At 46.7% G+C, this 123,896-nt stretch overlaps 1 protein-coding gene across 2 annotated transcripts; it reads left to right on the forward strand.

The window, feature by feature from the left end:
• The first annotated feature begins 24,409 nt into the window (after window positions 1-24,409).
• On the forward strand, window positions 24,410-115,727 carry serinc5 (serine incorporator 5). 2 transcript variants are annotated; one of them, XM_033018585.1, is made up of 13 exons: window positions 24,410-24,742; window positions 68,871-69,038; window positions 73,957-74,135; window positions 75,067-75,149; window positions 88,903-88,996; window positions 91,398-91,609; window positions 100,892-100,987; window positions 101,097-101,223; window positions 103,352-103,400; window positions 105,273-105,284; window positions 106,110-106,149; window positions 111,213-111,360; window positions 114,186-115,727. In XM_033018585.1, the coding sequence occupies exons 1-13, from the start codon at window positions 24,716-24,718 to the stop codon at window positions 114,334-114,336; spliced, it is 1,386 nt and encodes a 461-aa protein (XP_032874476.1). In that variant the 5' UTR covers window positions 24,410-24,715; the 3' UTR covers window positions 114,337-115,727. The 2 variants fall into 2 exon arrangements, with proteins under 2 accessions (XP_032874476.1, XP_032874475.1); XM_033018584.1 differs by lacking the exon at window positions 105,273-105,284 and having other exon boundaries at window positions 24,411-24,742; window positions 103,352-103,420.
• The last annotated feature ends 8,169 nt before the right edge of the window (window positions 115,728-123,896 follow it).

Raw genomic sequence — 123,896 nt, forward strand, 5'->3', positions numbered from 1 at the left:
GACAGGATAAGTAGTAAGTAAGTTTATTGGCCAAGTATTCACATACAAGGAATTTGCCTTGGTGCTCCGCCCGCAAGTAACAACATGACATCCAGTGACAGTCACGAATGACTCGGAAAACACTAAACATTAATAATAATAAAACATTCATGATAAAACACCATTGATCAAGCATGTGAACCAACATAATACCAGATCAAAGGGAGGCTACAGATTTTTGGCTGTTGAGTAGAGCAACTACTCGTGGATAAAAACTGTTTTTATGTCTGGCTGTGGCAACTTTGACAGTCCGGAGTCGCCTTCCAGAGGGAAGCGATTCAAAGAGTTTGTGGCCAGGGTGAGAGGGATCAGAGATGATCTTGCCCGCTCGCTTCCTGGCCACAGGGGGAGAAATAGACTGGTTGAGATTGTGCTGCTCTCCGAACGACCCCTTTGATCCCGGGGGGGGCACGGTGGCGCTGCGGAAAAGTTGCTGCCTTACAGCGCCGGAGGCCCCGGTTCGATCCCGACTACGGGCGCTGTCTGTACGGAGTTTGTACGTTCTCCCCGTGACCTGCGTGGGTTTTCTCCAAGATCTTCCGTTTCCTCCCACACTCCAAAGGCGTACAGGTTTGTAGGTTATTTGGCTTGGTGTATATGTAAATTGACCCTAGTGTGTGTAGGATAGTGTTACTGTGCAGGGATCGCTGGTCCGCTGGCACGGACTTGGTGAGCTCGAAGGGCCTGTTTCCACGCTGTATCTCTACACTAAAAAATATCCCTCGCCTTTCCCCGGTCATCACATTGATTTTCCAGGAGAAGCCATTCACAGCGAACAATTAAACCACCAACTTGCATATGTTCATATGTTATAGGAGCAGAATTAGGCCATTCGGCCCATCAAGTTTACTCCGCCATTCAATCGCGGCTGATCAAGCTCTCCCTCCTAGCCCCATTCTGCCTTCTTCCCATAACCCCTGACACCCGTACTAATCAAGAATCTATCTATCATTGCCTTAAATATATCCATTGACTTGGCCACCACAGCCGTCTGCGGCAATGAATTCCATAGATTCACCACCCCCTGACTAAAGAAATTACTCCTTATCTCCTTCCTAAAGGAAGGTCCTTTAATTCATGAGGCTCTGGCCTCTCGACCTAGACTCTCCCACTAGTGGAAAGCAGGTTCATTGGACACTTCTTCCCTCCAACCTTGAACTGCCTTGCACAACCCGACCTCAACACTTCTGCGGTTGCTCTGCATCGGAGCTTGAGGGGAGACTTGATAGAAGCATATATAATAATGTGAGGCACAGATAGCGTAGACAGTCAGAACCCTTTTTCCCAGCGTCATAATCGTTTCGAGTGATGCTGATGATGATGATTTGTTTTACCTATTTTAATTAAGCTATGCTGTGAAAGCTAAATACATTGGCCCATCTATTTATTACCATTGTAACATTCTATGTCGCCCATTTCCCCCATCATGCTTCCCCAGAATGTGAGCTCTGGGGTTAACCAGATTATAATCTACTCATCTTCCTTAGAATTTTCAAAATTCCCGACAACACCCTCCATAGATGACTCTACTATTTATTTCATTCCCCTTACATGTTTTTCCTCTACATGCTCAATTTTTGTACGGTGTCCTTGAGACTCTTGAAAGGCGCCCATAAATAAAATTTATTATTATTATTATTATAGATGCTGCCTCCGGCACTTTTGTGATTAGCTCCAGATTCCAGCATCTGCAGTTCTTCGTACCCCCAAGTATTTCATTGTTGCGGGAGGAACTTGAGCACGTGGAAGAAAAACCAGAGCACCCGGTGGAAATCCACACGGTCACAGGGCAGGACATGAAAGGCAAGAAGGGTCTCGACCCGAAACGTCACCCATTCCTTCTCTCCAGAAATGCTGCCTGTCCCGCTGAGTTACTCCAGCATTTTGTGTCTACCACAGGGCAGGACACTGCAGTGTTCAGGCAGCCCCACCAGGGGTCAGTGTTGAGCCTGGTTCACAGGCGCTGGGGCGTACAGTCGGTACCAAAGATACTAGAGGATCAAGATGCGCCACTCAGCAATAAAAGTGTAGTATGTCTTTGGTCTGTACCACCTGTCCCGATCTTCACCCGCTCTAGTCTTACATGTGAGCGAAATGCAAAGCACTGGAGGAACTCGGCGGCTCAGATTGCCTGAACAACTTCGCCAGTCTGAAGAAGGGTCCTGGCCCGAAACATCATCCACCCACCCACCCATCCATCCATACCCTCAACAGAACCTGGCGGAGGGTGTGTCGAGAACGGAGGGGGGGGGGATCTGGCGGTGGGAGCGGCTGGGTGACCAAGAAAGAACGGGGGAGCTGACGTGGGCTGGGCCGCTGAGAACAAAGGTGGTGGTGGGGGGGGGGGGGGGGGGTCTGACAGGGGGGCTCCTGAGAACGAAGGGGGGGACCAGCAGGGGAGGGGGTGGGCACAGAGAATGAAGTGGGACATGGCGGAGGGGGCCGAGAATGAGGGGAGGGGAGGGGCCGCCAAGAATGGAGGGGGCTCCCAGGGAGTGGGGGGGGGGGTCAAGACGATGGGAGGCTCGGTTGGGGCGGGGGGGGGGGGGGTGGCAGGCAGAAGATGGGACCGTTACTCTTGTAACTTTGTCAGCACCAGCAACATGGCCACTCTTGTGTACTGCCTCGGTGGGGTCTGCTGTATGATTTTACCGAGATGTTTGCAAAACAAAGCATTTCACTGTACCCAGGTACACTGTTCCCAGGTATTTTATTACCATATGTTCCAGATAGAACAATGAAATTCTTAATATTCTTATTACATTCTTAGATTATATTCTCAGTTCAGATTCTGTTTTGCTTTGTTTTTATTTATTTTTTTCCTTTCTTTATTTCTTTAGTTTAGGGGGGTTTTGTTTCTTCCTTTTTTCCCTCTTTTTTTGTCTTTTTATCTTTGTGTTTTTTTTCTACATATATAAGTTTTCTTTTAAATATTTAACTATATTTACATAGAGACCGGGAGGTCTATATTCAATGTGTATTTTGACACTGGACTCATATTAGGTTATACCTGTTTTTAGAAAAAAAAACAATGAAAAGATTTTAAAAGAAAGAAAAGATTATATTCTTATCATTATTTCATTCTTGCAATAAAATATCACTGACCTGCTGAGTTCCTCCAGCACTTTGTTTTTTTGCTTAAGACTCCAGCATCTGCCGTTCCTTGTGTCTCCTAGTCTTACATTTCATGGTTCTTGAAATCTTATTTATAGCCTTCAGTTATTTTTTTGCCAAAGCCTTTATTTCTAATCAACTACCTCGTGCTGGGAAACGCAACTGGCCCTGACTTCAAAGGCGGGCTGCAACTCAAAATCCAGAAAATGATTTTTTTTCTAACTGCAACAATTACACAACAGCATCTGGGCAAAGCAGACATCAAACGACTCTGAAACCTCTTCCTACTTAAGAAAAATCATTGCTTCAGCAGAGATTTTTTCTTGATAGTTTTTTTGGCCGCATTCAAAACTCGAAACAAAATACAAACTACTTTTAGGAAAATAGCAATGTATTTTTTAATGCTGGTTTATTATAGTTTTTTACCTCATCGGTTTTTTTTAATGGTATTTTCAAATTTCATTTGGTACGGTGATTGATTTGAATAAATGTTATTTTTAATCATTATCATGCAGCACAAAAATCTTAGTTTAGGTTGTTATTGTCACGTGTACCGAAGCTTTTTTGTTGCGTGTTACCAGTCAGTAAAAACATTACAAATGATTACAATTAATGGCTTACAAAGTACTATTAAGACAGTGTACAGGATAAAGGGAATAGCGTTTAGCGCAAGATAAAGTCCTGTAAAGTCCAATTAATGATAGTACAAAGATCTCCAATGAGTTAGATGGTAGGTCAGGACAGTTCTGCTTAGTGATAGGTTTTCACACTTCTGTACCTCTTGCCTGATGGGAGAGGGGAGACAAGGGAGTGGCCAGGGTGTATCAGGTCCTTGATTATGCTGCTGGCCTTGCCGAGGCAGCGTGAGGTGTAAATGGAAGTGTAGATGCCATTTCATTTTTTTTGAAATCATAGAAGCGTAATGAAACATATGTGTAGGGAGGAACTGCAGATGCTGGTTTACACCGAAGGTAGACATAAAAAGCTGGAGTAACTCAGCGGGACAAGCAGCATCTGTGGAGCAAAGGAATGGGTGACGTTTTGGGTCGAGAGGGTGGTGGGTGTATGGAACAAGCTGCCAGAGGATGTAGTTGAGGCTGGGACTATCCCATTGTTTAAGAAACAGTTGGACAGGTACATGGATAGGACAGGTTAGGAGGGACATGGACCAAGCGCAGGCAGGTGGGACTAGTGGAGCTGGGACATTGTTGGCCGGTGTGGGTGAGTTGGGCCGAAGGGCCTGTTTCCACACTGTATCACTCTATGAATCTATGAGGGATATGGATGGAAAGGGACAGGGGTGAGGGGAAGGGGGGGGGGATAAATGGGAAATAGGGAATAGATGAGAATACAGAGACAGGCAGCAGCTCTACCGCTGAGCCAATCTTCCCTGTCCCGCCTGCAACTGTCCCAAAACGCCGCAGCGAGACTCCTGACGGGCACCCGATAAAGGGACCACATCACCCCGACCCTGGCCTCTCTCCACTGGCTCCCTGTGCGGTTCCGAATAAATTTCAAGATCCTCCTCCATGTCTACAAAGCCCTTAACGGGCTTGCCCCCACCTACATCAAAAGTCTGCTCACCCACCATACCACCTCCAGGTCCCTCAGATCGGCCGACTTGGGGTTGCTGAATATCCCGCGGTCTAGGCGTAAGCTCAGGGGCGTCCATGCCTTTGCGGTTGCAGCTCCTAGACTGTGGAACAGCATCCCTCTTCCCATCAGAACTGCCCCCTCCATCGACTCCTTTAAGTCAAGACTAAAAACCCATCTGTACCCCCAAGCCTTTCTTGATGTCCTCTGAGTGAGGGCTACATGTATATATGTATGTAGTTTGTTTGTTTATACTATTCTTATACAAATGTAAAGCACTTTGGCCAACGAGAGGTGTTTTTTAAATGTGCTATATAAATAAATGTGACTTGACTTGACTTGACTTTGTGCCCATGAGTCCTTTTGAGATGGTAGGCAATAGCACAGCGCACTAGAACCTCTCGAAAGTTTGATGTACAACCAGATTGATGTACCTTTTTGTCCACAAGAACTGCATTATGCTCAAATTAGAATAGTACAGTATAGAAGTGTGAAAACACACACCTCCAGATTCAGGTGTTTAAGAAAGAACTGCAGATGCTGGAAAAATCGAAGGTAGACAAAAATGCTGGAGAAACTCAGCGGGTGAGGCAGCATCTATGGAGAGAAGGAACAGGAGACGTTTCGGGGCGAAACCCTTCTTCAGACTGATGCTGCCTCACCCGCTGAGTTTCTCCAGTATTTTTGTCCACATACAGATTTAGGGACAGTTTCTTCCCAGCTTTTATCAGGCAACTGAACCATCCTACCACAACCAGAGAGCAGTGCTGAACTACTATCTACCTCATCGGGGACCTTCGGACTGTCTTTGATCGGACTTTACTGGCTCTACCTTGCACTAAACGTTATTCCCTTTATCACGTATCTATACACTGTAAATGGCTCGATTGTAATCATGTATTAAAGTATCATGTAGGCTAGCCGTAAATGTAAAAACTTTCAAATTAAGGATGTTTCATTCTAAATATATTTAATATAAAGTAATCATAAATAATTTAAATCACTATTAACATTTATGACAGAAATTAACATTTGTGGTGATCCATGGTGGAACAACCCCATTGAAGAAAGTCAGTGGTTATCCAGACCTCGTCACTGGTTGCGAAGGGGCCCCCATAACAATTCAAGCTTCAGGGCCCCAAAAATGTAGGCCCGCCACTGTGCGGGAGGCTCCCACTCCCCCCCGGGGCACAGGGGGTGGACGGGCAAGGAGAGGGGCGTGGGTTCACTGGTTGATCCACACGTCCTGGGAAGGTGACGGCTGGAGGCCCAGCTGCAGCCTGGGGCTCGCCTGGATCGGGCACCCCTCATAACAACTGGAGCGTGGACTGGAGTTTGAAGATGTTGCCCCTTGCTTGTGGTCTCAGGGGACTATTTCTGTACACTTTGCTCATTGAGGAATCTGCTTAGGTATGGAAATACTTAACTGAACTCTATGTCATAGAGTCTTACAGCTTAGAAACAGGCCCTTCGACCCGACTTGCCCAAATGGGCCAACGTGTCCTGTCTACACATGTCCCACCTGCCTGCGTTTGGCCCAGATCCCTCTAAACCCGTCCTAAACCTCGAAACCTGTATGCAAAAAAAAAACCAATTTCACCGTGTGTTTGCGCTTGATCCCTTCGATGGTGGGGAGGACAGAACCGCCGATGGACTGGGCTGTGTTCACCACCTTTCGCAGTCTTCTTCACTCCTGGGCGATCAAGTTGCTGAACCAGGTCGTGATGCAACTGGTCAATATGCTCTCTGTCGAAGTTACTATCTGTCGAAGTTCAACAGAGTGCTGATCACTCCAGAGAGAGGTTCACACCAGATTTCACCCACGCCAGCATTCACTCATTAGGGTGGCACGCTGGCGCATCAGTAGAGTTGCTGCCTCACAGCGCCAGTGACCCGGGTTCGATCCTGACCACGGGTGCTGTCTGTACGGAGTTTGTACGTTCTGCCAGTCACCCGCCTGCGTTTTCTCCGGGTGCTCTGGTTTCCTCCCACACTCCAAAGACCTACAGGTTTGTGGGTTAATTGGCTTTGGTAAAATTGCCCCTAGTGTGTGTAGGATAGTGCTAGTGTGTGGGGATCGGTGGGCCAAAGGACCTGTTTCCCCTAATGCATTTATTCTCATTCCATTTATACCTCACGCTGCCTCGGCAAGGCCAGCAGCATAATCAAGGATGAGTCAGTCACATACTGGCCACTCCCTCTTCTCCCCTCTCCCATCAGGCAAAAGTTTGAAAACGCACACCTCCAGATTCAGGGACAGTTTATTCCCAGCTGTTATCCGACCCGCCGGCCTACACCACCTTGAAGCCGCGGACTGCGGTGCTTCTAGCCCCGGGCGCGGCGTGGACTTACCATCCGGAGCGGGATCCCTCGCCGGGGATCCCTAGAGAAGAGCTCCAACCTACAACATCCTGAAGCCGCAGTCTCCGGTGGGGAAGCACCGATTCGGGACTTACCGGCCAGACGAGAGGGCCTGTACATCTGGCCGCACGCCCGCAGCGGCGACTGCGGAGGTTTATGGTCCCTACCACGGGGGAACAATGGAGGACTGACTGTACTTTGTGACTTCCACCACAGTGAAGAATGCTGTGGTGGATGTTTGTGTTAAATTTTTATTGTGTATTGTGTGTTCTTTTTTATTGTACCGCTGCTGGCAAATTCATTTCACTGCACTTTATTGTGTATGTGATGAATAAATCTTGATAGATTGATTGATTGAACTGAACCATTCGACCACAACTAGAGAGTGGTCCTGAACTACTATCTACCTCATTGGTGAACCTCGGACTATCCTTGATCGGACTTTGCTGGCTTAACCTTGCACCAAATGTTATTCCCTTATCATGTATCTGGATACCGTAAATGGGTCGATTGTAAACATGTATTGTCTTTCCGCTGACTGGTTAGCACGCAACAAAAACCTTTCACGCTACCTCGGTACACGTGACAATAAACTAAACTGAACTGAACTGTACCTCTAAGGCTTAGAGTCTTTAATCTAAACTAAACTAAACTCACAGCGGGTCCCACACAGCAGTGACGATCAGACACGGTGATTCTCACCCATGCGAAGGTGAGTTGAAACAAAGGTCACATTGTATAAAGTACCTTGTAACGAAACTGGAAACCCTGAAACCGAGAGTCTGAATGAATGTAAAGTCACCTTTTAACGCTGAAAGCTTTGCTAAAGCGGTAAACACTTAATCTCCATGTGATTTCAGCTTGCTTCCTGTGGAGAAGCTGGAGACCAGGGTGTGTGTGTGTGTGATGAATTAACAGAGACCCAGGGGATTCCCAGTTACTGCTGCGTGTGTGAAAATCTGGCAGTTTCTATCCCCGTCACAGAGCAATGACAGTAAACACGCCAGTTTACCGGTTTGGCCAGCTTTCCTACTCTAATATCTAGTCCCGTGTGGAAATAATTCATCGTCGTCCCACAGAGAAGCGATCTTTTGGCCTAATGAGTACACACTGACCCCCCAAGCGCACACTTAAGCCCCTGTCCCACTTTCATGACCTAATTGGCGACCTCTGCCGAGTTTGCCCTTGACTCGTACTCGCTGCATGGTCGCCACGAGGTCGTAGGAAGTCTTCGTAACTCTTCCTCACGCTCGTGAGTGGTCTCCGCGTACTCGTGGCCTCAAGTAGGTCGCGGCGTCTTTTCCAGCCTTATAAAAAATGTCCACGAGTAAAAGAAAGATCGGCATGGAAAAAATGAATACTTTTTACTCGTAGTTAGGTCGTAGTAGGTCATGATGGTAGTCGTAGATAGTTGTAACTGGCCCGAGAAAAAAATGCAAACATGACATAATTTTATCATGTGATAATTTTCCACTCGTAGCCAGTCGTAGTTGGTCTTAGCTGTGGAAGACTGAGGTTGAGGGGGGTCGTAGGAGGTCGTAGACATAGTCGTAGGAGGTCGTAGACATAATCGTAGGAGGTCGTAGACATAGTCGTAGGAGGTCGTAGACATAGTCGTTGGAGGTCGTAGACATAGTCGTTGGAGGTCGTAGACATAGTCGTAGGAGGTCATAGACATAGTCGTAGGAGGTCGTAGACATAATCGTATGAGATCTTTTACTTTGACGAGTCAACACGACCCTTGACATTTTTCTCAACTCGTCTAGGGTCTTCTAAACTCGTGGATTAGGTCGTCCAAGTGGGACCGGCCCTTTCCAGGGCCGCCAACTCTCACGCATCTCGCACAATTCTCACGCCGATCACAGAACTTCTCGCGCTCAAATAATAAATAATAAAAAATAAAGAAAGTCACCAACAATTCAATTTGCCCAAGGCTTCCAGATCTCCTCCACACTGACCAATGCGAATAGTTTTCTGTCAGCAGGTTTCCCGTAAAGAATGAGCAATGTGATTGTCTTAAGCCCATCTCACACTATTAATATGCATAGGCTTGACCTTCCGCAAGAACGTAATGAGGATGCTGCTTCACAGCTTGCAACATAAACACTTTTGCTTCCATTCCACGAGAAAAGGACGATGCAAATATATCCTTGATAGAAACATAGAAAATAGGTGCAGGAGGAGGCCATTCAGCCCTTCGAGCCAGCACCGCCATTTATTGTGATCATGGCTGATCGTCCCCAATCAATAACCCGTGCCTGCCTTCTCCCCATGCATGTAACTAGGATGGGAGAGATGTCGGCAACCTTCTCGTGGTCTCTCCTGTTAATCCAGTTAGTCTTCGCTCGTGGAATACTTTGTGGAGACAGATGCCGACAACACGAAACCAAACCACTCATCTCTGGGTGCCCGCTCTACCACCCACCAAACGGAGCCCAGGGCCTGGCGGACATTGACGCAGAGACAACAACCTGGCTGCTCAACACCCAGCTTGAGATCTAACTATTCCTTTGGTTTATGTTTCATTCGCCCGAAGAAGATTCCTTGATATCACCGGCCACATTACGTGTGGCGTTACATAAGGACCATGCTAATTTCTGCGTGCAGTGGAAATGTAATTCATAACCTGGTCTGGGCTCAACTGGGCCGAGTCACTCCAGAATCTGTGTCCTTTTGTGTATTAATCAGTTCCTTGTTTCTACATTTTGACTTCTCTATTTTTGCAGCCGTAACTTGTGCAAACTTCTGTCGTAAATCAGTGCAGGTTTGCGCAGATTGAGAGGGACATGAATCTTGACACATTCAGCGATCATCTCCAGTGCATCAAATGAAACTTGGTCATTAGTCCAGTGGTTACATTTTTCAAGAGTTACTTCTTACAGTGCTGGAGAATGTCACATACCACGAGTAAATATTGAGCCAAAGTGTAGCCAGTATTTTCTCTGCGAGGATGTGGACCAGATGGAATAAATATTTTTTTTCAGTTTATTAATTTCCAGAAGAAGTGAAGCAGCAGCAGAACTTATTTGGTGTTGCAAAGGATGCCTTAAACGATGTAGCTTCAGTAATTGTTGCATTAATACCAGGCTTCAGCAGCATCAGAGGCTATGTGGGTTGCACTTAGTGTTGCTGTTGTCCCGATGGAGCATAGAACACAGAGAAATACTCTCCCTCTCTCCTGAAAAGTAGAAAGAGAAAAGAAAACGGGGTGCCACTGTGGTGCAGCGGCAGAGTTGCTGCCTTATAGCCCTGTCCCACTGGACGAGTTCATTCAAGAGTTCTCCCGAGTTTGCCCTGATTCGAACTCGGAGAATTACGGTAATGGCCACTCGTCGGTACTCGGGGCTCTCGTGGACATTTTTCAACATGTTGAAAAATCTTCACGAGTCTTCCCGAACTTACTGCGTTTCCCGAGTACCTGTCGTTAGCGTTACGAGCCGCTAAGAGACGTCCCCGAGTTCTGACGTACCCGCTACGTTGATTCTACATGCTTACCACGAGTTTGATTTTTTTTTAAACTCGGGAGAGCTCTTGGAATGAACTCATACAGTGGGACAGGGCCATTACAGCGCCAGAGACCCGGGTTCCATCCTGAGTATGGATGCTGTCCGTACTGGGTATGTACGTTCTCCCTGTGACTATGTGGGTTTCCTCCCACACTCCAAAGACGTGCAGGTTTGTAGGCTAATTGGCTTTGGTAAAAATTGTACATTGTCCCTAGTGTGTAGTGCAGTGCTAGTGGATGGGGCGTTTGCTGGAGTTGTATTCACTCGAGTTTGTATTCACTGGAGTTTAGAAGGATGAGGGGATATCTTATTGTGGAATCAAGGGATATGGGGAGAAGGCAGGCACGGGTTATTGATTGGGGACGATCAGCCGTGATCGCAATGAATGGCGGTGCTGGCTCGAAGGGCCGAATGGCCTCCTCCTGCACCTATTGTCTATGTTTCTATGTTCCTCTCCCAACTTCAACACCCAGCCTCTCTCGTTGTTTTTCTCACTCTGCTCTGACCAAAAGTCTTACCTTCAAGCACACAAAGTTCTGGAGTAACTCAGTGGGTCAGGCAGCGTCCCTGGAGAATATGGATATGCCATGTCTCAGGTCGGGACCCTTCATCAGTCTGAAGGGGAGGACACCCCTCTCCCACACCTTCTCCCCCTCGGTCGCTGCAATCTCTCGCAATTTCTCACTCTCAACTCTCGCCCAATGTTGGCAGCCCTGCACTTATGCTCCTCTATTTTGTTCTCCCCTCATTGGCGGCACAGTGGCGCAGCAGCAGAGTCGCTGCCGCACAGCGCCCGAGACCCAGATTCCATCCTGACTACGGGTGCTGTCTGTATCGAGTTTGTACGTTCTCCCCGTGACCGCGTGGGTTTCCTCCGGGAGCTCCGGTTTCCTCCCACACTCCAAAGACGTGCAGATGAGATTGGATAATCGGCCTCTGTGAAATTAATATGTGTGGTTGAGCGGTAGAATCTGAGTCGAGTTGATGGCAATGTTTAGTTTAGTTTCGAGATACAGCATGGAAACAGGCCCTTCGGCCCACCGACTCAATGCCGACCATTGATCACCAGTTCTATGTAATCCCACTTTCTCATCCACTCCCTACACACTACGGGAAGTTTACATTTGGGGCCAATTAACCTGCATACCCGCACATTTTGTTTTAGAGATACAGGGTTGAAACAGGCCCTTTGGGTCCACACCGACTGGTGACCCCGCACACTAACATTATCCTACACACACACCAGGGACAATTTTACAATTCTTACCGAAGCCAAATAACATACTATTGGTTGCATGTCTGCACGTCTCATCCGCACGTCTTTCGGACATGCGGGGAAACTTGGGCACCCAGAGGAAACCCACATGGTCACAGGGGGAACGTGCAAACCCCACACAGACAGCACCCAAGGTCAGCATTGAACCCGGGTCTCTGGGGCGGTGAGGCAGCAGCTGTACCTGCTGCAGAACTGTGTTGCCCATTGTAAGGGGGATATTCTGATGCTCACCTTTCTTAGAGCCACCTTCCCCACCATTGCTTCCATCTCCAGTTGACGCTGCCTCGGAAAAGCAGCCAACATAAATCAAAAACTTATCCCACCCCGGTCATTCCCGCATTTCCCTGCTCCCATCTGGCAGAAGCTTGAAAGCACACACCATCAGACTTAGGAATCGCGGATCGGGGCGACCCCTTGCCGGGTGCATACTGTAGCGAGTCTTTTAACTTACACTTGAATGCAATATTTATGCTTTAAATTAGATTAGGTATGAATAAGGTTAGACTAATTTACATTCCACAGTAGGTCACCAGAGAAGCGCTCCGACTGCTAGCCTGCGGCCTACAACATCTTGGAGCCTCGTTCTGTGGAGCTTCTGGCGGCAGACGTGGAGGGGACCTTCCATCGTGGAACGGGCGATCCCTCGCCGGGGAAGCGCTCCGACCGCCAACCTGCGGCCTACAACATCTGGAAGCCGTGGTCTCGGGCGATTTGGGAGCTCCGGGCCACGGGGTATGCTCGACCTGTCCCGACGTCGACGTTTCGACCATCCCGACCAGAGGGCTTGAACATCGGACCGTCCGTAATGGCAACTGCGGAGGGTCAGGGCCCCGACCACGGGAGGAGGAGGACTGTCTGAACAGTATTGCCTTCCACCACAGTGAAGAATGCTGTGGTGGATGTCTGTGTTGAATTATGTTGTGTATTGTGTCCTTTTTTAATTGTAACGCTGTTATATATAAATTCATTTCACTGCACCTTATGGAGCATGTGACAAATACATTTGAACCTTTGAGCTTCTTCTCCTCTGTTATCAGGCTTGTGAATGGTCCTTCTATAAGCTAGGGTACTGTCTGATTCACCTCTACTCCATTGCAGACATTGGACTTTGTCTATGGAACTGATGCGCTACAATGGGGTTAGGTTAGGTAAGGGGGAGGTGCAGCGAGACCTGGGCCTCCTTGTACACCGGTCACTGAAAGTTGGCGTGCAGGTACAGCAGGCAGTGAAGAAAGCTAATGGAATGTTGGCCTTCGTAACAAGAGCATTTCAGTAGAGGAGTAAAGAGATTCTTCTGCAGTTGTATCGGGCTCTGGTGAGACCACATCTGGAGTATTGTGTACAGTTTTGGTCTCCTAATTTCAGGAAGGACATCCTTGTGATTGAGGCACTGCAGCGTAGGTTCACGAGATTGATCCCTGGCATGGCGGGACTGTCATATGAGGTAAGATTGAAAAGACTAGGCTTGTATTCACTGGAGTTTAGAAGGATGAGGGGGGTTCTTATAGAAACATATAAAATTATAAAAGGACTGGACAAGCTAGATGCAGGAAAAATGTTCCCAAAGTTGGGGGAGTCCAGAACCAGGGGCCACAGTCTTAGAATAAAGGGGAGGCCATTTAAGACTGAGGTGAGAAAAAACTTCTTCACCCAGAGAGTTGTGAATTTATGGAATTCTCTGCCACAGAGGGCAGTGGAGTCCAAATCGCTGGATGGATTTAAGAGAGAGTTAGATAGAGCTCTAGGGGCTAGTGGAGTCAAGGGATATGGGGAGAAGGCAGGCACGGGTTATTGATTTGGGACGATCAGCCATGATCACGATGAATGGCGGTGCTGGCTCGAAGGGCCGAATGGCCTCCTCCTGCACCTATTGTCTATGTTTCTATGTTTCTAATGCTGAGAACTATATTGCACACTCCATATCTTCCCCTTTGCTCAGAGGTACAGAAGTGTGAAAGCACATACCTCCAGATTCAGTTTAGACGCAACAAGCTGGAGTAACTCAGCGGGCCAGGCAGTATCTCTGGAGAGAAGGATTGGGTGATGTTTCAGGTCGAGACCCTTCTTCAGACTGGTTAGGGAAAAGGGAAACGAGGGATATGGACGATGATGTGGAGAGATAAAGAACAATGAATTAAAGATATGCAAAATAGTATCGATGATGATGGAAACAGGCCATTTGTTGTTTGTTGAGTGAAAATGAGAAGCTGGTGTGACTTGGGTGGGGGAGGGATAGAGAGAGAGGGAATTCCCGGGGCTACCTGAAGTGAGATAAATCAATATTCATACCACTGGGCTGTAAGCTGCCCAAGCGAAATATGAGATGCTGTTCCTCCAGTTTGTGTTTAGCTTCACACTGACAATGGAGGAGACCTAGGACAGAAAGGTCAGTGTGGGAATGGGAAGGAGAATTAAGGTGTCCAGCAACCGGGAGAACAGGTTGGTTGAGGCGGGCTGAGTGAAGGTGTTCAGCAAAACGATCGCCCAGTCTGCGTTTGGTCTCGCCGATGTACAAGAGTCCACATTTTGAATAACGGATACAGTAGATGAGGTTGGAGGAGGTGCAAGTGAACCTCTCTCTAACCCGAAAGGACTGTCGGGGTCCCTGGACAGAGTCGAGGGAGGAGGTATAGGGACAGGTGTTGCTACTTCTGCGGTTGCAGGTGAAGGGACCTGGGGAGGGGGTGGTTTGGGTGGGAGGGGATGTTAACTAGGGAGTTGCACCATCTGGCCGCCCTTGTTATAACTTTATTTGAATTAAAATAACAAGGGCTGTTTTATTCTCGCCAAGTTTTCTCCACTGCAGTGGAAGTGGGCGGCACGGTGTCGCAACGCTGGAGTTGCTGCCTTTGCAGTGCTCACAGCACCACAGACCCGGTTTTGATTCCGACTACGGGTGCTGTCTGTACAGAGTTTGTACCTTTTCCCCGTGACCTGCATGGGTTTTCTCCGAGATCTTCGGTTTCCTCCCACACTCCAAAGATGTAGAGGCTTGTAGGTTAATTGGCTTGGTATAAGTGTAATGTAGGATAGTGTTAATGTGTGTAGGATAGTGTTAATGTGCGGGGATCGCTGGTCAGAGTGGACTCGGTGGGCCGAAGGGCCTGTTTCCACGCTTATCTCTTAACTGAACTAAACTCTGTGTGTGTGTGTGTGTGCGTGTGCCCTGTGAATGGAGAATGAAGCATAAAACTGTGTGAAGATTTGAGTTACAGCCAAAAATCTACCAAATCAAATCGTCTCCTACATCGTGAACCAAAAATATGTTGTGGCCTCAGGAATCCAACATATTTAAGAAATGTTTTCAGGGAACCTTAGAGTGCTAGGAAAATTATAGTATTTAGTTTACTATCTATTTATTAACTCTGCCTAATTTTAACCTTGGAAAGGTAAACATTTTCGCATGTAGCAAACAGTAGTACACTCCCATGCGCACGCACAGAGTGTGTATTGTGGAATATATGAGAGAAAGCCGAGTGTTCAGCTCAGCCTTGGCACCGAGGGTTTGAACATAGAACAGTACAGCACAGGGACAGATCCTTCAGCTCACAATGTCTGCTGAACACGACACCAAGACCATCTCTTGCCTTCCTGCATCGTCATACATATTCCTACATTTAGCTTACTTTAGAGATACAGCATGGAAACATTTAACACCAGCGATCACCCATACACTAGTTCTATCCTACACACTAGGGGCAATTTACAGAAGCCAATTCACCTACAATCTTGCAAGTCTTTCGAATGTGGAGAGGAAACCGGTGCACCCGGAGAAAACCCACGCGGTCACGGGGAGAAGGTACAAACTCCGTACAGACAGTATCTGTGGGCAAGATTGAACCCGGGTCTCTGGCGCTTTGAGGTAACGCTGTGCCACCGTGCCACCCACACGCCACTTGACCCGCACATTGTTGTCCTTCAAACATCCCGCCCCCCCTTGCCACAAAGCTGTGCCCTCTAATATTTGACATTTCCATCTGAGGATAATGGTTCTGTGTTTATCCTATCTAACCACACTCATCATTTTACATATCTCTATCAGGTCTCCCCTCACCCTCCGGCGTCGCAGAGAAAACAATTCACATCAATCCGATTTCTCCGTGTAGTTTATACCCTCGATCTAATCCAGTCATTAACCTCCTCTGCACCATCTCCAAAGCCAACCTATCCTTCCAGTATTGGGGCAACCAGAAATGCATTCAATACACCCAACTCAGCTGAACCCCAAAGTTTCTATAAAGTTGCCCTCGTGATGATTTCCTGACATTTAGGTCATAAGTGATAGGAGCAGAATTAGGCCATTCGGCCCATCTAGTCTACACAGCCATTCAATCGTGGTTGATCTATCTCTCCTTCCTAACCCCATTCTCCCCGTAACCCCTGAGGCCCGTACTAATCAACAATCTACTTCTACTTTTTATAGACACAAGAAGCTGGAGTAACTCAACGGGCCAGACAGCATCTCTGGAGAAAAGGAACGGGTGATGTTTCGGGTTGAGACCCTTCTTCAGTCTGAAAGACTTTCGACCCAAAACGTCACCTATTCCTTGTCTCCAGAGATGCTGCCTGACCCGCTGAGTTACTCCAGCATTTTGTGTCTATCTTCGGTTTAAACCAACATCTGCAGTTCCTTCCAACACTTATACTTTTATGTTTGCTGATACATTACAATACAATGAGAATTGGACAAGCAGTAAAAGGTTAAAGACTATCGGAACACATTAATCAATAATCTCGCAAATGGTGAAATAGGCAGATATTCAGCAGTTGAAATGATACGGAAGGTAATCTGAAGAAGGCTGTCTAATCATTTGAAATCAACTCAGGAATCTAGAGTCGGAGAGTGACACCGTGAGGAAACAGGCTCTTCGGCCCAACTTGCCCACGCCGGCCAACAATGTCCCAACTACACTAGTCCCACTTACCAGCATTTGGCCCACATCCCTCCAAACCTGTCCTATCCATGTACCTGTCTAACTGTTCTTTAAATGTTGGGATAGTCCCTGCCTCAACTACCTCTTCTCCCAGCTTGTTCCATACTCCTGTGTGAAAAAGTTACCCCTCAGATTCCTATTAAATCTTTTCCCCTTCACCTTGAACTTATGTCGTCTGGTCCTCGATTCCCCTACTCTGGGCAAGAGACTCTGTGCATCTACCCGATCTATTCCTCTCCTGATTTTGTACACCTCTATAAGATCACCCCTCATCCTCCTGCGCTCCAAGGAATAGAGTCCCAGCCTGCTCAACCTCTCCCTATAGCTCAGACCCTCGAGTCCTAACAACATCCTCGTAAATCTTCTCTATATCCTTTCCCAGCTTACAGTAGATCTCCTTGTGGAACTGCAAAATGTAAACTGTTAAATGTAACACGGTAGTACAATCATTTTATGCTGCATATTAACACTTGCACATTTTACTGCCTGGTTTATTACCGTCGCGTGTACTTAGAAAGAGTGAAGAGTTTTTGTTTTGCTATCCAATTAAATCAGACCCTACTATGCATGAATGCCCGACCCACTGAGTTACTCCAGCATTTTGTGTCGAAAACAACAATTTGGGTCCAATAATGACCATATCTCTACACGACTTAACCTCGGCAAAACAAATCAAGCATTTATAGCGAGAAACCTCATCAGAATTCGTTATTATATTATGTTTTCATATAATTACATTTTATTTTTCAGCTTATTTTATCCGCCCACCCCTAATATTAGAAGATAGACACAAAGTGCTGGAACAACTCAGCGGGTCAGGTAGCACCTGTGGAAAAAATGCATCGCGGTGATGCAGAGTTACTACCTCACATCGCCAGAGATCCCGGTTCGATCCTGATGACGGGTGCTGTTTGTGCAGAGTTTGTACGTTTTTCCCGTGACCTGCGTGGGTTTTTTTCTGGGTGCTCCAGTTTCCTCCCACATTTCAAGGATGTACAGGTTTGTAGGTTAATTGGCTTGGTATGAATGCAAATTGTCCCTAGTGTGTGTAGATAGCGTTAATGTGCGGGGATCGCTGGTTGGCGTGGACTCGGTGGGCCGAAGGGCCTGTTTCCGCGCTGTATCTCTAAACTATACTAAACTAAAAGGAACAGGTGACATCTCGGGTCGGGATCCTTCTTCAGACTGAAAGACTTTCAGTCTGAAGAAGGGTCTCCACCTAAAACATCACCTGTTCCGTTTCTCCAGAGATGCTGCCTGACCCGCTGCATGTTGTGTCTATCTTCGGTGTAATGCAGCATTTTCCTGCACATTATCCCTAATATTAGTCATGCAGGCAGCTGCAGCTTCACAAATAACGCAATATGATCTGTTTCAAGGCTATTTTCTGCAGACTAAAATCTTCATCTGCGGACTACAGGGCAGCTAGCAGGCCAGATGGCACGATAAATAAAACTTGGGAGTGTTTATTGTGAAAAAAATATGTTTTTACCTTTCATATTCCCAGGGTGGTTCCATGCTCGAGCCAATAACTTTCAAAATTAGTTCACTGCAGCAAAGTGTGTGTTCTCTTACAATAGGTAGCCACTTTGATGTACATCTTGTCAGCGCCAATATTAAAACAGTTTATCATCCTTGGCACTTTCTGATCACATTTGCCATCCATTCGTCCATTTGTTAACTTGTTATCTGCTGTTCGCGTTTTGCCATCAGCAATGAAGCTTCTTTTAGAAACTTATATATGTTCCTTGGTGAAGACAAGGAATAATGGAAGGTCAACCTATCCCTCAGGGGATTCTTGTATTTATTTTAGTGATTACTTGCTTTGACTCCTAACCCCGGGAGTGTAAACTCATATTTGAAAAGGAGTGTGTAGATTCTTAGAGTCGTACAGTGTGGAAATAGGTCCTTCAGCCCAACATGCCCACACCAACCATCATGTCCCACCTGCACTGGTCTCACCTGCCTGCGGTTGGCCCATATCCCTCCTAACCTGTCGCTCTCCAGCATTTTTGTCTACCTTCGATTTTCCAGCATCTGCAGTTCCTTCTTAAACACTATCCATGTACCTGTCTAATTGTTTCTTAAAAAAAGCTGGAGTAACTCAACGGGCAGCATCTCTGGAGAGAAGGAATGGGTGATGTTTCGGGTCGAGACCCTTCTTCGTGTTTCTTAAATGTTGCAATAGTCCCTGCCTCATCTACCTCCTCTGATAGCTCGTTCCATACACCCACCAAAAAACCTACCCCTCAGATTCCTATTAAATCTTTCTCCCTTCACCTTAAACCTATGTCTTACTGTACACAATACTATACCTAGTGTTTGAGAAGTTAATCGTTTAAAAGGAAGCCTGGAATCGAAGGATTATAATGATCAAATAGGTTCCAGAAGATATTGGAGCAGTATTAGGCCATTCAGATTCATCGAGTTCACAGAGTCTGCACAGAACAGTGATCGCCCTGTAGACAAGCATTATCCTACACACACTGTGGACAATTTGCAATTTACTGAAGCCAATTAACAAACTACAAACTCTCACATATTGTGAGCGGGAGGAGACCGGAGCACCCGGAGAAAATGCAGGCAGTCACAAGGAGAATGTACGAACTCCGTACAGAAAGCGCCTGCAGTCAGAATCGAACCTGGGTCACTAGCGCTGTGAGGCTGCAACTCTACCGCTGCCACCCAAATCTGCTCCGCCATTCGATCGTGGCTGATCTATCTTTCCCTCTCAACCCCATTCTCCCTGTGACCTTTGTACGCCCGTCCTAATCAAGAACCTATTAGAATCATAGAGAGTCATAGAGTGATATACTATGGTAACAGGCCCTTCGGCCCAACATGCCCACACCGGCCAACATGTCCCAGCTATACTGGTCCTATCTGCCCGCGTTTAGTCCATATCCCTCCAAACTTGTCCTATCCATGTACCTGTCTAACTGTTTCTTTAACGTTATTTGGCCCACCTATGCAGGCTCCAGGACCATTCCCACCAGTTCCATTACTTCACCACAACCCATTCTCCTACAGTTAACACAACTGCCCTCCGATTCTCTTGCCCATCCACCCGCCTTGTGCAGGGGAAATTCACAGCCGTCCTTTAGCCCAACAAATTGCTTCACCTTGGGATGTGGGATGAACCCATAGCCCCATGTGGAAACCCATACATATAGTCATGGAGACAAACAGCATGGAAACAGACCCTTCGGCCCAACTCGTCCATACTGACCAAGATGTCAATCCAAGCTAGTTCAATTTGCCTGTTTCATAGAGTCTCAGAGTGATACAGTGTGGAAACAGGCCTCACTTGCCCACACCGGCCAACAATGTCCCAGCTACACTAGTCCAACCTGCTCTTGGTCCATATCCCTCCAAACCTGTGCTATCAATGTACATGTCCAACTGTTTCTTAAATTATGGGGTAATCCCAGCCTCAACTACCTCCTCTGTCAGCTTGTTCCATACATCCACCACCCTTTGTGTGAAAAAGTTACTCCTCAGATTCCAATTAAATAATTTCCCCTTCACCTTGAACCTATGTCCCCTGGTCCTCGATTCCCCTACTCTGGGCAAGAGACTCTGTGCATCTACCCGATCTATTCCTCTCATGATTTTATACACTTCAATAAGATCACTCCTCATCCTCCTACTCTTCAAGGAATAGAGACCCAGCCTACTCAACCTCTCCTGCAAGCTCACACCATCTAGTCCTGGCAACATCCTTGTATATCTTCTCCGAACCCTTTCAAGCTTGACAATATCTTTCCTATAACATGGTGCCCAGAACTGAACACAATATTCTAAACGCGGTCTCACCAACATCTTATACAACTACAACATGGCCTCCCAACTTCTATACTCAATACTCTGACTGATGAAGGCCAAAGTGCCAAAAGCCTTTTTGACCACCTTATCTACCTGCGACTCGACCTTCAAGGAACCATGCACCTGTACTCCTAGATCCCTCTGCTCTACAACACGACCCAGAGGCCGACCATTCACTGTGTAGGTCCTGCCCTTGTCAGATATCCCAGAATGCAACACCTCACACTTCTCTGTAATCACCATTTTTAAAATACCCAATGACTTGGTCTCCACAGCCGCCTGTGGCAATGAATTCCACAGGTTCACCACCCTCTGACTAAAGATATTCATCTCATCTCCATTCCAGGTACCTCCTTTTATGTTGAGGCCGTGCCCTTTGACCTTCAAAATGACCTTTCACCACCAGGGTAACCAAAAATGAGGACTGGAAGTTTAAAAATACACTCAATGATAGCTGCTGGAAACTTGAAAATGTCTGTTTGTATTCTTTCACAGTTCTGACAAAATGTTCTTTGACATGAAACATTCCTTGTTTCTCTTTTCACAGATACTGCCGAGTGTGTCCAGCATTTTCTGTTTTAATTTTCAACACAAGAAATATTTGCTTACTTTAGCGTTTAGAGGGGATGCAAGCAATAGCCTCCACGTGGCTCATCCCGGGCAATGCTGACGACAGGAACTGTACCACAGTGACTGATTCAAGTAGCCAATTCTGCAACCACCGTCACTGACCGACCGGAAAGACGCGATATGGAAGATGGCCGGGCACGAGGGAGAAGAGCGTTTAGAGATTGAGGCTGGAAACAGGCCCTTCGGCCCACCGAGTCCACGCTGACCAGCGATCACCCGTACACTAGTTCTATCCTACACACTAGGGGCAATTTACAGAAGCCATTTGACCTATCAACATGTACGTCTTTGGAGTGTGGGAGGAAACCGGAGAACCTGGAGAAAACCCACACGGTCGCAGGGAGAACGTACAGACAGCACCCGTAGTCAGGATCGAACACAGGTCTCAGGCACTTTAAGGCAGCAACTCTACTGCTGTGCAATTGTGTTGCCCTTACTATTCAATGCCTCCCACATCCTGAGAATAAATTTCTGATGATATCTGAAAACTGGCCACCATTTTGTTACGAACATTGTCGTCTTCTCTGTAACCATTGCATTTAATCAAACATGAAACATATATGCACATTCACAGTACTATCTCATTGTTATATCCTAATTGAAGTCATGGGTAAAGTAAAGGAAGTGTTGGTGTTATGTTATGTGTTATGTACTATGTTTACACATTCACATATTCTGTTGTGCTGCAGCAAGTAAGAATTTCATTGTCCCATCCGGGACATATGACAATAAAACACTCTTGACTTGTGTCAGTTCTATTTCCAGAATAAATTGACCAGAACACCAATTGACAAATATGTCATTCTGGGTTTACGTTTCGTCTTAACATGTGTACCGAGGTACAGTGAACAGAATCGTCTGAAGTAAAGTCTGAAGAAGGGTTCAGATCCGAAATGTCACCTATTCCGTTTCGCCTGAGATGCTGTCTGGCCCGCTGAGTACTACAGCCTTTTGTGTCCATCAGTGCAGTGAAAAGCTTCCTTCTGCTTCTTAGGCCCCCTTTGGTCATGGCTGACCATGGGTGTCTCCAGGGTGCTATTCCCTATATGGAGGACGCCTGTGCAGGACTTTGTTTAACGTGGGGAGACTGGTGCACAGACAGCCACCCCACGGTCCTTGACAGATCTGGGTCATGATCCAGTGACATGGAGTCCAAGACGACCGGAGACCATTTTCTGCTGCAGCCTTCATCCGCCTTCCCAGCCGTTGTGACGCTCCACTAATGTCAGCCATCGTCCCTCGCCTGTTCCACCGTTGAGGTCTTGGTTGGATTGCTCTTTGTCAGAGACCCCTCCCCCTCGACCGTACCGCCATGGGTGGCCCTACCAGGAGCATAGCTCCAGACGGCATCGCTCTCAGGATCTCAGGACCACACAAGCTTCTCACCACGACAAGGTGACAATCCACGGAGATGTTTTATTTTGCATGGCTATCCATTAAAATCAGATAATACTATACATAAATACAATCCAAAATACAAAAAGGAAAACAAACTCAAGTAAAACAAAGTGTTGGTGAACTCAATTGATGAGGCAGCATCTCTGAAGAACATGGATAGGTGATGTTTCAGGTCGATACCCTTCATCAGAGAACATACAATAGGTGGAGCAAAGGGGGAGATACAGAGTGCAGAATATAGTTCTCAGCATTGTAATGTATCAGTTCCATAAAGTCCAATGTCCGCAAAGGGGTGGAAGTGAATCGGACAGTACCCTAGCGGAGATAGTGACCATTCAGCAGCCTGGTAACAGAGGGGACGAGTAGAACAATTGCATACAGTTTTGGTCTCCTAATCTGAGGAAAGACATTCTTGCCATAGAGGGAGTACAGAGAAGGTTCACTAGACTGATTCCTGGGATGGCAGGACTTTCATATGAAGAAAGACTGGATAGACTCGGCTTGTACTCGCTAGAATTTAGAAGATTGAGGGGGGATCTTATAGGAACTTACAAAATTCTTAAGGGGTTGGACAGGCTAGGTGCAGGAAGATTGTTCCCGATGTTGGGGAAGTCCAGAACAAGGGGTCACAGTTTGAGGATAAGGGGGGTGTCTTTTAGGACCGAGATGAGAACTTTTTTTTTTCACACAGAGAGTGGTGAATTTGTGGAATTCTCTGCCACAGAGGGTGGTTGAGGCCAGTTTATTGGCTATATTTAAGAGGGAGTTAGATGTGGCCCTTGTGGCTAAAAGGATCAGGGGGTATGGAGAGAAGGCAGGTACAGGATACTGAGTTGGATGATCAGCCATGATCATATTGAATGGCGGTGCAGGCTCGAAGGGCCGAATGGTCAATCCTGCATCTATTTTCTATGTAACAATGATGAGAACTATATTCTGAATTGGGTTTCACAAGGAATTAGAACAAAGGGAATTAAAACAGGGCTCCCATTACTTTGACTTCACAATGAAATAAAAACAAAGATCCAATTAATTTGGCTTCATGAGGAATTAAAGCAGGCATCCCTTGAATTTGGCTTGACGATGAATTAAAACAGCGTTCCTATTAATTCAGCTTCCTGAGGCATTAAGCCAAGCCTTCCATTTACATGGCGCCTGTAAGTGTGTGACAATCGTTCATATTGATTCAGGGAAGAGGGATGCGTAGCAATTAAATTAAAAAAAAATGAAAACAATGTGCAGTCAATGCAGGGTGAAATTTGTGGGCAAATTAAAACGTGCAATAAAGGAAAATATAAATAAAAATAGGAATTTAGTGCGCGCTATCTTCATAGTGGACAGAGGTGGTCCTTTAATGTGTAACAAAGTGAGCAGAACAGGGACTGACGTCTCCGGAAGTGTATGTGGAGTAGGAACAAACAGCTCGCCTGCGGGAGGGGTGAGTGTGTGTGTGAGAGAGAGAAGGGTGAAGGGAGAGAGAGAAGGAAGAAGGGAGAAGGGGGAGAGAGAAGGGGGAGAGAGAAGGGGGAGAGAGAAGGGGGTGAGAAAGAGAGGGACAGAGAGGAGGGAGAGAGAAGGGGAGAGAGGAGATTGAGCGAAGATAGAGAGAGGGAGGGGGAGAGAGAAGGGAGAGGGAGAGAGGGAGAGAGAAAGAGGGGGAGAGAGAAAGGGAGAGAGAAAGAGTGGGAGAGAGAAAGAGGGGAGAGGGTGTGAGGTGGAGGAGAGAGAGCGTGTGTACAAGGGAGAGAGAGCGGGTGTGTGTGTGTATAAGGGAGAGATTTTGCCAGTGTGTGTGTGTATAAGGGAGAGATTTTGCCAGTGTGTGTGTGTGAGAGGCGGGCAGGCTGAGTGAGCCTCCGCCTTTTTGTTTGTGTTGCTGCCGCGTCCTCTCGTCCTTCCTCCACCTCCAATATATATAAACATATAAAAATATATTCATCGTGAGCTTGGCCTCCCCCGGGCCATGGTGAGGAGAGAAGGCAGGCGGACGGAGTGAAGAACCACCACCACCAACACCGTGAGCAGAGGGACGGGCGGAGATGTCGTTGTCCTGCTGTGTCTCGCAGGTAAGGAGAGCGGCGGCGGCGGCTGTGGGTGCGGGTCTGTCTGTGGACTGGTTCACGCCGCTGTGGGTGGGTGCGGGTCCGTGGACTGGTTCACGCCGCTGTGGGTGCGGGTCTGTCCGTGGGCTGGTTCACGCCGCTGTGGGTGCGGGTCTGTGGGCTGGTTCACGCCGCTGTGGGTGCGGGTCTGTGGACTAGTTCACGCCGCTGTGGGTGGGTGCGGGTCCGTGGACTGGTTCACGCCGCTGTGGGTGCGGGTCTGTCCGTGGGCTGGTTCACGCCGCTGCCAGCGCTCCCTGCACGGACCTTGCGCTGATTTACCCCGCTCCCCAATGTGGATTTTACGGATCTTGGGCTGGCCATACTCCGATCTCCCAGGCTGACAGCTTCTCCCCAACAACCACCAGCCTCTTGAACACTCACCAACACTCTCTTGGCCGCACTATGTATTTGGGGTTTTTGTTTTGCATTAATATTAAGGGTTTAAAAAAAAAAATTGGGGTCATACCGCATGTAAACGGGCCCTTCAGCCCATGTTGACCCAGATGCCCCTGTACTATACTAGCCCCACCTGCTGTGTTTGGCCCATATCCCACTTAACCTGTGCCTAGAGACATACAAGGTAGAAATAGGCCCACACCGAGCGAGCAACATGACCCCATCTACACTAGTTCCAACTGACCCACATTTGGCCCATACCCTTCCTATCCATTTACCCGTCCAAGTGTATCTTAGATGTTGTTATCACACATTTTAAAATGTTGTTTATAGTACCTATTGGATTTTTTTGTTTTGTTTTATCATGTTATGTATGAGTGTTGACTTTACAAAGCTCTTGTGCTGCTGCAGGTCACAACCTCATTGTTCTGTTGTTGGTGCTTATGATAGTTTAACACACTCTTGTCTCTTGAGCTAGCACCATGTGGCTCCCTGCCACTGTGGTGTGGGCGGGCAGTCACTGGAGTCTGAGTCATCAAGGGTTCCCAGAGCTCCACTGATCTCATCCATTGCTCAGGCAGAGTGGAGATATGCAAAGGTTATTTCTTCTAGAGAGAGAGAGGGGGAGAGACGAGAGGTGACGAGCAGGTGTGTGGAAGGATCTCAACCTGAAACATCACCGATATCTTTTCTCCAGAGATGCTGCCTGACCCGCTGAGTTACTCCCGCATTTTGTGTTTATATTCTAAGAGAGAGAGAGTGTCATTATACTATTTACTTAGCACGGTGGCGCAGCGGTAGAGTTGCTGCCTCACAGCACCAGAGACCCGTGTTCGATCCTGACTACAGGTGCTGTCTGTACGGAGTTTGTATGTTCTCCATGTGACCTGCGTGGGTTTTCTCTGAGGCCTCTGTTTTTTCCCCCCACGCTCCAAAGACGTACAGGCTTGTAAGTTAATTGGCTTCTGTAAATTGTCCCTGGGGTGTGTGATGGAACTAGTGTACTGGGCGGCGTGGACTCGGTGGGCCGAAGAGCCTGTTTCAATAGACAATAGGTGCAGGAGTAGGCCATTTGGCCCTTCGAGCCAGCACCGCCATTCAATGTGATCATGGCTGATCATCCCCAATCAGTACCCCATTCCTGCCTTCTCCCCATATCCCCTGACTCCGCTATCTTTAAGAGCCCTATCTAGCTCTCTCTTGAAAGTATCCAGAGAACCGGCCTCCACCGCCCTCTGAGGCAGAGAATTCCACAGACTCACAACTCTCTGTGAGGAAAAAGTGTTTCCTCACTGTATTTCTAAACTAAACTACTTGAGTTTGCGTAACTATGTTGGATCAGATATTTCCCAAGTGTTTACATACCAGCGCCAGCACACGAACTAGCAAACAATGAGCATAGAATATTAAAACATAGGAACAGCCCTTTGGCCCACAATGATCCATGCTGAAAATGATGCCAAGTTAAATTAATCTCTGCTGCCTGCATACGATCCTTATCCCTCCATTCCCTCCATAACCATGTGCCCATTCAAAAGTCTCTTAAGCACCACTATTGTATCTGCCTCCACCATTACCCCTGGCAGTGTGTTCCAGGCCCACACCACTATGTGTAAATTAAAAAAAAAACTTGCCCTGCGCATCCCCTTTAAACATTGAAGATGGACACAAAATGTTGGAGTAACTCAGTGGGACAGGCAGCATCTCTGGAGAAAAGATCCTTTAAAACATTGATTTCCACGCCTCTCAAATTGTTCATGAATCACACAAACTAGCTTCTGTTTTTCGCCAAACAGAAGTTATCTGCCTTGATCTCTGGCTGCTGATTCTGTTAATGGGACTGTGAATATGCTGCTGTATTTTTTTTATATGGAGGTTTTCGGTTTTACAACGTGTGACGGCACGATTTGCTGAAATATTCCTCATGAATTTTGCCTTCTGCGCGGTATTCGAGCAGTACTTGTAAAGTTCTTAAAGGATTGGACAGGCTAGATGCAGGAAAAGTGTTCCCGATGTTGGGGGAGTCCAGAACCAGGGGTCACAGTTTAAGAATAAGGGGTAGGCCATTTGGGACTGAGATGAGGAAAAGCCTTTTCAGCCAGAGAGTTGTGAATCTGTGGAATTCTCTGCCACAGAAGGCAGTGGAGGCCAATTCACTGGGTGTTTTCAAGAGAGAGTTAAGGGCCTGTCCCACCAGCATGCGACTCCATGAGGCAAGCGCGACCTAACGTGGTCGCTTGAGCCGCACAGGGCCGGTCCCACTTCGATCGCCGGAGCCGTATGGAGTTGTGCGGAGCTGGTCCCGACATCGCGCGGGGCACCGAAAAACTGACCGTGTTCAAAAATTCCGCGCGGCAACGGCCTGCCGGCCCGCAGCCGCCTCAACGCCGTACGTCACGCGCGAACTTCCTGCGGACTTCGCTCGAACTTCATGTCACTCACTCGACCTCCGCGCGGCCCCCGCTTCTGGTTAGGTCGCGCTTGCCGCATGGAGTCGCATGCTCGTGGGACAGGCCCTTTAGATATTGCTATTAGGGCTGATAGAATCAAGGGATATGGGGGGAAAAGCCGGAACGGGGGACTGATTTTGGATGATAAACCATGATCATATTGAATGTCGGTGCTGGCTCGAAGGGCTGAATGGCCTACTCCTGCACCTATTTTGTATGCTCTGTTTCTATGGTGGCGCAGCGGTAGAGTTGCTGCCTTTACAGGGCCAGAGACCCGGGTTCGATCCTGACCACGGGTGCTGTCTGTGCGGAGTTTGTACGCTCTCCCCGTAATCTGCCTGGGTTTTCTCCGAGGTATCTGGTTTCTTCACGCACTCCAAAGACATGCAGGTTTGTAGGTTAATTGGCTTCGGTAAAATTGTCAATTGTCCCTAGTGGGTGTAGGACAGTGTTAGTGATGCGGGGATCGCTGGTCGGTGCGGACTCGGTGGGCCGGAGGGCCTGTTCCGCGCTGTATCTCTAAACTAAACATTAACACTTTAGAATGCTTGTCAAGTCAAAATTATTTTTATTATATGTGCTGGCATCGTCCCAGAGAGTGACTGATTCAGCCTTCTGCCCACGTCCATATGCTGGGAACTCTGAAGGTCTTTAGATTTTTTTCTGGAGAGGAGAGTCCGATTAAGTTTGAGAAATCTTGTGGGGATGAGCATTCTGGATCACCACGCATCCCCCTTCCTTAACCCATGTAAAAATGTGTGAATGAAGTCCAGCAAGGAATATAACCATGGAGTGTTAATGCGTTACATCCATGGGGAGGTAAATCCTACCATAGTACGTTCTGTGTGGCCCTCCTAAACTTTAATCTGGTGGTACAGTGGTGCAGCGGTAGAGTTGCTGCCTCACAGCGCCAGTGACTCGGGTCCGATCCTGAATACGGGTGCTGTCTGTACAGAGTTTGTACCTTCTCCCTGTGGCCCTCGTGGGTTTTCTCCGGGTGCTCGGGTTTCCTCCCACATTCCAAACACTTACAGGTTTGTAGGTTAATTGGCTGCTGTGAATTGTCCCCAGGATACGAACTAATGCACGGGCGATTGCTGGTTGGCATGACCGAGGTCTGTGGGCCGAAGGGCCTGTTTCCACACTGTAAACTAAACTAAGGTACACAAAAATGCTGGAGAAACTCAGCGGGTGCAGCAGCATCTATGGAGCGAAGGAGATGGGCAACGTTTCGGCCCGAAACGTTGCCCATCTCCTTCGCTCCATAGATGCTGCTGCACCCGCTGAGTTTCTCCAGCATTTTTGTGTACCTTCGATTCGCCAGCATCTGCAGTTCCTTCGTAAACTAAACTAAACTTTTTTGGCAGGGTAAAGCTGGTAAAATGAATGTGTTAAGCAAATATTAATGCACCGCCAAGAGTTGAATTTGGGGCGCTGGGTTGGGTTTTAGATATCTTCAGCAGCGAGATGGCACACGGATAATGGGGCGAAAATCTTTTCTGTGGAGTAAACTGCTGTGGTTGCACTGTGGATTGTTAAAATCATTAAAATGCTCTTGACCTTGGAATGTCAGCTGGGATCTGTGCCATAGACAGCTGCGTGCCTGCCCGATATCTCACTGAAGGGGAGAGGGAGGGAGGGAGAGACAGAGAGAGGGGGAGAGGGGGAAGGAGAGGGAGAGACTCTAGGAAGGAGATGAGGAGGAATTTCTTTACGTTGGGACTATACAGTTTTGGTCTCCTAATCTGAGGAAAGACATTCTTTCCATAGAGGGAGTACAGAGAAGGTTCACCAGACTGATTCCTGGGATGTCAGGACTTTCATATGAAGAAAGACTGGATATACTCAGCTTGTACTCGCTAGAATTTAGAAGATTGATGGGGGATCTTATCGAAACTTACAAAATTCTTAAGGGGTTGGACAGGCTAGATGCAGGAAGATTGTTCCCGATGTTGGGGAAGTCCAGAACAAGGGGTCACAGTTTAAGGATAAAGGGGAAATCTTTTAGGACTGAGATGAAAAAAAAATGTTTACACAGAGAGTAGTGAATCTCTGGAATTCTCTGCCACAGAATGTAGTTGAGGCCAGTTCATTGGCTATATTTAAGAGGGAGTTAGATGTGGCCCTTGTGGCTAAAGGGATCAGGGGGTATGGAGAGAAGGAATGTACAGGATACTGAGTTGGATGATCAGCCATGATCATATTGAATGGGGGTGCAGGCTCGAAGGGCCGAATGGCCTACTCCTGCACCTAGTTTCTCTGTTTCGATCCCAACGTTTAAGAAACAATGAGACAGGTACATGGATAGGACAGGTTTAGAGGGATATGGGCCAAACGCAGGCAGGTGGGACTAGTGTAGCTGGGACATGTTGGTCAGCGAGGGCAAGTAGGGCTGAAGGGCCTGGTTCCATGCTGTATGACTGACTGCAAAATATGTGGATTGGGCATTTTAGCAATTCAACTAAATTGGATAATTAGGCCATGATGCCAAGACTAACTCTTCTCTGCCTGATAATAATTCATGTCCCTCTATTCCCAACACATCCAACAGTTTTTTAAACGCCGCTGTCATATCTGCATCCGTTGCCTCTGGCTGTACTATATCCCAGTGGGAAATTGAAATTCGGCCATTTGAACACTTCTCATTATTATTTTTCTTCACACAAGGCTGTCCTCATCTCCTTGCTATATTGTTGTTGATTGTTGGGATGGAACATGATATTAATCTTATCTTAACCAATGGAGTTTATAGTTGCTTTCATTCCCAGAGGATGAAATACTGTGCTTAATTGAAGGAACATGGATTTGTGCCTGGAAGGTCATGTTTGACTAATCTTCTTGAATTTTTTGAAGAGGTTACTAGGGAAATTGACGAGGGTAAAGCAGTGGATGTTGTATATATGGACTTCAGCAAGGCCTTTGACAAGGTTCCTCATGGAAGGTTGGTTAAGAAGGTTCAACTGTTGGGTATAAATGCAGGAGTAGCAAGATGAATTCAACAGTGGCTGAATGGGAGACGCCAGAGGGTAATGGTGGATGGCTGTTTGTCGGGTTGGAGGCAGGTGATTAGTGGGGTGCCTCAGGGATCTGTGTTGGGTCCTTTGTTGTTTGTCATGTACATCAATGATCTGGATGAAGGTGTGGTAAATTGGATTAGTAAGTATGCAGATGATACCAAGATAGGGGGTGTTGTGGATAATGAAGAGGATTTCCAAAGTCTACAGAGTGATTTAGGCCATTTGGAAGAACGGGCTGAAAGATGGCAGATGGAGTTTAATGCTGATAAATGTGAAGTGCTACACCTTGGCAGGACAAATCAAAATAGGACGTACATGGTAAATGGTAGGGAATTGAAGAATGCAGTTGAACAGAGGGATCTGGGAATAACCGTGCATAGTTCCTTGAAGGTGGAATCTCATATAGATAGGGTGGTAAAGAAAGCTTTTGGTATGCTAGCCTTTATAAATCAAAGCATTGAGTATAGAAGCTGGGATGTAATGTTAAAATTGTACAAGGCATTGGTGAGACCAAATCTGGAGTATGGTGTACAATTTTGGTCGCCCAATTATAGGAAGGATGTCAACAAAATAGAGAGAGTACAGAGGAGATTTACTATGAATGTTGCCTGGGTTTCAACAACTAAGTTACAGAGAAAGGTTGAATAAGTTAGGTCTTTATTCTCTGGAGCGCAGAAGGTTAAGGGGGGACTTGATAGAGGTCTTTAAAATGATGAGAGGGATAGACAGAGTTGACGTGGATAAGTTTTTCCCTTTGAGAATAGGGAAGATTCAAACAAGAGGACATGACTTCAGAATTAAGGGACAGAAGTTTAGGGGTAACATGAGGGGGAACTTCTTTACTCAGAGAGTGGTAGCGGTGTGGAATGAGCTTCCAGTGGAAGTGGTGGAGGCAGGTTCGTTGGTATCATTTAAAAATAAATTGGATAGGTATATGGATGAGAAGGGAATGAAGGGTTATGGTATGAGTGCAGGCAGGTGGGACTAAGGGAAAATAATTTTCGGCATGGACTTGTAGGGCTGAGATGGCCTGTTTCCGTGCTGTAATTGTTATATGGTTTATATGGAACCATATCTTTAAGAAGGCCACAGAAAAAATGCCAATGAAATGGACCCAGATGATATCAGGACAGAAGGTCTTTAGATGTGGGGAGCGCATGAAAATGCTGAGACTGTTGTCTTTGGAACAAAGTTAAAGGGAAATTTAACGGAGTCGATTTGTTTTGAGAGATTCTAAAGTGTTGATGGCGAACAATTCAAGGGTGGGGTCTGAGACCAGATGATTGAGTTTAAAGTTTATTGGCAAAAGAGGCAGAGAGGAGGTGGCACAGTGGTAGCGTTCCTGCCTTACAACGCCCGAGACCCGGGTACAATCCTGACTACGGGCGCTGTCTGTGCGGAGTTTGTACGTTCTCCCTGATCATGTCTGAAGGAACCGCAGATGCTGGTTTACACCGAAGATAGACACAAAATGCTGGAGTAACTCTGCGGGGACAGGCAGCATCTCTGCCTAGAAGACCATTCCTTCTCTCCAGAGATGCTGCCTGCCCCGCTGAGTTACTCCAGCATTTTGTGTCTATCTTCTCCCTGCGGCCGTGTGGGTTTTCTCCCGGGCGCTCCGCTTTCCTCCCACACTCCAAAAACGTACAGGTTTGTAGGTGAATTGGCTTCGGTAAAAATAGTAAATTGTGCCTAGTGTGTGTAGGATGGTGCTGGTGTGCGGGGCGATTGTGTCAACGTGGAATCGGTGGGCCAAAGGGCCTGTTTACACGCTGTTGTATATCTAAAGTAGAAGAGACTAATTCATTTGTTCAATAAATGTGGCTTTGCTGGCTGCACCAGCATTTAATTAGCTGACCCTAATTGCCCTTGGGAATGTAATGATGCTTGCTGGAACTCCTGCAGCATTTATCCATTTGTGTGGCAATTTATTAAGGGATGCACTGCCTGTTGCCTGAGGGGGGTGGGGGTGGGAAGATTCAGTATCAACCTTTTCTAAGCTGATTGTTTACATGGATACTTCAAAGAGCAGAAGAAGGACTGGGCCAAGGCATGTGCGGAGCTGATTGGAATCTTGTTTCAAATCTGGTGGTGTTTAAACAAGGCTAAAGTTCATATCCCATCAAGGCAGTCTGGAGACCTCTAGTCTGTTTAGTTACTTCAAGTGTTTGGAATTGGAAAGATAGTAGAGTCATACAGTACAGAAACAAGTCCTTCGTCTCAACTTGCCCACACCGACAAAGATGCCCCATCTACCCTCCCTCTGCCCCTCCCCCACCCAAGTCGTACCAGCTTCAAAGTCGTCTCGTTGAGTCTCATTGTCTAACTCATTTTCACCTCGCCCACAGCCAACAATGGCCTGTTTCCTTTATCATCCTCACTTTTCTGCATTTCTTTCATTCATTTTATTCTCTATCTCTCTACATCACCGTCTAGATCTCTCGTTTCCCTTTCCCCTGACTCTCAGTCTGAAAAAGGGTCTCGACCTGAAATGTCACCTATTCCTTTTCCCCAGAGATGCTGCCTGACCCACTGAGTTACTCTAGCATTTTGTGTCTCTCCCCATCTAAGCTTGTCCCACCTGCCCGTATTCCCCTTTGATTAATAGATAATGTCTGGGGTTTTGAGGAGAAGGCAGGGGAAAGGGAAAGATAGGGTTGAGAGGGAAAGACAGATCAGTCATGATTGAATGGTGGAGTAGACTTGAAGGGCCGAATGGCCTAATTCTGCTCCTATAACATAAATCTTTCATATCCATGTACCTGTCAAAATGTCTTTTCAATGTTGTTATAGTACTTGGCACAGCCATCTCCTCTAGCAGCTCGTTCCATATACTCACCACCCTCTGAGTGGGGAAAAAAGTTGCCCCCTATTCCTATAAAGTCCCTATAAAGTGGCCTGGCGCTGCCTGGGTTGAACCATCTTCTTAGCAATTACACCCTAGCAATAAACGATGATCTATCAAAACTTTCCCGTACACAAGGGCGGCACGGTGGCACGGTGGTACAGTTGCTGCCTTCCATTGCCACAGAACCAGGTTCAATCCTGATTCCGGGCGCTGTCTGTATGGAGTTTGTACCTTCTCCCCGTGACCTGTGTGGGTTTTCTCCGGGAGCTCTGGTTATTCTCCCACACTCCAAAGATGCGCAGGTTTGTAGGTAAATTGGCTTCGGTAACATTGTAAATTGTCCCTAGTGTTAGTGTGCGGGGATCGCTGGTGCCGAGGTGTCTGTTTCCGCGCTGTATCTCCAAACAATCAGTGAATTTTAAAAGAAACACGCAGTGGTCTCTTTTGCAATGTTTAGTTCAGAAATACAGTGCGGAAACGGGCCCTCCGTCCCACCGAGTCCGCGCCGACCAGCGATCCCCGCGCACCAGCACTATCCTACACACACTGGGGACAATTTACAATTTTTACCGAAGCCAATTGAACTACAAACCTGTACGCCTTTGGAGTGTGGGAGGAAACCGGAGCACCCGGAGAAAACCCACGCAGGTCACGGGGAGAAGGTCCAAACTCCGTACAGACAGCGCCCGTAGTCAGGATCGAACCCGGGTCTCCTGTGCTGTAAGGCAGCAGCTCTTCCGCTGTGCCGCTCCAATAAGCAAAGACTGACGGAATGCAATAGCTTCTGTCTCTGGTTAAAAAAAGAGCGCGTGAGGTCAAAGTTCAGCCTAATAATGAGGTGAGCCTATTGTGGATAAATCAAAGCCCATGCCCCCACTCCCCTCCACGCCCCCCTCTTATGCTTCTGCCTTTGTTACAGACTAAAGCAATTGGGTTCAGTCAGTCTTTGCTTATCAAAGCAGATGAAAGTGGAGCAACACAAAAGATATGGGGCTTAATGTCATCCCACTGCAGTGGGGAGGATGGGAGAAGTTACTTGTAAATAGACTGCGACATATTGGAGGGAACCATGGCAACCGAGGCCTGTGGAACACACACGCACAGCAATGGGAATAAAGGCGGGGAACCAAGGAGCAGCAATTGTTACAAGTCCATTGACTTGTCAACAAAATCATTGATAATTGAGATGAACTACTGAAATAGTGAGCGGTTGGGAGGAATTTCTTTCCTGGAACAAACCAGTTAGTTAAGATGGAGATGGACACAAAACGCTGGAGTAACTCAACTGGACAGGCAGCATCTCTGTGTTCTACGCAGATAGTTTAAAAACGTCCTATTAAAATCCAAGCTCCTGATAATGAAAGGATGCAAATCGCTGGATAATGTGGATATTATGCCCCCAGACCAGGGGTCCCCCAACCTTTTTCGTCCCGTTTACCCCTGGCAACTTTAATAGCACATAACAATGTTGTTTCACTTATTTATGAACAACTAATGATGAACACCGGTATACCAGAACCAAACACAGTCAATCAATGAGAAAAAATATATACAAATCCAGAATCAACAAATTTACCCCCCTTTCGTTGAGTAGGCAAAATTTACCCCAGGTTGGGAATCCTTGCCCTAGACAAACCACAAGCAGTTTATATTTATTAACTTTTTAATGTAATCGAATATCCCAAACAGGAGTATCATCACAAATGCAAGTAGATATAATTATTGGAGTGATCCCATAATATATCTTATTGATAGGCCCTTCTCTAAACCATTGCTTATATTTCGCTTGGGCAGCTTACAGCCCAGTGGTATGAATATTGATTTCTCTAACTTCAAGTAACCCTTACCTCCCCTCCTTCTCCATCCCTCCCTACCCTAGTCATCGTACTAGTTTCATTGTTGTCCTGTTGAATTTTGCTGTCTGCATCACTCATTGTCACCTTCCCCACAGCCCACAATGGACCATTGTGAGCTCCACCTTTCCTTGATCGGAGTTCCTTTTTTTGCATTTATTTTATTCATTTGTTCTGTGTACCGTCTGTATCTCCCATTTCCCTTCTCCCTGATTCTCAGTCTGAGGAAAGGTCTCGACCCGAAACGTCACCTATTCCCTTACTCCAGAGATGCTGCCTGTCCTGCTGAGTTACTCCAGCATTTTATTTTTGTCATGTTCGGTGTAAACCAGCATCTGCAGTTCCTTGTAGTCAACAGCGGAAATTGGAGGAACAGCACCTCATATTCCGTCTGGGGTCCTTGCGTCCCTATGGCATCAACATTGAATTCTCCCAATTTGGCTAGCCCGTGCTGTCTCCCCCCCTTCCTTCACCCTCTAGCTGTCTCCTCCCACCCTCCCATCCGCCCGCCCTCGGGCTCCTCCTCCTCCTCCCTTTGTCCTTCTTTCTTTCCCCACCCCCTATCAGTCTGAAGAAGGGTTTCGGCCCGAAACGTCGCCTATTTCCTTCGCTCCATAGATGCTGCTGCACCCGCTGAGTTTCCCCAGCAATTTTGTGTACCTTCTGCAGTTCCTTCCCACACATTCAGCTCCCCACTATTTTCTGATGTCATTGGTGCTTCAATAGAACGCTATTGTTTGTAATAATCTGACACGAAGGTGATGGTCACACTTCACAATTAAAAAAACCCAGCAAGTTTGTTTCCCAATACTGTGGGTATGTTGCTTTTTATCAAGGAGACTTAGAACGTCTTTGAATCTTTTATTTCTCTCGGCTTTGAGCATTGTTACCCGTGGTTGGAGTGTTGGGCAGACCATGTTATTTGCATGTACACAAAAAAATGCTGGAGAAACTCAGCGGGTGCAGCAGCATCTATGGAGCGAAACTCGCTCCATAGATGCTGCTGCACCCGCTGAGTTTCTCCAGCATTTTTTTGTGTACCTTCGATTTTCCAGCATCTGCAGTTCCTTCTTGAACAACATGTTATTTGCATGCCTGACACCAGAAAAGAACAAAATGTTAAAAAAAAAAAAAAAAGAGCAGCAGATGCTGGTCTATACCAAAGATAGACACACAGTGCTGGAGTAACTCAGCGGGCCAAGCAGCATCTCTGGAGAACATGGATAGGTGACGTTTCACAGAGTGCTGGAGTAACTCAGCGGGCCAGGCAGCATCTCTGGAGAACATGGATAGGTGGCGTTTTGGGTCGGGACCCTTTCTCGCTTCTGTCTGAAGAAGGGTGCCGACCCAAAACATTACCCATTCATGTTCTCCAGACACATGGACACTCATTGTAAATAAAACTCATCAAAAATAAAATTAAAAAAAATAAATAAATAAAAAATAAAAAATAAAATTTATTATTGTAAAAACCTTCAGGATACATTTTACAAAATGTTTCGTTAACATCAAAGACAATTCAGACAATTCCTGCCAACTTGGGCATGGTTTCTACTTTTTGGTTTGGCGTAGAATGCAATATGAAATTATTTCCTGGAAACTAATTCATTTATCAGTCTGAAGAAGGGTCTTGACCCGAAACGTCACCTATCAATGTTCTCCAGAGATGCTGCCTGACCCGTTGAGTTACTTCAGCACTTTGTGTACTTTTGTGTATTAGCCAGCATCGGCAGTTCCTTGTTTCTTAATTTGTTACATAAAACTTTGGCCCGCTCTCTCTAAGTCAAGTTGTGTGTGAAATGGTGCAGCAAGGAGGAAACGCAAGAGGATGTTCACCACCTCTGCAAGCGTAAAATGATGCGGTGAGGAGGGAAAAAGACAGCAAAAGAAAATCTTAATTGAGTTTTGAAAGCAGTCCGATGCTGTGATTGAAATACATGTTGGTTTCTATAAACAGATAAAGCTTTACCTCCCCCCTCGACTCCATTCAAGGACCCAAGCCGTCGTTCCAGGTGTGACAGAGGTTCACCTGCACCTCCTCCAACCTCATCTATTGCATCTGCTGCTTTAGATGTCAGCTGATCTATATCGGTGAGACTAAGCGGAGGTTGGGCGATCGTTTCGCCGAACACCTCCGCTCGGTCCGCACTAACCAATCTGACCTCCCGGTGGCTCAGCACTTCAACTCCCCCTCCCATTCCGTATCTGACCTCTCTGTCCTGGGCCTCCTCCACGGCCAGCAACACCGGAAATTGGAGGAACAGCACCTCATATCCCGCTTGGGGAGTCTGCATCCTGGTGGCATGAACATTGAATTCTCACAATTCTGTTGACCCTTGCTGTCTCCTCCCCTTCCTACCTCTCCCTCAGCCCTCGGGCTCCTCCTCCTCCTTTTTCATTTATTCTCCCCGCCTCCCACTACCCCCTATCAGTCTGAAGAAGGGTTTCGGCCTGAAAGGTTGCCTATCTCCTTCGCTCCATAGATGCTGCTGCACCCGCTGAGTTTCTCCAGCATTTTTGTGTACCTTCGATTTTCCAGCATCTGCAGTTCTCTCTTTAACACTAAAGCCACCTATCAAATGCTGTTCCTTATCTTTAGACTTTGGAGCTAAAGCGTGGAAACAGGCCTTTCAGCCCACCGAGTCCGCACCGACCAGCGACCCCCCCCCCCGTACACTAGCACTGTCGTACACACATGGGACAATAGACAATAGGTGCAGGAGTAGGCCATTCGGTCCTTCGAGCCAGCACTGCCATTCAATGTGATCATGGCTGATCATCCCCAATCAGTACCTCGTTCCTGCCTTCTCCCCATATTCCCTGACTCCGCTATCTTTAAGAGCCCTATTTAACTCTCTCTTGAAAGTATCCAGAGAACCGGCCTCCACCGCCCTCTGAGGCAGAGAATTCCATAGATTCACAACTCTCTGTGTGGAAAAAGTGTTTCCTCATCTCCGTTCTAAATGCCTTACCCCTTATTCTTAAACTGTGGCCCCTGGTTCTGGACTCCCCCCAACATCGGGAACATGTTTCCTGCCTCTAGCGTGTCCAAACCCTTAATAATCGTATATGTTTCAATAAGATATCCTCTCATCCTAAATTCCAGAGTGTACAAGCCCAGCCGCTCCATTCTCTTTACAATTTACAATTTTACCGAAGCCAACCTAACCTACAAACCTGTACCTCTTTGGGGTATGGGAGGGAACCGGAGTACGGGAGGCACCCGGGGAAAACCCACACGGTCACTGGGAGATTGTCCAAACTCCATAAAGATAGCACCCGTAGGCAGGAACGTCCCCGGGTCTCTGGCGCTGTGAGGCAGCAACTCTACCGCTGCACCACTAAAGGCGCCGCCCTTTACCGATACTCCACTTGTTATTATCACAGCCAAAAGTGCTTTGTTACGTCTAACTGCCAACTATGAAACATAACCTGTTTAACAGTTTCATTAATCCACAAGCCTGTTCATTATGTCTGAGATTACTCACCTTATAAGGACTTGAGGAATGTACCTAATCAAGTATGGAATCTCCTTTCGATTCAGTCGCCTATTTAAAAACAATCACCAATGTGCATTTTGTGTTGGTGCTAATATTCCTCTTTTCTAGTCTTAAATTCTATTTAATTTAATGCAGCAGGTAAGTTGGGGGTAACTACCCAAAATAGTTGGAATGTGGGGCTTGCAAGCAGGTAGCAGTTGAAGTGAATACCATTGATGGATCTGGGGGAAGCTTGGGAAAGTCAATGCAAGAGGAAGGGGTAGAGGATTGAGCTAATTTCAATGCTGTATAAAAGAGCAAGAATATATTGTTGCATGAGTATATTGGGTTTCAGAATTGGACTGAAAGTGCTAGAGTAACTCAGCAGGTCAGGCAGCATCTCTGGAGAACATGGAGAGGTGACGTTTTGGGTCGGCACCCCTCTTCAGACATGATTTGTGTCAGAAAGAACTGCAGATGTTGGTTTACCTCGAAGGTAGACACAAAATGCTGTAGTAACTCAGTGGGTGAGGCAGCATCTCTGGAGAGAAGGAATAGGCGACGTTTCGGGTCGAGTCGCTGCCAACATTTGGGTGAGAGTTGGGAGTGCAAAATTGTGAGAGACCAAGTCCGAGGGAGGGCGTGGGAGCGGTGTGTCCCCCCTCCCATTGGTACGGAGCTTTTGCATTTCTCAGCTTTAAATTGTGCAATATGGTGCATACTGTAGCGAGTCTTTTAACACACTTGAATGCAATATTTATGCTTTAAATTGGATTAGCTATGAATAAGGTTAGGCTAAATTACATTCCTAATTACATTCCACAGTAGAGCCAGGCTCTGATCAACAGATGCAGCACATGAATGATGTTAGTATATTCATGTATAGAAATCAGATTATAATCAAGCACTTGGCCCTTGTTGACCAACCTGGGTCTCACTGCACACCTGGTACTTCTCCTGGCCCTGACTCCAGTTGCATACCTTCTCTCATTCCTGACCCTGAGTCCAGCCTGACACCTGCCCCCCTATTCTACCCTGATCATAGCTGCTTACCTGCTTAGGTTCCCAGTGCTGAACACTCCCATTGTCCCAGCTTTGACTGCACACCTAGTACTATTCCAGACTTTGACTCTGGATGCACATTTTTTTTTTACACAAAGGTGGGTGTGTGAGGAACGCTGAAAGAGGTAGTTGAGGCAGGGACTATTGCAATGTTTAAAAAAAAAACATTTAGACAGGTACATGGATAGGGTAGGTTTAGAGGGATATGGGTCAAACACAGGAAGGTGAGACTAGTGTAGATGGGAAATGCAGGTCAGTGTGAGCAGGTTAGAAACATAAAAAATAGGTGCAGGAGTAGGCCATTCGGCCCTTCGAGCCATTCAATATGATCATGGCTGATCATCCAACTCAGTATCCTGTACCTGCCTTCTCTCCATACCCCCTGATACCTTTAGCCACAAGGGCCACATCTAACTCCCTCTTAAATATAGCCAATGAACTGGCCTCAACTACCTTCTGTAGTTGCACGCACACCCCCATCCACATTAACGGGACGGAGGTGGAACGTGTTTCTAGCTTCAGGTTCCTGGGAGTCAACATCTCCGATGACCTCTCTTGGACCCACAATACCTCAACTCTGATCAAGAAGGCTCACCAGCGTCTCTTCTTCCTGAGGAGACTGAAGAAGGTCCATCTGTCTCCTCAGATCCTGGTGAACTTCTACCGCTGCACCATCGAGAGCATCCTTACCAACTGCATCACAGTATGGTATGGCAACTGCTCTGTCTCCGACCGGAAGGCATTGCAGAGGGTGGTGAAAATTGCCCAACGCATCACCGGTTCCTCGCTCCCCTCCATTGAGTCTGTCCAAAGCAAGCGTTATCTGCGGAGGGCGCTCAGCATCGCCAAGGACTGCTCTCACCCCAACCATGGACTGTTTACCCTCCTACCATCCGGGAGGCGCTACAGGTCTCTCCGTTGCCGAACCAGCAGGTCCAGGAACAGCTTCTTCCCGGCGGCTGTCACTCTACTCAACAACGTACCTCGGTGACTGCCAATCACCCCCCCACCCCCCGGACACTTATTATCACTTATTATTATTTATTTAAATCATTTGCTATGTCGCTCTTCCAGGGAGATGCTAAATGCATTTCGTTGTCTCTGTATTGTACACTGACAATGACAATTAAAATTGAATCTGAATCTGAATCTGAATCTGTGGCAGAGAATTCCACAGATTCACCACTCTCTGTGTGAAAAATGATTTTCTCATCTCGGTCCTAAAAGATTTCCCCCTTATCCTTAAACTGTGACCCCTTCTTCTGGACTTCCCCAGCATCGGAAAGGTTGGGCCGAAGGGCCTGTTTCCACACTGTATTAATCTGACTGATCCATGATTCAATCTTTGATTGATAAAGTGATGAAAGTAAGGTTGAAATACAGTGAAGTTTAGTATAATCTTAAGTGACCTTTTGTATCTGTTTGCAATGCCTGGGTTTGTTGCCAGCATACTAATTTCCTTCAAACTACATGCTGGCACATAAAGTTGAACTTCTCTCTTTATTCTGGCTCCTGCCTGTGTGTTTCAGCTGGTAAAGAAGGAAAATGTACCTAAACTTGCCCTTAAAGTGCCCTTGCCCTGAAGCATTTGTTGCCATCTACCAGGCGGATCTGCTGAATAATTCATAAGGTATTAGCGTTAAAAAGAATGCACTAAATTAAAGGGAAATTCACTTTTGCATGTCGAGCTATGCATTTATTATTTGAAATGGCGGTGATTTATTTTTGTCATCTCCTTGGTCCAGATCTGAATTTTCCAATTGACATTCTTGCTCGAGCTATTCCTGAGTTATGTTTAGTTTGAAGATAGACACAAAATGCTGGAGTAACTCAGTGGGTCAGGCAGCATCTCCGGAGAGAAGGAATGGGTGACGTTTCGGGTCGAAACCCTTCCTCAGTTGAGTTTATTGTCATGTGTACCAAGGTACGGAGAAAAGCTTTGGTTGCGTGCTAACCAGTCAATGGAAAGACTAAATGATTACAACGGAGCCTTATACAGGGTACAGGGAATAAAAGAGTGGAGCGATTGTAATGAGTGATTGCAGATCCACTTGTGGGACCAGCACGCAGAGAGTCGCCCTGCGTGGGCGCCATCTTGGGTGATAGACTGGAGTTAAGAAGGATGAGGGGTGAATCTTATAGAAACATATAAAATTATAAAAGGGCTGGACAAGCTAGATGCAGGAAAAATGTTCCCAATGTTGGGCGAGTCCAGAACCAGGGGCTTCTGGTTCCATTTCTCCCTCAGCCCCGGCTCTCCAAAACCCAGTCTTAGAATAAAGGGGAGGCCATTTAAGACTGAGGTGAGAAAAAAAAAATTTCACCCAGAGAGTTGTGAATTTGTGGAATTCCCTGCCACAGAGGGCAGTGGAGGCCAAATCATTGGATGGATTTAAGAGAGAGTTAGATAGAGCTCTAGGGGCTAGTGGAGTCAAGGGATATGGGGAGAAGGCAGGCATGGGTTATTGATTGAGGACTATCAGCCATGATCACAATGAATGGCGCTGCTGGCTCGAAGGGCCGAATGGCCTCCTGCACCTATTTTCTATGTTTCTATGATATGGATTAGTTTAGTTTTGAGATGCGGGCCCTGTGGGTCCGAGCTGAACAGCAACCCCGGCACACTAGATCTATCCTACACACTTTACAGAGTTCATTAACCTACAGGCTTGCACGTCTTTGTCGTGTGTGGGAGGAAACCAGAGCGCCCGGAGAAAACCCACGCGGCCATAGGGAGAAGGTACAAACTCCATATAGATGGCCTCCATTGTCGGGATGGAACCCGGGTCTCTGGCATTGTGAGGCAGCAACTCTACCGCTGGGCCACTCTGCCACTTGCACAGTGCAATAGCGAAAAGTCTTGCTGTCACGTATTGAATCGGTGGAACTCATTGCCACGGACGGCTGCGGAGTCCGTCAATGGATATTTATAAGGTGGAGATTGATAGATTTTTGATTAGTAAAGATGTCGGGGGTTATGGGGAAAAGGCAGGAAAATGGGGATGGGAGGAAAAGATAGGTCATTCATGATTGAATAGCGGAGTAGACTTGATGAGCCGAATGGCCTAATTCTGCTCGTATGAACTTATGAACATTAGGTAACATGTTATTTGTGTTTCTATGAGAGTGGGATGCAGTTAATTATTCCACAAGCGCTCTCTCTCCGGACAGGATGATCTCATTGTGGTTTCTTCCTGCCCTGTTGCTCCAGTCAAACTTTCCACAAGTTTGAATCGTAAGGGAAAAAAAATGAGGTTGTGATTATTATTTTGGGAGCGCAAAATCGGTGGAAAATTTGGCTGCCCAACTGTGAATACAAGGCTTGTACACTACTGTCCACTCTTTAACAGAACGGCATGAATGGGGAGCACCAGCCAACTCCTGTACAGGGAGTTTCTGTGTCATGGAGTCGCAAATAGCACCGAGAACTTGGTTGAAGATTTTGTCCTTGAGGGAGAAAGGAGGGGAGGGGGGGGGGAAGAACACTTGATTTAAAACAATTTGTTGTTAGTTTCCAAGATGGCGCCCAACCCTGGCGAACATTTGCGTGCTCAACACTGACACAGATGTACAATCACATATTACAATCGCTCTACATTCTTAAATCTCAAGATTCAAGAGAGTTTATTGTCATGTGTCCCTGATAGGACTATGAAATTCTTGCTTTGCTTCAGCACAACAGAACATAGTAGGCACGAATACAGAACCATCAGGCTATTAAACCTGGCTCGGACAAAACTCTGATTATTACCAACCACTTTCTGTTATTTGCACTATCAGTTTATTTATTCATGTGTGTATATATTTATATCATGGTATATGGACACATTTATCTGTTTTGTAGTAAATGCCTACTATTTTCTGTGTGCTTAAGCAAAGCAAGAATTTCATTGTCCTATACAGGGACACATGACAATAAACTCACTTGAACTTGAACTCACTTGAACTTGATCAGTGTGTCCATATACCATTGTATAAATATATACACACATGAATAAATAAACTGATAAAGTGCAAATAAACGGATAATGTTTAGAGTTTTTTTAAAATAATTTTATTTATTAGAAGTAGTGTACATTACAATAATATAAGCCAAAAATAACATAATACATTTCTTGTACCACTTCATATTTTAAACGTTAAAAAGAAGAAAAGTAAAGGAAGTGAGATAGGATAGTGTGTGTGAAAGAGTGATCAAAAAAAGACACTTAGACACGAAAAATTGGAAAAAAAAAAGTTAACAAGTAAGCCATAGAAAAGGAAAAAAGAGAAAAAGAAAACAGAAGATATGTTAAAAGTAAAGTGTTTAGAGTTTTAATGTTCAGAGTTTTGTCCGAGCCGAGTTTAATAGCCTGATGACTGTGGGGAAGTAGCTATTCCTGGACCTGGACGTTGCAGTCTTCAGGCTCCTGTACCTTCTACCTGAAGGTAGTGGGGAGATGAGTGTGTGGCCAGGATGGTGTGGGTCCTTGATGATGCTGCCAGCCTTTTTGAGGATTTTAAGAAGATCACAGTTAAAGTAATGGGCCTGTCCCACTTACACGACTCAGATATTCCTTTATCATGTATCTACGGCTCGATTGTAATCATGTATTGTCTTTCCGCTGACTGGATAGCATGCAACAAAAGCTTTTCACTGTGCCTTGGTATGCGTGACAATAAACTAAACTAAACTAAACTGTGAAAAGCTTTTTTTTACGTGCTATCCAGTCAGCGGAAGGACTAATCTTGGCTACAATCAAGTTGTCCACAGTGTACAAAAACAGGATAAAAAGGGAATAACGTTTAGTGCAAGATTAAACTCTAGTAAAGTCCAATTAAACATTTCCAAGGGTCTCCAATAAGGTAGGTGGTAGCTCGGGACCACTCTCAAGTTAGTGATAGGATGGTTCAGTAGCCTGATAACAGCTGGGAAGAAATTGGCAATTGTTGTATGGATAATAATTCTTGTAATCAAAGATTATTTGGACCTTCTTTCGACCTATAATCTTAAAGAAACTCCAACAGAGTTAACTACGAGTAATTTACAACCCAATGTGTGGGAAGGAACTGCAGATGCTGGTTTAAACTGAAGATAGACACAAAATGCTGGATAAGTCAGCGGGACAGGAGGCATCTCTGGAGAGAAGGAATGGGTGACGTTTCGGGTTGAGAGTCCCTTCTTCAGTCTGGGGAAGGGACTCGACCCGAAACATCGCCCATTCCTTCTCTCCAGAGCTGCTGCCTTTCCCATTGTCTATCTTCGGTTTACAACGCAATGATTAGGCACCGACCGCACCAGAACGCTCGGACTAGACTTTGAAAATGGTGCCAAAACATGGTGTTCTTGCATGCGGTCTCAGTGGACAATTTCTGTAACCTTTGTACTGTAGCAGATTGTGCATGGGTGTGGCGATACTTTACTGAACTGTACGCAAAAAAAAGAATTTCACTCTGTCTGAACATGTGATCATACAAAATCATTGATTGATCGATATTGAATTCTCTAATTTTAGGTAACCTCTAACCCCCCCCCCCCCCCCATCTCACCTGGACTTGCACCAATTTCCCCCCCCCCCCCCCCCCCCCCAACCTACATTCCTTCCTCTGGCTTCACAATTCGCACCTCTCCAATCCCATTGCACCTCTCCAATCGCGCACTTTTCTGTTTTTCATATCTCTGGTCTTAGTTCCAACCATCAGCCTATCAAAACAACTTCCCTCGCTTGTGTCCACCTTTTACATCCCTGTTTGGCCTGCCATTCCTCTCTTCCAGCTTTCTTCACCTCCCCCCTCCCCCCCCCCCTCCCATTACAATCAGTCTGAAGAAGGGTCCCGACCCAAAACGTTGCATATCCATGTTCTCCAGACCCGCTGAGTTACTCCAGCACTTTGTGCAATTTGTTGTGATGCCCCATCATGGCTTTGTTCTGGAATATAACTCAAACTAGACTAAGTGGGACCCGTTGGGTCCTAGCATCTCATGGGAGGGCTGGTCCCCCAACGCAATATTCCACCTCTGGTCAGTGGGGGGGGGGGGGGGGGAGGAGCTTTCTGGAGTGCTAGTATAGGTGTTGTGGGTTGAAGGGACTGGTTTCCAGAGGGCTAGTGTGGACATTGTGGGCTGAATGGATTCTTGGGCTGGCGGCTCAGTCACTCAAGCCTGTTGTGCTGGCAGCTCACTCACGGCTGGTGGGCTGGCAGTTGACTCACGGCTATTCCTTGAAATTCCATTTCAAGCAAGGTGCGAGGCCACCAAATTCAAGTGCAGTTTCATGCCATTTCAAGCAAGGTGCAAGGCCACTAAAGACAGCGTGCCTCGCCCTCCTCTATCTTGCAGAGACTGAGCCATGCCCACACTTCTGGGTTTTATAGTTCCTCCACCTCTCCCACCAGAAGGGGCGTGGCTTTTCATGACGTGATTGACAGGAGAGAGAATCTCAAAAAATTTTAAACACTAATAACTTTCATCGATGGGAAAAATCCTCGATGAACGGAGGGGGACTGAGTAAGATGGCCAAAAATCACAGCCATACGTGGTAGCGTTTTTTCTAAAATCAATATAAAGCGCTCAAGTGGTCAAGATTAGACTTTTAATTATATAGTCGGCAAGGCAACTTTAATTCGGCAAGGCAACTTTAATTCGACAAGGCATCTTTAGTTCGGCAAGGCAACTTTAATTCGGCAAGGCAACTTTAATTCGGCAAGGCAACTTTAATTCGGCAAGGCAACTTTAATTAGGCAAGACAACTTTAATTAGGCAACACAGCTTTAGCATTTCCAAACCAAAGGCAACACAGCTTTAGCATTTCCAAACTATATTTTCAAACCACATTATGGGCACTGACAGGTCAGTTAAATCACTCACAGTTTAGTAGACATTTGTTCAGTGTTATTTACAGCTCAGACTGAGAGACGTGACCCTCTCGCTCCTCCATCTTGCAGAGACTGACTGAGGCACTCAACACTTCCGGGTTTTATAGTCCCTCCGGAAGGGGCGTGGCCTTCAGGAGAGAGAATCTCAACATTTTTTAAACACGAATAACTCTTATTTTTCATCGATGGGAAAAATCCTCCTGTCGTGCGCAGCGGAGCGGGACTCTGAGTAAGATGGCCAAAAATCACAGCCGTAAGTGGCAGCGTTTTTTCTAAAATCAATATACAGAACAACAGGAAGTGGTCAACATCAGACTTTTAGTAATATAGATTGCTAAAATATTCTTGTTCCCTTAGGCAGGAAGTTGTTGTGCCGCATTAGCTTTTAGAGTGGTCGTTTCCTGGAGATAGGGGAGCCAATGCTTTGTTGTTTTCCGTTAATTGGTTTAATTGCCAGGAGGTTAAAAAAGACTTGGGTCTCTGACGCTGTGGGGCAACAACTCTACCACTGCGCCACTGCGCCACCCTTTTTATTCATTGAGCTCCACACTTTATTTTTAGTAAGGTCGATGGAAAACAAATAGAAGATGTTGGAATCTTGAACAGACGCGAGGCGCTGTAGGAACTCAGTGGATCAGGCAACATTTGTGGAGGAAATGGTCAGACAATGTTTTGATTTGGGACCCTTCTTCCGACTTCAAATAGAGGAGGATTACCAGAATTGTCTCTGGTACTAGGCATAGTGGAGCAGTGGTAGAGTTGCTGCCTTACAGCGCTGGAGACCCAGGTTCGATCCTGGCGACGGGTGCTGTCTGTAAGGAATTTGTACATTCTTCCGGTGACCTGCGTGGGTTGTCTCCGGGTGCTCTGGTTTCCTCCCACACTCCAAAGATGTACAAGTTTGTAGGTTAATTGGCTTCGGTAAAACTGTAAATTGTCCCCAGTGTGTGTAGGATAGTGTTAATGTGCGTGGATCGCTGGTCGGTGTGGACTCGGTGGGCCGAAGGGCCTGCTTCCGTCCGCTCTATCTCTAAACTAAACCAAACATCAGGGGGCGGTGAGGATTAAAGGCAAGTTTAATATGGCTGTTTAAAATTTGAGAAGTTTTCACGTAATGGAAAAGGAAAGTCAGTAAACAGAAATGTAGGTGTGGGATAATTGGCTTAAGAATCAGGGTGGAGAGGAAGTGAGGAACTTTCCTTTTAAACAAAAGATAGACACAAAGTGCTGGAGTAAATCGGTGAGTCAGGCAGCGGCTCTGGAGAAAAAAGATGGGACAGGTTTAGAGAGTTCCAGGCCAAATATAAAAACCAGCCTCTTCAGTTAATCGTTTCACCTTTCTTTATAAAAACAGTTGGTTATGCTAATTTGGAGTGCACGGCTTTTAAGTGCATAGGAAGTAAATTGACGGTAATTTTTGGAAGGGACTCCCATACACACTTTACTCAAGTAAAATAAGGTGGGAAGGAGTGAGACTAATTATAGATTACTGATATGGGCTTGCTGGATTTTAAGAGGTAATGTGCAGGAAGGAACAGCAGATGCCGGTTTAAACCGAAGGTGGACTCGAAATGCTGGAGTAACTCAGCGGGACAGGCAGCATCTCTGGAGAGAAGGAATGGGTGACGTTTCGGGTCGAGACCCTTCTTCTCTCCAGAGATGTTGCCTGTCCCGCTGAGTTACTCCAGCTTTTTGTGTCTATTATCGAGTATATTGGTCTGATGAAGCGTCTCGATCTGAAACGCCATCCATTCCTTCTCTCCAGAGATGCTTCCTGTCCCGCTGAGTTACTCCAGCATTTCGAGTCCATCTTCGGTTTAAACCGGCATCTGCTGTTCCTTCCTGCACATTACCATTTAAAAACCAGTGAGCCCATATCAGCAATCTATAATTAGTCTCACTCCTTCCGTCTGTCCGTCTCGCAGAGTTACTCCACCCTTTTGTGCCTCACTGGTTTGTAAGATATGAACTTTGTGAGTTGCAAGGACTGAATTATTTAAATCGAACTTCACCCTTGCATGAGTTTTAGTTCATTGTCACGTGTACCGAGGTACAGTGAAAAGCTTTTGTCGCTTGCTAACCAGTCAGCGGAAAGACAATACATGGTTACAATCTATCCATTTACAGTGTACAGATACATGATAAGGGAATAACGTTTAGTGCAAGGTAAAGCCAGCAAAGTCCGATCAAGGATAGTCCCAGGGTCGCCAATGAGGTAGATAGTAGTTCAGCACTGCTCTCTGGTTGTGGGAGGATGATTCAGTTGCCTGATAACAGCTGGGAAGACACTGCCCATGATTTGTAACTTTCTAGGCTTTGGCTGCTGCCAATATGCACGTAAGCCACTTAGACTGAGCCAATGTTGTAACCTTTCCAAATGGAATTTTCAATAACTGTAGAATATGTACTGCAGAGTAACAGGCCCTTCAGCCCACAATGTCTGTGCTGACCATGATGCCAGGTCAAATTAATCTCCTCTGCCCACACATAATACATATCCCTCCATTGCCCGTGTATCCATGTGCCTATCTAAAAGTCTCTTGAACTCCGTAATCAGTATTTGCCTCAACCACCAGCACGTTCCAGGCTTACACCACTCTCTCTTTTAAAAAAAACCCAACTTGCCTGCAAATCTTTGCCCCTCTCACCATAAAGCATTCTTTTTAGTTTATAGAGATACAGCGTGGAAACAGGCCCTTCGGCCCAGCCAGGTCCACCATGACCATTGATCATGCGAATTCTAGCTCGATCCTACACGCCAGGGGCAATTTTTACAGAGGCCAATTAACCTACAAACCCGTACGTCTTTGGAGTGTGGGAGGAAACCGGAGCACCCGGAGAAAACCCACACGGTCACAGAGAGAACGTAGAAACTCAGGAGGTCAGCAATGTGAGACAAGATTGATGTTAATGATCGCAGGAAGTGCTCTGTCAGTGCAATTTTACCGAAGCCAATTAACCTATAAACCTGCACGTCTTTGGAGTGTGGGAGGAAACCGGAGCACCCGGAGAAAACCCACACGGTCACAGGGAGAGTTTACTCTGTACAGACAGCACCCGTAGTCAGGATCGAACCCGGGTCTCTGGCGCTGTAAGGCAGCAATTCTACCGCTGTGCGCTCTGTATAGCAAAACGTGTCCTACACATCCCCTTTCACCTTAAAGCTATTCCCTTTAGCCTGTAATATTTCCACCCTGGGGATAAAAAGGCTCCGACTGTCTACCCTATCTAAGCCTCTCATATTTTACGCATCGGGTCTCCCCGCAACCTCTGACGCTCCAGAAACAAACAATCCAAATGTATCCACATTCTCAAGACATGCTGCCCGACTCAATGAGTTACTCCAGCACTGTGTTCCGTTATTATTGCCACTTGTCTTGCTATCATTTGGCAATCAATTTTACAATTCATTTTGAAGAACACAAACAGCAGAGCTGAAGCTAATGGAATCAAAACTAAGGATCAGAAATTGGTACTGCATGATATTAAACTGGCGGATATACAATCATAATTTGTGTGCCATTAAAATCAATATTACGCTTGCTTCGGGTTCCAAAGCAGTTGTGTTTGTTGTTTGGTTTGAATGTCTTGACCTGAAACGTCGACAATTGCTTCTTCCCCTCACCCCCAACCACTGCTGCTCCACCTAAAGAATTCCTCCGCCATTTTATTTTTGCTAATTTTTTTAAGTTCTCTTGTAGCGTTTCACTGGTGGGAATAAAGTTTAAATCTCAAAGTAGTATAATGATTAGTACAGGTGTTAGGGGTTACGGGGAGAAGGCAGGAGAAAGGGGTTAGGAGGGAGAGTTAGATTGGCTATGATTAAAGACTTGATGGGCCGAATGGCCTAATTCTACTCCTACCACTTATGATCTTATAACACTCTGGTACCCCAAGTCGGAACTATGCTCCTAGCCAGCATTGATTGGCGGAGTAGACTTGATGGGCCGAATGGTCTAATTCTACTCCTATCACTTATGATCTTATAACACTCTGGTGCCCCAAGTCAGTACTTGGCTCCTAGCCTTTGACATTTGCATGCTGAGGAAAAAGGCTCCAACTGTCTACCCTCTCTATACCTCATAATTTTATATACAATCCATTCTTTCCTCTGCCTCCTACACACAAAATCAACATGCCAAGTCTGTCCAATCTCTCCTTGTAACTAATCCCCTCTAATCCAGGCGTACTGGTGTAAAAGTAGATGCAAGGAACTGCAGCTGCATTGAACACAATACTGTTAGTGCCTTGAATGCATATGGTGGATATATGCCAGGTGCTGTGGGTGTCAATTGAAGTACACATGAAGGAACTAAAAGTTAGTTGGGAGACAATAGACAATAGGTGCAGGAGTAGGCCATTCGGCCCTTCGAGCCAGCACCGCCATTCAATGTGATCATGGCGGATCCTCCCCAATCAATACCCCGTTCCTGCCTTCTCCCCATATCCCCTGACTCCAGTATCTTTAAGAGCCCTATCTAACTCTCTCTTGAACCGGCAGAGAATTCCACGGACTCACCATTCTCTGTGAGAAAAAGTGTTTCCTCGTCTCTGTTCTAAATGGCTTACCCCTTATTCTTAAACTGTGGCCCCTGGTTCTGGGCTCCCCCAACATCGGGAACATGTTTCCTGCCTCTAGCGTGTCCAACCCCTTAATAATCTTATATGTCTCAATAAGATGCCCTCTCATCCTTCTAAACTCCAGAGTATACAAGCCCAGCCACTCCATTCTCTCATCATATGACATAGATAGATTTTTATTTTTTTTAAATTTCTTTTGCCCAATCTGAAGTTGATCTTTAATTCAAGGCATTAAAAAAAATAATGGTGCGTGAATTGGAAAGGTTTAGAGGGAGAAAGGCCAAATGTGGGATTGGTGTAGATGGGCCACCTTGGTTGGCATGGGCAAACTGGGCCGAAGGACTTGTTTCTATACAGTATGACTGATTCTATGACTCCAATTCGCTAGAGGCTCAAAGTGATACAACACAATGCAGTCACCATTCATATTTGGCTTGCTGGCATAGGTCTGAGTCGGGTAGCATCTGTGGAGGACATTGATAGGTGACATTTTGGGTCGTGACCTGAAACATCACCTATCCATGTCCTGACCCTCCGAATTACTCCAGCACTTTGTGTTCTCAGTATTGTGGGAAACCTTATAGTTTTAGAGATACAGCATGGAAACAGGCCATTTGGCCCACCCAATCATCCGTACATTAGTTCCATCCTACACACACTGGGGACATTTTATAATTTTACTTTAGCCAATTAGCCTACAAACCTGTACATCTTTGGAGTGTGGGAGGATGCCGGAGAATAAACCTGCAGGTCATAGGGATAATGTTCAAACTCCACACAGAGACACACCTGTAGTCAGGATCGAACCTGGGTCTCTGGCACTTTAAGGCAGCGACTCTAGCACTGGGCCACTGTGCCGCCCACAATACCCTCTCCGAACCCTCCACATCCTTCTGTCAGTGCGACAACCTGAACTACACATTGCAGCACATACAGGTGCTTTCATGTTCAGCTCAAATGATCAATAGTTTATCAGATCTAGGAGCAGAATGAGGCCATTCGGCCCATCAAGTCTACTCCGCCATTCAATCATGGCTGATCTATCTCTCCCTCTCAACCCCATTCTCCTGCCTTCTCCCCATAACCCCCAAGCCTAGTCAGGAATCTGTCAGTCTCTGCCTTGAAATTGTCCATTGAGTTGACATCCACAAGCTTCTGGGGCACAGAATTCCACAGATTCACCACTTAAGCAGATGACTATCAAGCTAGCACCTCTGTACACTACTGTACTGAAATCAAACTAAACTCAATGGACAAAACTCTACCAAATGCCGCCCGTCCGCAAAGACTACTTGGAACTTTGTGTGAAATTCTTAAACCACTCCAAATACGTACTGGTTTGTAGGTTAATTGGCTTGGAATGATTCCGTGTAATCCCGTGCTACCCGCCCCATGGTCGGATAGTCGGCGACTAAACCGTCTCTCCCACCTGGTTTACCCAGTGAGGAGGGGGCTGTGGACCCCCCAGTAGGACCAAAAACAAGACCTGTCAAAGGGCGGATGAGCTCCTAGCGAGCCAACGGCCATCTACACTTCAGTAGAAGTTGTGCTCACTGTCGTACACAGCATTGTAAGGCACCGTGCCCGTTGATGTTGTCAGCAATGATGATGTTGGTAATTGTAAATTGTCCCTTGTGTGTGCAGGATAGTGTTGGTGTGCAGGGATCGCTGGTCGGCGCGGGCTCGGTGAGCTCTACACTCTAAACTAAATTAAAAACTAAAACTTTGATATATCGGCGCAGACGTTTGCACAAACTGATTTTTTTTAAAAAAGTTTTTTTCTCGAAGACGCAAGGATATAAAATGCTGAGGTGACCTTGATGCAAGGACTGTTTTGACTAATGTTGGAAATATGTGGTGATTGGAGGCAGCTGTTATGGTCAACAATACAGTGATTTACATCTGCCTCCAGAAACACAATGTCATGTGATGCTGAGGTAATTGAAGAGTTAGCGGGTTATCCCTCTAGCTTGGCTGGACTTTGGCTAAAGGCCAGCAAACATTTAAACCAGTCAGCAGTTTATTAAATGATGATCAGAAATTTCTTCAACCGAACTACAAACAAGACTGGATAGCAAGCAGCAAAAGCATTTGTTTCGCGAGGGCTTGTACACAAAAACAAAGATGTGATGCTGAGGCTTTAAGGCGCTGGTCAGGCCGCATTTGGAATATTGCGAGCAATTTTGCGCGTCATATCTCAGGAAGGATGTGCTGGCTCTGGAGAGGGTCCAGAGGATGTTTACAAGAATGATCCCAGGAATGAGTAGGTTAACCTATGATGAGCGTTTGTCAGCTCTGGGCCTGTTCTCGCTGGAGTTTAGAAGAATGAGGGGGGACCTCATTGAAATGTACAGAATAGTGAAAGGCTTGGATAGAGTGGATGTGGAGAGGATGTTTCCACTAGTGGGAGAGTCTAGAACAGGGGTCGGCAACCTTGTTCTGCATAGGGGCCAGGACGCATGTCTGTGAGCGGATGGCGGGCCACATCTATCACGTGTTCAAATAGATCCCGCCCCGGATGGCAGGCATCAAATCACGTGTTCACATGGATCCCGCCCCTTCGAGGACGCCACCCGGAGCACTGGCCCCTAGTAACGGGCGCTCACCAACATGGGGCATCTACGGACCATTGCCTTGGCTCTGTCCTGAAGGTGGTGGCACAAATACTCACACTCACTCGTCCCCGGCCTATTGACAACCCCGATCCCGACAGTGAAGCCCAGACACAGAAGGTGCGGGGCCGTGCTGGCATTTTTGCGCAGGAGGCGGTACAGCCAGAGTTAGGCGTTGCTCGGCGCTCGCTGCTGCTCGGCTACTATGCCATTGCGGCCGCCAGCGCAGCCCACCTTACGTCCTTGCGTCACCGAGCCTGGGAGCCGCAGCCTCTGGCCCAGGAGGTACCGAAGATGATGGAAGTCTGCGGGCCGGGTGATTACGGAAAAAATATACGCCTGCGGGCCGGATTACGGTTACGGGCCTCATTCGGCCCAGGGGCTGTTGGTTGCCGACCCCTGGTCTAGAACTAGAGGTCATAGCCTCAGAATTAAAGGACGTTCTTTTGGGAAAGAGATGAGGAGGAATCTCTTTAGTCAGAGAGTGGTGAATCTGTGGAATTCTTTGCCACAGACGGCTGTGGAGGCTAATTTGTGGGGATCGCTGGTCGGTGCGGACTCAGTGGCAAAAGGGCCTGTTTCTGCGCTGTATCTCTAAACTAAACTAAATTGCTGCCTGACCCGCTGAGTTAGTCCGTGTCTATCTTCAGTATGAACTAGCATATGCAGTTCCTTTCTACACACCATGTAAACAATTTTTGGCAATAGGCTTTGCTGTTAATTGAAGAACAACTTGATAAGGTGCTTTATTTAACTATGATTCACCAACATCACAAGTTTTAGAGTTAGCTGAACCTGCATCAGTCTCGCATCATTAACTAAGAAGCAGGAACATTTCCACTCGAACCTGCTCTTTGGTAAGTGCAAATTGAATATAGCGTGTGGAGAAATAGAAATTTGCATCCCACTAAAGTTGTTCTTTACTATCTTGCTGTTCAAGAGAGGTGGCATTCTGGCACAGCAGTAGAGTTGGTGCCTCACAGCGCCAGAGACCCGGGTTCGATCCTGTCTACGGGTGCTTGTTTTTCTAAGCTCTCCCCGTGACCCGCATGGGTTTTCTTCGGGTGCTCTGGTTTCCTCCCATATGCCAAAGACGTACAGGTTTGTAGGTTAATTGACTTCGATAAAATTGTAAGTTGTCCCTGGTGTGTGTAGGATAGTGCTAGTGTGTGAGGATCGCTGGTCGGCGTGGGCCGAGGGGCCTGTTTCCGAGCTGTATCTCTAAACTAAAGTAAAGATGTGTATAAGACTGACAATCCCAGCAGCAATTAAAGTTAACCAAAGATAGACATAAAAAGCTGGAGTAACTCAGTGGGACAGGCAGCATCTCTGGAGAGAAGGAATGGGTGACGTTTCGGGTCGAGACCCGTCGTCAGACTGGTTAGGGAAAGGGGCAACGAGAGATATGGACGGTGATGTGGTGAGATAAAGAACAATGAATGAAAGATGTGCAAAAAAGTAACGCTGATAAAGGAAACATTGTAAGCTGTGAAAACGAAAGGCTAATGCAAATTGGGTGGGGGAGGGTTGGAGAGAGATGGAATGCCGGGGCTACCTGAAGTTCCAGAGAAGATGGAGGTGGAGACGTATGTGTATGTGACAAATAAACTTGACTTGACTTGACTTGACAAACACGGAGAAAACACAGTGGCTGTAGTAGCGAGCAAAGATCCTATAGCTATAAGATCTTTGGTAGCGAGTCTGGGTTATAGATATGCAAAAAAGTAACGATGATGTCAATAGTTTACCATGTTTTTTTGGGGGTAGGGGTGGAGGTTTAAGTCTCATGTAAACTAGATGAGGTAACCAGGCAGTTTTTGCATCCTTGAAGGGTATTAGTGAATCACAAAGATCTGACCACACATTGTGGAAACAGGACCTTGGGGTCCTCTGTGTCCATGGCACTATCAAGTACCTATCTCTACAAATTCATTCATCAACCCTTGGTAAGATGCCTAAATCAGATGGGATTTTAAAGGACAATCTAGTAGCTCTATGGTTAGCAATATTGAATCCAGCTGTTTTTAAAATGTTAATTCTAGGTGTTCATTTGAATTCCCCTGTGTTACGATGAGATGTGAACTCTGTGGGCCAGTGGTTTAGAACTCTGACAGTCATAGTCGTCCAGTATGGAAACAGGCCCTTCAGTCCAATTCACCCATGCTGACCAGTATGCTCATCTATACTTGACCCACCTGCCTGCGTTTGGCCCATATCTTTTTTTTTATAGAGATACAGCATGAGAGAGGCCATTTGGCCCATCGGGTCTGTGCCGACCAGCGATCACCCTGCACATGAACACTATCCTACGCACTAAGAACAATTTTACTGAAGCCAATTAACATACAAACATGTCTGTTTTTGGAATGTGGTAGGAAACCGGGAGCACCCGGAGGAAACCCACTTAACCACAGGAAGAATAATAATAATAAATTTTATTTATGGGCGCCTTTCAAGAGTCTCAAGGACACCTTACAAAAATTTAGCAGGTAGAGGAAAAACGTAAGGGGAATGAAATAAATAGTAGAGACATGACTAGTACACAAAGTAAAGACAGAATTCAATTCAAAACACAATATGAGTCAATTAATGCACAGATGAAAAGGGAGGGGGACGTGGGGCTAAGGATAGGCAGAGGTGAAGAGATGGGACTTGAGGCGGGACTGGAAGATGGTGAGGGACACGGAATTGCGGATCAGTTGGGGGAGGGAGTTCCAGAGCCTGGGAGCTGCCCTGGAGAAGGCTCTGTCCCCAAAACTGCGGAGGTTGGACTTGTGGATGGAGAGGAGACCGGCTGATGTGGATCTGAGGGACCGTGAGGGTTGGCAGGGGGAGAGGAGGTCAGTGAGATATGGGGGGGGCCAGATGGTGGAGGGCTTTGTAGGTGAGGATCAGGATTTTGTAGTTGATCCGGTGGGAGATGGGAAGCCAGTGAAGTTGTTTGAGGACAGGAGTGATATGATGCCAGGATTTGGTGTGGGTGATGAGTCGGACGGCTGCGTTCTGGACCAGTTGGAGTCGGTTGATGTAGGTGGAGCTGATGCCAAGGAGAAGTGAGTTGCAATAGAAGAATGTACAAACTCCATACAGATAGCACCCGTAGTCAGGATTGAACCCGGATCACCGGCGCTGTTATGCAGTGACACTCCCGCTGCACCACTATGCCGCCCTAATATCTCGCTAAAACTTTATTTCCATGTACCTGTCCAAATATCTTTTCGATGTTGTTCTAGTACCTGCCTCAATTACCTCCTCTGGCACATGGGCGGAAATTGCTTTTAAAACATGGGGGGGGGGAGGGGCACAATGAGGCCTGACATCTAGGCCCACGGGCCGGATCCGCCCGCAAACCGAAATAATCCGGCCCGCAGACGTTTTTTTTTTCTTTTCCCCCCCCCAATTAGTTTTCACGACCTGGGAACTGCAGCCAGTCCCGGGGCACGCAGGCGATCTGCCCGCTACAGCCAGCCCCGGGGCACACAGGCGATCTGCCCGCTACAGCCAGACCTGGGGCAAGCGAGCCAACCTGGGACTGGCTGTAGCGCCCAGGTCACAAAACATGGGGGGGGGGATTGTCCCCCACCTCTCAAAACATGGGGGGGGAAACGGGACAGCCCCCCCCCCCCGCCCCAGGATTTCCGCCCACGTCTGGCAGCACGTTCCATACACCCCCACCCTCTGACTGCCAGTCCAATATCTTAACCACTCTGTCATTGTATCCCATTCAACAGCAAAAGAAAACTGCACCTGCTAGAAAACCACAAAGTGCTGGAGTAACTCAGCAGATCGGGCAACATCTCCGGAGAACATGGAGAGGCGATGATGTGGGCCGGCACCCTTCCCGAGACTCGACCCGAAACATCGCCTATCCATGTTCCCCACGGATGTTGACTGACCTGCGGGGTTACTCCAGCACTTTGTGTCTTTTTCTGAAAAACTGCACCTGCAGTTCCTTGTATCAACAAGCCACATTTTACATTGCATTTTCTCCGCTGGTTTGACTTTTGACAACTGTTGGTCTATATTGCCTCTTGTAAAGACCCGGTCTAGTGGCAGTCGGCACAATTATTTGCCGTTTAGTGGTATGGCACAGAAACAGGCCCTTCAGCCCATTGGATCCGTGCTGACCACTGGCGCTCATTCAGATTAATTCTACACTAATTTCGCTTTTATTTAATCATATTAAACTCTCTCACTCTCTAATATTTCAACGCTCCCTCAATATTACCACTTGCCTGCACGCAAATGTCAATATAGGGTGGCGGTAGAGCTGCTGCCTTACAGCGTCAGAGACCCAGGTCCGATCCTGACTACGGTCGCTGTCTGTATTGAGTTTGTACGTTCTCTCCGTGACAGCGTGGGTTTTCCCCAGGTGCTCCGGTTTCCTCCCGCGTGCTGGTTTGTAGGTTAATTGGCTTCTGTGAATTTGTAAATTGTCCCTAGTGTGTGTCGGATAGTGTTAATGTGCGGGGATCGCTGGTCGGCACAGAGTCGGCGTTTCAGTTGAGTTTATTGTCACGTGTACCGAGCTACAGTGAAAAGCTTTTGTTGCGTGCTAACCAGTCAGCGGAAAGACCATGCATGATTACAATCGAGCCGTCCACAGTGAACAGATACATGATAAAGGGAATAATTTTTAATGCAAGATAAAGCCAGTAAAGTCCAATTAAAGATGAACATTGTCGTTCAGCACTACAGTTATGGTTGGATGGTTCAGCTGCCTGATAACAGCTGGGAAGAAACTGTCCCTTAATCTGGAGGTGTGCGTTTTCACACTTCTGAACCTTTTGCCCGGTGGGGGAGGGCAGAAGAGGGAGTGGCCAGGGTGCAATTCATCCTTGATTACACTGCTGGCCTTGCCGAGGCAGCGTGAGGTATAAATGGAATCAACGGAAGGGAGGTTGGTTTGTGTGATGGTCTGGGCAGCGTCCACAATTTATTGCGGTCTTGGATGGAGCTGCTCCCAAACTGAGCCAGTGGGCCGAATGGCCTGATTCCACCCTGTAACTCTGAAGTAAAGTCTAAAGTACAGTGGTCAGTTGATGTACCGACCTGATTACTTTTGGGGTGTGGGAGGAAAACCATGGGGGGCACGAGCAAGCACACATGGAGGGAAACCAAGATCAGTGTTGATGCTGGGCCACTTGATCAGTACGGGTGTCAAGGGTTACGGGGAGAAGGCAGGAGAATGGGGATAGGAGGGAGAGATAGATCAGCCATGATTGAATGGTGTAGGCGCGATGGGCCGAATGGCCTAATTCTGCTCCTGTCACATATGTAAATGCCTCTGAGGCAGCAGCTCCTTCAGCTGTGCGCCGTAAGCAGACAATGCGGTACTTCATGCTTTCGATAACACTACGTTGCGATGTTGCATAGTTTATGGTGAAATTGAAGGCGCGATGAAACGTGGATAATAACTGACCACTCAAATTGACATCACTTGTGGGATGATGACTGTAACTTGACACGACAGAGCAATGAACCTTCGAGTGAGTCAGTGTTGCTCTCTTAAGTATGAAATGTGTCCGGCTGGTTGGATTTTTGAGTTTAGGATGTCGCTTAAGGGCCTGTCCCACTTAGGCGAGTGCGGGAGACTCTGCGGTCACCTCCTGATCGCCACGTGTATGCTGGTGGTCTCCTACATGGTCGCGAGGAGTTCCCGCATTCTGGGAACTAGTCACGGCCTCAGTATCGTCGCTTTTCTGCGACCAAAAATTGGTCGCCATGGAGAAAATTGATCATCCTGTAGTCGCAGATGCAGTTGTAGTGGGGTCGCCATGTAGCTATGGGTAGTCGTAGGCAGTTTTAGTTAATCGCCTTTGCTGACCGGGCATTTTCATTGGCTCATTGGGGGGAAAAAACATAAGCGGGAGTTTTCAGAACCAAGGATAGACGACCGGTAATGTTAAATGCCCGCCAAACTTCATAGCTGTGTATCTCTGGCTTATTAAAAGTTGTCTGGCTTCTTAAAAGTGTCTCCACTCCTTCTCTTCCCCCCCCCCCCCCCTCCTCTCTCCCCCCTCCTCTCTCCCCCCCCTCCTCTCCCCCCCTCCTCTCCCCCCCTCCTCTCCTCCCCCCTCCTCTCCTCCCCCCCTCCTCTCTCCCCCCCTCCTCTCTCCCCCCTCCTCTCTCCCCCCCTCCTCTCTCTCCCCCCCTCCTCTCTCCCCCCCTCCTCTCTCCCCCCCCTCCTCTCCCCCCCCTCCTCTCCCCCCCTCCTCTCCCCCCCTCCCCCCCCCCCTCCCCCCCCCCTCTTTTAAAGGACTTGCTGTACACTGTGCTAGCCGTTGTAACCTTCCTGTTCATCGCAGTGTGTGTCTGTATCACCTTGGCGTTGCACCGTGTGAATTTCAGACAGCGCTCCCCCCCCCCCCGCTTTCCCTGGGCCCCCACCTTTGCGATGTGTTTGTGTGTGTGTGTTCCACTCCGACTGTCGCCGTTCCCGTTCCCGGTTTTTCAGGCGAGTGCCGCAAACTTGACAGTCGCCGGCAGCCCGCTGAAAAATCGCCTAAGTGGGACAGGCCCTTAAGGGTGATACAAAGGAGAATGTTTATGCAGAAAGTGTCTGACTAAACTCGTGTTATCACATGTGGATTGATAGTGTTCTTAGTGTGCAGGAGGGAACTGCAGATGCTGGTTTACACCGAAGATGGACACAAAATTCTGGAGTAACTCAGCGGGGCAGGCAGCATCTCTGGATAGAAGGTTACTCCAGCAATTTGAGTCTATCGACTGTGTTCTTGGATTGGGTTAATGGTTGGTCGTAGTGGTACAGGTCCACCACTGATTTTCCAACACCCTTGGTTCCAGAGCCTTGTCGGATTATCTGTTTTGCCGGATCAACAGAGGTCAAGTAATAATAATTCAACAAAACATCTCTGTCCCACTGATTATTTGTTTAGAGATTCAGTGCGGAACAGGCCCTTCAGCCCACTGAGTGCACTGACCAGAGATCACCCCGTACACTGACACTATCCTACACACACTATGGACAATTTACAATTTATACCAAGCCAATTAACCTACAAACCTGTGCGTCTTTGGAGTGTGGGAATAACCCGGAGCACCTGGAGAAAGCCCACGTGGTCACGGGGAGAACAATAGACAATAGGTGCAGGAGTAGGCCATTTGGCCCTTTGAGCCAGCACCGCCATTCAATGTGATCATGGCTAATCATCCACAATCAGTACCCCGTTCCTGCCTTCTCCCCATATCCCTTGACTCTGCTATCTTTAAGAGCCCTATCTAGCTCCCTCTTGAAAGCATCCAGAGAACCTGCCCTCTGAGGCAGAGAATTCCACAGACTCACAACTCTCTGTGTGGAAAAAGTGTTTCCTCATCTCCATTCTAAATGGCTTACCGCTTATTCTTAAACTGTGGCCCCAGGTTCTGGACTCCCCCAACCTCCGTTCCTGACAAAACACCACGTTCCTGTCCAACCTCTCCCCGTGGCTAATATCCTCTCATCCAGGCAGCATTCTGGTAAACCTCCTCTGCACCCTTTCCAAAAGCCTCCACATCCTTTCGGTCATGGGGCGAGCAGAATTCTGAAATCCTAATCTAAATCCATCTGAACTGCTGCTTTTTTGGCACTGATTCTAGAAAACATACATTGATTTGAATCGCTGCTGTTACCCTGTTGAGTTATAAAAAGGATTAAAACTGTTATTGTGAAGAGTGGTTTCACTTCGAGTTTCAAGGGGCTGTGCGATCCATTTGATCTGCTTAAAATGATTCCATGTTTGTTGGACTAATACAGTCAGATGGAATGTCAATCCAGCATAAGTGGGAAAGGTATTGAGATGAAAGCCAAGCCACATTGGCAGGGAAACCAGAAGGCCTCGTTATATGCGACGGGCAATAGCTTCTGGAATGTTCTCTTCCTAAAATAATATGCCGTGAGGCCAGACTCCAGCTTCTAAAGAAGGGGGTTCGAAGGCAGGCGGTGCAAAAGTGGGTAAATGGGGATTTAAATTTCAATTAGCCATGACTTTCCTTAGAGATGCAGTGTGGAAACGGTCCCTTCCCGCATAAGAGATGGGAGCAGAATCAGGTCATTCGTCCCATCAAGTCTACTCTGCCATTCAATCATGGCTGATCTGTCTTTCCCTCCTAACCCCACATTCTCGGAGATAACATGTCTGAAACCTTGTCTTGCTCTGCAGCTGGGCAACAAGAGGAGCCAATTGCCACATCCGCAACACACTTTCGTCACCTCATTTAATGCCAACCATAATTAAGTATCTGGAGATTTTCATTTGTCTTCTACCGTGGCCCAAAGGGCCTGTTTCTGTCCTGTATCTCGGAAGTCTAAAATCTAAAATCTAAAGTTTATCTAAAAATCTTAATTTAAATTCTAAAAGCTTAAATGTGTCCCGTCAGACGTGGGAACAAATCTCCTCTGTGATCAGGCTTCTAAACAGTCCTTCAATCCAGTAGGGTACTGTCCGATTCACCTCTACCCCATTGTGGAGATTGGACATTGTCTATGTAACTGATGCGCTACAATGCTGAGAACTATATTCTGCCCTCTGTGTCTTCCCCTTTGCTCTACCTATTGTACTTGAGTTTGACCATTATATTTATGTACCGTATTATCTGATTTGACTAGATAGCGTGCAAACACAAAGCTTTGCATTGTACCGTAGTACACGTGACAATAATGAATGTAACCTCAAATAGCTTGATCAGACAGGTTGGATCAGGCGTTTGACAACCAGGCACTTGCTGACCGCACTCTTACTTTTTCACAATGGAATTTAATTTGTTAATTTGCCATAAAATTATTGGAGGCATAAATAAGGTGGTCAGTTGGAACCATTTTTTTTCCAGGGTGGAAATGTCAAAGACTAAAGGACATAGATTTAAGATGAGAGGGGAAAAGTTTGAAAGGAGATGCGCGGGGCAGGTTTTCACTCGGGCGTTGGTGGGTTTCCCTTGGATCGTGTTGCCAGGTGCGGCAGTTGAGGCAGCTATGTTGGAGGCTTTCAGATAAGAATGTGGACCTGCAGAGAATATAGGCGATTGGATCACGTGCTGGCAGAAGAGATTAGTTTACCTCGGCATCACGTTTGGCACGGAAATTGTGGGCCGAAGGGCCTGATCCTGCGCTGTACTGTTCCCTCGTATGGACTGAAGAAGGGTCCACACCTGTTCGTTCATTTCTTCCACAGATGCTGGCTGACCTGCTGAGTTCTTCCAGCTTTAATTGATATTGACATTGGAAACGGTGCAGCAAACCAGAGCAGATGGAGCATTGAAGATTCCATTTCTGCGGCAGTAGGCGTGGGTTAGCCGCAGAGTGTGATTTTGAGAACCGAAAATGATAGACAATAGGTGCAGGAGGAGGCCATTTGGCCCTTCGAGCCAGCACCACCATTCAATGTGATCATGGCTGATCATCCCCAATCAGTACCCCGTTCCTGCCTTCTCCCCATATCCCCTGACTCCACTATTTTTAAGAGTCCTATTTGTTAGGAGACTGAGGGGCAACTTTTTCCACTGAGGGTGGTGGGTATATTGAACGAGCTGCCAGAGCAGGCAGCTTTGGCAAATACTATAACTGCATTTAAAAGACACATGTAGATGGTTTAGAGGGATATGGGCCAATGACTAGCTGAGGTGGGGCACTTTCGCCGGCATGGATGAGTTGGGCTGAAGGGCCTGTTTCTGTTTCTGTCTGATGCTTAGAACTTGCCCGTTGGCTCAGCCCTGTTTCACTCTCTCGTTTTGGCTCCCTCAATGTCGGCTTGTTCCACTGCTCCAGCTGTGTCTTGCGCTGACTGCAGCCTTGGCTCTGGATTCCTCCCTTTAACCCATGGCCTCTCATTTCTTTAAGGCCTTCCTTTAAACCTCCTCCTGGAAGAGTTTCCGATCACGTCCCCATTCCTTTGTGCCTCCGTGCTAATTTTTCAAAATAATTCTCACCCGAAGCGCGTTCCTGCCCAAAAACTCTTGATAAATTTGTGATGCTGTCTGACCCGCTGAGTTACTCCAGGTTTTAGTATAGATCAGCATCTGCTGTTCCTCCCTGCATGTTGATGGAATTAAACGTACGCCAAATTCTGGGACAGTTTCTTCCCAGCTGTTATCAAGCAACGGAACCACCCCTCCACAACTAGAGAGTGGTCCTGACCTACTATCTACCTCTTTGGTGACCCTTGTCCTATCTTTGATTGGACTTTACTGGCTTTACCTTGCATTAAACATTAATTATTCCCTGCTCATGAGAGGAATAGATCAGGTCGATGGAAACCTGCGTGTCATTGGAGTGTGGGAGGAAACCCGAGCTCCCAGAGAAAACCCACGCAGGTCACGGGGAGACCGCACAAACTCCGTACAGACAGCACCCGTAGTCAGGATCGAACCCGGGTCTCTGGCGCTGCAAGGCAGCGACTACCGCTGCGCCACCGTGCTGCACGGTTGCAAATTGTGAAGCTGGAGGAAGGGATGGAGGTGAGGGTGGAGGAATGTAATTGGGCGCAAGTCCAGAAAAAGTGTTTCTTCGTCTCCGTTCAACATGGCTTACCCCTTATTCTTAAACTGTGGCCCCTGGTTCTGGACTCCCCCAACATCGGGAACATGTTTCCTGCCTCGAGCGTGTGCAAACCCTTAATAATCTTATATGTTTCAATAAGATACCCTCTCATCCTTCTGAACTCCAGAGCGTACAAGCCCAGCCGCTCCATTCTCTCTGCATACAAGAGCAGTCCTGAACTACTATCTACCTCATCGGAGACCCTCAGACTATCTTTGATCGGACTTTACTGGCTCTATCTTGAACTGTACCTCGGAACACGAGACAATAAACTCAACACAACTCAACTCAAGGAAGCAGCTTGACTCCAACATTTTGTGTCCATCTTCCTTACAGTCGTGCAGCACGGAAACGGGCCCCTCAGCCCAACTTGCCCACACTGACTAACACGTCTCATCTACACTAGTCCCACCTGCCTGCATTTGGCCCATATCCCTCTAAACCTGTCCTATCCATGAACCTATCTAAATGTTTCATAAACGTTGCGATAGTATCAGCCTCAACTACTTCCTCTGGCAGCTCGTTCCTCTTTGCTTGAGAAAGTTACCCCTCGGGTTCCTATTAAATCTTTCCCCCCCCCTCACCTTAAACCCATGTCCTCTGGTTCTCGATTCTCATACTCTGGGCAAGAGACTCTGTGCGTCTATCCAATCTACTCCTCTCATGATTTTGTACACATCTATAAGATCACCCCTCATCCTCCTGGGCTCCAAGGAATAGAATCCTAGCCCACTCAACCTCTCCCTATAGCTCAGACCCTCTTGTCCTGGCAACAGGACACCAACTACAATAGTGAAAGGCTTGGATAGAGTGGATGTGGAGAGGATGTTTCCACTAGTGGGAGAGACACTAGGACGATGAGGAGGTAAAATGAGAAGTCTGAGGGTGGTGAATCTGTGAAATTCTTTGCCATAGAAGGCTGTGGAGGGCAAGCCAGTGGATGTTTTTAAGGCAGAGATAGATACATCTTGATTAGTACGGGTGTCAGAGGTTATGGGGAGAAGGCAGGGGAATGGAGTTCGGAGGGAGAGCTAGATCAGCCATGATTGAATGGCAGAGTAGACCTGATGGGCCGAATGGCCTAATTCTACTCCCCTATCACTTCTGATCTTATGAACATCCTCGTAAATCTTTTGTGCTGGAGTGTGTCAAGTGTGTCCTTTTTTTGTGCATCTTCATTTAAAAACATTTTTTTTCCCTTTTCCTTTTGCCCAGCTCTGTTTAAACTAAAAACGTGACTGAACTGGAAAGGGTGTGTCCTTTTTGAGGGGTCTGTCTGTTGCTCTGTGCAGCCTCATGTCCGCCCCACCCACTCTGCAATGAGGCCGGGAGACACTGCTGTACTTGACTGCTGCCCGTCGAAGGGTCTGGGATGGGGGGAGAGCTGAATGTTTAACTAATGAGACAGGATGCTTGCTTAAAACATCCGCGTACACAAGACAGTCAAAAGACGGAGTGTTTCTTTCATGCAGAAGTCGTGGGGGGAAAAAAACAAATATTTAATGTTGATATGAAACATATGGATTAATTTGGAATTAAAATAAATGGAATCCCCGCTGCTTGCTGCCGTTCCGTTGAGGCAAAATACCAGAAATGTTTTTCTTTTCTGACTTTAAGAAATATTTATATTTTTTTTCCCCCACTTCAGTGAGTTGTGTTATTTTTAACATGTGTATGTAAAGGCTCTATTCATAGTTTTCCATAGGCAGGGCTGCCGAAACGAGAAGCCTGTGTGTCTTTTTCCTGCTTCAAATGAACCAGACACTGTTCTTTACCATTTGGAAATACAGCGTGGAAACAGGTTTAGTTTTAGTTTAGAGATACAGCGCGGAAACAGGACCTTCGGCCCACTGAGTCCGAGCCGACCAGCGATCCCCGCACATTAACACCATCCTACACACACACACACACACACTAGGGATAATTTTTACATTTACCAAGCCAAGTAACCTACAAGCCTGTACGTCTTTGGAGTGTGGGAGGAAACTGAAGATCCTGGAGAAAACCCACGCGGTCACGGGTAGAACGTACAAACTCCGTACCGACAGCACCCGTAGTCGGGATCGAACCTGGGTCTCCTGCGCTGCAAGCGCTGTAAGGCGGCAGCTCTACCGCCACGCCACCGTGACCCTTTGGCCCACTGAGTCCATGCCGACCATCTATTTGCCTTGCACTGGTTCTGTGTTTCCCACTTTCGCATCCGCTCCCTGCACACTAGGGGCAATTAACCTACAAACCCGCAGGTATTTGGTATGTGGGGAGGAAACCAGAGCGCCCGTAGAAAAAGCCACACGGTCACAGGGCGAATGTGCAAACTCCGCACAGGCAGCACCCGTGATCAGGAGTCTAGTTTTGACAAACGACACGGAAACAGGCCCTTCGGCGCCGACCAGTGATCCCCACACATTAACACAACCCCACACACACCAAGGTAATTTTTTTGCGTTCATACCAATACAATTTACCTCCAAACCTGTACGTCTTTGGAGTGTGGGAAGAAACCGAAGATCTCGGAGAAATCCCACGCGGTCATAGGTAGAACGCACAAACTCCGTACAGGCAAGCACCCGTAGTCGGGATCGAACCCAGGTCTTTGGTGCTTTGAGAGCTGCAGGGAAGCAACTCTACCACCATGCCGCCCACCAGCATCTGCAGTTTTTTGCATCTTGTGTCTAATTGTTGTGTATACTGGGCAAAGGAACAATGACATACTTGCTTGCTGCTGCTTTACAGGCCTATTAGCGCAATAGCACACAAATAACTATACAATAAACAATAATGCAGGCATCCCACGACTTGCGTAAGGGTTATGTTCCGTGAACTATTGCGGGCGTCAGTTATTACGCAAGTTGGAATCGCCATCCACATCCTGCTGAAATAACTGAGTGAGAGCATTAACTGTATAGGAGTAGAGAGGTTCTTCTGCAATTGTGTAGGGCTCTTGTGAGACCACATCTGGAGTATTGTGTACAGTTTTGGTCTCCTAATTTGAGGAAGGACATCCTTGCGATTGAGGCAGTGCAGCGTAGGTTCACGAGATTGATCCCTGGGATGGCGGGACTGTCATATGAGGAAAGATTGAAAAGGCTAGGCTTGTATTCACTGGAGTTTAGAATGATGAGAGGGATCTTATAGAAACATATAAAATTATAAATGGACTCGACGAGCTAGATGCAGGAAAAATGTTCCCAATGTTGGGCGAGTCCAGAACCAGGGGCCACAGTCTTAGAATAAAGGGGAGGTCATTTAAGACCGAGGTGAGAAAAAACGTTTTCTCCCAGAGAGTTGTGAATTTATGGAATTCCCTGCCACAGAGGGCAGTGGAGGCCAAATCACTGGATGGATTTAAGAGAGAGTTAGATAGAGCTCTAGGGGCTAGTGGATTCAAGGGATATGGGGAGAAGGCAGGCACGGGTTATTGATAGGGGACGATCAGCCATGATCACAATGAATGGCGGTGCTGGCTCGAAGGGCCGAATGGCCTCCTCCTGCACCTATTTTCTATGTTTCTATGTAACTGTCTCAGCGGCATCCAGCAGCATCCAGGGCACTTTCTGCGGGGCACGGCCTTTTGGGTAATCACCGCCGCCATTGCCAGCTTGATTCCGATGTAAACTTCATTGATCGTACAGAGTTGTGGAAATTACAAACTGCCTTGTTCGCACTCGGAGCCGAGTACAGAACTGTTTACGTATGGGAGAGTTCACGCAAGTGCGAGTTGAAGCAAGTCCCCTATTTTGTAAGTTAGCGCAGTATATAGGGAGAGGTTGAGCAGGCTAGGACTTTTTACTCTTTGGAATGCAGGAGGCTGAGGGCTGCCCACAGAGGTGTACAAGATCATTAGAGGAATAGATATGGTAAATGCACAGTCTTTTACCCCGAGTTGGGGAATCGAGAACCAGAGGATGTAGGTTTAAGGTGAGGGGGGGAAAGATTTAATAGGAACCTGAGGGGCAACTTTTTTTATGCATAGGAAGGTTGGTATGTGGATCAGAGGAGGTACCAATGTCTTTAAAACGTTGCGATAGCACTTCCCTCAACTACCAGAGGAGGTAGTTGAGGGAAGTGCTATCGCAACGTTTTAAAGACATTTACACAGGTACATGGGTAGGATAGATTTTGAGGGATATGGGCCAACAGGAAGTTGGGACTAGTGTAGGTGGGGCATGTTGGTCGGAGTGTGCATGTTGCCCGATGGGCCTGTTTCCACACTCCCTAAGACTCTATCATGACTGCTACTTTGCTTGTGGCCTCTCTATTAGATTTGGTTTGATGAGCCGGTTTAGCCTGATAAGAACATGGACAGAGATTGTGATGAATGTTGGCCACTTAGCCTTTGTATCTGATGTACTGTTTCATTCAGTAAGTGACTAAGACCGTTGTATTTCCTCTCTGCCCACAGCTGGCCTGCTGTTGCGGCTCCAGCGAATGCGCCCTCTGCTGCAGCGGATGCCCGAAGATCAAAACCTCCACTGGCACACGGGTCATGTACACTCTCTACCACATTCTTGGGACCATCGTCTGCTTCCTCATGTTGTCCCCAACCGTGGGAGATGCATTGAAGGAGCATGTAAGTAAACAATTCAATGACTTTATCTCTCTCTTTCTCTCTCTCTTCCCACAGACTTGAGCACTTGAACTGTTGAGTACTTCCATGGAATTCTGTGGAGGGCGGTGGAGGCAGGTTCTCTGGATGCTTTCAAGAGAGAGCTGGATAGGGCTCTTAAAAATAGCGGAGTCAGGGGATATGGGGAGAAGGCTGGAACGGGGTACTGATTGGGGATGATCAGCCATGATCACATTGAATGGCGGTGCTGACTCGAAGGGCCGATTGGCCTACACCTATTGTCTATTGTCCATAGACAGACACAAGATGCTGGAGTAACTCAGCGGGACAGGCAGCATCTCTGGAAAGAAGGAATGGGTGACATTTTGGATCGGAGCCCTTCCTCAGACTGGAGACGGATCCCGGACCTCCAATGTCCTTCCACAGATACTGGCTTCTTCAGACTACGAGCCAGGGGGAAGGGGAACGAGCAATATAGATGGTACTTAGGACAAATGAATGGAAGATATGCAGAACGCAAGATTCAAGAGTTTATTGTCATGTGTCCCAGATAGGACAATGAAATTCTTGCTTTGCTTTCAGCACAACAGAATATTGCAGGCATAAATAATACAGTACAGATCAGTGTGTATTCCTGAACCTGGTTGTTGTACAGCAACAATAATCAGGGACATGTGGAGCCCACAATGGTCCGATGTTGGCTGCGGGCTAGGTGATAACGAGTGAATACAGACAGTGGAACTCAACATGACAACAGTGAAACTAGTATGACATTGAGGATGGGGGAGGGACGGAGAGAGAGGAAATGCAAGGGTTGCTTGAAGTTCGAGAAATCAAATTCATACCGCTGGGGTGCTAGCTGCCCAAGTGAAATATGAGGTGCTGTTCCCCCAATTTACATGGGTCCTCACTCTGACAATAGAGGAGGCCCAGGACTGAAAGGTCAGTGTGGGAATGGGAAGCGAAGTGTTTGGCAACCGTAGGCCAAGGCGGACTGAGCGAAGGTGTTCAGTGAAACGATTGCCCAGTCTACGCTTGAGGACGTCCGTAGTTTGATTTAATCATTTTTTTAAATTCAGATTTTTCAGCCTAGAGCAGCACAGAAACAGGCCCTTCTGCCCACCGTATCCGTGCCAGGTTAAATTAATCTCCACTGCCAGCAGGGGATACATATCCCTCCGTTCCCTGCATGTCCATGTGCCTGTCTATACGCTGCCTGAATGCCACAATCATATCTGCTTCCACCACCGTCCCTGGTAGTGGAATTCCAGACTCCCACCCCTCCCTGTAATTAGAAAAAAATACCTGGCACATAAGTTCACAAGTTCTCGGAGCAGATTTAAACCATTGGGGCCCATCAAGTCTACTTCGCCATTCAAATCGTGGCTGATCTATCTATCTTTTCCTCTTAACCTCATTTTCCGGCCTTCTCCCCATCACCCCTGACATCCTTACTTTTCATCTCCTTTAAACTTTTCCCCCCTCTCACCTGAAAGCTGTGCCCTCTGGTCACAGTCATCCAGCACAGAAACAAGACCTTCGGCCTAACTTGTCGATGCCAACCAAGATCCCCATCTACACTCTTCCCACCTGCCTATGTTTGGCCCGTATCCCTCAATCTTTCCTATCCATCTGCCAGTCCAAATTTATTTTAAATGTTGTTATCGTTCCTGCCTCAACTACCTCTTCTGGCAGCTCGTTCTATATGTCCACCACCATCCGTGTGGAAAAAGTTCCCCCTCTGGTTCCTATTAAAACTTACTCTTCTCACCTTAAACCTCTATCCCTTGGTTCTTGACTTCCCATTCCCTGGGTAAAAAACTGTGCAGTTATCCCATCTATTCCCCTCATGTCTTTGACATTTCCACCTTGGGAACCCTATGGCACATAATTTTATATACTTCTATTCGGTCTCCTCTCAGCCTCTGACATTCCAGAGAAAACAATCCAAGTTTGTTCAATCTGAGGAAGGGTGGCCCATTCCCTCTCTCCAGAGATGCTGCCTCACCCGCTGAGTCTACCCCCACGTTTGTTCCACCTCTCTTGATAGCTAACACCATCTCTAATAAGTTCTAGGAGCAGAATTGGGCCAATCGGCCCACCAGGTCTACTCCGCCATTCAATCATGGCTGATCTGTCCTTCCTTCCCTATCCACTCAATCCTGCCTTTCTCCTCTGTTTTCAGGCTTCTGAACGGTCCTTCCATAAGCTAGGGGTACCGTCCGATTCTCCAGCCCACCTGAATGCGGACATTTGTAGAATAACATAAATCGGTCCCATTTGCCCCAACAAATGCAAGGCTGACCTTTCGGCTCCAACCCCCAGGACAACGGGCCTTTATGGCAAAGTTAAGACTCCATTTTTAACAATTTTGGACTTGAATCGGGCAAATAGCACTGGAAATGTGGCAACTCTTGTGTATTATCTCAGTGTAATCCACTATTCTCACACTCTTGTACTAAAGTATGATTGTGCCGATGTATAGTAAGACTTTTACTGAATTATATGCTAAAATAAATTTATTTAGGATTAGATTAGATTAGATGTGGTGGCACAGCGGTAATCTAATCTAATTACTGAATTATATGCTAAAATAGAATCTCACTGTACCTAGGTACATGTAGGTATGTTGCAAAGCCTACCTGAAGCGTCGTTGAAGATCTGCTGCTGAGGGTGTGCGCGATTTTGGCGCCGTTTAGAGGGGGCGGGTTTAAAACGCGATTTTCTCTAAGCTGTTCCAATCGAAAATGTTCAGCCTAGTTAATTATTAACGAAAAATCGCTGGAAGACCCCGTCGCAAAAGCTATTATTAGGTTTAAAGGCCTTGAATAATAGTTATAGTAGTTTAAAAATCAATCTCTAAACCCGCGACCGCCAGCAACCGCAGGGTCTCATAAAGCAAATAGCAGAAGTTAGGTTGTATATTTTTACATTAAAAAGGGCTTCTAAAGATCCCTTTATACTAAGTTTAATATTGCGAGTAGCTCAATTTGGCCCCATTATATCGCGCAGTATTTTTCTCGGCATTTGGAGCACAAATCTACCGCAATGTGAACGTTCTAAACCAGCGCGTTCCACAGGGACCCACTGGAAAGCTGATTTAAATGGGCATTTATTTACAGCAATTAAACACTAAATTCCTTCCATTTGGCCTATAAATTAATGTAAATGAGATTTTAAAATCATGTTTTATTGTGAATTATTTGTGAATATTATTTGGACATTTAGGCTATTTAAAAATGTTAATCATTTATTAAGAAATGGATAGATGTTTAGATCTAGTAATTGAAGTCTGAAATTAGCTACAATTAGGTAACTAACTAATTATATGCTTTAATTTCAGGTCATCCAAGTAAGATTATTTTATATTTGTTTCAGAATGCTTCAATCTATGATAACTGAAAATTTCATTCAGTTCTCTTAATTTTTAAGAAAGTTATGGGCTTTTGACTGTTCACGATCACAGCTTTTTTGTTATGTCCATAGAAAATCAATAGGGAACAAGATGCTCATTTCCCAGTATGAAAATGGCCATAACTTTTTAAATACTTGAGATATGAAAGTGAATTAGGTGTCAAATTAAACTTATTTTTATGCTTTATCTGATGGGATAAATTACAGACTTGATTTTTAAAATCTCAAAATTTTGTAACATTGCTAGTACATGTGACAATAAAGATGGTGGAAGGTGGTTTGTCAGCCCTCGGGATGGTGCTGGGCCCATTTTTGGCAAAAAAACAATTCACAGAATACTGGAGTAACTCAGCGGGTCAGGCAGCATCTCTGGAGAACAGGGTTAGGTGACGTTTTGGGTCACCCATTCCTTCCATCCAGAGATGCTGCCTGTCCCATTGAGTTACTCCAGCATTTTGTGTCTATCTTCAATTGGAAATTGGATCCAGTTACATATCTTTGTTGCTTCCCTTATTGGAAATTCTACGAAACACTAATGTTGAGCGTTTTGATGCACTGGGCCTGTATGAAATAGGATTGGCATGGTATGGTACTTTATACCAAGGCCTCCAAATAAAGTGACAGAAAGGAGGTGAGGAGGAATTTATTTCGTCAGAAGGTGGTGAATCTGTGGAATTAATTGCTGCAGAAGGCTGTGGCGTGGCCAAGTCACTGGGTATTTTTAAAGTAGAGATTGACCAAAAGTCTGTGGGTTCCTTTTGCTCTGGTATTTTATTTCATTTACATGTTTAAACTATAATGTTTTATTATTAATATTTTAATGTGTTATTCTTAATTGTTTACTGTATGTCGTGCTGCTACTTGTGAGCGGAGCACCAAGGCAAATTCCTTGTATATGTACATACTTGAGCAATAAACTTATTCATTCATTCATTCATTCTAGATTAGTACGGATGTCAGGGGTTATGGGGAGAAGGTAGGAGAATGGGGTTGAGAGGGAAAGATAGATCAGTCACGGTGGCACAGCGGTAGAGTTGCTGCCTTGCATCGAATGCAGCGCTGGAGACCCGGGTTCGATCCAGATTACGGGTGCTGTCTGTACGGAGTTTGTTCGTTCTCCCCGTGACCTGCGTGGGTTTTTTCCGAGATCTTCGGTTTCCACCCACATTCCAAAGACGTACAGGTTTGTAGGTTAATTGGCTTGGCAAATGTAAAAATTGTCCCTAGTGGGTGTTAGTGTGCGGGGATCGCTGGTCGGCACGGACCCGGTGGGCCGAAGGGTCTGTTTCCATGCTGTAACTAAACTAAACTAAGTCATGATTGGATGGCGTAGTATACTCGATGGGCTGAATGGCCTAATTCTGCTGGTTGGACGTATGAAAGTGGTTTGGATAACTCCTTCCAAGGGCATGGACAAAATGCTGTCCGTAAGGCAGCATTCAAGGCATCTGTGAACTACAAGGGCAGAAACTATGATTGATATTATAATTTCTCCTGCTTTTTACAGGTCCCCTTCTACAATGATTTTTGTCGGACCATTCAGGCAGGCACCAGCTGTGAAAAACTTGTTGGCTACTCTGCTGTTTACAAGGTCTGCTTCGGAATGGCTGTATTCTTCTTCATTTTCTTCCTCCTGATGATCAACGTAAACACCAGTAAAGATTGTCGAGCAAAGCTCCACAACGGGTAAGTAAAAGGCCCAAAGGCTGCAAAGTGAAAGAAAGCGTGCCGTTCTATCTGGGATAAAAAAAGACACAAAGTGCTGGAGTAACTCGGTGGGACAGGCAGCACCGACTGCAGAAGGGTCTCTCCCCAAAACGTTACCTATTCCTTCTCTCCAGAGATGCTGCCTAACCTGCTGAGTTACTCCAGCGTTTCTCGGTTTAAACCAGCATCTGCAGTTCCTCCTTACACACAGCATTGCTGGAGAACGTGGATAGTTTAAGTTTTAGAGATACGCCGTGGAAACAGGCCCTTCGGCCCACCGAGTCCGGGCCGCCACTAGTTCTATCCCACACACGAGGGACAATTTGTCTATCTCTGCCGTAAAACTATCCACTGACCTGGCCTCCACAGCCCTCTGTGGCAATGAGTTCCACAGATTCACCACCCTCTGACTAAAGAAGGGTGGTCAGGGAAGGGTAAGGAAAGATAATACATGAATACAGTCGAGTCATTTACAGTGTATTACAGTGGAGTCATAGACATACAGTGTGGAAACACGCCCTTCGCCCCGCCTTGCCCACACCAACCAACATGCCCTATCTACACTGGTCCCGTCTGCCCGCATTCGGCCTACATCCCTCCAAGCCTGCTCTATCCATGCACCTGTCTAATGAGTCCTAACTTGTTCAACCTCACCCTGTAGCTCAGGGCCTCCTGGCAACATCATTGCCACAGGTATAGTGACAGGTGTTGTATCTCCTGAAGTTGCAGGTGAGGGGGTGGTTTAGGTCGGGAGGAATGAGTGAACCAAGGAGTTATGGAGGGAGCGGTCTCTGTGGAAGGCGGAAAGGGGTGGGGATGCAAAGATGTGACTGGTGGTACGAGGCAACTTGGGCGGGGGATCTATCTCTTTGAACCTTGCATTTATTTGATCACTGTGTTTTGCGTCTAGGTTTTGGTTTGTGAAGCTGGTGGTTTTGATGGGAATGTGTGCAGGAGCTTTCTTTATCCCAGACGAAGACACCTTTCACAAAGGTAAAGCTATTTTGTGAATGAAACCAATTTACTGTTCCAAAATGGATTTATTTGGGGAAACCAGAGGCGTGTTACGGGGACTTTCCTAAATTTAGATTTTTTTAAATGTTATTTTTTTGATCTTGTGTTTAAATTGTATAAAGTGTATACATTTATGAGGAGACTTTCACCCAGGGCTGGAGAATCAAGAACCAGAGGATATAAGTTTAAGGTGAGAGGGGAAAGATTTGATGTGGAATTCATTGCCACAGAAGGCTGTGGAGGCCAAGTCAATGGGTATTTTTAAAGCGGAGATTGACAGATTCTTGATTAGTTGGGGTATTGGAGGGGCGTTGTTTTTCCATTTTTTTGTTATTTTTAGTCTGTTGAAAAAAGTATGTTTTGGAGGTTTCTTAGTATTTTTATGTGGGGGAGGTGGGTAGGGTAAGGGGGAAACCATTTCCCAGTTACTTCCTGGCGAGGATGCAACTATTCTCCAAGTCGCATCTTCGCCCACCCTCACCCCTACTTGCGGCCTACCAACTGGATTGGCGTGGCCTTTCCTGCCGGGGACCGGCCAAAGCTTCAGCGGCGGCGCAGCGCTGGATTCACCGCGGAGCGGGTGATGCCTCACCTGGGATCGCCGTTTGTAGTGTTGGGCCCGCTGCTTCAACATCGCGGAGCTGTGGTTTGTAGAGCTCCCAGCACGGACGCAGCCGACTTCAACATGGCGGAGACCTGGGATCCTTTTGCCAGGGGCCGCCAGCGTGAATCTCCGCCCAGCTCAGCCTGTGGACTTCGGGAGCCGCGGTCTCCAGTAGGAAGTGGCCGATTCGGATGTCCAAGCCGCTGAGAATGTTCTTCCATTCCGACGTTGGCGTTTCATCATCCCGGCGAGATGGCCTGAACATCGGGCCGCCCGTAGCCCCGACCACGGGTGAACAACACAGAGGAGGATGACTGAACTTTGGTGCCTTCCCTCACAGTGGGAAACTTTGATTCCGCTGTGTGGGGATGTTGATGTTAAAGACTATCGTGTATTGTGTTCTTTTTTTATTCGTATGGCTGTATGGTGCCCCCAAATTTCACTGTACCAATTGGTGCATGTGACAATAAATGTCTCTTGAATTCTTGTCAGGGGTTAAGGGGAGAGGGCAGAAGAATGGGGTTGAGAGGGAGAGATAGTTCAGCCATGGTTGAATGGTGGAGTAGACTTGATGGGCAGAAGGGCCTAATTCTGCTCCTATAACTTATTAACTTATGAATAGGAATCTGTGGGGAAACCTTTGGTTACATTTAACGAGCTGCCAGAGGAGGTAGTTGAGGTGGGGGAGACCGATACATGGTTAGGAAAGGTTTCGAGGGATATGGACCAAAGGCAGGGAGATGGGACTAGCCAAGATGGGGCACCTTGGTCGGCATGGAAGAGTTGGGCCGAAGGGACAGTTTCTGTGCTGCATGACTCTGACTATATAATTTCTTGCTGATGTACCTCGAATGTCCAGTGCAAAAAAAAATTTGAAATGAGGGAAGTAAACGGATGTATGTAGAATGTTTAAAAATGTGTTTCAAGAGCTTTGATTATTTAAGAAGAGAGAGAGAGAGAGAGAGAGAGAGGAAATGGACCTCCAGACCGGTTTGATGCCAGTGGTAAGGAAGTGCTGGAATCTGTTGTTAAGGAAGTGGACATGGAACAGTCAGGAAATACCAGTGTGATCGGGTAGAGTTGGCATGGCTTCATGAAAGGGAAATGGTGTTTGACAGAGTTGGAACAGAACTTTTGTTGTTGCCAGGAGAGGAGTCAGTGGATATATAATGTGGCCTTTAAAATGGTGCCACCCAAGCAGTTAAAATCATAATAATCATAATAATACTTTATTAGCCAAGTATGTTTTGCAATATACGAGCAATTTTATTTGCCACACAATCATACCATTAAGAAGCTACAGAATACACAAAATACATTTTAACATAAACATCCACCACAGTGACTCCTCCACATTCCTCACTGTGATGGAAGGGGAAAAAAAAGTTCAATCTCTTCCCTTCTTTGTTCTCCCGCAGTCGGGGGCCTCGAGCCCTCCGTTGATGGGACGATCTTGGCTCCCACTGCCGGCGGTCGGGCCTTCCACGTCGGGGTAATACTTCTCATGATCTTATACACTTCGCACCTTGCATAAGCATTATTCCGCCTGCTCTTTTCATCTACTTCTGCTCTGTTAATTCTAGGGTGGTCAAATTCCCGGTTGTTTTCCCCTCCCCCAATTTTTTTAATGTAACAATAAAGGTTTTCACTGTACCTCGGGACACGTGACAATAAACTAAACTAAGATAATCTAAGATGTTCTCTCATTCTTCCATTCAAGAGTTTTCTCTCCATTAACCAACCCTCTAGCCATTTTCACTCCCACGTACTTCGATGTTGTTTTAATGCTCTCTTTTTTGTTTTATGTGGGGGAGGGGGTCGTGGGAAACTTTTTTTCAATCTCTTGCCCTGCCAGAGATGCGATTATTTTCTGGATCGTATCTCCGGTTGCTCTGCGGCCAAGCAATCATGAGAAGAATAGATCGGTTAAATGCGCATAGTCTTTTGCCCAGAGTAGGGGAAACGAGAACCAGAGGAGATAGGTTTCAGGTGAGGGAGGATCGATGTAATAGGAACCTGAAGCGGATGACACTAAGCTGGGGGGCAATGTTAGCTGTGAGGAGGATGCTAGGTGGCTGCAAGGTGACTTGGATAGGTTGGGTGAGTGGGCAAATGCATGGCAGATGCAGTATAATGTGGATAAATGTGAGGTTATCCACTTTGGTGGCAAGAACAGGAAAGTAGACTATTATCTGAATGGTGGCCGATTAGGAAAAGGGGAGATGCAACGAGACCTGGGTGTCATGGTATACCAGTCATTGAAAGTAGGCATGCAGGTGCAGCAGGCAGTGAAGAAAGCAAATGGTGTGTTAGCATTCATAGCAAAAGGATTAGAGTATAGGAGCAGGGAGGTTCTACTGCAGTTGTACAGGGCCTTGGTGAGACCACACCTGGAATATTGCATACGGTTTTGGTCTCCTAATCTGAGGAAAGACATTCTTGCCATAGAGGGAGTACAGAGAAAGTTCACCAGACTGATTCCTGGGATGGCAGGACTTTCATATGAAGAAAGACTGGATAGACTTGGCTTGTACTCGCTGGAATTTAGAAGATTGAGGGGGGATCTTATAGAAACTTACAAAATTCTTAAGGGGTTGGACAGGCTAGATGCAAGAAGATTGTTCCCGATGTTGGGGAAGTCCAGAACAAGGGGTCATGGTATAAGGATAAGGGGGATGTCTTTTAGGACCGTTGAGGCCAGTTCATTGACTATAATTAAGAGGGAGTTAGATGTGGCCCTTGTGGCTAAAGGGATCAGGGGGTATGGAGAGAAGGCAGGTACAGGATACTGAGTTGGATGATCAGCCATGATCATATTGAATGGCGGTGCAGGCTTGAAGGGCCGAATGCCCTACTCCTGCACCTATTTTCTATGTTTCTATGAAGGGTAACTTTTTTTTAACTCAAATGGTGGTGGGTGTATGGAACGAGCTGCCATCAGAGGTAGTTGAGGCAGGTACTATCACAGCGTTTAAGAAACATTTGGACAGGCACATGGGTAGGATATGTTTAGAGGGATATGAGCCAATACAGAATAGATGCTGAAGTAATGTTTCCCATGGCTGTGGGACTAGCTCAGAGGCGTCTTGGTTGGCATGGATAAGTTGGGCCGAAGGGCCTGTTTCCTCTATGCTGTGTGACTCTATGCTTGCTTCTGGCGTCCACTACATATTTATCTTCTGCTGGTTCTCACCAGTATCTCATCGTTACTTAGGTTTTAAATAGAATATATTTTCCGGAACTCTGACAACCCATTGATATCAACATCTTTTGCCAACAAATCTTGTCCACTTCATTTTCCCAAATTTTATTATTAACATCTTGACGTTAACATATCTCCAACCAATTGCTCAAGATTCCCACGGGCTTGTATCCTTCTCCGTTATCTTAAAATATAAATCCTATTACTTAAGAAACAATAATATTGAAGGGCTATTATCTTCATTAGTCATTACCATTAACTTGTGCTGTATTCAATGTCCTTTCTAACAGAGTTAGAAATGAGTTATTGTTGAGTAAATCACACACACACTCACCGATCTGATGTAGCAGTATATTGAGTCATTGAGGTTCAAATGAAATTTGGTTTCTGCAGTCATACAAACAAGTAGAAGAACCAAGACACAACACAATTTACACAAACGTCCATCACAGCAAATCTCCTCCTCACTGTGATGGAAGGCAAAGTCTTATCTCTCCCCTGCACTCCCCATTCTCCTCCCGATGTCAAAGTCAAATCCCCCGGCGGGCGATGGTAAGTAAGTCCTGTGGCCATTAAAGCCGCGCCGGGCGACACACACTGCAGCATGTTCATCCTACCATGCAGCAGTACCAACTAACAGCACATGTTGGGTTGCGATTAAACGAATGGTGTGGTAGTAGGCGAAGCTTATCATAATAATAATAATAATAATGGACTTCATTGGTTAGTAAGTAAAGTAACCAATCTACAGTTATAGTGCCATATAGTGTGGAAACAGGCCCTTTGGCCCAACTTGCCCATGCTGACCAAAATGCTCCATCTACACTAGTCCCACCAACCTGTATTTGGTCCATATTTCCTCTAAACCTGTCCTATCCACACCAAATCCTGGCATCACATCACATCACTCCAGTCCTCAAAAAACTTCACTGGCTTCCCATCTCCCACCGGATCACCTACAAAATCCTGGTCCTCACCTACAAAGCCCTCCACCATCTGCCCCCCCCCATATCTCACTGACCTCCTCTCCCCCTACCAACCCTCACGGTCCCTCAGATCCACATCAGCCGGTCTCCTCTCCATCCACAAGTCCAACCTCCGCAGTTTTGGAGACAGCCTTCTCCAGGGCAGCTCCCAACTCTGGAACTCCCTCCCCCAACTGATCCGCAATTCCGTGTCCCTCACCATCTTCCAGTCCCGCCTCAAGACCCATCTCTTCACCTCTGCCTATCCTTAGCCCCACGTCCCCGTCCCTTTTCATCTGTGCATTAATTGCCTCATACTGTGTTTTGTATTGAATTCTGTCCTTACTTTGTGTACTAGTCATGTCTCTACTATTTATTTCATTCCCCTTTCATGTTTTTCCTCTACATGCTCAATTTTTGTAAGGTGTCCTTGAGACTCTTGAAAGGCGCCCATAAATAAAATTTATTATTATTATTATTATTATCCATGTACCATGTTTCTTAAACGTGTGACAGTCCCTGCCTTAAATAGCTCCTCTGGCTGCTCAATCCATATATCCACTACCCTTTCTATGAAAAAGCTGCCTCTCCGTTTCCTATTAAAGGTCCTGTCCCACTTGCCGATTTTTTTTCGGCGACTGCTGACATCATTAACTGATGAAGAATTTGCGGCGTGACGCGTCGGTGACGTTTGAGGCGCGGTGATGACAGTTGAGGCGCGGTTGTTTTTTCACGTGCCGCAACTTTTTTTGGTCGACGCTGGATTTTGAAATGTTCAAAATCTTTTGGCGTCACTAATATGACGCCGGCAGTCGCCGAAAAAATCACCAAGTGATAAGGCCCTTAAATCTTTCTCCTCTGTCTTCAGGTTCTTAATTCCCCTGCTCTGAGTAAAAGAGTGCATTTACTCCATCTATTCCTCTCATGATCTTATACACTTCACACTCTGCCGAAACTCTATTTCATGTGCTCTTTTAATCTTTTTTCTGCTCTGCTAATTCTACGGTAGTCAAAATCCCTGTTGTTTTTTCTATTTTTTTTACTATTTGCATATTTATTTCACCTCTATCAGTATTAATTTCTCTGCGTTACTTATCTTTATATATTTATCTCATTGACACAGTTCCACCAATCTTTACGACCCTTATATCTAATTAATAAAGCTATTTCCCCCGTAAAATGTATTTCCTTCCCTCTGCATCTTTAACCAAATATTTAATATAGTTAAGTTTAGAGATACAGCGTGGAAACAGGGCCTTGGGCCCACTGTGTCTGTGTGGGCCAGCGATCACTCGCACTCTAGTTCTATACACTAGGGACAATTTACAGAAGTCAATTAAGTTCCAAGTCTTTGGAGTGTGGGAGGAAACCGGGTGCATCCAGAGAAATCCTACGCGGTCACGGGGAGAACGTACAAACTCTGTAGAGGCAGATGGGATTGAACCCGGGTCTCTGGTCCTGTAAGGCAGCAACTCTACCGCTGCACCACCATGCTGCCAAGTAGGCAAGGCTTAGAAGGGTACGGATTTAAAACGGGCAAATGGGATGAGTGCAGATGAGTAAAAAGATTGGCGTGGATGTAGGGGGTTGTGTTTGTTTTTGTTTTTGCTGCATTGAACCTCCAAGTAATTATTTACTGTTGCCGTAGTGTATTAATCCCCACTATGCATGCACTGCTATTCAGATTGTTTAGCGGGCTGTTAATAGCAGTCTTCCTCCCTTCATTTACTATCATTGTACGCTGATGATCTATAACCCTGTTTATTCACTGGCTACGTGTCCAATCGTAGAATAATCGGATGCTTGTCTTTTCTTTATTTGTTTCCATGCATTAAGGCTTGTTTTTGCACTATAGAGTTCTTCAACCCACACAAATCCCTGGATGGTTTCCAATTTTCCAATCCTCTGGCTCGGGTGGAGCTTGTCACCGCAGGATGGGTTTGATCCAGTTCTAAACCTCCCCTGAACAATAGGCGTGTGTGCTGTGCCTTTGAGCAGTTTTGCAGTCTCTTTTGTGCATCATTAGGGAAATTGTCAAAACGTTTTTATGCCAAAGAATATGCAAATGTGCTTCAAATGGGGGGAAAAAAACCTTTTCTAAATTAAAAGTAGTCCCATTGCAAATAGGAAGTGTTCTTTTGTTGGGAGCACAGTCTAAGAGGCCGAAAGTGTGCAAACAGGCCCTTCGGCCTACATGGTCTATGCTGAATATCAAGCAGCAAATTTTTTTCGCTAATCCAATTTCATCCAGTCGCACCCCGGCCACTCCCTCTTCTTCCCTCTCCCATCTGGCAAGAGGTACAGAAGTGTGAAAATGCACACCTCCAGATTCGGGGATATCCTCCCCTGATAATTCTCCCCTGACGTGCTTTCCTGTCTAAAAGCTGTTTGTAAATTTGCGATGCTGTATGACCCGCTGAGTGTTTGTGTCTGCCTTCGGTTTAAACCAGCATTTGCAGTTCCTCCCTACATGTAAATTCAAGCAGTTGATGGAATTAAACCTAATCCAGATTCTGGGACAGTTTCTTCCCAGCTGTTATCAGGCACCTGAATCATCCTATCACCAACTCCAGAGTGGTCATGACCCCCCCCCCCCCCCCCCCCCTCTCCCACCTACCCCATTGGAAACCTGTGAACTATTTTTAATCTGACTTTACTGGACTTTACCTTGCACTAAACGTTATTCCCTTTATCATGTATCTGTACACTGTGGATAGCTCAACTGTAATCCTGAATAGTCTTTTCACTGCCTGGATAGCATGCAGGTTTTTCACTGTACCCCACCTCACTACACGTGACAATAATAGACTAATAAAGTAAAACATTTCCATCAACTCCAAGACTCCCAGAGATACATCAGCCATTATTGAATGGCAGACTAGACTTGATGAGCTGAATGGCCTTATTCTACTATCCCTTATGACCTTATGACTCGACCACTTGCCTGTACACTGGTCTATTTTCAATGGCATTTATAATTTACGACAATGGCATTTACAATGAACAATGATAATTTACAAATTTAGCAACATAGTCGCGGGGAAAACTGTACAAACTCTACTCCATTTCGCTGTTTTGTGGATGGCAAACGATGAAATATTCAGCAAGGTCAATGCCGAATGCAATTGATTATAAAGGCTAAGATTAGTAGGAAGGAACTGCAGATGCTGGTTCATGTCAAAGATAGACACAAAGTGCTGGAGTAACTCAGCAAGTCAGGCAGCATCTCTGGAGAAAAAGGATGGACGCCATTTTAGGTCGGAACCCTTCTTCTCACCCGAAACCTCACTACTTATTCCTTTTCTCCAGAGTTGCTGGAGTTAGTCCAACACAGGACGGTGAATCTGTGGAATTCTTTGCCACTGACGGCTGTGGTGGCCCAAGTCAGTGGGTACATTTAAGGCAGAGATAGATTCTTAATTAGTGCGGGTGTCAGGGTTAGAAACATAGAAATTAGGTGCAGGAGTGGGCCATTCGGCCCTTCGAGCCTGCACCGCCATTCAATATGATCATGGCTGATCATCCAACTCAGTATCCCGTACCTGCCTTCTCTCCATACCCTCTGATCCTTTTAGCCACAAGGGCCACATCTAACTCCCTCTTAAATATAGCCAATGAACTGGCCTCAACTACCCTCTGTGGCAGAGAGTTCCAGAGATTCACCACTCTCTGTGTGAAAAAAGTTTTTCTCATCTCGGTTTTAAAGGATTTTCCCCTTATCCTTAAGCTGTGACCCCTTGTCCTGGACTTCCTCAACATCGGGAACAATCTTCCTGCATCTAGCCTGTCCAACCCCTTAAGAATTTTGTAAGTTTCTATAAGATCCCCTCTCAATCTCCTAAATTCTAGAGAGTATGAACCAAGTCTATCCAGTCTTTCTTCATAAGACAGTCCTGACATCCCAGGAATCAGTCTGGTGAACCTTCTCTGCACTCCCTCTATGGCAATTTATTTATTTAGCGAATGCAAAGTCCTTTAGCCAAGCAGTTGCCTCTTGAATAATGTCCTTCCTCAGATTTGGAGACCAAAACTGTACGCAATACTCCAGGTGTGGTCTCACCAAGACCCTGTACAACTGCAGTAGAACCTCCCTGCTCCTATACTCAAATCCTTTTGCTATGAAAGCTAACATACCATTCGCTTTCTTCACTGCCTGCTGCACCTGCATGCCTACTTTCAATGACTGGTGTACCATGACACCCAGGTCTCGCTGCATCTCCCCTTTTCCTAATCGGCCACCATTTAGATAATAGTCTGCTTTCCTGTTTTTGCCACCAAAATGGATAACCTCACATTTATCCACATTATACTGCATCTGCCAAACATTTGCCCACTCACCCAGCCTATCCAAGTCACCTTGCAGTCTCCTAGCATCCTCCTCACAGCTAACACTGCCCCCCAGCTTAGTGTGGGGTTTGGGAGGGAGAGATAGATCAGCCATGATTGAATGGCGGAGTAGACCTGATGGGCCAAATTACCTTATTCTACTCCTATCACTTATGAACATGACTGTGTCTGTCAAAGGCTAAATATGCCCCTGTCTCACTTGGGAAACCAGAACGGAAACCTCTGGAGACTTTGCGCCCCCACCCAAGGTTTCCGTGCGGTTCCCGGAGGTTGCAGGTGGTTGCCGGAGGTTGCAGGTAGGGAGACTGACAAAAACCTCCGGGAACCTCCAGGAATCGCACGGAAACCTTGGGTGGGGCACAAAGTCTCCGGAGGTTTCCGTTCAGGTTTCCTAAGTGGGACAGGGGCAAGATTACTTTGCTGCACAGAATAAAATGCTTCAGAGTTCAGTTTTACTGTTTCTCCACTGAATTGAGATTTTGGATAATGATGAAGGAACTGTGTGTGTAGAATAAAGTTTCTGTTCTCCACTGCTGGTAAACTGCAGCTCGCTGTCAGTGGACACAGTCAATGCGGAGAGTTACTGACTGAGCTCGAGCTGTGTCACAAAGAACTCCTCTAAATTATCACAGGGATTTAGGATGGAGCAAGTTTGCAGCTATTGAGCTGGTTTTGTTCCAGCTATTTGACCTCCAATTGTGGAAGACAGACACAAAATGCAGGAGTAACTCGGCGGGTCGGGCAGCATCTCTGGAGAGAAGGAATGGGTGACGTTTCGGGTCGAGATCCTTCGCCGGACTCCTAGATAGACCAGCAGCGGTGGAGCCCTCTGGAATAATAATCGAGTTGGGATTTCTGAACGAATAGAAAAGCATTTGAAGCAACAAAGGGCAGGAGTCAGTTTCTTGGGCTGTATCCACCTCTTACAGGAGTCTCTTGGTCTCTATCCTTTGTGTCAGCTGTGCTTGGTGACTTGAGTTTATTGATTCTGGAGGATAGTAAGTGCTTTGTCTCTACATTTCCACGTGACTCTTTGTTTAAAAGAAAAACCGCTGGAAACAATGAGAATCTTGTTCTTATCCATCCATGGCATGAATTTGCTACATTTTTTAATTCCACTTCCCCACTGTGAATTTTAAAGTGTTGACAATTCACCATGGCTGCATGCTGAATTTGTAATCGGGGAGGCTGTTGTTCAGTGCAGAAATGGGCCCTTCAGCCCACTGCGTCCATGCTAACCTTTTTGGTCGTCTGAGCTCATCACATTTGGATCTGCACCCTTGCCTGGGGGCGCAGCGGTAGAGTTGCTGCCTTACAGCGCCGGAGACCCGGGTTCCATCCTGACTACGGAGTTTGTACGTTCTCCTGTGAACACGTGGGTTTTATCCGGGTGCTCCGGTTTCCTCCCACCGTCCAAAGACATGCAGGTTTGAAGGTTAATCGGCTTCTGGTAAATTGACAATAGACAATAGGTGCAGGAGTAGGCCATTCGGCCCTTCGAGCCAGCACCGCCATTCAATGTGATCATTCACATCAATCTTGTCTCACATTTATGTGGAGGAAAAAAGATCTTGGGTCCATCATTCCAAATAAACTTGACAATCTCCACGTCAAATATAACCGAGGACTTGTCCTCCACAGCCGATGGTGGGATTGAATTCCACTGATTCAGAGAATAAATCTCTGCAAGTCTTGGTGTTACAAACAGAAATATCTATTTAATTATATTACGTCACAATGACTGCCGATGAATCTATCTGTTCCTGAAGATTATAAGACCATGTGCGATAGGAATAGAATTAAGCCATTCGGCCCATCAAGTCTACTGCCATTCAATCATGGCTGATCTATTTCTCCCTAACCCCATTCTCCTGCCCTCTGACTAAAGAAATTCCTCCTTGTCTCCTTCCTCAAAGAACGTCCTTTAATTCTGAGGCTATGACCTCTAGTCCTAGACTCTCCCACGAGTGGAATTTGCCACGAATGAGTGAAATTATTAAGTGTGGAATAATCTCTTCAGGTCTTATCTGTCGGTGATTTTTTTCTTTCAGAAAATGAAAAAATGAAGAATTTAAGAACCATTTGTCATTTTTAATTGTATTTTTTCTCCCCCTTCCTCTTTAGATATTTCTTGTTTATATCGTGTTTTTTTTCCCATCTGCCTGGTTAACAAAAACAAATTTGTTTCTTGTCGTCTTTGATGTGGTTCTACCAGGTCCCACGTGCAAGAATCTGCAGAGCAAATGAGATCTACTCTGCCTTTGTATACCAGGCCCTGCTGTTTGGAATTTCCAAACCACTCAGTATTTTAACCAGTCCAGCACATACAAAATGATGAGAGGTAGAGATAGGGTAGACAGTCAAAACCTTTTTCCCCCCAGGGTGGAAATATCCAACATCAGAGCATAGAGCTATAATATGAGAGGGGGAAAGTCTAATGACAATCGACAATAGACAATAGCAGCAGGAGTAGGCCATTCGGCCCTTTGAGCCAGCATTGCCATTCACTGTGATCATGGCTGATCACCCACAATCAGTACCCCGTTCCTACCTTCTCCCCATATCCCCTGACTCCGCTATCTTTAAGAGCTCTATCTAACTCTCTCTTGAAAGCATCCAGAGAATCGGCCTCCATTGCCTTCGGAGGCAGAGAATTCCACAGATTCACAACTCTGTGGGTGAAAAAGTGTTTCCTCATCTCCGTTCTAAATGGCTTACCCCTTATTCTTAAACTGTGGCCCCTGGTTCTGGACTCCCCCAACATCGGGAACATGTTTCCTGCCTCTAGCGTGTCCAAACCTTTAATAATTTTAGGTTTCAATAAGATAATAGTGACAGTTAAGAGGCTTTTAAATGGGATATGGATCATGTTCAGGCAGAGGAGATCAGTTTAGTTTGGCATCATATTTGGCACAAACATTGAAGGCCAAAGGGCCCATTTCCCGTACTGTCCTGTTCTATGTGTGGGAAGGAACTGCAGACGCTGGTTTATACCGAAGAATCTGTGATGTTTTGGGTCGGGGCCCTTCAGTATGGGTCAGAGTGAGTCTGAAGAAGGGTTCCGACCTGATATGTCACCTATTCTTCTCCGGAGATGCTGCCTGACTCGCTGAGTTACTCCAGCATTTTGTGTCTATCCTCTGCAAGTTTCCATATTTAGTTTCGTATAGAGATACAGGCCTTTTGGCCCATCGAGTCCACACTGACCATGGGTCCCCGCACGCTAACACTATCCTACACTAGGGACACTTTACAAAAATACCAAGCCAATTAACCTACAAACCTGTACGTCTTTGGAGTGTGGGAGGAAACCAGAGATCTCGGGGGTGGGGGGTGGGGGACGAGGGGGGGGGGGGAACCTCGTGCAGATCACGGGCAGAACGTACAAACTCCATACAGACAGCAGCCGTAGTTGGGATTGAACAGGTTAATTCCCAGGATGGCTGGACTGTCATATGTTGATGGAATGGAGCGACTGGGCTTGTACACTCTGGAGTTTAGAAGGATGAGAGGTTATCTTATTGAAACATATAAGATTATTAAGGGATTGGACACGCTAGAGGCAGGAAACATGTTCCCGATGTTGGGGGAGTCCAGAACCAGGGGCCACAGTTTAAGAATAAGGAGTAAGTCATTTAGAACGGAGGTGAGGGAAAACTTTTTCACACGGAGTTGTGAATCTGTGGAATTCTCTGCCTCATACGGCGGTGGAGGCCGGCTCTCTGGATACTTTCAAGAGAGAGCTAGATAGGGCTCTTAAATGTAGTGGAGTCGGGGGATATGGGGAGAAGGCAGGAACAGGGTACTGAAGGGCCTACTCCTGCACCTATTGTCTATATCTAAAAATGTGTTGCTTCCCACTACAATATTTTATTGTCACAGTGGGTGGGTAAATGCCGAACGGGAAAAGTTTTCAATTAATTGTAAAATAATTCCCAAAGATGCCCTGTTATTATCATTGAGAATATATGCTATATTCACCACTGTAGTGACATTATGAATGATTTGTGCTGAATTTTATTTTATGCTGCTTTTAATTCACAAGTTTATTTATCTTCCTAATCTGGGATTTGCATTATCACTATAGCCAAGCCACACGTACAGCCATCGTCTGATCTTCAAAAAATGATTTTCCCTTCAAATAAATGATTTTTTAAAATGTGCTATTAGAAAATAATTGTAATAGTTCTTAATATGATTATATTGCATTTCCTTGGAGAGAAGGAATGGGTAACGTTTCGGGTCGAAACCCTTCTTCAGACCCGAAACAGAATGGCCTACAGGCTCGAAGGGCAGAATGGCCTACTCCTACACCTATTGTCTATATGGGGAGAAGGCAGGAATGAGGTGGATGATCAGCCATTATCACAGTGAATGGCGGTGCTGGCTCGCGGGGCCGAATGGCCTACTCGTGCACCTGTTGTCTATTAACACAGGTCCCTGGCGCTGTAAGGCAGCAACTCTACCACTGCGCCATCATGCCGCCCTATGTTCTGTGTAGTTGATAAACCAGTTCTTGGAGAAATGAATGCCATAGTTGTAAGTAAGGCCTAGTACTGTCTATGCAGTCTGCATGTGAATGCTAATGGGTTTTTTTGCATTGTTGTCACCCAGCTTGGTTGTACATTGGTGCTGCAGGAGCTTTCCTTTTCATCTTGATTCAGCTCATCCTGTTGGTGGAGTTCGCACATAAGTGGAACAAGACGTGGTGAGTAGCTTCTCTGAGCAATTTTAAAAGCTATGATCGTTGTCCACTGGCAACAAACTAGATTCCTCATCTATTTAGCCCCTCCAACTTCTGCGATCTGATTTTTATTTTAAAAGCTTCATCCAATGTGAAACTGAATTGTTTGTCGCTCTTCAACTCTATTGGTAAATTCACACAAAAAAAACCTCCACAAAAGTGCTGGTGTAACTCAGCGGGTCAGTTCAGGAATTTGTTCTGAAGTGCCTCTTAGTTTCTCTCTCATAGGTTCATAGTTCAGAAGTTCCAGGAGCAGAATTAGGCCATTTGGCCCATCAAGTCTACTCCGCCATTAAATCATGGTCGATCTATCGTTCCCTCTCAACCCATTTCTCCTGCCATCGCCCCTTACCAATCAAGAATCTTATCTATCTCTGCCTTAAAGCAACCCATTGACTTGGCCTCCGCAGCCTTCTGTGGCAATGAAATCCATCACTCCCATCATTCCACCATTCACCACCACTCCCCCCCTGTCTGAAGAAGGGCCTCGACCCAAAACATCTCTCCAGAGATGCTGTCTGACCCGCTGAGTTACTCCAGCATTTTGTGTCGATCTTCGGTGTAAACCAGCATCTGCAGTTCCTCCCTACGCATCCCTGGAGGACATGGTGGCTTCAGAAAATCCTAACATTATGATAACTTGCCTTACTTTGAAAGTTGCTGTTTATCTGTCGTAACATTGAAGGGCTTGCCCTAAAGTAGCGCATTCATTAGATGGGCCAAGCATGTTCCAATTTCACAGTGTCCAAATTTTAATCCTAGGGGAGCAGAGAAGAAAATTTGGCTTGTGTAGGCGATGGACCACGGAATTACCAGATTGTTGCGAAAACTCATTTGGTTCACTAATGTCTTTCAGGGGAGGCTATTGCCCCTGTCCCACTTAGGAAACCTGAACGGAAAGCTCTGGAGACTTTGCGCCCCACCCAAGGTTTCCGTGCAGTTCCCGGAAGTTCCCGGAGGTTTTTGTCTGTCTCCCTACCTGCTTCCACTACCTGCAACCTCCGGCAACCACCTGCAACCTCCGGGAACCGCACGGAAACCTTGGGTGGGGCGCAAAGTCTCCAGAGGTTTCCGTTCTGGTTTCCTAAGTGAGACAGGGGCATAACTTTGTTCAATCTGATCAGTATGTGGCTTCATATTGGCTGCTGCCTCACAGCGCCAGAGACCCGGTTTTCGACCCCGACTACGGGGTGCTGTCTGTGCGGAGTTTGCCCGTTCTCCCCGTGACTTGGGTGGGGTTCCTCCCACACTCCACAGGCGTACAGTTTTGCAGTGGTTAATTGGCTTCTGTAAATTGCCCCCAGCGTGCAGGGAGCGGATGAGAAAGCGGGATAACATAGGATCAGCGTGAATGTGCGATCGCTGGTCGGCGTGGACATGGTGGGCCGAAGGGCCTGTTTCCATGCCGTAACTCTAAACTCCAAACGTGGGACATGCTCAATTGCATTTCGAGGCACTTTGACCGTGTTAAATGGTTTGGACCACATCTGGCAATTTGTAACAGGAAACTATGTCAGGCATGAGTGAATGCTGCCAAGTGTCAGAATTTGCAACGCTCAGAAACACTGCAAAACGTTGAGATTCTTGGCACCATCATCTTGTGAGCTCCAGTCTGTTAGCATTATCACCTTGAGTACAGGGAACACTCACCATTACAGACCTCTGTGTTACGGATTTTAGTCATAAGTGATAGGAGCAGGATAAGGCCATTTGGCCCATCAAGTCTACTCCGTCATTCAATCATGACTGATCTATCTCTCCTTCCTAACCCCATTCTCCTGCCTTCTCCCCATAACCCCTGACACCCGTACAAATCAAGAATCTATCTATCCCCTCCTTAGAAATATCCACTGACTTGGCCTCCACAGCCGTCTGTGGCAAAGAATTCCACAGATTCACCGCCCTGTGGTGGAGTAAAGAGCCTGTCCCAGTTGGGTGTTATTTGCGCGTAATTTACGCGACATCGTTTACGCGTCACGAGGCATGACGCGGGCTTCGTGCCACGCACGTGATGCGCGCGTGGTGCGCATTATGCACGTGCGCTGCATGGCGACGTAGGCAGTGGCGCGACCGCCCCAGGTTTTTGGGATGTACAAAATATTTGCGCACCATGTGCGTGACACGCAAATGACGCCCAAGTGGGGCAGGCCCTTTACTCAGTGTCTCTGGAGAAAAGGAATAGGTGGCGAGGGTTCGGGGTGAGAAGAAGGGCTCCGACCCGAAATGGCGCCCATCCTTTTTCTCCAGAGATGCTGCCTGGCCCACTGAGTTACTCCAGCACTTTGTGTCTATCTTCATGGCCTGTGTTGTACTGGACTGTTTGCAATAACCACTTACCAGTCTCCTGTTTCTTGTCCAATAACAGGTGGGCTGGAACTGCCCATAATAAATGCTGGTACGTCGCCTTGACTTTGGTCACACTCATTCTGTACCTGGTCGCCATCTGTGCTGTCGTCCTCATGGTCATCTTCTACACCGACCTCGCCGGATGCAAGCTCAACAAGATATTACTGGGGGTCAACACTGGCCTCTGCTTCATTGTCTCCATGGTGGCCATCAGTCCCTGTGTTCAGAAATGTGAGTACGCTACTTGGAATCTTCACTCCAGCGCATGTTCATAAGTCACAGGAGCATAGTTCGGGCCGCTCAGAGGTCATTGAGTCTACTCCGCCATTCAATCATGGCCGAGCTATCTTTCCCTCTCAATCCCATTCTCCTGCCTTCTCCCTGCCACCTTTGACACCCGTACTAATCAATCTCCACTTTTAAAATACCCACTGACTTGTCCTCCACCGCCATCTGAATTCCACAGATCCACCACCCTCTGACTAAAGAAACTCCTTCTTGTCTCCTTTCTAAAGGTACGTCCTTTTATTCCGAAGTACGTCCTTTTATTCTGAGAATATTGAATGCAGCTGGTTGATTTACTTTTGCTAATCGAGCTTTTACGTGTTATTAATGTAACTCCCTGAGGATATGATTGGAGGGTCGGCATGAAGGAATTTCACGAGAGTTAGGGGCCTCAGTTATTTGGATAGACTGAAGTTGGCTCTACGCTCCTTAGCACAGTGATGATGGAGAGATGGGTTAACGGAACTGCTCAACAGCATGAAGTTTTGGGAAAGAGAAATGAAGGGAAACTGTCCAATTTAAGGCATTTGCCAGAAGATCTAAAGTTGACATAGGGAGCTGGATTACCCAACCTGCACGGGCGATTGAAGCAGATAAAGGGCTTGTGTTTTCAGAAAGGAATTAGAAGAGCACTTGATGGAAAAATGTTGAGATCTTCTTATTTCGTGTCCATCTTCCATGTTTCAAATGTTGACCTCGCTGTCATCGTCTGTCCTGAAAAGGAGGCAAGCTTCCGGCGACAATCAGTGGGAGCCATCACTTGTTGCAATAGATAATGGTGGTAGCTGAATTAGCTCGGGATACTTCCAGGACTGCAGGGACTATGCGTTTTAGCTGACCCCTGGTGCTGCCACCATTCCCTAAAGCCCCTGTCCCACTTACGTGTCCTTGGCACGCTAATTACGCGACCTCGTGGTGGCATTGAGGCACGACGGTCCCGTGAAGATCGCATGCGATTTCATGCGCCCGCACAGCCGTCTAAAGCGCGTGACGTCATTTGAAGATGGACGCAAAATGCAGGAGTAACTCAGCGGGACCGGCAGCATCTCTGGAGAGAAGGAATGGGTGATGTTTCGTGTCGAGACTCTTCTTCAGTCTGAAAGAAGGGTCTTGACGGGAAAAAACGTCACCCATTGCTTCTCTCCAGAGATGCTGCCGGTCCCGCTGAGTTACTCCTGCATTTTGTGTCTATCTTCAATTTTCTTGGCCCCGCTCTGGGAGTAGAAGTGGGGGCGGACCCGGACCGCAACGGCCGTGAGCCCCAGGCCGAGTTCGACGATCGTTTGCCTGCTTCAGCTGCTGTTGCAGGTGAGATGTTGCGTCGCGCCTGGGTCTTGGGCCCGTCCCACTTTGGCCATCAGTTACGTGACAGGCCGTTGGCGCGCAAAGATTTTGTTCGCTTCAAAATTTTGGAGCGCCGCACGATAACGCGCACAACTCCATACCCCTCCGCACTTCTCAGTGGGACCGGCCCCGCGCGGCCACACGATGCCCGTGCGCCTCAACGCGGCGATGAGGTCGCGTAAATTTGCGTGCCAAGGACACGTAAGTGGGACAGGCCCTTAAGTCATTAGGATATTTATTTGACTGTCTTGCTTTCAACCATTGAAAATGTTAGTTTCCAGAGTTTGAACGAGCAGCGTATTCCTCAATGGTTAACAGTTAAACTCGACAGGGCGGCACGGTGGTGCAGCGGTAGAGCTTCAGAGCTTCTAGAGCCATACAGCACCAGAGATCCAGGTTCGATCCTGACCACGGGTGCTGTCTGTACGGAGTTTGTGCGTTCTCCCCGTGACCTGCGTGGGTTTACTCCGGGTGCTCCGGTTTCCTCCCACATTCCAAAGGCGTACAGGTTTGTGGATTCTGTAAATTGTCCCCAGTGTGTAAGATAAGAATTAATGTATGGTTTCCATGCTGTATTTCTAAAGTCAAAGGTTAACGGTGATTAGGCTTATTATTGTGTTACACGTGCTACAAAGTGGAAAGCTTTGTCTTGCATGCTAACTAATTAATTTGGATAATACTATACATAAATGCAATCAAGGCAAACTCAACTACCATAGGGTGGGAAGGAACTGCAGATGCTGGTTTACACTGAAGAAAGACACAAAATACGGGAGTAACTCAGCGGGACAGGCTGAAGAAGGGTCTCGACCCGAAACTCTCCAGAGATCCTGCCTGTCCCTCTGAGTTACTCCAGCAGTTTGTGGCATCTCATATGCAATAGGTTGGGTAAAGGAAACGATACAAGGTGCAGAATATAGTTCTCAGCTGATGCATTCAAGAGATTGTTGGATATAGTGCTTGGGGCTAATGGAATCCAGGGATATGGGAAGAAAGCAGGAACTGGGTACTGATTCTGGATGATCAGCCATGATCCTATTGAATGGTGCTGGCTCAACGGGCCAAATGGCCTACTCCTGCACCAATTTCCTATGTAGCGGAACAGTTCCAGAAGCAAAGTCCAGTGTCTGACATGGGGTGGAGCTGAACTGTAGAACACTAGCTTGTAAGGATATTGTATTAATTCTGCCCAGTCGAAGCTCTGTTAACGCAAAAACATTCTGCCTGGACTCTATTTCTCTCACTCCATTTTCTTTCACTTTGTTGTTCTTATTTCTTTGTCCTTTCTTCCTCTCGCTTTATTTGTCTTAACTTTTCACTTTTTTTTCTTCCTGGCTCCTGTTTTTATCATCAGTAATACCGGCACGCAGCTTTTGCTTTCTGTGCTTTGTGGTCTTTGGTTTCAGCCGCCCTCGGCTGTTTCAGCTGTCGCGGTATCCCATGACCGCTCGTGTCCCAGCAGAAATGGAAGGGGGCCAGATGTCCTGTCGGTGAGACCAAGTCAAACCAGCCTGGCTACCGATGATAATGAAAAATGATGATGAGGACACTTCATTGTCATTTGTCTCCAGCTCAGTGCAGTGTAATACAAAGTGAATACAAAGTGCACGAAAGAGTCGCCACAAAGGTGCCGACATAAGTGATAGGAGCAGAATTAGGCCATTCGGCCCATCATGTCTACACCAAACATAGAAAATATGTGCAGGAGGAGGCCATTCGTCCCCTATCAATCACCCGTGCCTGCCTTCTCCCCATATCCCTTGGCTCCACTAGCCCCTAGAGCTCTAACTCTCTCTTAAATCCATCCAGTGACTTGGCCTCCACTGCCCTCTGTGGCAGGGAATTCCAGAAATTCACAACTCTCTGGGTGAAAAAGTTTTTCCTCACCTCATTCTTAAATGACCTCCCCTTTATTCTAAGACCTCCCCTTTATTCAATCATGGCTGATCTATCTCTCCCTCTCAACCCCATTCTCCTGCCTTCTCCCCGTAAGTACTCATCCCTTCTTCATCTCACCCATCGGGTCCCCAATAGTTCTCAGTGCCCCCCCCACTCCAGGCCCCTCTTTGTCCTCAGTGCCCCCCCACACTGCGTCCTCCTTTGACACAAAATGCTGGAGTAACTCAGCGGGACGGGCAGCGTCTCTGGAGGGAAGGAATGGGCGACGTTTCTGGTCGAGACCCTTCCTCAGACAGTTATAAGGACACCGGGCCCCTCTTTTCTCAGTGCCCCCCCCCCCCCCCACGCGGGGTCACCCTTAGTTCTCGGGGTTGCAGCCTGTCCGCCTAGGCCTGACGCCGCTGCTGCGACCAGACCTCGTCCGCGGTGGCTCCAACACCACCTCAGGGCTACGTGTACCCGAGTTGACCTCGCCCTTTACGGGGACGTCTGGTGCTTGCCCCGCCCGCCCAAATGTCCCCTCCCCAGACATTTCCCGATTTATTAGTTCAGTTTAAGTTTAAAGACACAGCGTGGAAATAGGCTCACTGAGTCCACGCTGACCATCGATCACCTATTCTGTTTTATCCAACTCCCTACGAACCAAGGGGCAATTTACAGAGGCCCGTGACGTTAACCTGCAAACATGCACGTGCCTGAGATGTGGGAGGAAACCGGAGCACCCGGAGGAAACCCACACAGTCTTAGTTTAGTTTGGAGATCCAGCGCGGAGACAGGCCCTTCGGCCCACTGAGTCCATGGCGACCAGCGACCCCCGCACGTTAACACTGTCCTACACACACACAAGGAACAATTTACATTTTACTAGGCCAATTAACCTGTACGTCTTTGGAGTGTGGGAGGAAGCCAGAGCTCCAGGAGGAAACCCACGCCATCCCAGGGAGAACGTACAAACTCCATACAGACAGCACCCGTAGTCAGGATCGAACCCGGATCTCCTGCACTGTGACGGAGCAAGTTGTCTACCCCTGCCCCTAAATTTACAAAGAAACTTTCCATCCATTACCGTCAACCTGTAAGGCTCGTTGTGCGGTGGCAATTGCATTTGTGATTCAGTCCACCATTCACACAGAAAGATGTGATTGTCAGTGATCAAGATGGTGAAGAGGAGCTGTTATCAGATGTTGCTGGAAGATGATATAATTATCTAATTGGGGAAACGAGCTGTGAAAATTGTGTGTGTTTCTTAGAAACTATAACTAACTAATGGAACCAAGTCTTGTGATTAAAAATGGAACACGGAACACGGAACAGTACAGAATGGGAACGGGCCCTTCAACCCACACTGTGCAGGAAGGAACTGCAGGCAGATGCTGGATTAAACTGAAGATAGACACAAAAAGCTGGGATCAGTCTGAAGAAGGGTCTCGACTATTGCTATTCTTGCTATTTTGAGGGAGTGCAGCGTAGGTTTACAAGGTTAATTCCTGGGATGGAGGGACTGTCATATGCTGAGAGAATGGGGCAGCTGGGCTTGTACACTCTGGAGGGGATCTCATTGAAACATGTAAGATTTTTAAGGGTTTGGACACGCTAGAGGCAGGAAACGTGTTCCCGATGTTGGGGGAGTCCATAATCAGGGGCCAGAGTTTAAGAATAAGGAGTAAGCCATTTAGAACGGAGACGAGGAAACACTTTTTCTCACAGAGAGTGGTGAGTGTGGAATTCTCTGCCTCGGAGGGTGGTGGAGGCGGGTTCTCTGGATGCTTTCAAGAGAGAGCTAGATAGGGCTCTTAAAAATAGCGGAGTCAGGGGATATGGGGAGAAGGCAGGAACTTTTGTATTGTATTGTATTCAAATTTATTGTCATTGTGTACTGATTGGGGATGATCAGCCATGATCACATTTAATGGCGGTGCTGGCTCGAAGGGCCGAATGGCCTACTCCTGCACCTATTATCTATTGTCGGTTGTAGACCTAAAACGTCACCCATTCCTGCTCTCCAGAGATGCTGTCTGACCCGCTGAGTGACTCCAGCATTTTGTGTCTACCTATTCAACCCACACAGTTTATCCTGAATACGATGCCTAAGTTAGAGTTGCCAACTTTCCCACTCCCAAATAAGGGACAAAAGGTCCAAATATGGGACAAATTCCCGACGGCAATTCGTTGACTGACTCGGCCGTGAATGATGCGTTGGCCCGGGTGCTGGACTGCACAGAGTCCAGCCGATGGGCCAGCTGAGGAGTTTTGGCCCGGGCGCCGGACTTTGCGTGCAACGTCGCGTGGCCTAGGCCAAAACACCTCAGCTGGCCCGCGCTGACCAATGACCTCCCCGTACACTAGCACTATCCCACACACACTGGAGGATTATTTACACTTATACCAAGCCAATTAACCTACAAACCTGCACGTCTTTGGAGTGTGGGAGGAAACCGAAGATCCCGGAGAAAACCCACGCAGGTCACGGGGAGAACGTGCAAACTCCGTACAGACAGCACCGGTAGTTTGGATCGAACCCGGGTCTCCGGCCCTGCAAGCGCTGTAAAGCAGCAACTCTACCGCTGCGCCACCCTTCCTGTCCTCATTTGTCTCCAGCCTGCTCTTGTGAAGAGCTTATCACAAAAGCTTTTTGCTGTACCTCGGTACACGGGACAACAAACTAAACTCAAAGCGTAAACTAAATGTGCCGTCGAGTGACCCAAAAGCTGCTCTCTGATCTCACCAGGTGGCCATTGTTGGTGTTCGTGGCTCAGCCTGCAAATGCAGTCCTCCGTTAAATCAACAAAACCCCTGGTTCTGCGCCAATTCCTCTTTGGTGTCTCCCAGAGTACAATTCGTCATTTTCTTCTGCATAACAACATCTGTGGCTTTCTTGTGCTATTTTTACTGTGGCTGCGGCCAATATAAAATCTGTGCTGGGTTGGAGAAACCTTTTCTGCAAAATCAGCACAATTGGACCTAGGCCTTTCTTATCTGCTTGGTTAGCTGCCAGAAAGAGGAACAGAGATTTTCCCGTTCATTAATGTTCAGTATTGCACAGACGGGTTCGGATGTTGTTTTCAAAGTCTTGGAGTACATTTTTTTTTTTTGACTGGAAAAATCAAACATTTAAAATGACTTTAATCTTCTGAATTGTGTTTACCCCTTGCGGTAATGACACCTAATGAAGTGGCGCTGTGACCCAGCTGGTCGAGACGCTGCCTCGCAGCACCAGAGACCCGGGTTCAATCCTGACCTCTGGTGATGTCTGTGTGGAGTTTGCACGTTCTTCCTGCGTGGGCGTCCTCCGGTTTCCTCCCACATCCCAAAGACATGCAGATTTTGTAGGTTAATTGCCGTTAGTGTGCATGGAGTGATGTGAAAGTGGAATAACAAAGAACTAGTGTGAACGGGTGATCGAAGGTTGGCATGGGCCTTGTGGGCTGAAGGGCCTATTTCTAAGCTGTATCTTTCAATAAATCAACATTCTCTATTGCAAATATCTCCACACACGCTTGAACACTGAATTCTAATTTTTTTTAAAACTTGTGAGCTGTTGATTTAATTTCTGGCCTCTTTAGCATGACCAAACTTTTCCAGGTGCCCTTGTGTAAGCTTTGTGCAAAGTCCCTTAAACAGGAACCAGCAAGGGTTCCTCTCCCACGGTGGCACAGCAGTAGAGTTGCTGCCCTACCGCACCAGAGAGACCCAGGCACGATCCCGACCACGGGTGCTGTCTGTGCAGAGTTTGCACGTTCTCCCTGTGACCTGGGTGGGGTTTCTCCGGGTGCTCTGGTTTCCCCCAACACTCCAAAGACGTACAGGTTTGTAGGTTAATTGACGGGGGGGTAAAATTATAAATTGTCCACAATGTGCACAGGATAGTGTTAGTGTGCGGGGTGATCGCTGCTCGGTGGGGCAAAGGGCCACGCTGTTTCCGCGCTGTATCTCTGAAATCTAAAGTAAAGTCACTGGGTAATTATTGAGTCCTTCTGAAAGAAAGAAATTGTTTGTACAGCTATGTTTGTCTCCTCCCCCACCCCCCTCCAGGCCCTGCCCTCAAATACTTTATATTTAGACATTTTTATGATCAAATAATCAAATGGCCAAGCGAAACTGCTGGTGCGAGGGAATAATTTGCACTTGACACCGAAACAAGGACATCTTTGACAACTTTGTAGTTTGAAGCTACAGTACCCTCCATCATGTTTGGGACAAAGAGCCATCATTTATTTATTTGCCTCTGTACTCCACAATTTGAGATTTGTAATGGAAAGAAATTACATGGTTAAAGTGCACATTGGGGGGGACTATGTATAAACACAGTTGTCATTTCTACATGGTGAAACCAAAATGTTAGAAAATGGCCTTTATTAAAATCTGACAATGTGCACTTTAACCACGTGTGATTTTTTTTCTATTACAAATCTCAAATTGAGGAGTACAGAGGCAAATAAATAAATGATGGGTCTTTGTCCCAAACATTATGCAGGGCACTGTACATTTGGAGTATTGTAAGGTCTCAACCCGAAACGTCACCTATTCCTTCGCTCCATAGATGCTGCCTCACCCGCTGAGTTTCTCCAGCATTTTTGTCTACCTTCTCCCCATTACAGGATGTATGTGGAGGCTTTGGAGAGGGTGCAGAGGAAATTCACCAGAATGCTCACAGGATTAGAGTGTATTAGCTTTAAGGAGAAGATAGACACAAAATGCTGGCGTAACTCAGCGGGACGGGCAGCATCTCTGGAGAGAAGGAATGTGCGATGTTTTGGGTTGAGACCCTTCTTCAGACAGTTGTAACGACAAACTTGGATTGTTTTCTCTGGAGCTTCAGAGGTTGAGTAGAGACCTATTAGAAGTAGATAAACTCATGGGAGGCATGAAAGGATAGAATATCTCCCCTGGGGTGGAAATGTTAAAGACTAGGGGGCGTTGCTATATGGTCCATGGGATAATGTTTAAAGAAGATGTGCGGTGCAGGGATTTCTAACTACACGGTGCCTGGAACATGCTGCCAGGGCTGGTGGTGGAGGCAGACAAGGATATGTATATGTGCCTCTGTAAAGCCTCCACTGTTATGTTGGTGGAGTTATTTAGCTGGGCACATGGATATGCAGGGAATCATAAAAGATGGGAGCAGAATTAGGTCATTTGTCCCATCAAGTCTACTCTGCCATGGCTGATCTATCTCTCCCTCTTAACCCCAATCTCTTGCATTTCTCCCCGAAACGTCTGACACCCGTACTAATCAAGAATCAATCTATATCTGCTTAAATATCTCCCACAGCCTCCACAGTCTTCTGTGGCAAGAAATTCCACAGATTCACCACCCTCTGACTAAAGAAATTCCTCCTCATCTCCTTCCTAAAGGAACATCCTTTAATTCTAAGGCTATGACCTCTAGTCCTAGAATGGAGGGATATGTGGTTCAAGTGCAGGCAGAGGAGATTGGACACCAATATTGTGGGCGAAAGGGCCTTTCTCTGCACTTTACTGCTCTCTATGTGTAGGAAGGAACTGCAGATGCTGGTTTAAACTAAAGATAGACACAAAATGCTGGAGTAATTCAGCAGGCCAGGCAGCATCTCTGGAGAGAAGGGACTTGTGATGTTTTGGGTTGGGACCATTCTTTAGATGCTCTACTGCTCTGTACTGTTCTATGTACTATATACCCACCCACACCCACACACACCCACACACACCACACACAAATTAACCCACAAACCTGTCGGTCTTTGGAGTGTGGGAGGAAACCGGAGATCTCGGAGAAAACCCACGCAGGTCACGGGGAGAGCGTACGAACTCCGTACAGACAGAACCCGTAGTCGGCATTGAACCCGGGTCTCTGGCGCTGCGGGGCAACAACTCTACCGTTGCGCGTCACCATTTAGAAAAAGAAAAAGAAAAAATGCATTATTTTCCTTGCTTTGTTTCCTTTACAAAGTAACCATCTTTTATTAGCCATTCCTTTTAAAGGCTGCTCCATTTGCTTTGTTTTAGATCAGCCAAACTCTGGCCTCCTTCAGTCTGGGGTAATCAGCTGCTACGTGGTGTATCTCACCTTCTCTTCACTGGCCAACACACCCCCGGAATATGGTAGGTGGACATCTTGGCAATTTTAAAAATTGGACTATTTGCACTGAATCTTGCTTTAAGAACAGTTGGCACCTCAAAGTGGAACTGAATGGTTTCAATCTCTTGTCAGTGATGAAGGATGGAGTCAACACCACAATCTGCACCCCTCAGCTGTTGGGCAACGGTCTTCAAACAGACGACAAGCTGGTGTCGGTGCTGGGAGCCATCATCATGTACGGCTGCGTCCTCTACGCCTGGTACGTTGGTCACGCACTCTCCTGCTCACGTGGACCACACCTGGATGGAGTTACAGCGTCGGGGCTGATCTCCAATGTAGTCAGCACCTCATAGAGAGCGAGAGGGAGGGACGGAGAGGGGGAGGGTGGAACGGAGAAGGGGAGCGAGAACGGGGGGTGGGGGGGGGAGAATGAGGGATGGGGAGGGAGAGGGGGAGCGTGGGGGGCGGGTTAAGGGACAGGGAGGGCGTGAGAGAGTGAGGTGGATGATAGTCTTTAGCAGATTTCCGATCCGAAACGTCACCTATCCATTTTCTCCGGAGATGGTGCCTGACCTTCTGAGTAACTCCAGCACTTTGTGTTAGTCTATTGATGGTGGATGAGACCATTTTTGAATTTTTCAAATCCAAGCAGTAAAGTTGCTGCCCCATAGTGCCAGAGATCCCGGTTCGATCCTGACTACGGTGCTGTCTATATGGAATTTGTACATTTGCCCTGTGACCACGTGGGTTTTCTCCAGGTGCTCCCGGTTTCCTCCCACACTCCAAAGACGTGCAGGTTTGAAGGTTAATTGGCTTCTGTAAATTGTAAATTGTCCCTGGTGTGTGTAGGATTGTGTTAAGCCCCTGTCCCACTTAGGAAACCTGAACGGAAACCTCTGGAGACTTTGCGCCCCACCCAAGGTTTCCGTGCGGTTCCCGGAGGTTGCAGGAGGTGTGCGGGTAGTGGAAGCAGGTAGGGAGACTGACATAAACCTCCGGGAACCGCACGGAAACCTTGGGTGGGGCGCAAAGTCTCCAGAGGTTTCCGTTCAGGTTTCCTAAGTGGGACAGGGACATTAGAGTGTGCGGGGTGGTTGCTGGTTGGTGCTTACTCGGGCCTAAGGCCCTGCTGCATCTCTAAGGTCTAACTGTTAAATTTAAGAAAAAAGTGATGGATAATTCTGGCATAAAAGTGCAAATAATACCTTCTGCTAACGCTAGTCTCATGGGATGTCGCAGAAATTTCCATTGCTGGGGAAGATTTGCTTTGAAAGTGTCCAATTAAAACTGCTAGTGGGTGGTTTTGGGCAAAGCCATTTAAATTCTTCTGTTAGTTACTAATAAGCAGTTCATTCAGCCTCCAGGTGGAGTCTAGCTCATTACTAACTGGTTTCTGGCTACTTAATTATTCACAGTGGGTGTTGTTTGGTCTAAAAATGCATATTTGTTGAATTAAGGGCAAAGTAGGAATGGAATGACCAAGAGTATTTGACAGCGCAGTGTAAACGAGATGTGTTTTACTCAGAGGGTGGTCATAAGGTCATAAGGAATAGGAGTAGGCTTAAGGGCCTGTCCCACTTGCCGATTTGTTTCGGCGACTGCCAGCGTCATATCCGTGTCGCCAAAAGACTGAACATTTCAAAATCCAGCGGCGACGACAAATTGTTGCGACTTGAAAAACCACGGCTCGTCAATACGTCGTCACGCCACATCGTCACGCCGCGTATTGTTCGGTGACCTGATACGTCAGTCAATGATGCCGGCAGTCGCCGAACAAAATCGCCAAGTGGGACAGGCCCTTTAGGCCATTCGGCCTATCAAGACTACACCGCCATTCAATCCTGGCCGATCTTTCTCTCCCACCCAACCCCATTCTCCTGCCTTCTCCCCAGAGGGTGGTGGAGGCATGGAAAATGCTGCTGGGAGTGGTGGTGGAGGCAGAGACAATAGTGGTGTTGAAGAGATGTTTGGATCAGCACATGGATAAGCAGGAAATGAGGGGACACGGATCATGTACAGGCCGATGAGAGTTGGTGTGGGCATTGTGGGCACTGACATTGTGGGCTGAAGGGCCTGTTTCTGTTTCTGTACTGTTCTATGCACTGCTTACACAGTGTTCGAAAGGGGTGCAATACATGTACGTTAGTCGTTGGTAGAAGCAGGATATGTTGATTGGGCCTTTTAGCGATGCACGAACTAACTTAACTAACTCAATGCAAGTGGTGAAACATTTCATCCTGAATCTCTCCATGTTTTTGTAGTCGGGGAATCCATATGCGTGGGTGGGTGGAAGTATTTGTGTTGGTATTTGTAATAAATGGTTAAGCAAATGGACTTCTTTGAGGGACTCCCAAGTTAAATGCCTTTTTTTACATTTTTGTTTTCAGTCTAACTTCGACCATGCGTTCTAGCTCGATAACACTGGGGGTGAGCAGCGTCTCAACTCCTGACCTATTGTGAGTATTTTATTTCTCAGAGTAGATACAAGGCTAAGGTTGTGCATTCTCTGATTTTTAATCTGATATATATTGCTGATTAAATATCCAGATGCTGATTCACGTTTTTATCTATGATATTTTTTTTCATGGTATCTTGCAAATCTATTGTAGAAAAAACAATGAACTGCAGAAGTTCCATAAGTGATATGAGCAGAATTAGGCCATTCGGCCCATCAAGTCTACTCCGCCATTCAATCATGGCTGATCTATCTCTCCCTCTAAACCCCATTCTCCTGCCTTCTCCCCATAACTCCTGACACCCGTACTATCAAGAATCTTCCTTAAAAATATCAATTGGCTTGGCCTCCACAGCAATCAGTGGCAATGAATTCTACAGATTCACCACCCTCTGACTAATGAAATTCCTCCTCATCTTCATTCTAAACTCATGTCCTTTTATTCTGAGGCTATGGCCTCTGGTCCTAACTGTCCCACTAGCCATAGAGGGATACAGTGTGGAAACAGGCCCTTCAGCCCAACTTGTCCACACTGGCCAAAATATCCCTGCTACACTAGTCCCACCAGTCAGCGTTTGGTCCATATTCCTTCAAACCAGTCCTATCCATTTATCTGTCTAACTGTTTCTTAAAAATTGGGATAGTCCCAGCCTCAACTACCTCCTCTGGCAGCCTGTTCCATACACCCACCACCCTTGTGTGAAAAAGTTGCCCCTCAGTGGAACAACCCTCTCCACATCCAGGCCTTTTACTGTTCGATGCTAGTTTATACCAAAGATGCACACAAAGTGCTGGAGTAACTCACTGGGTCAGGCAGTAGCTCTGGAGAATAATGATGGGTGATTTTTTGGGTCGAGACCCTGCTTCAGACTGATGGAGGAAGTGTCTGAAGAAGCGTCTCGACTCGAAACATCACCTGTCCATGTTCTCCATTGATGCTGTCTGACCAGCTGTGTTACTCCAGCACTTTGTGCCCATTTAATATACGTGCATCAACCACTTGGTGCAGCTGTTTAAGAAGGAACTGCAGATGCTGGAAAATCGAAGGTAGACAAAAATTCTGGAGGAACTCAGCGGGTGCAGCAGCATCTATGGAGCGAAGGAAATAGGCAACATTTCAGTCTAAAGAAGGGTTTCGGCCCGAAACGTTGCCTATTTCCATCGCTCCATAGATGCTGCCGCAGTTACTGAGTTTCTCCAGCATTTATGTCTAACTTGGTGCAGCTATCGTTTTAAACCAATGGAACATTTGTAGTTTTTCATTAAAATAATAAAACTATTGACATGTTAAGAAGGTACCTTTATTGAAAGTGTAATTGGAAATTTTAGTGAAGAATAATGTTTGCTGTAATCGGGCAGCGTGGTGGCGCAGCGGTAGAGTTGCTGCCTTACAGCGTCTGCAGCACCAAACACCCGGGTTCAATCCCGACTACGGGTGCTGACTGTACGGAGTTTGTATGTTCTCCCTGTGACCTGCGTGGGTTTACTCTGAGATCTTCGGTTTCCCCCCCACACTCCAAAGACGCACAAGTATGTAAGTTAATTGGCTTGGTGTCCCTAGTGTGTAAATTGTCCCTAGTGTGAGTCGGAAAGTGTTAAGGGCCTCTCCCACTTGGCGATTTTTTTCGGCATCATTGAATGACGTATCAAGTCGCCTTGTGATGACGTATTGATGCGCGGTGTTTTTTCAAGTGTCGCAACATTTTTTTTGTCGCCGCTGGATTTTGAAATGTTCAAAATCTTTTGGCGACGCTGAAACATAGAAACATAGAAAATAGGTGCAGGAGTAGGCCATTCGGCCCTTCGAGCCTGCACCGCCATTCGATATGATCATGGCTGATCATCCAACTCAGCATCCTGTACCTGCCTTCTCTCCATACCCCCGATCCCTTTAGCCACAAGGGCCACATCTAACTCCCTCTTAAATATAGCCAATGAACTGGCCTCAACTACCTTCTGCGGCAGAGGATTCCAGAGATTCACCACTCTCTGTGTGAAAAAAGTTTTCCTCTGAAATGACGCCGGCAGTCGCTGAAAAAAATAGGCAAGTGGGACAGGCCCTTTAGCTTGCGGGGATCGCTGGTCGGCGCGGATCAGGTGGGCCTGTTTCCGTGCTGTATCTCTAAACTAAACTAATGAAAATGATCCAAATTTCTCCAGAGCTTCAGCCTCGGCTGTTGAGTTACTTCAGCATTTTGTGTCTTGTCTTTATGAAAAACTGAAAGTCAGTATAATCTTGTCCACTGCTCCCCTGGTTGCTCATGTATTCTGAAACGAGAAAAGTGTGGTGGCACCTAGTGGTTAGGCCACTCTTGCTATGCGAATCCTCGGCAGTCGGGGGTAGGGTCACGGGGTATAGGGGTGTGCCCTAGTATACAAGAACCGACCTTCCCTCTCTTCCTCTCTCTTCATGAGAGTGTCCTGCCACCTCAGCAGGAGATCAGCTCGGGCCCACGAGGTAACAGCCTCTCAGCGGCAACAATGACTATTATTAGAGTGCTAAGCGTGCATGTATATCTTACCTCCAATGCCTGAATAAAGAAATCGTTTATTCACGACGTTTGTGCCTCTACAAAAGTATCTTTTTAAAAAAAAACAATCATGTGCGTTTGAATAACGTTGTTATGCCCCCAAAAAACCCCTCCAATCTATAGAGGTTGTTTTCATCCTGACTTCTCTTTATTTTCCAGGAAGCTCGATGCTGCTTCTGTTTTGCCCCAGATGAAGAAGGCAAGTCTCAAACCTTCATTACGATACAATAGAACTTTATTTACCCCAGGAGGGAAATTGATTTGCCAACAGTCATAGAAACACAAGATGCACGAAACATGGAATTAGAGTGACGAGTGGAAAGGATTGGGGACCTTCAAAGATGGGGAGGGGGGGGGAAGAGGAGTCGGTCGCAGTCTATCCACCCCACGACAGAAGGGGGAGGGGTTGTACAGTTTGACAGCCACAGGGAAGAAGGATCTCCTGTGGCGTTCTGTGCTGCATCTTGGTGGAACCAGTCTGTTGCTGAAGGTGCTCCTCAGGTTGACCAGTGTGTCACGGAGGGGGTGAGCTGTATTGTCCAGGATGCTCCGCAGTTTGAGGAGCATCCTCCCCTCCAAGACCAACCTCCCGTGAATCCAACTCCGCCCCCAGGAGTTGGAAGCCAGCCTTCCTGTTGAGCTTGTTGATCCTATTGGCGTCCGCAGCCTTCGTCCTGCTGCCCCTATTGCTATTGTTTGGAGTGTATAAACTAGGAGCTTCGGACAAGGGGGGAGGGGGGGGGGGGAGGCTTGGTGGGAATCAACTGATTGCCAGCAACATAAGGAAGCTATTCTGTCCCCTGATCGACAGTAAAATGGAATTTGGCACTGGGGTGCTTAGAGCCACAAATGTCAATATTCATTCAGCATGGAAGCAGGCCTTTCGGTCCAACTTGCCAACGTGTCCCATCTAGACTAGTCCCTGCTGCCTGTGTTTGGCCCATATCCCTCTAAACCTGTCCTATCCATTTACCTGTCAAAATGTTTCTTAAACGTGCGATTGTCCTTGCCACAACTACCTGCTCCGGCAGCTCATTCCATACACCCACCGGCAGTGTGTAAAATTAAAGTTACCCCTCGGGTTCTTATTAAATCTCCCCCCCCCCCCCCCCCCCCTCACTTTAAACCTACAGTCTGTCCACTAGTTCTCAATTTCCCCTACTGTGGGCAAGAGACGTATAAGATTTTTGTGCTTCTACCCGTTCAATTCCTCTCACGCTTTTGTACACCTCTATAAGATTCCCCCCCCCTCCCCCCCCCCCCCCCCCCCCCCCCCCCACCACCCATAGTCTTTGAATTGAATCCTTTATTTGTCATCAGACCTTTCGGTCTGATGACGAATGCTGTTGCCTGCAGGCCATACATGTAATAATAACAAAACACAATAAACACAAATAACATCCACCACAGTGAAGTTCACCAAACACCTCCTCACTGTGATGGAGGCAAAAGTCTTAGAGTTACTGTCTCTTCCCTCCTCTTCTCCCTCTGCGCCGAGGCGATACCCCACCGGGCGATGGCGGCCGGGGGGTGGTCGAAGCTGCCCGAAGCTGTTGCAAACGGGTGCTCCGGAAAACAGGCACCAGCCTGTGACCTGCGAGCTCCCGACATTGTCCTCCACCGGCCCGCGGCCGAGCCCAGGATCCAGGTCGCCGCCGCCTCAGCAGCCGTAGCACCGTCTCCGCTCCGCACCGGGCCGCCCACAAGGCAGCGTCTCAGCCCCGCACCGGGCTGCTCACACGGGAGCACCTTCCAGCCGGTAGCCGTGCGGCCGCACAGGAGTGTCTCAGCCCCGCACCGGGCTGCTCACACGGGAGCACCTTCCAGCCGGTAGCCGGTCCGCCCACACGGCAGTGTCTCAGCCCCGCACCGGGCTGCTCACACGGGAGCGCCTTCCAGCCGGTAGCCGTGCCGGCCGCACAGGAGTGTCTCAGCTCCGCACCGTCCGCCCTCACCGGAGCGCCGAGTCGTGCCGCTACCCGGACGTCGCCACAGCTCGAAGACGGCCAGCCTCGCGTTGGTGAGTCCTGGCTGGCTCTACCTCCGGACCCTCGAGGTCGGTCGCAGGTTGGAGGCCGCCAGCTCCGCCATTAGGCCTCAGCGCAGACGGGGGAAGAGAGGAAGAATACGACAAAAAGTCGCATTCCCCCGAAGGGAGAGACAGAAAGCTCTGTTTCACCCTCCCCCCACACACATAACACCACCTAATAACCAAAAAAAATTCTAAACTAGACAAAAAAAACCGACATAAAAAGTAAAAACAGACAGACTGCAGGCGAGCCGCAGCTGTATCACAGCGCCGCCACTTGCTCTCCTAGGAATAGAGTCACAGCCTGCTCAACCTCTCCCTGTAGCCCAGTCCCTCGAGTCCTGGCAGCATCCTCGTAAATCTTCTCGGCATCATTTCCAGCTAGACAGAGCTGGAGTTTGCACAGGGAAATCCCAGGAGGTTTTGTCCGTGGTCCCTGCCTCTCCACAGAGAACTGCGACTTCTGCTTTTTTTAAACTCGAGTGAAAATGACATGTTTTGTTCGAGTTTGTAAACTAGACACTAAATGAGAACCCCTCAGTTCCTCAAATCTTGGTGCGAGTAGATTGTCGTTACCATGGATGAAGATCTCAAAATTGTCCACCCATTTTCGATAAGGCTGCCATTTTTAAGGCCTGTTGTAGAATTATTTTTGCTGAATTGCATTACTTTATTTTATTCATAAATATTAATGCGCTTGATAAATTATTTAAAACTGGTTGTAAGCATAGTTCGCCACATCCCGTCTCTTAGGAATTTCTTTCACATTGATGAAGCGGTGGTATAAATAGTTAATGTATGATGAGAGTTTGATGCCACTGGGCCTTTACTTGCTGGAGTTTAGAAGAATGAGGGTTGCCAACTGTCCCGTATTAGCCGGGATATCCCAATATATTGGGCTAAATTGGGTAGCCCTTGCCCCGTATTTGACTGCTTCTACGCGGGTCGAGGGGACTGTCGCATCACCCGTCCCGACGTAGTGCAGCCCATGGAGTGCAGCAGCGTCTCGCCCGTGGCCCCAGCTGTCCGCCTTCGGACCTTCGCTTACCGCCAACATCACCACCCCCCCCCCCCCCCATCATGGCCGATTATCGGTTCCATGAGTTGGATGGGGTGCCGGACTTTGCGCGTGACGTCGCGTGGCCTGGGCCAAAACTCCTCGGCTGGCCCAGCCGGCTGGGCTTTGTGTGCAGTCCAGCACCCGGGCCAACTCATCATTCACCCAGCCACGGCCTAGTCGGTCAACGAATTGCCGTCGGGAATTTGTCCCTATTTTTGACCTTTTGTCCCTTATTTGGGAGTGAGAAAGTTGGCAACCTTAGATCTCATAGTGGGAGAGAGTCTAGACCAGAGGACACAGCCTCGGACTTAAAAGGATGTACCTTTGGAATGGAGATGAGGAAGCATTCTTAAGGGCCGGTCATAGATCTTTGTTTTTAAATTTTGCAACACTTTATATTTAAATATAATGCATTTGGTAAAATGTTGTTAAAAATTGTCTTTTTTCTTGTCTCTGACTAAGCGTTTATTGTACTTTTAGATTAGTTTAGAGATACAGCGCAGTGAGGAAGAAAGGGAACCTCATTGAAACTTACCGAATAGTGAAAGGCTTGGACAGAGTGGATGTGGAGAGGATGTTTCCACTAGTGGGAGAGTCTAGAACCAGAGGCCATCGCCTCAGAACTAAAGGGTATACCTTTAGAATGGATTGAGGAGGAATTTTTAAAATCTGTCATAGATTTTTGTTTGTCTAAGTTGCATTACCTTATTTTATATTTAAATGTTAATGGCACTTGGTAAAATGTTTAAAACTGGATAAAAATTAACTGGTTTTCCTGTCTCTGACAAACCCTGTATTGTCTTGTACATTCTTCATGGTCGAGGCTTCTCGTGATCATTTTCCTCAGAGCCTGGGTCATTGCTGGTGATGTAGATGCTTGTCAGATGTAGAGTCTAGCCACAAAAAACATTCCAAGTGTAAATTTTGTCTCCCCTCTCCTTATTTCTCAGACGGGAACCTATTTGCAGATGAGTCAAAACTCACTTCAAATACCACAAGTTGCACTATTTTTAACTGCTATTTTCCTTCTAAAGGGCCTGTCCCTCTTTCACAACCTAATTCACGACCTCTGCCGAGTTTGCCCTTGACTCGTACTCGCAGCATGGTCGTAGCAGGCCGTGATGCTAGTCGTAGGTACTCGTGGCATCAAGTAGGTCGGGCCGTTTCTCTAGCCCGATGAAAATGTCCACGAGTAAAAAAAGGTCGTGAATTAGGTCGTGAAAGTGGGACAGGCCCTTGAATCTGTTACTTCACCACACCTCAGCTCTTAGGAATTTCCTTCACTTTGTTCAAGCAGTGGCATAAACACATGGTTAACGTATGAAGAGCGTTTGACGGCACTGGACCTGTACTCGCTGGATTTTGAAGAATGAGGAGGGATCTCCTTTAGAATAGAGAAAGACCTGGATAGAGTGGATGTGGAGAGGATGTTTCCACCAGTGGGAGAGTCTAGGACTAGAGGCCATAGCACCAGAATTAAAGGACGTTCTTTTAGGAAGGAGATGAGAAGGAATTTCTTTAGTCAGAGGGTGGTGAATCTGTGGAATTGTTTGCCACAGAATGCTGTGGAGGCCAAGTCAGTGGATATTTATACGGCAGGGATAGATAGATTCATGATTAGTACGGGTGTCGGAGGTTAAGGGAAGTCGGGAGAATGGCGGAGTAGATTTGATGGGCCGAATGGCCTAATTCTACTCGTCAGTTATGGCATTATGATCTCATTGAACGTCACCTAGATAGATGGAGTTTGCGTTTAGTTTATTGTCACGTGTACCGAGGTAGAGTGAAAAGCTTTTGATTCGTGCTAACCAGCCGGTGGAAAGACAATACAGAGAGAAGAGAGTGGACGTGGAGAGGATGTCTCCAGTAGTGGGAGAATCTAGAACCAGAGCCTGTAGCCGCAGAATAAAAGGATGTATCTTTAGAAAGGAGATGAGAATTTTTTTTTAGTCAGAGTGTGGTGAATCTGTGAAATTCATTGCCACAGACGGCTATGGAGGCCAATTCATTGGGTACTTTATAAATGACTGGTGGCAACTCAAATTCCTTGTATGTTTACACACTTGGCTAATAAATTAATCATAATTAATCGATGTGATACGGTTTCCAGTGGAGCCTGTTATTTGCTGTACGTCGCAGCTGAGCTCTTCATCTCTTGACCTTTGTGTGACAGGTAACTATGAGGTGGATGGCAGTGAAAGAGGAGTTCAGAAGGTCATCCACAATGAGAAGCCCAGCGTGGTGTACAGCTACTCCTTCTTCCACTTTGTCTTCTTCCTTGGCTCCCTGTATGTCATGATGACTCTGACAAACTGGTTCGAGTAAGTAAATCACAGACAGTTTCCACATGAATGAATGAATGAATGAATGAATGTTTTATTGCCACACATGCCAAATCACAGTGAAATTCTTTGCTTGGGTAGCCAAGGTATGCAATAGTCGCCCATGAAGGGCGCTTAAAAAATGACAAATTCCTTCCCCCCCCCCCCTCCCATCTGGCCCATCATCCATCATCCAGATTTACTAGAATGTTGCCTGGGTTTCAACAACTAAGTTACAGAGATAGGTTGAATAAGTTAGGTCTTTATTCTCTGGAGCGCAGAAGGTTAAGGGGGGACTTGATAGAGGTCTTTAAAATGATGAGAGGGATAGACAGAGTTGATGTGATCAAGCTTTTCCCTTTGAGAATAGGGAAGATTCAAACAAGAGGACATGACTTCAGAATTAAGGGACAGAAGTTTAGGGGTAACATGAGGGGGAACTTCTTTACTCGGAGAGTGGTAGCGGTGTGGAATGAGCTTCCAGTGGAAGTGGTGGCGGCAGGTTCGTTGGTATCATTTAAAAATAAATTGGATAGGCATATGGATGAGAAGGGAATGGAGGGTTATGGTATGAGTGCAGGCAGGTGGGACTAAGGGAAAAAAATTGTTCGGCACGGACTTGTAGGGCCGAGATGGCCTGTTTCCGTGCTGTAATTGTTATATGGTTATATGGTTATATCTACTGGTCCCTGGCTCAGGAGTTCTTCTTCTAATCGAGTCCTCACACAAGATTAGAAGGCTGAACACGCCTCTCGTCATCTGCATACATTGGCGTCTGTCTTGTCGCTTCTTGTGCTTCTTCAAGAGTCAAGAGAATTTTATTGTCATGTGTCCCAGAGAGGCCAATGAAATCCTTGCTTGCTGCAGCACAACAGAATATGTAAACATAGTACAGAGCAGGAGCTTATTTGATGTCGTGTTTAATAGCCTGATGGCTGTGGGGAAGCAGCTGTTCCTGAACCTGGATGTTCCAGATTTCAAGCTCCTGTACCTTCTTCCCGATGGCAACGGAGAGATGAGTGCGTGGGCAGGATGGTGTGGGTCTTTGATGTTGGCAGCCTTTTTGAGGCAGCGATTGCAATAGATCCCTTCGATGGTGGGTAGGTCAAGCCGATGATGGACTGGGCAGTGGTCACAACTTTCTGCATTTTTTTTCCCGCTCCTGGACGTTCAAGTTGCCGAACCAAGCCACGATGCAACCGGTCAGCATGCTCTCTACTGTGCACCTGTAGAAGTTCAAGAGAGTCCTCCTTGACATACCGACTCTCCGTAATCTTCCTGGAAATAGAGGCGCTGATGTGCCTTCTTTATAATTGCATCAGTGTGCTGGGACCAGGAGAGATCTTTGGATCTTTACTTCTTGTGCGCGGTGGTGGAACGATTGGTGGAAACAGGGCCGCGACGTGAACGCTCTTTCCTTGACCCCGGCTCAGGAGTTGATCATAGCTGAGGAGTGATCACAGAGGTGTGATGAATCACGAAGGAATAGTTAGTGTGAATGCACAGTCTTTTAGCCAGAGCAGGGGAATCAAGAACCAGAGGACGTGGATTTAAGGGGCAACTTTTTCCACAGAGGGTCATAAGTGACAGGAGCAGAATTAGGTCATTCTACCCATCAAGTCTACTCCGCCATTCAATCATGGCTGATCCATCTCTCCATTCTCCTGCCTTCTCCCCATAATCCCTGACACCCGTACTAATCAAGAATCTCTCTCTGCCTTAAAAATATCCACTGACTTGGCCTCCATGACCTTCTGTGGCAATGAATTGCATTTATGTACGTATTATTGAGGCAGTTGAACAAGCTGCTGTACATGTATAGGAGTTGAAATGCCGAGCTGTGGACACTGAACTCAATCATTGTGTCACCAAATGCTGATGTCTTCCACTATATGGAAAGGGGAGGGACACCACCAAGAAATTGCCACATTGCTGTAGGAAGGAACTGCAGATGCTGGTTTAAGCCGAAGATAGACACAAAATGCTGGAGTAACTCAGCGGGTCAGACAGCATCTCTGGAGAGAAGGAATGGGTGACGTTTCGGGCCGAGACCCCTCTTCTGGCTGAGAGTCAGGGGAAAGGGAAACGAGAGATCTAGATGGTCATATAGAGAGATATAGAACAAATGAATGAAAGATATACACAAAAAGTAACGATGATAAAGGAAACGGGCGATTGTTAGCGGTGGGCGAGGTGAAAATGAGTTACCGACAATGAGACTCAACGAGACGACTTTGATCCTAGTACAACAACCTGGGTGGGGGAGGTACGGAGAGAGAGAGGGGATGCAAGGTTTACTTGAAGTTAGACTGCTGGGTTGTAAGCGGCCCAAGCGAAAGATGATAGCGAAAGCTGTTGGTGAACAGACATGAAAGTATAAGTGACACGGTGGCGTAGCGGTAGAGTTGCTGCCTTGCAGCGCCAGAGACCAAAGTTCCATCCTGACTACGGGTCCATGTATGGAGTTCGTACGTTCTCCCTGTGACCACATAGGTTTATCCGGGTGCTCCGGTTTCCTCGCACACTCCAAAGACGTGCAGGTCTGTAGCTTAATCAGCTTCTGTAAAGTGTAAATTGTCCCCAGTGTGTGTAGGATAGTGCTAGAGTACGGGGTGATCGCTGGTCGGCGTGGACTCGGCGGGCCGAAGGGCCTGTTTCCACGCTGTATCTCTAAAGTCTAAAATAGGCCACATTCTGAGAAATGGCCAGGTTGGTGAACAGAAATGAATGTAGGGGCACTTAATGACAAAATCATCATCTCAAATGTTCATGGGTTTACTATTTGAACTTTATAAAGTAAACGAGACTCTTCCCTCTCTTCACAGGTATGAAGATGTTAAACTGGAAAATTTATTTGTTCCGGGAAACCCTTCCACCTTCTGGATTAAAATGGCTTCCTGTTGGATTTGTATCCTGTTGTTTTTATGGACTCTGATTGCTCCCATGTGCTGTCCCAAACGTGAATTTTTGGTGTAATGCTTTGTATCCTGGAACTGCTGCATCCCACAGTCCAGTTCCACTTTGTCATGTTACATAACCTGTCCTCATTTTATTTTTTGACAGCGGATTGACCGACCCGTGTATTATTCTCCAGTGTGGTCTCCTTTTGCACTGTCACCGCCTCTGTCAGTAACAGTTTTCACCTGAGGGAGAAAACAAAATGGAGTCCGTGATGGTGGGCCCACCACTGATTTTCTGGCACCCTTGGTTCCGGAGTGCCGGACTAGTAATGATACAACAATACACCTCTGACCCACTAATTACACCCCCTCTCGTGGCTCAGGAGCAGCACGGATTGCTGGTAACTTAACGAGTTTAAACTTAACGTACCGCCCGCCTAGGCCGCCGAGACACCAGCCCGTAAACTCGGCCTCGGAAGTCGGCTAAGGGAATGGGTATGGCAGGGCCGGAGTTCCGGAGCCCTGGCCGCAGAGGGCAAAGTTGACCCGTCGATCGCAAGTCCTGCCACGGCAGTCCTGATGAGGTCGATATCGGCCACCTCACCCGGCCTAGGCGCCAAAATTTCAGGGGGACTTTCCCGAAGTCAGTGGTCAAGGGGATTCCAAGTGCGCTCTCATAGTTATGTCCGGATTAAAGGAGGTGTCAGAACACCAGTTGCCAGAAAATCGGTGGTGGACTTGTGATGGGTTTGCCTGGAGATAACTGGGCCCGCAATTTGGATGAAGGAAGGGGAAGTTGGGTGATGAATGAAGGTGTTTGCTTAGGTGACCACGTGTGTAGTGTTGGTTTGTTGTCTTATACTGAGGTGAACAAATCAGTGTTGCATAATTAACCAAGAACCTGGATGTACAGGCAGCACAACACCAGAGGCACAGGTATAACAATCATCCTGCCTTAAGCAACCTAAAGATGGGCGAGAAAATAATGTAGAAGCAAGCAACTGCAGATGCTGGTTTACACAATAGGACATAAAGTGTTGGAGTAACTCAGTGGGTTGGGCAGCATCTCAGGAGAACATGAATAGGTGACGTTTTGGTCAAGACCCTTCCAACTGGTCTCCAGTCTGAAGAAGTGTCCCGATCCAAAACATCACCCATCCACATGCTCCTGGGATGCTACCATGACACGCTGAGTTGCTCCATCACTTTGTGGCCCTTTTAAAAAAAAAAAAAAAAGGATGAGTATTCGCTGAGCTTTTAAAAAAAAATTAAAATAGATCTGAGCAATTCTCATCTGATGACTATTGGATCCCAGTCGTGAGTTGGACCCAATCTAAGCTGGTAATATTTTTTGTACATAAACCATAATAAGTATCTTTTTGTCTGGAGAAGCTGGGATGAGTCACTTCTGACATCAATTGAGATGGAAAAGGATGACTGGAAGTTTTAAAGCTGAGTAGAAAAATATAAAATGAAAATATTACGCCCTTAAGTTAAAATAATTCCATTGTATAGTGGATGTAAAGTAGTATATGAACATATTTAGGAATTAAGTAGAGATATGCAGTTATTTGGACTAGATATGTGGGAAGTGGGGTTTGTTTTCGAATAGTCAACTTAAATTTAACGCCAGTGTCTCTTCTGTTTGGAGGAACGAGGAAATGATTGACAAATGACAGCGCTGGAGTAACTTAGCGGGTCAGGCATATCTCTGGAGAACATGGATAGGGGATAAAATGGTCCCGACCCGAAATATCAGCTATCTATAGATACAGCATGGAAACGGGCCCTTCGGCCCATCGTGCCCATGCCGACCTACATGTCCCATCTACACCAGTCCCACCTGCCTGTGCTTGGCCCATATTCCACTAAACCTTTCCTATCCATGTACCTGTTGAACGTTGGGATAGTTCCTGCCTCAACTACCTCCTCCGGCAACTCGTTCCATACACCCATCACCCATTATGTAACAAAAAGGTTGCCTCTCAGGTTTCCCTGTGACGCCATTTTTCAGGAACTATGTACCTGCACTAATGGATCCCTCTGCTCTACAACTAATTTCTATACTTGTATTCTCCAGAGATACTGCACGTCCCTCCGAGTTACTCCAACGCTTTGTGTCTTGTTTGTTCTCCTGTGTTGGGGCCCTTTGTTTGCCTTTCCTCCTTCCTATGTTAACTGTGTTTGCTGATCGCTTTGTCAGTCACTGTCGAGGCAGGCCAGTGTAGATGTAACTCTGCAGCAGTTGGCATTGACGTATTCTTGCTCCACTTATTGCAAACCACAGGCGGAATAGAAGGTGAACACAATCTGGCAGTTGCGTCTCCTGCAATCGCCGTTCGAAGAAGCTAAAATTGTGTTGATTGTACGGAGTGTTTTGATGCGGGTATTAGCGTGTATTTATTTAACGTGGTGTTTAAAAAAAAATAGTATTTGACGCAAAATTTAAGATGTCTTTATATCGCAAGATAAAACAAATTTAATTAGCAGTGTCGCAGCCAAGTCGTTCGAGCAAATAGGTGTGAGGCCCAATGTGTGGCTGTGAAACAAGTAACTCTACTGGAAGTGTGAGTGTGTGTGTGTGCGCTGCTTTTTGCCAAAGGCTTGGCATAGTGTTGGCTGGTCAATTAATTTCTTTCATTTCGCTAAGTGGCAACTGCGCTGGCGTGTTAAACCGTTTTAAATGCTCGTCTGGGTAAAGCTCGCTGGTAAATAAAGAAGAGTGTCGGGCGGCATCTTAGTTGGAAAACCCCATCGGCATTTCTGAGCCAAATTGACATTCGCAGCTAGTGCTTGCCACCACTGCAATGCGTGGCTGTACTTGGCATTCTCCTTTAAGATTATGTTGAATGGAAGGGAAAAGGGAAATCTTCATGAACTATCGTTCATGGCCTCCCTCAATAAACTGGTGCGGGCGTGTGGCAAAATGTAGTGGGTGATGAAAAGGGTAAAATTACTGGTTCACATTTATTTTGGGCAGAAGATTTACAGGAAAAGTGTGAATGTTTGGAATGGGCTGCGGTTGTGCCACTTTTTGTCTGGTCCGAACTTAAAGATCAGAGCTGGTTTGGGTCTCCGCGTGTGACGACGTGTATGTGATTGAGACTCCCCCGAAACCCATTTTGTGCCTAAGCTAGCGCAGCATGGGGGGAACTATAGTTGTAGACGCAAGCAACTGCAGGTGCCGGTTTGCACGCGAGAAGAACAGAAGTGCCGGAGTAACTCAGCAGGTCTGGGCAGCATTGCTGGAAGATATGCATATGTGACGTTTTGGGTCAGAACCATTCTTCAGACTAGAAAACTATAATTGAAATCATTTAACTGTAGAAGCTTGCACACATCAGTCTACTAGGTGGAAGAACTATGTTTATACGGTGACAAGAACTGGAATTTAGTGGGTAGATAATAACAGAATCTTGCTCTTTAACCTCAGTCTTGTGTTAGTGTGTGGGTGTGAGGTGCAGGTGCAGGGGGTTTGGGTGCTAAATGGCCAAAATGCCTTATTAAAATACCAAAATAAAGCTGTAATGCTTTCTTGACAATAATCTGCCAACTTTCCAATAGCATTGCTGCCTGGTACTAACCATGCTCTGTGAAGCGTTGTGTAGGGAGGAACTGCAGGTAGATGCTGGTTTAGACCGAAGATAGACACAAAGATGCTCTCCCGCATTTCAGTGGAAGCCGGAGCAACCATCCCAATTGACAGATCTCTGTAGATAGACACAAAATGCTGGAGTAGCTCAGCGGGTCAGACAGCATCTCTGGAGAGAAGGAATGGGTGACGTTTCGGGTCGAGACCCTTCTTCAGACTGAGAGTCAGGGGAAAGGGAAACGAGAGATATAGACGGCGATATCGAGCGATACAGAACAAACGAATGAAAGATATGCAAAAAAAGGTAATGATGATAAAGGAAACCGGCCATCGATAGCTGTGGGCGAGCATTATACCAGAAAGAGTTAACTTGAAGCGGAGAAGCTACCTACTGTGATGTTGACACACTCAAAAGATCTGGCAACTCATTAAACGTTAAGCAAGCATGAAAACATTCAGCTCTCTGAACGCTGAAGGTGAAAACTCTGTGGCAGATTTTATACAGGGGCCGTCCCTCTGTTACTGCACTTGGACCATTTGTGAGAAGGTTGGAGAGGGAAATAAGAAAACGATCTGAAGTGATGTTGCAATTTCTGGGGCGAGTCAACAGTAATATTTAAAGTGTAATTGAATAGCAGCTGTAACATTTTGGCTTTTGGGGTTGCACCTTTGTGGATGTTCTTGCTTGCGTGAATGACGGAGGGAGAAATGCAACTATCTAGTACCAGCTTTTACATGGATAGAAGTTTAGAATCTGGAATACCTGGGCAGCACGGTGGCGCAGCGGTAGAGTTGCTGCCTCACAGCGCCAGAGACCCGGGTTTGATCCTGACCACGGATGCTTGTCTGTACGTTCGCCACATGACCTGCGTGGGTTTTCTCCAGGATCTCTGGTTTCCTCCCACACTCCAAAGACGTACAGGTTTGTAGCTTAATTGGCTGAGTATAATTCTAAAATTGTCTCTAGTTTGTGTAGGGTAGTGTTAGTGTGCGGGGATCGCTGGTCGGCGCGGACTCGGTGGACCGAAGGGCCTTTTGCCGGCATGTATCTCCAAACTAAACCTGATATCTCCATGACACCTTGAATTGTGGCTCTGTAAAGGGACAAGTTTGGAGAGAAGTTTCTTAGAAACTACCAAACCCGCGTGCATGCATTTTTGAAAAATCATCCAGGTATTGCAGTTACTTTCACATCAAGTTAAATGAATATTTCTAAATGGTATTTTCTCCCCTCTGGTTCAAATGTTGACGGTCTGTGTGATCTCTGGCAATTATAAAGTATTATTCTCTGTCGTTTTCTTTTTAAACAAACACATTCTTCAATACTGGTGCTAATATTGACATGCCTGCCCATTTGGGACGGGCACGTTTTGTATGTTGGAAGCTTTTGTATTTTCCTTGTTGCCATTCCTCCTCACCTTCCGAGTGTCCCGCAAAATGCTGTCTTGTCACCTCCTCCTCATGATGATGAAGCTAATGCCATTCAGGTTTTAAATTGCTTTTTCTTTAAAGCAAATGAACCATGGGCATGTGGGCCTGAAGCAACAGTGTCTGCACCATAACGCAAGCCAAGAATTTTAAAGAACCGGTTTTGTTTAACAACAGCAGCATCATTTTTAATTGTGGGCCACTTTTTTAAAAAACATGTTTAAACAAAAAAATCTCAGTTGCAATAGCAATCTTTTGATATGATGATGATAATGCCGTAGCACCTTGTTATTATCTGCGTGGCTGTTTTTTTAAAATATGTCTTGTTTATTGTCTGTTTTAATGTTGAAGATTTATTTGCCTGCCCCTCTATTACTGATAAGTTCATGTTCATAAGTGATGGGAGCAGAATTTGCCCATTCGGACCATCAAGTCTACTCCGCCATTCAATAATGGCTGATCTATCTCTCCCTCCTAACCCCATTCTCCTGCCTTCTCCCCATAACCCCTGACACCCGTGCTAATCAAGAATCAACCATTGACTTGATTTCCACAGCCGTCTGTGGCAATGAATTCCACAGATTCACCACCCTCTGACTAAAGAAATTCCTCCTCATCTCATTCCTAAAGGACTGTCCTTTAATTCTGAGGCTATGACCTCTGGTCCTAGACTCTCCCACTAGTGGAAACATCGTCTCCACATCCACTCTATCCAGTCCTTTCACTGAATCGTCTTCAATGTACAGTTCATTGAAATGGAGGTTGAGAACATGGTGTTGGTGCTGGATATGCAAGTTTATCACTGGCAATACAGCAACAAATTGCATCTTAAGTATTTCTGTGGGAAGATCATACAATTATAATTTATGTCTACAGTCTGAAATATTATGCCGCTTTGCTGACTTTCGAATTTACAATTGTAAGTTGTTTGTATTTCAAATGCTCAATAAATTGGAGTTCATTTCTTTCTGAACTATTATTTTGAACCATGTTTAAAAACCTACAAAAGATGTCACACTAATCCAGATCTGCATTCTTGATTTATTGGTCAAATAAAGTTGCACGATCTTAAATGAAAAAGACCACATTTGTATTTTTATAGCAGATTTTATGCTTTAAGGATATCTCAAAGTGCTGCGTGATTATTTCTATTTTATTTTTATTTTATTTAACCTTTATTTAACCAGGAGAAGTCTCATTGCGATTAAAAATCTCTTTTACAAGAGAGTCCTGGCCAAGACAGGCAGCAGCACAGTTCCACAGTTACAGACAATAATTTAAAAACAACAGAGAACATATAAATAGAGTCACAGTCAGAACATCATCAAACAAAGCATGTACAGACAGAAGAGCCCGCTTCAACATCATTAAGAAGGGATTTAAATCTGTTTATAGAAACCAGCTCCTTAAGTTTCAGTTCATTCTGCAGCTGGTTCCATGCGAAGGGAGCAGCATAACTAAATGCCCTTTTCCCCAGTTCAGTACGGACTTTAGGTACAGTTAGTAAGAACAAGTCCTCAGAGCGGAGCTGATAAGCTCCTGTGCTTTTTCGAATTACATACTTCTGCAGGTATGAAGGAAGAACACCGAGGATAGTCTTATAAATAAGGATATGCCAATGATGGAGTCTGCGGGTGGACAGGGCAAACCATCCAACTTGAGCATACAAAGAGCAGTGGTGCGTGAGGGTTTTAAAATTAGTAACAAATCTCAGTGCTCCGTGGTAGACCGTGTCCAAAGACTGTAGGCATTTTGAAGATGCATTCGTATATAAAACATCACCGTAGTCCAACACAGACATAAACGTTGCAGCAACAAGTCTTTTTTTGGCTTCAAAAGAAAAACAAGATTTGTTTCTAAAGTAAAAACCTAATTTTATCTTTAGTTTTTTCACAAGTTGCTGGATATGAGGTTTAAAAGAGAGAATCGTCAATTATAATTCCCAGATATTTATATTGAGACACAGATTCAATCACAGAGCCCTGCAAAGTGGTGATAGGAGGGAGGTCCAAGGGCTTTGATTTAGCTTTAGTGAACAGCATGAGCTTTGTCTTGTCAGCATTTAAAACAAATACGGCAGGCTCCACCTGATGAGCAACTCATCTATTTTTTTTTGTGTGTTGACTGAGAAATAATCTTTGGCCAGGACCACTGGCAGAAATTGCCATAGACAAGAACAGTACAGAATAGGAACAGGCCCTTCGGCCCACAATACTTGTGCTGGACATGATGCCTAATTAAACCAATCACCTCTGCCTACACGTTTAGTTTAGAGATGCAGCGCTGAAGCAGGCCCTCCGGCCCTCCGTGTCCACGCCGACCAGCGATCCCCGCACACACCAACACTATCCCACAATCTAGGGACAATTTTTTTTACATTTATACCAAGCTAATTAACCAACAATTCTGAACGTCTTTGCGAGGAAACTGAAGATTTCGGGAAAAAAAACACGCGGTCACGGGGAGAACATGCACATTTTGTACAGACGGCATCCGTAGTTGGGATTGTACCCGGATCTCTGGTGCTGTAAGGCAGCAACTCCCCTGCTGCGCCACCGTGCCGATCCATATCCCTCCATTCCCTGCATATCCATGTGTCTATCCAGAAGCCTCTTAAATGACCCGATTGTATCTGCCTCCACCACTCCACTGACAGCACATTCAAGGCACGCACCCACTTTGTTTTCCAAACAAAAACTTCCCCCGCACAACTCCATAAGACTTTGCCCTCTCACCTTAAAGTTATGCCCTCTATTTGACATCTCCACCCTGGAGGGATGTATGTTTCCATATCATGTATTATATATAAATTGTCAGCTGTTCCTGAACCTGAACGTTACAGTCTTCAGGCTCCTGTACCTTCTTCCCGACGGCAGTGGTGAAATGAGTGTGTGGATGGTGTGTGTCTTTGATGATGTTGGCAGCCTTTTTAAGGCAGCGACTGTGATAGATCCCTTCGATGGAGGGGAGGTCAGAGCCGATGATGGACTGGGCAGTGTTTACATCTTTTTGCAATCTTTTCTGCTCCTGGACGCTCATTTTGCCGAACCAGGCCACGATGCAACCAGTCAGCATGTGTACCTGTAGAAGTTCAAGAGAATCCTCTTTGACATACCGACTCTCCGTAATCTTCCCAGAAAGTAGAGGCGCTGATGTGCTTTCTTTATAATTGCATCAGTGTGCTGGGTCCAGGAAAGACCGTCGGAAATATGCACGCCTAGGAATTTGAAGATTTTGACTCTCTCCAACATTGATGTAAACGGGATTGTGGGTCCTCAACCTTCCTCTTCCAAAGTCCACAATCAGTTCTTTGGTTTTGCTGATATTGAGAGCCAGGTTGTTGTGCTGGCACCAAATGGTCAGTCGGTCGATCTCACTTCTATACTGTGACTCATCCCCATCTGTAATTCGTCCCACAACGGTGGTGTCGCCAGGGAACTTGAAAATGGAGTTTGCACTATGTCCGGCTACACAGTTATGAGTATAGAGTACAGTGTGTCTTTCCGCTGACTGGTTAGCACGCAACAAAAGCTTTTCACTGTACCTCGGTACACGTGACAATAATCCAAACTAAAACTACACATGGTTACAATCGAGCCGTCCACTGTGTACAGATGCACAATAAAGGGAATAATGTGAATAATGTTTAGTGCAAGGTAAAGTCTGATCAAACTTAATCTGAGGGTCACCAATGAGGTAGATAGTAGTTCAGCACTGCTCTCTGGTTGTGGTAGGATGGTTCAGTTGCCCGATAGCAGCTGGGAAGAAACTGTCCCTGAATCTGGAGGTGTGCGTTTTCACACTTCTGTCCCTCTTGCCCGATGGGAGAGGGGAGAAGGGGGAGTGGCCAAGGTGCGACTGGGCCTTGCCGAGGCAGGGTGAGGTGTAAATGGAGTCAATGGTTTGTGTGATGTGATCAATCGTTTTACAGTATTGTACTAAATGGACAGCTTATTATGCAGTCAGGTCCCTAGATTGCACAGAGCCGCAGTCAGGCTCGAGTGCAGACTTGCACAGTGTACCGGCCACTTCAAACGACTACCAGCGCAGGCCAAGGGGAAGAGAGCTCGCTAGTTGTTTCTGCAACAATCCCAAAGTGAATTGTACGGAAATAGCCTGAGTATTATTACTAGGACAATCATCAGCGAGTTAGTTTGAAGCGAACTTCTGGAACGTCAGAGAAAACTGTTCGGAATAGTGCCAGGAAAAATACATGTGTTCTCAGTAGGGTTGCCAACTTTCTCACTCCCAAATGAGGGACAAAAGGTCAAAATAAGGGACAAATTCCCGACGGCAATTCGTTGACCGACTCGCCCGTGGCTGGATGAATGATGAGTTGGTCCGGGCGCGGGACTGCACACAAAGCCCAACCGGCGGGCCAGCTGAGGAGTTTTGGCCCGGGTGCCCTGCGTGTTCTGCTGCACGCAAAGCCCAGCGTCCCATCCGACTCATGGACCCATGATCGGCCATGAGAAGGGGGGGCGTGTCGGCGGTAAGCGAAGGTCCGAAGATCGGACAGCTGGCCGGGCTGCTGACCGAAGGGGCCACGGGCGAAGAGCTGCTGATGCACTCCATGGGCTGCACTACGTTGGGCCGGATGTGACGATGAGAGTTCC

The sequence above is a fragment of the Amblyraja radiata genome, chromosome 3 (assembly GCF_010909765.2).
Source record: "Amblyraja radiata isolate CabotCenter1 chromosome 3, sAmbRad1.1.pri, whole genome shotgun sequence".
NCBI lineage: Eukaryota > Metazoa > Chordata > Chondrichthyes > Rajiformes > Rajidae > Amblyraja > Amblyraja radiata.

What these genes read in the sequence shown, in the direction of transcription:
- serinc5 (XM_033018585.1), top strand. Translation starts at nt 24,716, where the DNA reads ATGTCGTTGTCCTGCTGTGTCTCGCAG. An exon ending in GAGATGCATTGAAGGAGCAT is followed by an intron (nt 69,039 to 73,956) that starts GTAAGTAAACAA and finishes TGCTTTTTACAG; the next exon opens with GTCCCCTTCTACAATGATTT. An exon ending in CGAAGACACCTTTCACAAAG is followed by an intron (nt 75,150 to 88,902) that starts GTAAAGCTATTT and finishes GTTGTCACCCAG; the next exon opens with CTTGGTTGTACATTGGTGCT.